The 144179-nt window shown below is 41.3% G+C and overlaps 1 protein-coding gene and 2 pseudogenes across 2 annotated transcripts; all 3 read right to left on the bottom strand.

Moving 5' to 3' along the window:
- Positions 1-24950: 24950 nt before the first annotated feature.
- gosr1 (golgi SNAP receptor complex member 1) lies at positions 24951-141656 on the bottom strand. Of its 2 annotated transcripts, none has more exons than XM_080210518.1 (9): positions 141592-141656; positions 127684-127804; positions 124151-124238; positions 120063-120170; positions 106471-106562; positions 103805-103879; positions 46289-46318; positions 28468-28550; positions 24951-25118 (listed from the first exon to the last, which is right to left on the bottom strand). In XM_080210518.1, the coding sequence occupies exons 1-9, from the start codon at positions 141620-141622 to the stop codon at positions 24994-24996; spliced, it is 753 nt and encodes a 250-aa protein (XP_080066644.1). In that variant the 5' UTR covers positions 141623-141656; the 3' UTR covers positions 24951-24993. The 2 variants fall into 2 exon arrangements, with proteins under 2 accessions (XP_080066644.1, XP_080066645.1); XM_080210519.1 differs by having other exon boundaries at positions 127690-127804.
- On the bottom strand, positions 61067-61601 carry LOC145357559 (small ribosomal subunit protein uS19 pseudogene; annotated as a pseudogene).
- On the bottom strand, positions 72051-72435 carry LOC145357386 (large ribosomal subunit protein eL30 pseudogene; annotated as a pseudogene).
- Positions 141657-144179: the final 2523 nt, after the last annotated feature.

Raw genomic sequence — 144179 nt, 5'->3', positions numbered from 1 at the left:
ACGCAGTTATCTATCTCTGCAGCATTTAACAAAGATCAGAAGCAGTGAAGAATGGCTAGCAGACAATACCTCCTGCCAAAACAAGTCTCTCAGAATATAATAGGACCAGGACGCTCATTGTGGTGGGCGTGGAGGTGGTGTGGAAAAACAGGGACGAGGGCTATGTGTGCTTCAGGCAAGATCGCTTTTCAGGATCCTCTTTGTCTTCGTGCTGCTTTTATGTTTATTTTGTCATTTTTAATTTTATTTCTACCTCTCTGGGTACATTAAGTTGAAGGGTATCACTGTTGAGGCACAGAAGACCTTTACCCCCAGCATCTATTCCAAGAACTGAAGGCAGGTGCGCGGCGTGGAAAAATAAAGGTCCCACCACTCTGACAATACATTCTAACCCCAATTCCGAGGAACAATGTGTGTCAGCCAAGATAGTATCCTTCATTTTGCATAGCGGCCATGGTTCATCTGAATAGCTGCCAAATTACCCTTCAAGAATAATCCAACAGCTCTGCACTCTGGGTGGCCTGGTGGCACAGTGGCTAGCATTGCTGCCTCACAGCGCCAGGGACCCAGGTTCGATTTCCAGATTGGGTATGCCCAGAGTTTGCACATTCTCCCCGTGTCTGCAAGGATTTCCTCTGGATGCCCCAGTTTACTCCCACAGTCCAAAAGATGTGCTGGTTAGGTGCATTGGCCATGCTAAATTCTCCCTCAGTGCATCTTAACAGGCGCCGGAGTTTGGTAACTAGGGAATTTTCACAGCAACCTCATTGTAGTGTTAATGTAAGCCTACTTGTGACACTAATAAATAATCTTAAAAATTACACCAAGTTTATTCTGTAAACTCATAATCACTGGAAACTGGATTGAAAGTATGTAAGCTAACTTTTAGCAAAGATTTTCTCTCCATCAGCCTAGACTGAACATAAGAACATAAGAAATAGGAGCAGGAGTAGGCCATCTAGCACTTCGAGCCTGCCCCGCCATTCAATAAGATCATGGCTGATCTGTCGTGGCTCAGTTCCACATTCCCGCCCTCTCCCCATAACCCTTAATCCCCTCTCTTATCAAAAACCCATCAACCCGCTTCTTAAAAATATTTAGCGAGGCAGCCTCCACCACTTCAACGGGCAGAGAATTCCAGAGATTCACCACCCTTTGAGTGAAGAAGTTCCTCCTCAACTCCGTTCTAAACCGCCCCCCCTTTATCTTGAGGCTGTGCCCCCTAGTCCTACTGTCCTTTCTGAGCGGGAAGAGTCTCTCCACCTCTATCCTATCCATCCCATTCATCATCTTATATGTCTCAATGAGATCTTGCCTCACTCTTCTAAACTCTAACGAGTACAACCCTAGTTTATTCAGCCTCTCCTCATAGCTCAACCCCTCAACTCCGGTATCAGCCTAGTAAACCTCCTCTGCACTCCCTCCAAGGCCAAAATATCCTTGCGTAAGTGCGGTGACCAAAACTGCACACAGTACTCCAGCTGCGGCCTCACCAATGCCCTATACAGCTGCAGCAAGACCTCCCTACTTTTATATTCAATCCCCCTCGCTATGAAGGCCAGCATCCCATTCGCCTTCCTGACCACCTGCTGCACCTGCAAGCTGGGTTTTTGCGACTCATGCACAAGGACCCCGAGGTCCCTCTGCACCGTCTCCTGCTGCAGTTTTTCGCCACGTAAGTAATAGTCCTTCCTACCATTATTCCTACCAAAGTGGACCACCTCGCACTTGCCAACATTAAATTCCATTTGCCAGTTCCTGGCCCATTCGCCCAGCCTATCTCGATCCTTCTGCAGACTCTCCACACCCTCCGCGCAATTTGCCGTTCCACCAATCTTGGTGTCATCAGCAAATTGAAAGATCAGATCAATGATATGTGGACACCACTGCATTACTCAACTCTCCATTAGGATATGCTGTGAGATTGCATTTCACGTTAGCCGCTTGCCTGCAGATGCGAATGTCTGAAACTGTCTCCACAACAGGGACACAGCAATGGTTCCTTTTACTTTTGGGGCTGGGAGTGTCAAAGTGAGTTTTAAAAGCAAGATATCACTTTGATTCCACACCCTTAGTGCATGACTGGAATGCTCGTTCAGTCAACCTATACCAGGACCCTCTCAGTCAGTGGTGTTGCTCCAGAAATGTTTCAGAAACTTTCACCTCTTAATGACTTGTAGCACGAGGGAATAGAGGTAAAATTCCAGACGGCTCCAAGGAATATTTTCTTCACACAAAGTGTGGAATGTGAATTTTGGGAGGCAAAGAAACTCACAGCTCAATTGAATACTGAATGGGGGAAGAGGGGGGTGATCCGAATCTTTCTGGGCAAACCAATTGAGATATCAGAATGGCCTTCCACCACCACAATCCTATCTTATGTCTGACACAAGTATATCAATCTACCTTTCACTCCAAACCTGTTCATCCGAGGATTTCATCCGGTGAAAATCCACCTTTGTTGCAAGTGAAACAAGAGGCAGTTCGAAACGGAATAGCAGGAGACCAATTTCTGAAGAAGAGTCCATCCGAGGCCTGCCAAGACACAGAGCTGTTAACCATCACCTTGCACTGGGGAGGTTACAGAATAAGAAGTCTCACAACACCAAAGATCCTTTAAAGAGATGGGGTTGTGAAACTTCTTACTGTGTTTACCCCAGTCCAACGCCGGCATCTCCACATCGAGGTTACAGAATGGCAGATTACACCAGAAGTGTAAACTTTGTACAGACAGTGACCCAACGCTGGAATTGAACCTGGGTCCCTGGCACTATGAGGCAGCAGTGCTAACCACTGTTGCTTTATAGTGCTGCATCACCAAAGATTTTACCATTACGTAGCTAAACAAGAAGAATATTATATACCGGTTAAAATTAGGCCACGCGCATTTCCATTTTTCAGTATCACGCACAAGAAAATCAAACTTTATTTTGCCCAGAACACAATAATTGTGTGCCAATTTATAGCGTAGTAATTGTTTCACAATAAATTGCACAAACATTATTAAAATGAACAGGGCAACATCAATCATTGTCACAACTTTGCATTACTTAAGATCCTTTAAAGAGTTGGCCATTTGCCAATGTGCATCATGTCCCAGTGTAGTTCCTCCCACACTGAGGCAGATGAACAAACACTCTATTCAACCTATTTTCTTGACTTTGATAAATGATGTGCAATTCTGCCAAAGAACTACTGTTTATAAACTGAGGAACTGGGAGAGATAATCTGCAGACGTTAATCACGACGACTTCAATGTAAAAAAATGATGGGTGGCACAGTGGTTAGCACTGGATGTTTCACAGCATCAGGGAACCGGGATAGATTCTAGCCTTGGGTGACAGTGTGGAGTTTGCATGTCCTCTCACTGTCTTGCGTGGGTTTCCTCCAGGTGCTCCAGTTTCCACCCACAGGCCAAAGGTGTAAAGTTAAGGTGGATTTGCCAGGTTAGGCGGACTGGCTATGCTAAATTGTCCCTTAGTGTCCATGAAGATGGGTAGGTTAGGTGGGATTAGCCATGGTTAATGTGCAGGGTTACAGGGATAGAATAGGGTGGTGGGCCAAGGTAAGGTGCTCTTTCGGAGAGTCGGTGCAGACTTGATGGGCAGAATGGCTTCCAGCTACATGGTAAGGATGCTATGATGCTGCGGCTGTATAGGGCATTGGTGAGGCCGCAGCTGGAGTACTGTGTGCAGTTTTGGGCGCCGTACTTACGCAAGGATATTTTGGCCTTGGAGGGAGTGCAGAGGAGGTTTACTAGGCTGATGCCGGAGTTGAGGGGGTTGAGTTATGAGGAGAGGCTGAATAAATTAGGCTTGTACTCGTTAGAGTTTAGAAGAATGAGGGGAGATCTCATTGAGACGTATAAGATGATGAATGGGATGGATAGGATAGAGGTGGAGAGACTCTTCCCGCTCAGAAAGGACAGTAGGACTAGGGGGCACAGCCTCAAGATAAAGGGGGGGCGGTTTAGAACGGAGTTGAGGAGGAACTTCTTCACTTAAAGGGTGGTGAATCTCTGGAATTCTCTGCCCGTTGAAGTGGTGGAGGCTACCTCACTAAATATTTTTAAGACGCGGGTTGATGGGTTTTTGATAAGAGAGGGGATTAAGGGTTATGGGGAGAGGGCGGGAATGTGGAACTGAGCCACGACAGATCAGCCATGATCTTATTGAATGGCGGGGCAGGCTCGAGGGGCTAGTTGGCCTACTCCTGCTCCTATTTCTTATGTTCTTATGATTCTGTGAAAACAATTCTCATTTACACAATATTAAAGTTTACTGCCATGCCTTATTATAAACTATTATCTGTCCCTCCCTTCCTATATTAGTGCTAGTCCTGATGTGATGGGTGGCACACACCCCCAAGCCCCACTCCACTGACATGGGCACAAAGTCTGGTGATCATTCCAGTGCTGAGGGAGTGCTGCACTGTCACTGTTGCATTGAGATATCAACCATCTGTCCTCATAGGACACTATTTGAAGGTCATCTGTGTCTTCACCAATAACAAATCCCTCAACAAACATCAAAAAATCAGATCATTATCCTAATTCCTGCCTGCTTTGGGATGAGTAACAGATGCTGTCTTTGCTAGTGCTGTTCATATCCAATGTAAGAAAATCAATTGACTGCCACATTTCAATCATTACAGCGAGGGCAGCCTGGGCAGGTAGATGGTCTGCATGAGTGACCCTCCTCCATTTCACTGAGCCGCAGGGTTGAAATCAGGCTTGATCACTAACCAGGACCCCATGAATAAGATTAAACACATTTAACACAAACTGAAAATTTCACATTATAGAAAATGATTCATCATTTATATATTAGTAGAACCATTCAAGTGGGCAGCACAGTGTCACAGTGGTTAGCACTGCTGCCTCAGTGCCAGGGACCCAGGTCCAATTCCCAGCTTGTGTCACCGCCTGTGCGGAGTCTGCACGTTCTCCCCGTGTCTGCGTGGGTTTTCTCCAGGTGCTCCAGTTTCCTCCCACAATCTGAAAGACGTGCTGGTTAGATAGATTGGCCGTGCTAAATTCTCCCTCAGTGTACCCGAACAGGCGCTGGAGTGTGGCGACTTGGGGATTTTCGCTGTAACTTCGTTGCAGTGTTAATGTAAACTTACTTGTGACACAAATAAATAAACTATAAATTTTAAAAGCTTAAACGTTAAAACTTTAAACCAAAGAAATATTTACCCTTTGGTTTCCTTCTTGTGACAATTGTGTTGTCCTTTCCATTAAGGGAGCTGCTGCTGTCACATTTCGGTGTGACGTTTTTTTGATGTGATTGTTTATGCAGAAGACCTGATTATGAAGACTTAATTGGCATATATTCTCAGGCAGCGCTTGTTTAATCCGCCAGGGCTATTTCCCACAGTGAGACAACATGGTGTCGATAAGGGATGAGTCCATCTGCAGTCGCTGCAGTGAGATGAATCTTTACAAAGCAATTAGGCAGAATTCCAGGAGCTCAGTCCTGCTCAAGTCTCAAGGAGTGAGTTGTGAACAAGCCCAGGAATCGGCGTGCTGGGCCACACTTAAACGCTTTCTCTGTGAATCTTTTCATTTTTTTAAGAGTTTATTTGTTGGTGTCATAAATTGGCTTGGATTAACGCTGCGATGAAGTTACTGGGAAAATCCCCTAGTCGCCACACTAACCAAAATACAACGCCACAGCATATCCAAATGGAGAGTTGAGTAGTGCAGTGGTGTCCACATATCATTGGTCAGGCCTTTCATCTCCTATGTTACAGTTCAGTCCAGGCTGATGGAGAGAAAATCTTCTCTCTCTGCTAGGAGTAACTTTAGTTTACATACTTTCAACCCAGTTTCCAGTGATTTCCAGAATAAACTTAGTGTCATTTTTAAGTTTATTAGTGTTACAAGTAGGCTTACATTAACACTGCAATGAAGTCACTGTGAAAATCCCCTAGTCGGCACACTCTGGTGCCTGTTTGGGCACACTGAGGGAGAATTTTGCATGGCTAATTCACCTAACCAGTTCCTCTTTTGGACTGTGGAAGGTAACCGGAGAACCCGGAGTAAACCCACAGAGAGAATGTGCAGACTCTGCACAGACAGCGACCCAAGCCGGGAATCAAACCCAGGTCCCCGGCACTGTGAGGCAGCAGTGCTAACCACTGTACCGCCCACAGCAGCAGCAGCCTTTTCAGTAGAAAGGCAAAATGATATCTGCCCTGTTCTGAAAACATAAAGACTAGACCGAGAAAGCCAGTGAGTTATCAGGCCGTACAGCCTATTCCATTCACAGTCCACATCTAATTATTCCATCATACATTCCCCACCTTGCCATCAATCAATCCCTCCGCTCACTCAATAACTCTCCTGCTGAGAAGACAGGATTCACCATTCGCTCTACTGGCTTCAGCTTGTGTACAATGAGGGAGACTTCAAATATAAAGGGAATAACTCTGAAGTGTGGTTATGTGTCATGTACGACTAACGACTCCCACAAGATCATTAAACGATGCTGAGCCTTTATCCAGTACCTGTCGGAGTAGCAAAGGCAAGACAAGTGATTCATTTTTAATTATATATCAATGAAGGGCCAAAGGTCACCAACTTCTGCTGTAAGGCAATGATTATAATTTGACTGCTTCACTAATCTGATTTATTTTTTGTGGTTCCATTACTGTTGATTACAATGGAGGACTTTTAAATGTGGCTTTTTGGGGATGTTAAGTTGTTTTTGTACCCAACTTTGCCAAACACATGATCATTCCACAGATATATATTTTACAGGTGACCGTGCGGACTTTGCATGTTCTCCCTGTGGAGATTTCTTCCGATTTCATAGGGTAGAAATTTTCTTTTCATAGAAACCCTACGGTGGAAGGAGGTGGACATTTGGCCCAACAAGTCTGCACCCAGGCCATATTCCTGTAACCTCTTGTATTTATCTTGCTAATCTCCCTGACACTAAGGTCAATTTAGCATGGCCAATCAACCTAACCCATACATCTTTGGTGTGTGGGAGGAAACTGGAGGGCAAGGATGTGCAGGTGAGCTTGACTGGCCAGGCTAAATTGCCCCTTAGCATCGAGGGATTAACAGGGTAAAGTTATGGGATTATGGAGATGGGATCGGGGTGGGATTGTTGTTGGTTCAGGCTTGATGGGCTGAATGGCTTCCTTTTTCTAATAACTGGACACAAGGTAGAGCAGACGCCAAATGAATCCACATTTAACTGGAATTCAAGGACTGAACCTTTTGTGAAACTTGGATAAAAGCAAATTACTGAGGATGCTGGAATCTGAAACCAAAAGAGAAAATGCTGGAAAATCTCAGCAGGTCTGGTAGCATTTGTAAGGAGAGAAAAGAGCTGACGTTTCGAATCCAGATGACCTCTTGTCACAGCTTTGACTGTGTGGAGTTTGCACGTTCTCCCTGTGGCTGCGTGGCTTTCTTCCGATTTCACAGGATAGAAATTTTCTTTCCATAGAAACCCTACAGTGCAGAAGGCAGCCATTTGGCCCGTCGAGTCTGCACCGACAACAATCCCACTTGGGGTTGCAGGGATATGGCTGACCATCTCTTTTCTCTCCTTACAGATGCTGCCAGACCTGCTGAGATTTTCTGGCATTTTCTCTTTTGGCTTATGTGAAACTTGACATTTTTGCTTGGTGACTTAAGCTTCATCAAGCACATGTGACATTGTCCCTTCAATACAATTTTATATTCCTTGTGTGGACAGATGCTGGAGATAGCAACCTTTAGATGTATGGTTGAATCATCCTTTCTGAATTTTTTAGCCTCATTTGGGCATTTGTGGTATTTACAAGAGGGAAAAAAGGAATCTCTATAAAGTTCAATCAAGTTTGATTACACCTTTCAGCAGCTCATATACCAAGCTAATGATAACCAGAGTCCAACACCAGCATCTCCACATTGTGAACAGGCAGAGCCACAACGTGCTTTCTACTTTATGAAGATAACACTGATATAATTAAATATCATTTTAATTACATTCTTCAGCATTTAATCAGAATTGAAATGTTATGCCAAGCAACAGATCTGAGAGCTGGGAGCACGAGCTCCAGATGCAGCAGTAATGGAATAGGGTCTCAAGATTGGGAAGCATTTCATGGGTATTTTTTCCTCGCATCTGGGAACTTGGGAAAACATTTAAGACAACAGAGCTCTCGAGCAGTTTGAGCTTTGGACACACTGGGGGAAGGAGGTCTCAGCATCTAAGAGAACAGGCCAGTTTGGGGATTAAGATGAAGCGGGACCGGGCAAATTGGTTTGTGAGCATTGAGAGGAGGCGTCTGAAGAGTAAACTCAAGCTCCACACGACTGAGGAGAGGATTTTAGAAACAGAACTAGTCTGGAATTATACTCAAGAGCAGGGTGCATTAGCCTTATGGAGGACGGCGAAGGAAAGTGAATGGGATGAATAGAGATTGAACGGGTTAGGCCTATAACACTCTGGAATTTAGAAGAATTAGGGCGGCACAGTAGCACAGTGGTTAGCACTGCTGCTTCACAGCTCCAGGGACCTGGGTTCAATTCCCAGCTTGGGTCATTGTCTGTGTGGAGTTTGCACATTCTCTTCATATCTGCATGGGTTTCCTCCCACACTCCAAAGATATGTGGGTTAAGTTGATTGGCCATGCTAAAATTGCCCCTTAGTGTCCTGAAGTGCGTAGGTTAGAGGGATTAGTGGGTAAAATATGTAGGGATATGGCCCTGGGTGGGATTGTGGTCGGTGCAGACTTGATGGGCCAAATGGCTTCTTTCTGCACTGTAGGGATTCTATGAGGGGAGACCAAATTGAGATATAGAATATAAAAGGTATGGGATAAAGTAGACGTGGAGCGGATGCTTCCTCTTGTGGGGCATTCTAGGACAAGAGGTCCTGATTTCTAGGGCTATCGAGCCTGCATTGCATTCTAGGCCAAGAGGTCTTAGGATAAGGGGTAGCAAATTTAAAACAGAGTTAAGGAGAAACTGCTTCTCCCAAAGAACATAAGAACATTAGCAGTGTAAATACGTGGGGTTATGGGGATGTGGCCTGGGTGGGATTATCAGTGCAGGCTCGATAGGCCAAAGAGGGTTGTGAATCTGTGGAATTTGCTACCCCAAAGTGCAGTGGATGCTGGGATAGTGAGTAAATTGAAGGAGGAGTTAGACAGATTTTTAATTGGTAATGGGTTGAAGGGTTATGGGGAGTAAGCAGGAAAGTGGGGACGAGGAGCATATCAGCCATGATCGAATGGCAGAACAGACTTGATGGGCCGAATGGCCTAATTCTGCTCCTATATCTTTTGAACTTATGGATCCAAAATGTGGCTGGTTCTTTGAAAGCCATCAAGCTTCAACCTTCCCTCTCCATTATATTCTCATCCACCAGCCTCCTCCTAACCCATTCTAAACCTCACTCGATTCTTGCACACTCAGTACCACTGTCCCCTTCATTAATCATTCCTGCTTTAAATGTCCAGCCTTCTTAAAATGAATAGGCAGAAAATCATGGGCTTCCCTTTAGTGGAACGGGGGTGGTTGCGATCCAGTGCACAATGCTCTTTAACAAATTTCTACACACACGTTATTTCATAAGATGCCAAAAAGCAAATTACTTATGCCATTTTTTTTAAAATACAGAAGCTCTTTAATTCCTCGAACACTTGAAAAATTAACTGAATTTCATTAGAATCATAGAATTCCTACATTGCAGAAGCAGGCCTTTCGAGCCTGCACTGATAATCCCATCCAGGCCGCATCCCCATAACCCCATGTATTTACCCTGCTAATGCCCTGACACTAAGGGGCAATTTAGCATGGCCAATCAACCTAACCCACACGTCTTGTGGGAGGAAACCGGAGCACCCGGAAGAATCCCACGCAGACACGGGGAGAACATGCAAATTCCACACAGTGACCCAAGGCCGAAATTAAACCCAGGTCCCCAGTGCTGTGAAACAGCGGTCCTAACCACTGTGCCACCGTTCATTCTTAATCAAGAAACTCTTCTGTATTATTTGATAGAAACCACAATCACATATGCTTATCCTCACTCATGCTCAATCTTGTCCAATGCTGACCGCAATTGATAACTGATGGAATTTCTCAAAATAAAATCTTTGGTAACTTGACATGCAATTTCTTTCAAAAGTCTTTGTGTGGAAGCAAAGTTTGAAAATCCTCTCAGGATGAAGAGGTGCATTGTTCTGCCTTTCACAACTGGTTGCATCATAGAGCAATACAGCACAGAAACAGGCCCTTCGGCCCAACCAGTCCATGCTGACCATGGTGCTCTCCCAGCTAGTCCCAATTGCCTGCGTTTGGCCCATATCCCTCTAACCCCTTCCCAACCATATACTCATCCAAATGCTTTTTAAGTGTTGCTATTGTATCTGCCTCAATCACTTCCTCTTGCAGCTCATTCCATACACGCACCATCCTCTGTGTGAAGAAGGTGCCCCTCAGGTCCTATTTAAATCTTTCCCCTCTCACCTTAAACTTATGTCCTCGAGTTTTCATTTCTCCCACCCTGGGAAAATGAGGGTGTCCACCCTATCTTTGCTCTGCATGATTTGATACTCCTTAATAACGTCACTCCCTCAATCTTCTAATTTACAAGGAATAAAGTCCTGGCCAATCTCTCCCGATAACTTGGGCCCACTAATCCTGGCAATATCCTCGTAAATCTTCTTTGCACTCTTTCCAGTTTATCAGTATCTTTCCTATAATGGGGTGACCAAAACTGTACACAATACTCCAAGTGTTGTCTCACCAGCTCATATAACCACAACAAAATGTCCCAACTCCTGTACTCATTGCAAGCACAGGGGCGGCACAGTGGTTAGCACTGCTGTCTCACAACGCCAGGGACCCGGGTTCGAGTCTCTGCTTGGGTCACTGTCTGTGTGGAGTTTGCACATTCTCCCCGTGTCTGCGTGGGTTTCCTCCGGGAGCTCCGGTTTCCTCCCACAAGTCCGAAAGATGTGCTGTTCGGGTGCATTGGCCGTGCTAAGTTCTTCCTCAGCATACCCCAACAGGAGCTGGAGTGTGGTGACTCGGGGATTTTCACAGTAACTTCATTGCAGTGTTAATGCAAATCTACTTGTGACACTAATAAAAACTGGCAAAACTGAGTTGTATATTGGGAAATGCTGCATACACTGATAAAGTGACTGAAAGCTTTCAAATATTTTCTCAGAATGCAGAAATATTATTGAAAGATATACCAAAATTGTTGGGATATGTTGATTATGTTTACATTTGGAAATTTAAAATCTTGTGTCTGCAAGCATTTATTACCCAAAAACATTATAGTCATGCTGTTTTCATCAACATTTTGTCTATTTTTCTATTGTAAATGTTGCTTTTTTTTTTGTTTGTGGGCTGTGGGCGTTCCAGCATCATCTATTGCCTTCGAGAAGCTTTCAGTTCTATGTTTTTGCATGGTGTTCAGTGTGTGGAGAAAGAATATCAGAAGGAGAAGGGGAGACCTCTAAGCACGTGTATTTGAATGCATCTTGCAGAAGTGCTCATTAACTGCTAGGAAATGAGGTTTCATTACAATAGATAGCTCTTCAAAAAGCATTACCCTAAACGATAATGGAATTGGAGGCTAATGGAAAGCACGTACAGAAGTGTAATCCGACACAAGTAAATTATTAGTGTTTTTTCTCAGATGGCCATTTCCATAATGCAATTTTGTCGCTACACAATACAATGCTATAACTAAAACTGGTGAACTGATTCTATAGAAGTAAAAATTGTTTAATTTCACAAGCAAATATACCAATTCTCAGATTTCATTTTGAAGTTTAACTCATTTCTAAATGACTACTTCAAACCAGCCTCCCATCCATTGACTCTGTCTACACTTCCCACTGCCACGACAAAGCAGCCAGCATAATCAAGAACCCTACTCACCCCGGCCATGCCCTCTTCCATCTTCTTCCTTTGGAAAAAAGATACAAAAGTCTGACATCACGTACCAACCGACTCGAGAACAGCTTCTTCCCTGCTGCTGTCAGACTTTTGAATGGACTTACCTTGCATTAAGGTGATCTTTCTCTACACCCTAGCTATGACTGTAACACTACAATCTGCACTCTCTCGTTTCCTTCTCTATGAATGGTATGTTTTGTCTGTATAGCACGCAAGAAACAATACTTTTCAATGTATATTAATACATGTGTGACAATAATAAATCAAATTAAAATCAAAGGTATTTTCATAGAATTTTTACAGTGCAGAAGGAGGACATTCGGCCCATCAAGCCTGCACCAACAATTCCACCCAGAGAAAACCCACACAGACATGGGGAGAATGTGCAAACCCCATGCAGACAGTCACCCGAGGCTGGAATTGTACCTGGGTCCCCATCGCTGTACCACCATGCCGTTCATTGACTCCAATATATTTCAGGCAGGATTCTCCATCAGGACTGGAGCCGGAATTCTCCGACTTTGCCTGCCGTTGGGGTTATCCAGTCCTGCTGCAGAGGTATCATTGACAGCCACATCAAAATTGCTGGGATTTTATGTTAATTACATCCGTCTTTGAAAATTTAAAACCTTAAGCATTTGTTGCCTAAAAACATTACTTTCTATTTTCATGCTTTTTAATAGAAATCATAGAATCCCTACAGTGCAGAAGACCACCATTTGGACCATCGAGATTGCACTGACTCTTTGACAGGGTTTCTTACCCAGCACTCTCCAGCCCTACCCCCACAAATTCACCGTAATTCCCTTTAATATCTTGGGACACTAAGGGGAAATTTTAGCAAAGTCAACCCATACCTTTGGACTGCGGGAAGGAACCGAAGCAGACACGGGCAGAACGTGCAAACTCACCCAAGGCTGGAATCGAATCCAGATCCCTGGTGCAGTGAGGCAGCAGTGCTAACCACTGTGCCATCCGAAACTGTGTCAAACTTTGAACACCAAATTCTCTGTCCTCACTGGCAGCGGTAGCTGTGTGCGCGAGAGCGGAGAATTCCAGCCTAAGTCCCACTGCAGGGATAGGGAGTGTTTCCCACTACAGAGGTTAATGGGAATAAAATCTCTTTCTTCCAGCCCTGATCTCATCAATTATGCATCTGGGGAGTTAGTTCTGTGGCAGGGTGGGCTTGATTGTGCAAGTCCTGCTGTCGTATCTGGGTGCCATATTTAAAAAGCACCCAACGTCACTGATCCACCTTTGAAGAAATAAGATGGATCTCCAGGGACACACTTGAATCCGTGAGATGGACTTCCTTGATGACACCAAAGCAGGAAGGTGACAAACACTCCCCCAACCCATTGTTGTGAAGTCCCAGGGTCGTTGGCTGCCTCTGAACATCAGATAAGTCCCGACTTCTGCACACCATGCTGTTTGGGTTGTGATGTGGGCTGGCGTGTTTTCCTGCTGGCGTCACAGAGAATCGGGTGTGTGTGGGGGAGAAAGATTCCGGTTAAGCCTACATCTGCATCCCATTAATAGGAAGCCAGTTTCACACTGTCCACCAGTGGATTTCCTGTTTCAGAATGGCAGGCACCAATGAAAGATCCTGCGGGAATTTCACACTGGCAGAAAATCAATTTCCCTGGAAGATGATATCCAATGTTCAGTCCAGAAATGCCTTCATCTTCCAAATGGGTACTTGCTTTCTACCTTGTTTTCCAGCCCTCTCCCGCCCCCACTAGGGCCAACTACCACATTCCTCAGGTTGTCCTTTGACACTCTGTACTTTTGTTGTGCCATTTACCCATTCTGATCTCTTAATGGACGCTACTAACACCATTCTCAGTCTTTATCACCACCATTTACATTCTTTGTCTCTTTGTCTATGCCATTCCTATCAATTAGACCTTCAACCAGCGCCCCACCTCCCCACCCTCATCTCATAAATCTTGTCTGATTTTCCTCATCTTCAGCTCTGACAAAGCCATCTAGACTTGAAACGTTGGCTCTATTCTTTCTCCACAGATACTGTCAGTCCTGCTGAGATTTTCCAGCATTTTCTGTTGTTGTAGCTACTCAAATCTGGTTGAATTTCTCCACTCGGTTTTCCCCGCGACCACTGAAACAGGCCTCACCAAAACCACAAATAATATCCTAGGATCACTTACCTCAAAGTGGAATGAGCAATAGTCGAGAGATTTGGTACCTGTCCTTGCACCCATTATTTCTACAGCCACTTTCTTAAGTACTCTGGGATGAAGTTTATCAAGTCCTGGGGATTATTCTGCCTTTAATCCTATCAATTTTCCCAGCACCATTTCTCTACTAATATTGATCTCCCTCAGTTTTCCCCTCTCACTATGTCTTGCATTTCCCAACATTTCTGTTAACTGATTTGTGTCCTCTTTTGTGAAGACAGACCAAAGTATGTATTCTGTTGCTGTGCCATTTCTTTGTGCCCCTATTATACATTCCCCTGTTGCTGTCTGTAGGGGACCTACATTTGTCTTCACCAACCTCTTTCTCTTCACATATCTATAGAAACGCTTAGTGTCAGTCTTTATGTTCCCTGCAAGCTTATTTTCATACTTTATTTTCCCTTCTTAATCCATCCCTTAGTCCTTCTTTGCTGAATTCTAAACTGCTCCCCATCCTCAGACCTATTATTACTCTTGGCCAATTTGTATGCTTCTTCCTTGGATCAGATGCTACCTCTAATTTCCTTTGTAAGCCATGGATTGGCCCTCTTACCCATTTTGTTTGCCATTGCCTGTCTACAGTTATCCCTTTAAGTAATTCTCCCCAATCTATCAATCCGAATGTTCAATTTAATAGTATTGTGTAATGAAGTAGAGATATGACTTTTTAAAAATATTTATATGAAACTTGTTCCTAATATGTGCTGTTGCAATTGTTGACGTGTTTTTAAAAAAAAGTTATTTTTTCACTTGCCTTTTCACGCCAGGGACAAACTTGAATCCGTGAGATGGACTTCCCCCCACTAGGGCCAACTACCACATTCCTCAATTGCCCCGATCTCTGAGTTGCCTGCTTTTGTCTTTGTGCTGTGTGTAAGGTCCACCGTGAGTTACACTTTGACTGCATGCTGATCGTTCGTGTACAAGTACGTTTAGGGGTGCATTGGTGGTCATCTTTCAGGATTCAATAGACTCTGGAACAGTCCCTGCATTTGGAGGGTAGCTAATGTCACTCCGATATTCAAAAAGGGAGAGAGAAAACAAGGAATTATAGAACAGTAAGCCTAACATCGATAGTGGGGAAAATTCTCAAATCCATTATCAAGGAATTTATAGTGGAGCATTTAGAAAGCAGCGGCAGGATCAGACAGAGTCAGCGTGGATTTATGAAGGGGAAATCATGCTTGACAAATCTGTTGGAATTCTTTGAAGATGTAACTAGTGGAGTTGGTAAGAGGGAGCCAGTGGATGTGGATATTTGGACTTTCAGAAAGCATTTGACAAACTTCCGCATAAGAGATTATTGTGCAAGATTAAAGGGCATGAGATTGGGGGGAGTATATTGAGATGGATTGAAAACTGGTTGGCAGAGAGGAAACAAAGAGTAGAAATTAATAGATCCTTTTCCAACAAGCAGGCAGTAACTCGTGGAGTATCACAGAGATCAGTGCCTGGACCCCAGCTATTCACAATACATATTAACGATTTGGATGAAGGAACAAAATGTAACAATCTCAAAGTTTGCAAATGATTCCAAACTGGGTGGAAGGGTGAACCGTGATGAAGATGCAGAGATCCTTCAGAATGATCTGGACAGGTTGGGCGAGTGGACAAATCAATGGCAGATGCAGTATAATTTGGATAAATGTGAGGTTATTCACTTTGGGGGTAAAAACAAGAAAGCAGATTACTACTGGAATGGCTGTAAATTGGGAGAGTGGGACCTGGGTGTTCTTGTGCACTCGTCACTGAAGGTAAGCATGGAGGTGCAGCAAGCGGTAAAGAAGGCAAATGATTTGTTGGGCTTCAAAGCGAAACACTAAGTACAGGGACAGTGATACGTTGTTGCAATCAGACAGGGCCTTGGTGAGGCCACACTTAGAATATTATATGCAGTTTTGGTCTCCTTCTCTGAGGAAGGATGTTCTTGCTCTCGAGGGAGTGCAGTGAAGGTTTACCAGGCTGATTCCAGGGATGGCAGGACTGATGTATGAGGAGAGATCGACTAGGTTAGGAGGGGGGATCTCATAGAGACTTATAGAATCCTAACAGGACTAGGCAGGGTAAATGCAGGGAGGATGTTCCCAATGATGGGGGGAGTCCAGAACCAGGGTTCACAGTCTGAGGATTTGGGGTAGACCATTTAGGACAGAGATGAGGAGACATTTCTTCACCCACAGAATGGTGAGGACTGTGGAATTCATTACCACAGGAAGTAGTTGATGCCAAAACATTGAATGTATTCAAGGGGCGGTTAGATGTAGTGCTTGGGGCTAATGGGATCAAAGGTAATGGGGAGAAAACAAGATTAGACTACTGATTTGGATAATCAGCCATGATTGCGATGAAGGACACAGCAGGCTCGAAGGGCCAAATAGACTCCTAATCCTATCTTCCATGTTTCTATATTATCTAAATTTTATTGTGCCCAAGCTTTAATTCTCTGAGAAGGTGGTGCTAAAAACAAACTTCAATCGAGTTAATGTTACGTTTTGTTCCTTCATCCAAATCATTAGTATATATTGTGAATAGGTGGGGTCCCAGCACCGATCTCTGTGATACTCCACTAGTTACTGCCAGTTTTCTATCCATCTCAATATACATTAGTGACATTAATTCATTCATCAGTAATCTCCCCATTATACACCAGTTTATTAAACATGGGCTTTGAAGAAGCACTATAGGGACTTGAAATCTTAACTCTGTTTCTCTCTCCACAGATGTAGCTGGACGTCTAGCGCCTTCTCAGCATTTTCTGTTGTTATAAAACATAATCCCTTGGTGAAAGGAAAACTAGAGTAAATTCCAAAACATTAAATTAGTGCAGCATGTCTCAACAAACAACTTGTATCAAATGCAGTTTTGTAGGCTAAGCATTTTTACCAGGAAAGAGATAACACTGGAAGCAAACTGCAGATTTAAATATTTCAGGATGACCACACCCTATTTTACAAATGCTGCGACCCCCTTTTTTATACACATAAAGAAAAGGGACTCCCACATCCAGTTCGATGCATATTGCAGTGAGAACCCACTGCACCTTCTCAAAGCAGTAGTTAGAATTTAAGATTTAAGCTTGGTTTTGCCAAAATATAGAAGTGCAGGTTAGGTGGATTGGCCATGGTAAGTTGCCTGTGTCCCAAGATGTGTAGGTTAGATGGATAAAATTTTCCAAGAAGAAGTGTTTTGGAAGTAGTGCGAGAAGAGGGCCTAGGTAAGATACTCTGTGAGAAAGTCAGTGCAGACTTGATGGGCCAAATGGCCTTCTACAGCACTAAGTTTAAAGATTAATTATTAGTGTCACGAGTAGGCTTACATTAACACTACAATAAAGTTACTGTGAAAATCCCCTAGTCGCCACACTTCGGTGCCTGTTCCTGAGGGGGAATTTAGCATGGCCAATGCATCTTATACTTAGCATAAGTCTAAGTATACTAAGTATTATACCATACTGATGCATGGTACTCTGCAGTGGAGTAGATGATGGCAAAAGCTGAGGTCCTTAGGGTTTCAGCATCTGTACCCCATGAAGGGCCAATGAGTTTGCTGAGGAGGTTGTTTCACATTTTGATCTTTGCTCAGATGATTTTTGTATGTCAGTTTGGTCAAGGGTAATACCAAGATAAATAGGATATTGTTCATGATTCAGTCTCCTGCCATTGAAGATATTGAGTTTCCTCTTGACTCTGGCATTGTGAAGGTGGAATGTACTTGAGACTGCTTTTTTTACTGCTGGACTGAAAGCTTACATTAGTTGGTTAGCTTTACAACATTGTTGTTTACTGCTGTTTCTAGTTTAGAAAAGCCGGGGAGAGACAGTAGCTATCATCAGCAAAGATGATCTGAAACAGGAATGGAAGCAGATCATTGACAGAGAGATTGAAAAGGGTTGGGACTAGATGAGATCTCTGGGATGGCTGTTGAAATGTTTCCTCCATGCGCTGTCACATCAGCCACATGCAGCTTGAACTCTTTATCCAGAAGTAATAGTTTGATGGTGTCAGTAATCCACGGAGGGAGGACTCTCAAGATTCTGACAGAGACCAGTGTGCTAAACTATGTCATTTGCTGCAATGAGATTGAGAAAGACAGAAGCCATTTTGGGGCCATTTTCAATAAAGGTGGTAAGAGCAAGAACCTTCACCTTCATCGAAAGCCAGCTCATTCAGCTTTCAGGATTTTCTTCTTCTCTGCGCTATCTGCTGTCAAACGAGCTTCTCCCACTCCTTATAGCACACGGAGCAGAGATATTGGTTAGTAGTTTGAAGGTATGTTTGGGACTTTGCCTCCTGTTAATGCCCAGACCAGAAACTCCAAGATATATTTTGCAATGAGCCTAGACCTCAAACTTTGCATTCGATTTGGGCATTAGGGTGAACATAAGGTGTTTTACTCCGGGTATAGTTCAAGTGGCCCATTAGGAAGCTTTTATCAAAACAAATTTATTTAAGAACATACAGTTAGAATATAACAAAAAGAATTCGTAAATTTTTACCAATTAAAATACTTACACATGGCAAAGTTTAATCCTTAATAGGATTATTAATCCTAATTAATCACAGGGTGGCATGGTGGCACACTGGTTAGCACTGCTGCCTCAGTGCCAGGGACCCAGGTTCAATTCCTGGCTTGGGTCACTGTCTGTGTGGAGTTTGCAAGTTCTCCCTGTGTCTGCATGGGTTTCCTCCGGGTGCCCTGGTTTCCTCCCACTGTCCAAACGATGTGCTGGTTAGGTGCATTTACCCGAACAGGTGCTGGACTGTGGTGACTAGGGGAATTTCACAATACTTAATTGCAGTGTTAATGTAAGCTTTACTTGTGAATAATAAATAAACTTCAATAGCTAGCTACCTCTATTGTTCTAATTGTTATGATTTAGGTCAAGAATTCTGAAGTGTTTTATGGAGCCCACTTGGATTATAAGATTTGCACTTTGAATTTGGCTTGGATAAGCATGATATGTTTCACTTCAGGTGTGATTCAAATAGCCCATGAGGGAGCTTTTATCAAACAAAATTGAATTAAGAATATAGTTGACATGTATAGTAAGAAAATTAGCAAGATATTTTACTAATTACAAACAAAAACAAAACAACCACAATAATGTATAACTCTTAACAAATATATCTAAGATGTTCCAATTAAACCAATCCCATAAACAAAATCCTTCCACAAGTTTAAGAAAGCAAAGACTAATACTCGCGTGATACTGGAACTGAGTCCTTTGGATGAATGCTGCAGTTCTCTTAATACACTCAGAACAATTTGAAGTCAGAACAGCTTCACAGAACACCAGGGAAAGACTCTGGTCAAGCCACCGACAGCAGATTATTTACTCCAGGAAGGCAATAAGTTTTGCTTTCAGCTAGCCAGCAGAATTACCAAAACCAAGTATAGAGAGAGAGAGACAGACAGAGACTTCTTTCCAGCTTGATGTCCCTTCCAAAACTAAAACCTGCAGCTCAGAACTGAAAATGAAAGAGTCCCTGTCACCTGACCTGCAAATATGCATCCTCCTGACAATACGGGATCGTAAAATATCCCAAAGTAAAAATAAATAAACCCCATTTAAGTAGCAATAAAAAGGCTCCTAGAGACAACTCATCAGGAACGAGAACCAAGAGCTACAGAGAACACAGTTTTTAAAAAATCTCTTAAAGGTACGCCAATGTCACATAATTTAAAGCAATAGCTCATAGACATACACCCTTCTTCAGAATCAGTTAGCAGGAAAACAAGTATGCTCACATGATGCTGGATTTTCAGATTTTTAACACTTCTGGACAGAGATCCAGACAGCAATTTCCAAAACAGCGACTCTCAGAGAAGAATCCAGTCTTGTACAGCAGAATCTCCAAGAAATTTATGTCCTAGCCAATTCCAATCTCCAACTTCAGAAAGGGGAAAAAGAGTCACTTGCTCTCTCTTTACTCAAAGACAGCATCGAAGCATGAATATTCTGTGTAAGCCAAGCTTCCATATCACATGATCATATCTGTCGATCATTCCAAACAAGCTCCACTCTGAAAAATCCCAGGGTAAAACAGCAGAATAGCATTAATTCAAGATAAAATCAACATTCTAGCCATTAGAATTAATTGTGCTGCTGCAGCAACAATACAGGATGCTGGTTGTAGATAGAACGGTTCCAATAAAATAGCAGAGGCTATTAGAAACATCCTGTGCAGAAACAGGAATAAAATACATTTCTTAAAGGCACAGTATTGTCACACATTATTAATTGGACCAGAGTGTTTATTGTTGACAGAAGCATTCTCCAACTTGTGCCCCTCAAACATTGCAGTTATATCTTTGAAAATTAAAATTCCAAACATTTGTGTGTATTTTAATTGTTGGTTAATGAATGTCCTGAAATTTCTATGGCTCACACATCATTTCTCCTCGTTGTCTCCACAACCATCTGATTATTATCCTTCCTAACCAAAGAAAATTTAAATTACGCCTATCTAAATGATCTCAGACCGAGATAGAATTGATACAGCAATAGTTGTCAGCTGGGAACATTTTTAAAATAAATATTTAACAAATGTTGAAGTTACATGACCTCAATCTTGGTTGTTTTGCCCCAGCACCGTGAGTTCGTTCCTATTTGAGCTTGTAATGTTTGCTTTTCTTTTGACATATTGGCTTAAAGCCACGTGCCACTGAATAAGACAGAACTGTGAACTATCGCTGCATCCTTCATTACTGTTTTCTTGATATTACATTATTTTCTGGTTATGCTTTCCATCTGCAATTTTGTTTCTAAATATTTGAACAATTTCAAACTAGCACATTCATTAATCACTATTTGTCTTTTGCCGTCATTACGTTTCCTCTGTGTTCCTCTATCCAGGATGCTTCACTTGAGGCAGCGTGCTGCACAATGGAAGAGGGACATCATCAGGAATAATTTCTGGGAAACAGGGCGGGGCTTTCTGGTCGTATCCACATCAGAAATTCCCAACCAAGGATAAGAAACCTTTAAATGATGTGTCAAATATTCCATCCCGCCTGCGACGATTCCCACAGTGGGAACATATCTACATGCTTTAATCTGAATGACACCACCAGAATGTGAGCTGCTTTTGTGCATCACAGAGCTGCATCTGGAATTGGATACACTCCTTCATTCACCGTTGGGAAAATGGTGGGAATCCAGCTAAAAGGTACTGTTAAAATTACTGTGTTGAAGGAGGTTGGCAAAGTGCATAGATAAGCAAAAAACCAGAGAGAAGAACAGTAAGCTTGATCACCTTCCTTCCTTGGGTCTTATGGGTGACATGGTGGCTATCCTATGTCACAGCCACAGTCCTCCCATTTGTGTCACTAGAGTGTATGATATGCTGACAAGATGAGTCGGCATAGCACTGCTGCCTCACATCGCCTGAGACCAGGGTTCAAATCTCGGCTTGGGTCACTACCTGTGCTGAGTCTACCTGTGTATGTGGGCTTCTTTCCACAGTCTGAAAGACATGCTGGTTAGGTGCACTGGCTATGCTAAGTTCTCCTTCAGTGTGCCCAAACACATGCCAGAGTGTGGCGACTCGGGGATTTTCACAGTAACTTCATTGCAGTGCTAACATAAAGGTACTTGTGATACTAATAAATAAACTTTAAAACTTTTGCTCATCCATGTACTTTCCTCAACCTCCTTAGCACAAGTAAAACAGTGGAAAACTTTGACAGGCTATTGGTCAATCATAGTACTAAAGAAATACAGATTATCTGGAATACAATATTTCCTGCACATCTGAAGATCGCGGTAAGGCAGCTGCTAGGACTATGAACAGTGGTAAAATCTTCAGCTGTACGAAATAACTGAACTCTGTGAAAAGAGCGAGTTACTGCAGTCATTAACTCTGGCTGTGAATTTACATCAAATAGCAATTTCAGGATGAGTATTGCTACAGCTGTGTCATATACCTGTATAGTTTATTGGAAAATGGACACTACACCTTGGCAAAATGGACTCAAGTCAAGTGACCTCTGTGGTTTCTGTACACACAGAGACAGACATGCCCCTGGGAAGTTACTTAAAATGCAACTGATTGACTGATCACCAACATTCCAATGGAAGAGGGATAAAATGACAACTGCTGCAATACCTGCCATCCGCATAAAGATGGGTTCTCTAATAAAGTCATTCAGGAGCACAATCATAACTCAAATGTTGATGTCAAATACTCCCCCACTGTATATGAATTACATCAGCATCAACCCACTGTGTGGCTAATAGAACACATCATTACTGTTATCATGTGACTAAAACTGACTGGGGGAGAGCCGATAATTAAGTCATCCACAGGTGCAGCCCAGCAAGTCAGTCTGGAACACGAGGTCAGCTCTCAGCAAATACAAGCGATAACCCTGCCCCAAACGTCACCTTACGCTCCAGTTTCACGTGAGACGACCAGGGCTTCTAACCTCCATTATCTCCAGGTGCATCAAGAGAGACTCCTTTAGGCTTACAAAGTTTCAACCATCATCTTAAGGAATGTGTGAAATAATTGACCAGTTTCTTTTTACCATGAGTCATGTAACTGCACTAAAGGTCACAGCACTGCGTGTGTATATATGTGTGTGTGTTTGTGTGGGGGTGGGGGGGACATTCCTCTTGTTGAGGCTAACTGAGCCACAAGAAAACAGGGAAAATTAACCCACATCTCTAACAATACAAAATGCCAAACTCCAGAAAGCAGGATCACTTAGGATTCTAATTTATTAACAAATTACATACACAGTCAGAGCTCCTCTGTACAATGCAGAAAATGCACATTAGCAGAGAACTGAAAATTATTTTACAAGATTATTAAAATCTACATTAACAAAATTTCCAGAAGCATTTAAAGAAGCAGAGGTGGGGGAGGGTGGGGGCAAGAGAGAGGGAGAGAAAAAGGACAAAAAGAGAAGGGGGAAGATCAGAGAAAATAATAGATTTTTGACATCAAAAGCTTTGAATAGATAAACAAAAAAAAAACACAGCAGCTGTGTAAGCTCCATCTGAAGGGCACAATTGCATCTTTTAAGTGAATCAACTGAACTGTGGGGTAAACAAAATTAAAGCTATGCAATTGAACAATCTGAATTCAAATGATCCAATTAGCCAGTCAACCTTTGCTTTCCAGTTTGTGAAGTTAATTCATAAAAGATGCCATGGTAAATAGATCAGAGCCTCTATCCAAAAATCAGTGTAATGTACAAAAAAAGTGTTTTTTTTCTCTGAACACTTCATTGGAATGATTCATATTTCCAAGCATTGAGTTTTGTACCTGCATGAATTCTAAACTGCAACATTCAAATCGGTTACCTCAATCTGAGGAATAGAAACAGACTCTTCCTCTTAAGTAGGAGCAAACAGTGCGTCATAGTTTCTTGAAACCATTGAGAAGGCCACAGTTAGTGGTTTGGGAATAAATGTGCAGTGATACAATGGGATAAAGGGAAAAGAATCTCAACCTTACTGCAAAATGTCTGAAAAATAAATGCAAAACGAGTGTTCTTCATTCACAGCAGAGCTGGAACTTAGCGCAGACATTTCAAGGTTTTATGGTTTCTTCTTTCTTTTAAAAAGTAGGCTTTGGCAATTGTGTTTTTGCAGAGAAATCGAAATGTTTCAATATAATGCACCCATTTTTTTTTAAGAGGAGTGAAATTGCTTGGTTTAGGTGGGAGGTGACTTCAGCAGCTTATTCCAATGCATTACCATAATTTACCAATGGCATAGTACAAATTGATATAAATGAGTGCTGTGCATTCACGTCTACATATTTAGGAAATTAGCCCAAATCAAGTACAAGATTGCACGTGCGTGCATAAATGGTGCTCACGGCAAAATGACAACTATTTGGAAATTCGCCAGATTAATAAAGCTTTGGGAGACTTGTGGAACAATTCAAATCTGAACGATTGCATGAATGTCCAGATATATTTATATTTAAAAAAATAATTTCTTGCTTTTGTTTTCTCTTTAAGCCTTTTTCACATTCCCAAAAGAATTGGTAAGCTTGATATCTGACCCAAACCAGGTCTTGGCCAAGGGTGCCCTTTCACTTGGGGATGAATTTAGAACCATTCATCTGGGAAAGGCAGAAAATGCTGAAAACATTCAGCAGCTCAGACAGGGGAAACAAAGTTGATATTTCAAGTTGGTGAACTTGCATCAGGGCTGCTGGCTTAGGTGAATGGTCGTCAACCTGAAACCTCAACTCTGCTTCTCTCTCCACAGATGCGGCCAAAGCTGCTGAGTACTTGCGGCATTTTCCATTTTTATTTCAGATTTCCAGTATCCACAGTATTCTGCTTAATTTGGGTACTTCTCGCTGAAGAGACTGGAAACTGGACATCCGATGATATCAAAAGGAGCAAACATTTTCTGGCAGTGTGACGCAGCACTTGATATACAGGACCATCGTGTACCAAGGTATTTTTATGTACACATTATAAATGCTCTTGAAAATACATAAGATATATGATTCAAAGAACAGTTTTTTAAAAAGTTCTGGCCTTATAATAGCTCATAAAAGAGAGAGTAACTTACTATCCGGATAATGAAAGAAAAGAGGTGGAAACAGATGACATTCTAATGCATCCTTTCACAAAATTATAATGTGTACTTCAAAATTATATATTTCAAGAGCATAGTTAAACTCAACAAAGAGCAGAGGTTTAACATTTGATCATAAACCAATCACACAACTGTGGCCCGAAGGAATACTTGTTTAATGCATTCCAATGTAACCGAAATCCATCACGCTCGCAATCCAGCCAATATATATGCAGGTTGAGTACACAAGATCCACCCACCCACCACCCCCCACCCTCCCTCCCCAGTGCTTTGCAGCTGTGCAAACATCTTATGGAGATGTTTCATCAGTGAAAAGCATACAGTAGCAATAAGATAGTACAAATGCCAATGACACCTCCCAAAATTAATGTGTCCCGTCGCTTCCTCAGATTTATCCTCTGAACCAAGTTGTTTATGGCTGGAAATCGATCTGGAATTGCTGTTAAAGAACCTAACATAACTTTGTTTTCAGTTTATTGAAGTGCAAAGAGCAAAGAACAGTACAGTACAGGAACAGGCCCTTTGGCCTCCAAGCCTGCGCCGATCATGTTTACCTATCTAGACCAATCGCTAATATCCCTTGATTCCCCATTTGTTCATATGCCCATCAAGATAAGTTTTACATGTGACTAACCTAACTGCCTCAACCATCTCACTTTGCAGTGCACTCCAGGCCCCCACCACCTTCTGTGTAATTAACTTCCCCTGCACATCTCCAATGAACCTTTCCCCCCTTATCTTGAACTTGTGTCCCCTTGTAATTGTCATGTCTGCCCTGGGAAAAAGCTTCCATCTGTTCATCCTATCTATACCCCTCATAATTTTATAAACTTCCATCAAATAGTGTTATAACATTGAACAATGAGGGTTTACAAAGGTCTTAGCTCCCTTTCCCCACCTCAGTTTCTCTCCTTTCCAACGGCTTAGATTCCATAATGGGGTATTTTTCCATGAATGCCAAGCATTCACTGACGTGGCTGTGCTTTATGCATGAGAGGGGCTGTTTCAGAACGATAATCTGACTGCATAAGAATCACAATAAAGTCCAAATATGTCCTTGCTGATATCTTTACAATAGGGATTGAGACCTTGTTTTCATTCTTCTAATAGAGATCACTGAGACCAACTGAGATTAGCTAATTTATCAGACCAATGATTGAACTGCAAAGCTAACTGGTTTGTAAGGCTCAACTATTAATTTTAGAGGATAACTTGGGTGAATCACTTCTGAATTGCTTCATTTTAGAAGTAACAATCCTGACCTACGTTGCAACTTATTTGTAGCTAACTTCACTACTCCTTCTAAAATATACCAGTCACAATTGAACACAGTAATGTTTTAAAGGAGATCTGGGGGATGGCTGGAGCTTTCTGAAAATGGACATTTTCCCATGGCATCAAAACCAGTTTTTCTCTAACCTATGGGCAAACTATGTGGTGAACCTTTTTATATTCAATGGGAAGGTGAAGGCCTAGTGGTATTATCGCTTCCAATCTTGCCAAGGCAGCTGGTGGTGGCTGAATTCAATAAAACGAAATAAAGTAAAATAAGAATTTACTGATAGTGATAGACGTTTACAGCATGGAAACAGGCTCTTTGGCCCAACTTGTCCATGCTGCCCCTTTTTTTTAAACCCCTAAACTAGTCCCAATTGTCTGCATTTAGCCCATATCCCTTTATACCCAACTTACCAATGTAACTGTCTAAACGCTACTTAAAAGACTTTACAGCTTATTCCAGACACTTAGCACCCTCTGTGAAAAACATTGCCTCTCTGGACCCTTTTGCATCTCTCCCCTCTTATTTTAAACCTATTCCCTCTAATTTTGGACTCCCCTACTTTTGGGAAAAGATACTGACTGATCTATGCCCCTCATTATTTTATAGGCCTTTATAAGATCACCCCTAAGCCTCCTATGCTCCAGAGGAAAAAAATCCCAGTCTATACAGCCTCTCCTTATAACTCAAACCATCAAGTCCCAGTAGCATTCTAGTAAATCTTTTCAAACTCTTTCTAGTTTAATAATAACTCAAACCATCAAGTCCCAGTAGCATTCTAGTAAATCTTTTTAAACTCTTTCTAGTTTAATAATATCCTTCCTATAATAGTGATCAGGACTGTACATAGTACTCCAAGTGTAGCCTTACCAATGTCTTGTACAACTTCAACAAGACGTCCCAACTCCTGTATTCAATGTTTTGACTGATGAAGCCAAGCATGTTGAATGCCTTCTTCACCACTCTGTCCACCTGTGACTCCACTTTCAAGGAGTTACGAACCTATACCTCTAGATCTCTTTGTTCTGTCACTCTCCCCAATGCCCTACCATTAACTGAGTAAGTCCTGCCCTTGTTCAATCTACCAAAATGCATCACCTCGTATTTATCTAAATTAAACTCCATCTGCCATTCACCAGCCCATTGGCCCAATTGATCAAGGTCTTGTTGCAGACTTTGATGATGAAACCATTCTCAATTGTCGGTAAAAACCCATCTGGTTCACTAGTGTTCATTACGGAAGAAAATCTGCCGTCTTTACCAGTCTGGCCTACATGTGACTCCAGAGCCACAGCAATGTGGTTGACTCTCGACTGTCCTCCAAGGGCAACTAGGGATGGGCAATAAATGCTGGCCAGCCAGCGATGCCCACGTCCCACAAATGAATACAAAATAAAATTGCTCAAGGACCCTTCCCTTACTGCTTTGCTGCAGTCCAAAGAAAACTCTCCATATCTGTCTAGACTTGTAAATTACATAGTACTGTGCCATTCAGAGGGCAGTGAAGAGCCAATCCCTTTGCTGGGTCTGGATAGATCAGACCAGGTAAGGACTGCAGATTCCCATTCCACACAAGAGCAATAAGGGGCTAGGTGGGTTTTTACAATCCAGTAGATTCACAGTCACTGATGGCAGCCCCACATTTATTCAATTAACTGACTTTAACTTCCCCAACTGTCATGGTGGGAATTGACTTAAAGTCATCCTGTTATTAGTCTAAGCTTCTGGATTCCAATAAAATAACCACAATGTGACCATAATCACTGAGTGAAATGTGCTGTGGATTGACTACAAATAATACTCAAATACAGAAAAACCTCAAAACAAATTCACTTGTGTTTGCTTCATGGTGAGAATAGTTTTTTTAATAACAACTACACCCAAAGGTCTGCAACATTGCACAGTGTTCGGTAAAATTGGTAATTGCCATATCCTCACTTATGGTTTTCTTTCAAAGTTTAATGTCTTTTTCACATCTGAAAGGTTCACACTTCTGAAAATTGAAACATCTACAATTTGGAATATTTTGCACTGAATGTGCGTGATTCACTTTGATCAACAAATTAGTCACTGTGCCAAACGAACAATTCTTACAAACAAAAAACACCGCAGTCACTTGATGCAGTCTAAAAACTTGTACCAACTGACTCAAGAACAGCTTCTTCCTTGCTGCTGTCTCACTTTCAAATGGACCTACCTTATATGAAGCTGATCTTTCTCTTCGCTCTACGTGTAACTGCAACACTATATTTTACACCCTCTCCTTTTCCCCTAAGTACTTCATGTACGGTATGCTTTGTCTGTATAGTCCGCAAGAAACAATGTTTTTCAATGTATCCCAATACACGTGACAACAAATCAAATATCCCGTGGAAAAGAGTTTAACAAAGGTTAGAACGCTTCAGTTTTCCATTCAAGGATATAGAAACATCAAGACAGACAGCACTGCAAGTTCACCTTCCAATTTTTTCTTACCCTAAAAAGGTTTTAAAAAGGATACTAGCCAAGGTGTTCACTTTGCTTTGTATTGACTTCAGCATTCCTCGTTGTGATGTCACATTCTCTTTTGTTGCCATAGCGATGCTAAAGAAAGAAAACACATCATATCATTGCTAAGAATAGCTTGCTTAGCCTGCTGCAATTTCCAAGCTGAACAGACAGAAAATCAAAATATACACCGCAGTCTGTTTCTTTGATAAATGTGACACACACTAGCGCATGGGGTATTCCCACAGCTGCTCGCTTTTCCAACTTCTTCCAATTAATCTTCATCCTTCTTTCTTTTCACTTACCTCTCGGCTCCTGTGCCAGTATAGCAAATGTGCAGACTAGGCACTTATTTCTCGACATTCGCAATCTAAATTTAACAGTGTTAAAAATCCTGTGAGACCAGTAGTCTGACTAGGATGAGGCTGAAAAACTACGTACACCAGTGAGTCTGAGCTGGGAATCGGAGCTGGATTGGAAAGCAGTTTGACAACTTGCTACAGTGGCTGGCCTATGTCTGAAGGTTTGTGACTGCACTGCCTTCCTGCTACATCTGTTCCCTTATGGCCTGTCATACCTATTGTACCTCTTTGACTAGCTTCTCTGTGTTTGGGTTTCAACTATTCTATCTATTTACAAGTGACATGATGAGGCTGAACGCTATATATCTAAATTTACCGATGATATAACGATAGGAACTATTGCAGGCAACACAGACGGAAGCATAAATTACAAAAATATTGATAGATATGGACAAAACTGGAGCAAAGGGATTTTAATGCAAGCAATAGGAAGTTACCCACTAAGGACTGAAAAGGGATTAAATAGGGTACTTCCTAAATGTTAAAAAAAGTAGAAACAGTAGCGATCCAAAGAGACTTGGGTCCAGGTACATAGGTCATTAAATTGTCATGAACAATACAGAGTACAAATACAAAAGGCATATGGAATACTGGCCTTTATATACACAGGGCTAGAATAGGATAGACAAGAAATGGGAGCAGGAGTAGACCAGGAGCAGAAGTCATCTTTCAACGATACAAAGTCCTGAGTAAATTGCACCTGGAGTACCATGAGCAGTTCTATGTAACACATCTTAAGGAGAATGTAATGCCCTTCGCTGGATTGCCCTCAAGTTTACCAGTATGATACCTGGTCTCCAAGTGTTAGAGACAAGGAGGGATTACATAAACTAGATTTCTAGTTCCTAGAATTTAGAAGGTTCAGGGGTGATTTCAAAAGATTAAAGTTTATTTATTTATTAGTCACAAGTAGGCTTACATTAACACTGCAATGAAGTTACTGTGAAAATCATCTTGTTGACATGCTCCAGGGCCTGTTTGGATACACTAAGGGAAATTTAGCACGGCCAATGCACCTAAGTAGCATGCCTTTCAGACTGTGGGAGGAGACAAGAGCACCTGGAGGAAACCCACACAGACATGAGGAGAACGTGCAGATGCTACACAGACAGTGACTCAAGCCGGGAATCGAACCCAGGTCCCTGGCACTGTGAGGCAGCAACGCTAACCACTGTGCCACCATGCTGCCCAATAACTCTTCATTCTCCGCCTGGGAAATGAACTGGCGCAGCATCCTAACCACTAGAACACCAGGGAAGGTTAAGAGGAATGGTTAGGATATATAAAACTAGTTTCATGGTTGAAAAGTTGAAGACGAGTGGGTGGGGCGGGGCAGGAGGTCTAACAATTAGAGCTATCCCTTTTTGTAGTGAAATCAGGGAACATTTATGCAGAAAAGGTAGTAGAAGTTTTGAACTCTCAGCTGCAAACAACATTTGATAGACCAACTGTAAATTTTGAATATGAGACTTATAGATTGTTATCCCAAGGTATTACAGGATATGAGGAAGAGACAAGTTTAGAGTCTGGAATCTTCCATTCTGGATTCTTGCACACTTACTCTGTGTACTGACTGTCAGTGTGCAGTCAGTACACAGTGTCACATACCAGGGCAGGCACAGAGGTGGGAGCGATTTTCACTATAGAGGGTGGGCAGCATAGCATGGCTGGATCAGGTGCACGCATGTGATCTTGTACTGGTCAGCTCATTATATATGCAACTGCAAGGAGCTTGTTGAACCTTGCAGTGGGAAGGGGCAGGCAGTCATCCTCCCCATTGTCATTTGATGAGGCCAAAGGTCCAGGTTCCATATTTAAAGGGGCAGCTAGGCAGCTATATGCTCACTGCAAACCAGGAGCTACAAATTCTTGTCGAGACTGAAGTGTCACAGACCAGACAATGAAGCCTCCTGAAAATTCTCCTCCTATGCTGTCCTGGCAAGGTGGGTCATTGTGTTTTCCCAAGGACAGCAGCCGAGACCCTCCTGTCTGATTATGGTGGCCTGGGCGGAGGGCGCAGCAGAGGTTCATGCCTGTGGGGCCCACCAAAGAACTGCCCAACAGTACAGGAAGTGGATAAGTGACCTGCTGCGCTCTGCCAGGCTCAGCAGCATTGTCTATGCATAAGGGATGGTGCCCAGGGATGTTAGACAGGAGCTTGGATTGCAGGATTCAGCAGCACATTGGACATACATACCGAATGTGCGCCGGCATCTTCACGCTGCCAATGTTCTATTAGTTGCAGGGCATGCTGCGTGCTAACTGGGGAGGACTTAGGAGCTGCCATAGGCACACATTCTTCTAAGCTGCACAGGCACCCATTGGGATGACAATCAATCCTGCTGTCTGCAGAACAAAAACACGCACCAAGTAGGCCAAGACCTGAGGCAGCATTCCAGACAATCAAATCCTCATACCTTTTGAGGAAAGGCCGCCAAATAGCCGGAGAGTAGGACAAGACTCCCCAAGGAAGTCAATTGAGGATGCCTTCAGTCTGCAGTTGTCAAATGCATCTACACAAATGAATCTGACTCCAGCTGCAAAGGGCAGCCCCAAAGATCGAACACCCCACCCCTCCCCCGCCTTTCTTGCATCTCTGACACTTTTCTTAATTTCCTTGACGTCTCTGCCTCCATTTCCAGGATAGACTGACCACCAATATTCATCATCAGCCCACTGACTCCTCAACTGCAGCTACATCTACTTCGATCTAATTTTGGAGTCTGCTTAGGCATCCACTAAATTTCAAGTTTTCTCCATTCCAGGTACCAGCGAAAAAAAAGAGCACTTTCCTAACCTCCCTCCAGGTGCCCCTTCTTCTCCAGGAGTCAGGGAGGTACCAAGGGGCAATTAAAAAGGAGTAGGTCAAGCACACCACAGGCTTTTTTCCACACAGCCAAGGGTGCCCTGCCACTCCTCTTCCTGTGATCCCATTGTCTCCAGGCTATGGAAGGTATATCTGCACCTGAGCAGAAACACTTAGCAGGCTGGGGCACTCTAGCCCCCGAACCACCGGGGATCACCCACCAATGTCATTGCAGTCAAGAGGGCAGAGCAGTCAGCAGGCTGCCTCCACCTCAACAGTGGACGTTGGAGCTGCACCTAAACGTAGCAATAGAGAAAAATAAAGTAGTGTTGAAGGCACATAAATGACATGGGTGTAGAACTATTGCACTTGGAGCTTTGATTTGATTTATTATTGTCACATGTATTAGCATACAGTGAAAGGTATTATTTCTTGTGTGCGATACAGATAAAGCATACCATTCACAGCGAAGGAAAGGAGAGAATGCAGTGTTAAGTCATGGTGGTCATAGGGTGTAGAGAAAGGTCAACTTAGTGCAAGTTATGTCTATTCAAAAATCTGATGGCAGTAGGAAAGAAGCTGTTTTTAAGTCATTGGTATGTGACCTCAGACCTTTGTATCTTTTTCCCGATGGAAGAAGATGGAAGAGAGAATGTCCAGGGTGCGTGGGGTCCTTAATTATGCTTCCTGCTTTTCCGAGGCAGCAGGAAGCGTAGACAGTGTCAATGGATGGGAGGCTGGTTTGCGTGATGGACTGGGCTTCATTCAGGACCCTTTGTAGTTTCTTGCGGTCTTGGGCAGAGAAGAAGTCATACCAAACTGTGGTACAACCAGAATGAATGCTTCCTATGGTGCATCTGTAAAAGCTGTTGAGAGTCGTGGCTGACATACCAAATTTCCTTAGTTTTCTGAGAAAGAAGAGTAGTAGTTGTTTAGAAGCATCATGGATTTCATCTTGCTGGTAGTTGCTTCAATAATCTTGGGCAGAGAGTTTGGAATTTCGGTCCCCAGTTTCTGGTAATGAACCTTACTTTTTTCACATTACAAAATAGAAGAATTTTACTTCTCTCATATCATCAACATAAATGATTACAAAACAACCCACACTGCAATGTTTAAGCACTGGCCGTCATTGTGAGTGTGTGGCCTGGGCGTGCATCATCCAATCCAATACTTGCAGCTCACCATGTTCAGAGATCTGAAAAGGAGCTCAGCGAGGTCGCTGTATCTCCTGCCACTGTTGCCTGGTTGTGAGATGTGGATGTTAGTATTCCAGGGCAGTTAAATATGCTGTGTGAGTGGCAAGGGACGTTGCTGATGCAGTTTCTGGATCAAAACTTCTTATTAATAGTGCAAAACCAGAGGCTTCCCTACATGTCTGGAGAAAGCCATGGTGAGCACGTCCAGTCGTTTACGGCCTCCCTTGTGTCAATTTGAGTTAACATACAAGTAAAGGCTGCAAACAAGGAGGCAATGAGCAACTCAGCCTCAGCTGCAAAAGGGATTGAGTGCAAGATTAAAGAGATGTACATGTAGTTGACTGAAGCCTTTGCCACATGGAGATTAGTTTGGCTTGTTCAGCTCCGTATTAACGGTTGCAGTAGACTTTGCATAAAGGGTTTGCAACAAAAGTTCACTGAAAGTCGTAGAAGGACCGAAGTTTTAGCCCACGAGGTAAGATAGGAAAGATATCTTGGCTGCAATGTCCAGAACGCTGTACCATAGCCTCGCACTAATGCTAAGGCAATTGGACTGAGTCCTGTAGGAGACTGTGTGAAAGGAGGGTCAGAATGGTTGCTACTCAGCAACCCATAGTGCAGGTGAGGCACTCCAAGTAGACTTGAAAGTAACCTCAAAACTACACAGCATGATGAAAATGTCAAGAGATATGAGTTTACAATGGGTGAGTGATAGCTGGGCAGGAGGAATACAATTTTCCCTGATAAATCTGCATCGAGGAATGATCCCAAGGAGACAAATTTGTGTTCTCATGCTGCTCCTTCCTATGGACCCATATATTTGTTTCCTTGGAAAGAGCTCTTCACCAGGTTTGCCTCCATATTGGGAGCAGGTGTGAAGGTGACATGACTGCATCCCTGTCTGATTAAGATTTGATATTGCTCCCAAGCAACCATATATACGGACTTTCTCCCCTTGCATGGCTTCTGCATGTGGCTCCGTGAAATCCTAGAACTTGCCAGCCCTAAATGTTCATCATCTTTGGAGGAGACATTTTGATTCTCTATGTCACCCTCAGCCAAGACATCCCTTTTTGTTGTGTTCAGTTTATGCAAGGTGCAACAATGATGATTTGGAACACATTCTATGAAGAATTGGAGTAACCAAACATCTGAACCTCATATTTGGGAGGCCTATTGTCTGCTCAATTGTGGACCTTGTGGAGGCATGTGTGGCATTGTACCGTTCCTCAGCAGCACTCAATGGGTGGCGAACTGGTCCTGCAATCCAAAAAAGCCAAAGCAGTGTCTACTCAAAGTCCGGGAAGCAGTGAAGCTCGCCAGGTACACACCAGAAGTGTGAATAATCTCATTTTATGCTGGTGGGGAACTTAATTTGGAGGGAAAAACTTAATTTTGGCAAGTTGGTCTTTTAATGACTTGGCATGACGTGCAAATCATGCAAAAGGACTTCCAACATGGTTTGTTGGGAAGCTCGATCTACCTTTAACTCAGTTTTACGATCTGAGAGCTTAATCCCTAAAGTTCATCGCACCACCGAGAAACTGATTTCTGGCCTCACGTAAAATTAAGCTCCCCTGCTGCTAAACTTCCCACTGTGGGAAGCCGGTAGATTCCTCCCACAAAGTTAGGCTGCAGATCAGGCATGTTGTGAATGAATGGCAGAAAAGGTCGAAGGGGCTAAATTACCTACTCTCATTCCTACGTTATGAGGATTTGAAATTAAATCTTCAAACTTTAAAGAGTGGCAGCGGACGGGTTTTTGTGGGCTCTGCTTTCTGCTCCCATGAAGTTACTGCTGTTAGTGCATGGATAGCAAACAGAGATCAGGCAATCTCTTCCTCTATTGCATGACTTTAGCAATGGTTATTGTTGGTGTAGACTCAATAAGCCAAAGAGCCCTTTCTGCACTGATATAGGCAGAGTAAGGATTGCAAGGACAAGGCACAGATGTTCCTGATGACTGATTATCCAGCTGCATATTAGATGCCTCAGTAGAGTTTGTCTGCTTATCACTATTGCACGGATGGTGGGTATTCCTCTCTCAGGTTTCTCCATTAACTGTTCATTTTTTAACAATTTATACAATTTGCTACTTTAATAAAAATAAAAGCACAAAGAGCACTTTGTACTATTTTCATAAATCATTTATTACCCAAGCACACAATGCTGCTGCCTGATTTCTTACATTGCAAAACAGCAATAAAACATCTTGTCAAAAATTAATATTCTGCTTTAAGTGCAAGGGTCATGAACCTGTCCCCCAACAATTATGTTTCATAGTGATACAGTGCACATACTACACATTGATGATTTTTATTTATAAATAGGTGCATTGCTCACGCTAAATTCTCCCTCAGTGAACCCGAACAGCACTGAAGGGTGGCGACTAGGAGATTTTCACAGTAACTTCATTGCAATGTTAATGTAAGCCTACTTGTGACATGAATAAATCAACTTGTCAACAGCTGGATTAAAATACACAGAAATTATGCATGGAAACAGGATATTTATAATATGCTTTGCCATACTTAATTGTATGTAAATTATAAAATATTGAAATTGATTACAATACAGAACATGATAACCATAGATGTGAACAATCAATCTTTACACTTCTAAATTGGGTCTAGCTGAAGGCCCATCTTTTGGAGCAGCTTTTCAGACAATCAGAGGAGCAATTTCTTAACACCTATACCCAAAACATATGATCCCGAAACTGGAAAAAGTAAGCTTTATCTAAAACGACAAAAGATTGAGAATGCAGAGCTAACCAAAAGTAAACTTAAAATGCACAAGACAGGATGGAGAAAGGGAACACACAGTGAGCATGTGTTTAAAATGCAATATTTTATATTTACTGTTCTAAGATGAGGTTAATATTACAGAACGATACTGTTGTGGGATTGCCGCAACTTGAGCTGAAAATTTGAGAGAGACCTGGCTCAGGAATTCCTTTAGACTTGTTAATGCCTTTTTTAAAAAGAAAATTATTTATTAGTGTCACAAGTAAGACTTACATTAACACTGCAATGAAGTTACTGTGAAATTCCCCTAGTCACCACACTCCAGTGCCTGTTCGGGTACACTGAGGGAGAATTTAGCATGGCCAATACACCTAACCAGCATGCCTTTCGGACTGTGGGAGGAAACGAAGCACTCAGAGGAAACCCACGCAGACATGGGGAGAGTGTGCAGACTCGGCACAGACAGTGACCCTAGCCAGGAATTGAACATATTGTTGAGAGGTAGCAGTGCAAACCCATAATCAATCCTTATTAGTATTTACCTTCCACGCGAGTAAATAGTTAGAATCATATTTAACCATCTAGACTCCATTTGCCTTTAATTTCTTCATTTACCGAGCTAATCTAATCTTGAATTGCATCATAATCACTAAGCGAATCTGCAGCCTCACAGCCTTTTTCCAACTCTCTTCCATTTAATTTTACATTTATGCCCCCTCCTTCTTGGCCCCTCAGTTATTGGAAACAATTTGCATCAATCTGCCCATTAGCTCGTTTTTATAATATTTCAGGAAACAATCAACTGTTTTAAGTGTCAATCTCAAATAGGAATATCTGCTGCTGATTTTAGTTATCTTTTAATAGTCCAAATCCATTTGAATTTAGAAAAGGAAACAATAAAAATAATATTGACTTTGAATGTCCACGACTTTGGTAATTAACTGTGAATGTCCATATGCACTTAAACTTTCCCATTACTTGCGTGATGCTGTCTATGCCACAATAAAGCTTATTCAAGAATAAAATCCATCTTCTTGAAATAACTAATTCATGGTCATGTACTAACTGACTCAAGAACAGCTTCTTCGCTGCTGCCATCAGACTTTCGAAAGGACCTACCTTGCATTAAGTTGATCTTTCTCTACACTCTAGCTATGACTGTAACACAACATTCCCCACTCTCTCCTTTCCTTCTCTATGAATGGTATGTTTTGTCTGTGTAGCACAAAAGAAACAATACTTTTCCCTATATCCCAACGCACGTGACAATAATAAATCAAATCAAAAACATCGGCTTCTTTTTGTTAACTTTAAATTCAGTGAGTACTATTTGTCCATAAAATTCTGAACTTAAAAGTGTAATTTTCTCAGAAACATTCTACAATGATGCGAAATGAAACATTAACGCCCTCTCTATTAGTCCTCCAATTAAAATTTTACTATATCCAGGCTCCTTAACCAACTACTGTCTTTTAAGGTTACTCGCTCTGTGCTGCTTCCTTATCAAATGCTTTATTCTATAAGTGGTGCCAAAAATTCCTCCCATAGTTTTCCTAAGTGTTTGCAAGCTGCCCCCTCTCCTGAGCTTCCTTATACAAATGAAATGTCAGGTTATCAAGTTAACCATAAAATACAACTTTACCCACAGTCATTACTGTATCGAAAACAACCGAATGACCTTAAATGGGAAGCGAGTTTCAGAATTTCTCCCCCTGTTTGCTGCTAAGAATCTCGGATGGATAGCACATTGCACTTTAACAAATAGTTATGAAGTCCTGCTTCAGTATACTGGCTCTTTGGAGACTGTGTAGGCACCATGGAGCAGTTTCTGAAGAAAGGAAATAAAATCTTGCGGGGTAGGAAGAGTTAATCAGAGTGAGAGGTGGCATGAAGTACAAACACAGCCACAGACCAGTTCAGCCGAGTAGCCGGGAGTTGAACCCTAGCTTCACAGAGCTAGGGTTCAACTCCTGGGCTTGGGTCACTGTCTCAGGGGAGTCTGCACATTCTCCCCGTGTCTGTTTGGGTTTCCACTGGGTGCTCTGGTTTCCTTCCACAAGTCCAAAAGATGTGCTGGTTAGGTGCACTGGCCATGCTAAATGCTCCCTCAGTGTACCCGAACAGACACCTGAGTGGTGACTAGAGGATTTTCACTGTAACTTCATTGCAGTGTCAATTTAAGCCCACTTGTGATGCTAATAAATAAACTTTAAACATTTCTGTGCAACAGAATCTATGTAGTAATGCAAAATAAAAATCGGATGTGCAGGAATAGACAGGCATAGATTTGGAAGGCAATTCTCAGAAGATAGGTCAAAAGTTTACATGGTCAAAGGGTTAAGAATGAAGGTTAAAGAGAAAGGCTGAAGGGGAAAGTGATGGTTGGCAAGATGAATTGTGCATTTTTCCCCTGGTTCAGCATGCTAAATGCATGTTTCAAATTATTGACTACCTTCTAAAATAAGATTTTTTAAATGATTTATGTCCATGTTTTAAAACTGAGAACACATTGTGTTGAGCAATACATCATCCAGTCACAAAGCAAGCAATTATTGTAAGGTTGACAAATGGCCACCTAGCAGTTTTGAATTTTGTTCAAAGATTCCCTGACGCCATTCATTCCTTAACTAGCAATGATATTGCATAGACCTAACAGTATATATTCCTCAATTTATACATACAGGTTCATTCAGAATCAGTTACTTCAGTTTCAGTCGGTCATCCATGCCACCTTACCTATCAGTATCAAAACAAAATCTTGACTGTCAAGAGCATCTGTCTGACAGTCAACCCTTATCAAGAGAAAGCTACTCAAAGGATGTCACCCAAACGAAAACTGTGCTAAATTGATTGTTGACATTCAAACTCACAAAATGATCATGGTCTGGTTCATTGGAATTCAATGCTGTAGCTGCAAAATTTGGATCAATCTATTTGCTTGAAAATGTGCAAATGCAGTGGAGGGAAACTACTTGTACTTACACAGAATCATAAATAGGTTACTGTATAGAAAAAGGCCACTTGGCCTTGCAGCTCTCTATAAGAACACTTCAGCTGGATCCATTTCCCTCCTTTTTTGCTGTAGTCCAGAAAATCCTCTCTCTTCATGTGCTTATCAATTTCATTTTTGAAAGCCACGATTAAATGTACCTCCACCACCTTCTTAGGCAGTGCGTTCCAGGTCCTAACCACTTGTTAAAGGTATTTCTTTATGTTGTTATTAGTACTTTTGTCAACCATTTTACATCGGTGTCTTCTGGTTTTCAACCCTTCTGGCAACTACTAATTCAATCTACTCTGTCTGGACACTTCATAATTTTGACCATTTCTGTCCAGTCTCCAGCTTCTCCAATTTCTCCTTGTAATTCTAGTCGGTCATCCCTGGAACCAATTTCATAAATCTTTACCTCTGTAAGCCTTCACAGCTGTTACATAAGAAATAACAGCAGAAGTAGGCCATATGGTTCATTGAGCCTTCTTTGCTACACAATATGATTATGCTTGATCATCTGCCTCAATTCCATGTTTCCCGCCCACTCCCTGCACCCTTTGATTCAGAGGCCAAAAATCTGTGCATCTCAGTCTCAAATATATTCAACGATGGAGCATCCACAACCCTCTGGGGTTGACAGTTCCAAAGGTTCACAGTTCTCTGGTTGAAGGAATTTCTTTTCATTTCTAAATGCTGGACCATTATTTTGAGATTTGCCCATGTTCTAGATTCCCTAGCCAGGGCAAACAGTCTCTCTCAGTGTCCACCCTGCCAACACCCTTCAGAATCGGTTTATTACAAACAATAACTGTGAAAGCAATGTCTGTGCTCGAGTGTTTACGTAGCGCAATGCAACAAAAGAAACTGTTGCAGGAAAGATGGCCACAAATTTGGAAGACAAAAGGGCATTTAAAGACTTTGAAAAGGAGAGAGTGATTGGAGATGGGTTAGTAGTTGGCAAGGTCAGAGGCTCAAGGATGAACGCTAACGAGAAAAGACAAGCTGATATTCTGAATTTATGAATGGAACCTCAAATTACAGAATCTTTTTAATACAACAGGTGACAAAGACTCAGCTTAACATCTCATTTTAAAAACTGCACTTCCAGAGGTGCACTTCTCGCCCAGAACTTCATTAAAGTTTCAGCCAAAATTGTGTACTCAAATTCTATAGCATGCTTTAACCTACAATCTCTTGTCTCAGAGGTCATTTACCACCAACTGAACCAAATGGACATAGAGGTGTGTTAGAAACTTTTGCTAAATCTAAGATTTAGAAGCTAAATCAGATTTCACTGCCAACTTCACTGCTGCCTTGTCTCTACCATTAATAATCACTTCAAAGCAACATTCTCAATTGAAAACATGTCACTTTTTGGTATGGAACTTACAGGACATAATTCAGAGCTGTCAGAACTAAAGCTTTACAACAGAAACATTTGTTGAAATGCAGTTTTTTTTCCCTCAGTATTATGTTGGGAATATTGTGATTAACAAGGATAGCTGAGAGTGCAGTTAGCATTTGAAAGATCAGGCATGCTGTCAGCCAATGTTGAAAATACCTAATTATTGAGCTGGACAACATTTCAGTTTTACGACATTAAGCAACTGGTGATTTTGTAAAAAAAGGGAGTTAATTAAGATGTTTCTAAATGGATTCAATACTACAGTGATTGATGCAGCTCGTGGATAACTTGTTCATATATTCTTTTATAAACAGTGACAAGTCCAATGGAGCATTGCAATATGAACAATTGGCATTTACACACCATTTATGTGCAAGGATGTTCTATGCTAGGGTACATTTGATTCTTTGGCACTCCTGTGACATTCCTAAATCAACTCATTTAAATACACAGCAAGGTGGCACAGTGGTTAGCATTGCTCCTCACAGCTCCAGGGACCCAGGTTCAATTCCCGGTCACTGTCTGTGTGGAGTTTGCACGTTCTCCCCGTGTCTGCACGGGCTTCCTCCGGGTGCTCCAGTTTCCTCACACAGTCCGAAGGTGTGCAGTTCAGGTGCATTGGCCATGCTAAATTCTCCCTCAGTGTATCTGAACAGGTGCCGGAGTGTGACAACTAAGGGATTTTGACAGTAACTTCATTGCAGTGTGAATGTAAGCCTACTTGTGACACTAATAAATAAATAAACTTTACTTTTTCTTTATTTAAATTCACCCTGCAGAAAAAAATACAAAGAGTGACGGGTTTGGGTTATCTTGCAGGATTATCAATTTTAAGACGGGCATGTAAGCTAATTTCTTCCTTTAGCAAGTCTACAACATAATGGAAGAATGCACCCTTATAGTGTCTCGGAGTTAACGGAGACGTCTTTATCCAGGCAATCTATAATCTGGTCAAAAATAAAGTCATCTCGACCTTGGCAAAATTGCGATAATTGCTCTGTGGCAATTGTTTGTTATCTTGCTCATCAATTTTTGCTTCTGGGTAAGACACTGGGACACGGATGTTACATAAGACATAAATAACTACAGATTCTTTAAATTTTAGTTTGTTTATTAGTTTCACAAGGATAGGCTTACATTAACACTACAATGAAGTTACTGTGAAAATCGCCACATTCCTGCACCTGTTCAGGTACACTGCGGGAGAATTTAGCATGGCCAACACACCTAACCAGCACATCTTTCAACCTGTGGGAGGAAACCGGATCACCCATAGGAAACCCACGCAGAACATGCAGATTCCGCACAGACACTGACCCAAGCCGGGAACTGAATCCAGGTCCCTGGTTCTGTGTGGCAGCAGTACTAACCAGTGTGCTGCCCCTAGTTTTTGCCAAAATTCATGAAATCCCCCTTTTCTCCTGCTTGCATGATAATGTTCATGCTACCTGTCAGAAGCTACATGATTTGGATCAACAATGATTTATTATAAATTAAACTCTAATTGATTTTGAAAAGGTTTTGGAATGGGATTTAATCACAGCACATCAAGTACATGGGATGTCAATCAAATCTGATTCTAGCTAAAATCACCAGCACCCAGAATGCCATTTTCAAAGCAAGATACTTAAAAATATAAAAAGAGATGATATAAGCTTATTAATCATCAGATATAAAACCCATGACAAGAGTTTAAGCAGTATAGATGGCCAAGTCTCTCTCATGAAATGGGTAAGAAGTGGTATGAGAGAATGTTCAGAGAATATTTTTCTAAGAAATGTGGAAGCTGCCACCAGTGTAGTACAAGTCCTAATGTTTGAATTCAAGTTCAATACATTTCACAACTTCATGATAATGGACCCAGTTTCCAGATTAATTAGATGACAACTTCTTCCGTTTAGGGTTATGAGGTTTATTTACACAAAGTTTTCCGTAAGTATTCCCCAAAAGGCAGCCCTAATCCTTTGGTTAATAGCTGTGGACAGTCAATGGCAACAGAGCTGTAATATAAATACAGCATTGTCAAAGGTAGGTTAACAGACTTCTCATTTTTGGCAACATCATGCCCATCGTGATTAATAACTACACTCTCACTCCCCCAGTTTACAATGCTATAGATCAGTAGCATTTTGCTAATAGTTTACTACTAATCATTCTCTTAAATTTGTGATGCAGATACCTGGAATTAGATCAAAAGATCCTGATAGTTTAAGTGAGGTAATTTTCCTGAATTGCAAATGTTCCAATACATTTCCTGTTGTGCACTGTTTTGCCTTGATACACAGGGAGCAAAGCTCTTTCACAAGCCACGGAAGGTCTGTTTGCAGTCTGAGCAATTACCACAGTATAACTGATCAGACAGACTGTGATACTATTCAGCTGTGGCTGGAAGGAAGGAGAGAACAAAGAGGGTTTAATCTATGAGTAGAGAGAGACAGCAGGGAGATCATAAAGAATAATTTCAGTATTTACATAGTAGAAAAAAGGCCATCCAGCCCAATTAGTCTATTCTGGTGTTTAGGCTCTTCCCATCTTATATCACCTAAGCTAAATATGAAAAGAGCTGTGAGCCAACAGGGTCAAACTGTAGTGAAGAAGAAAAGCTATCATATTGATTGGATGCAGAAAAGAACCACTATAAACTCAGTGAAGGGAGAATAGTGAAGAATAGCCCAGAAATGCCTGCCTGAGAATGAGACTCCAGGTCAGTTTTAGCACCACTAAGTCAAGTAAGGCTGATCATACCAAAATGTTTCCTCCCAGCCACAGTACTACATGTAATATTATGCTGCAATATGTTATCACAGGGCATGGGTATCTGTTCTCAAATTTAAGTAGATGAGGAATGCTACTTCAATAGAACAGTAAAGAGAATTCAAATCAGCAGGTGAATAAGTCAGCTTGCATGCCTAATTCAGTTACATTGCAGTACTGGCAGAATGCCCTGGAGGAGGTCCTTGCAAGCCCTCTCCACATAGAAAAAATTGCATTATTGAACATTTTATTACAACAAAGGTTGACTCCACTTCTAACTACATTTACTTAATAGGAATGAATGCATAAAAGGCAGCTGCATATGAAAGTCTTCGTTCTGAACGCCTACTATATTTGGCTTTCACTGAGATAGCCAAGAGGCTCAGCAGACAAAATGCACTGTAAATTAAAATTACTGCCTTTGCTACTGTGAAGTGACTTGAGCAATTTGAGAACAAAATAGATTTTCAAATAGGTTTACAGCAGACTTTTCCCGATGTTCTGTCAGTGTTGCTGTAAACAAAATTTAGAACAATTGTTTAAAAAGAATTGTTTAATGACAGATGGTATCTTTGTGGTCTTAAATGCCACCCCCCCCCCCCCCCAAATATGTAATGGTCATTTCCTTAGGAAACGACATCAACATATGGTTACGGCAGAGGCTACAAGACAATTTGAGCACAATTTTCTCAGGTCAAGAAATTCATATAAAAGCATACGTGCATTTTTATGAACTGCAGCAAATAAATATTCCTAATGTGAAAGAACGCCATGTTTATTTCAGTGGTTTTTGAGGCAAAATAATTCTGACTTTAAAAATTCAGATGCTATTCATTCTTGTAAACAACTCACAGGGCATATGAAATCAGATATGGATTGCAAACTAAATAGGAATTGGTTTAACAGATAATTCAGTTACATCTGTTGACAATTGTAAAATATTTGCATTTTAGTTGGGTCAATTTATAGTTGTACTTCATACCAATCTACAGATATATAAATGCATTATGTGACCCAAAACCTAAAGCACTCCCAGATTTTGAATTATACCATGACAGAAGAAGTTAAAAGTTTAAAGTTTATTTATTAGTCACAAGTAAAGTTTACATTAACACTGCAATGAAGTTTCTGTAAAATTCCCCTAATCAGCACACTTTGGCACCTATTCAGGTCAAGGCACCTAACCAGCACGTCTTTCAGACTGTGGGAGGAACTGGAGCACCCGGAGGAAACCCATGCAGAAACGGGGAGAACGTGCAAACTCCACACAGACAGTGACCAATGACTAACACTATTTGAATAAGTAAGTGTGTCCCAAGGTTCTAGGAACCAACTGAGGTGTTTTGCTCAGCTACATTTTGTCTGTCTCTAACCGAAGGAAAACACTTCTAAACATAACTGACAATGTAAGATCACACACTGCCAAATCATACGTAAATGTGCTTAATATTTTCCAAACAAGACAAAGGTGCACATCAACCATACTCACAACATTTAACAAAGCTTTTGGAACACCCAAATGCTGCTTGGTGGGGGAGAGACAACAGCTTTTCATTTTACACAGTGGCAGTGTGTTAAACTATTAAAATTGATATATAGATTATTTCAATTCACTAAATACATTTACATCTGTAACTAAACTATTTCTTGGACAGACACATTTACATATTCAAATTATACAAAGTACTTTCTTTTAAAAAAGAATCTGTATTTACACTTATTTAAATATCGTCAGTTGTACCCCGCTTTAGTGTTGATTTTTAAGTTGCAGTTTCTTTCTCACTTTCAATGGAACAAATGAGGGTTTTGATGCTAACCCTAATTAAAGGAGTGGGAACAAGACTTTGTGTCTGTCATTCTTCATCCCAATGTTTAGGATGAGCTGAAAATGTAAGAATGATTTTTTTGAAAGTACAGTGCCCAAAATTACTGGAAGTATGAAAGTATTAAAAATTCCAGCCAAAGGTCTTGTTCTGATACTACTAAGATCAGCAACTTGGCACTGATAACTGCACATTGGGAGGGCTAAAGCCTTTTGCACTTACATAGGTTTGAGGCCACAGATGTAAACTTATTTGCAACATTGCATTATCTTGAAAAAAACTATCCCTTCAATGCACGCGAAGTAGGATTATCAGAATATCACATTAACAGCAAGAATTTTGTCTTGCAACAAAGCTGTTACCTAAACAAAAATGTAACTAACACAAAAACAGAAAATGCTGGAAAATCTCAGCAGATCTGACAGTATCTGCAGAGAAAGAATACAGCTAATGTTTTGCGTCTGGACGACTCTCCATCAGAGCTTTTATATAAAAAATGTAACTGACTTGTGCTATCACCGATGGTTAATAGGACTTTTCACTTTAAAATATCCAGCAATATTGCCATCCACACAACTCACTTTGATTACATCAACCTTAGAAGAACACTGTATTTCACTGGCATAACATTTTCCAATTATTCCTTAGTCTCTTTTAATGAGATGAGTTTAAAGTTTATTTATTACTGTCACAAACAGACTTATATGAAGTTACTGTGAAAATCCCCTAGTCACCACACTCCGATGCCTGTTCGGGTACAATGAAGGACAATTTAGCATAGCCAATGCACCTAACGAGCATGTCTTTCAGACTGCGGGAGGAAACTGGAGCACCCAGAGGAAACCCATGAGACATGGGGAGAATGTGCAGACTCCGCACAAACAAACAGTGACCCGAGCCGGGAATCGAACCCGGATCCCTGGCACTGTGAGGCTGCAGTGCTAAGCACTGTGCCACCATGTTGTCCTGCAGCCAATTTAGTGAAAATTTTTAGCGAAAGCCATTGGCTAATGCCCAGTCGGAACTGAAATCAGGGTGTTAGTACATATTTCACACAAAGGGTAAAAACAAATTACTGCAGATGCTGGATTACTGACTCAAAATGTTAGTTCTAGTATCTCTCCACAGATGCTGTCAGGCCTGCTGAGATTTTCCAGCATTTTCTGTTTTTGTTTCACATAAATAAGAACATAAGAACATAAGAAATAGGAGCAGGAGTAGGCCATCTGGCCCTTCGAGCCTGCCCCGCCATTCAATAAGATCATGGCTGATCTGTCGTGGCTCAGTTCCACTTTCCCGCCCTCTCCCCATAACCCTTAATCCCTTCTCTTATCAAAAACCCATCAACTAAAGGACTAATGTAGCCAAAACCTAGTGCTTACCAATGATCTTGGAATTTTTTTTTAAATTGACATGTGGAAACGGGTAGTTTCACAATTTTTGGATTAGATAATGTAGTTTAGAGATCTTTATTAAAACATTTTTTAATGAGCTGAAGTTGACTCCAATTTGTTCAGAGTAAAGCAAGGACTTATAATTCACCGTATTAGCTTCATGGAACATTTGTAAAAGCATGAAGCAGCAAAGAAAATAGATAAAACAAATCACAAAATAAAACAAAAATCATACTAAACCACTCTATAAACTTTATACCAGGAATGAACTTGAAACAAATTGCAAGCTTACAGTTAACGGAAATCTTGCACTTGCTTAGAAATAGGAAGATGTTTGCTCATGCGACATTACCTGATTGTATCTTCTATCAGCCGATCTGAGCTGCAAAAGAAAGGGAGAAGAATCAGTACAATGAGAAAATAGTCTGTTAGATAAAGTTAGATATATATATCTCCATTAGTTTTTCAATCTCCAATACTAAGAAGTGAATGTTAAACTGAAGAGAAATAGGTTCACCCATGGCATTGCCAGCATAAATATTTCACAGTTTCAGCTTCACTCCAGCAGAATGCAGAAGAGAGTATGACAAGAAATTAATTGCACCAAAACACTCCAGACTATTTTTGCATACCTATTAGGTCAAGCTGCTTTGCTGAAGGTGACTAAAGTATCTCCAGAGCAACAGCATTTGCTAACAACTCTTAATCAACACTCTCACTGAGCAACAGAATATTTTTTATTAATCCAGCCAAATGCATCTCTCCTTTTCCCAAGTGCATTAAAATTGGTGCTCCAACTCTGAAACGTACAAGCCTCATTTCCAGAATAGTTACAGAATACAACTATAATCTTTCTTTAAAATTCAATGCTTCTAAGTGTATTGGAATACATTCTAAATTGGGAACAATGCTGCTTAAAAGTTTCTTTCTAAAGCCCACATGGAGATTGTGCAATCTTACAAATCATTGGTTGAGAAATAAGTGTTAATTGCACCACTAAGTTCATGTAATATTAAACAGCACAGCTAACAGAAATTCTCAATCATACTATAATTTGACGTTGCCACTATTCTGTACGGTTAATGTGCACGTCAAATAAATTATGCATTTTTCCATCAACCGTAAAACATAAGATGAAAAGCAAAATGGAGGATGTCAGCAATCATTCACAGACCAAGTACTGGGTTAGCAACACACCAGGGCGAGAGATAGTACAGCAACAATGAAAAAAAACGTAGAAATTGCAAATGAAAACAACGCATGCAGAAAATGTATAAAAGATCTGTCAGCATCTGAAAACGATAACACAGGTATCAAAGCCATAACACTACAGAACGGACAACTTAAAATACAGGCAAGCACCTACATGACAGAATGGGGAAGAGAACCAGGTTGGATGGGTGTATGAAAAGAGGCAAAAAATGCATTTGAGTAAAAGCCACAGAGATTGTAACAACCAAGAGGAAATGAGTAGAACATTCAAACTCCTTCAGCGAGCAGATGTCCTTTATATGGCACAAAAAAACCCCTCAGTTTGGCAAACTCAAAAAATAAGCAACCAGCTAACAGAACGAAAAAGCATACATGAAACCAGAAACAAGAGAAAAACACAGTCCCAACAACACCTGCCTGTAGTTACATTCTGAAGGGATACATCAAATCGCCACAGGGCCCAGGTGAGAACACAGCCCCCCACCCTCCCAAGTACTCCAGCACCACTGCTGAAAAGTAATTAGGGGAATGCAACAAGCATCTGAAGTTACTAAAGAATTTTGGATTGCCAAGGAAAAAGATGAGATGCTATTCTAGAAGTTTCTTTTGAGATTGGCCTCCTGTACACAGCTCTAACCAAAGATAGAATAGCTTAAGAGAGGGAATGGGAAGAGCATTAAGTAGTTAGCTGAGGTCCACACAAAGATAGAGTGGAAATGTTTAGCAAGAAATTAGCACAATATTGTAAGATAATGGTGGAGTAGGAGACAGATTCAACAATGGCACTACATTCCTTTATAAAAGGAAGAAAACTTTATTGCTCTTACCAACATCAAGTAGATTATCTGTGAGCAGTGAATACACTACATTAATTAGCGCACAGGACTTCACAAAAGATGTCATTAAAATACAGGTGAGGCAAGATGTGCAGGTTAGGTTGATTGGCCATGCTAAATTGCCCAACGTGTCAGAGTGACGAGCAGGGCAAATACGTAGGATTACGGGGATAGAGCCTGAGGGTGGGATTGTTGGTGGTGCAGGCTTGATGGGCTGAATGGTCTCCTTCTGCACTGTGGCGATTCTATGAATGCAAAAATTCTTTGCTGTGCATTTGGTTTCATGGGACTTGTGGGACAAGTATAGTGACAAGACTACTCCTGGCCAGAATAGAGATAATTGGGTAATTCCCTAATCAATCATGCCTGGAGGCTCTATTACTGTACATGACTGAAATGGATTGTGTGTACACATTTTTGCTGGAGAAATAAACCTGCTTTTTATCTGGAAACATTTTCTGTGTTTTGCTGCTTTCATGAGCAAAGTCACAGACAAGATTTGAGCATTCCTTTCTACTGCCTGTTATCAGTAAGTTGGTTCTTACCAGTGTCCCCCAATTTTAACAACCAGCAGCAAGCTTTTGAGTTTAAAAATAAAGATGATTATTTGTCATATACTTACCCCAAAATGATAACATTTCACTCACTCATTCCAGACACACATACTCACACCCAGATATAGATTATAGGTAATAACATACTGTTACAGTTTATAATTGTCAGAGTCTCTTTCATGACAAGCCTGTGGGGTTTATTAGAAGCAGCAGATTCTTGGTAGTCAAAGGGAAGGTCTTGTAAAGCGCAGGTTCAGCAGCAGATCTCTTGTAGTTTGAATTTCTAGGAGGCTAGTTCTTCTTTCTGTTGGAGTCTCCAACTTTCAAGGTTAATTACCTTAACTGCTTTAAGGTTTACAGCTAATTTGGTAGCTTTTGATGGAATTCTCTCTCTGTTGCTGCAAACATATGATTATCCCCTTTTGAATGAGTTCAGGGAGAAGGCGTAGATTCAACATCAATCTAGAAAGTTTCTTTTGTTCCGTCGAGACAGGGAGTGGTTTCAGTCCTGAAGAGTGGTCAGGTGTCCCTGGAGTGGATAATGTTTGGAGCCTTTCAGTTTTTAGAAATAAGTATCAACTGGAGCTCCATAATATCTTGGAACATGATAACAAATAGACTTGACACGTTGTGAGATATATCATGTGCGAGTCCTGCCCTGCCTCCAACTCACTGGCTAATGCAGTAGACACTCAATAGATACTTGTAGCAAAAGAAATAGAAACGGTGGCATAGGAGACAGATCCAACAATGGCACTACATTCCTTCATAAAAGGAGGAAAGCTTTATTGTACAAAATATACAGTTTAAAAAAATGTCACCAACTAGAATTACCATTTCAATTTCAACCAACCTTGCATATAGGCATGATCAAAAAGCATAGTGGGAGACTCAGAATTGGGAAGAACATTTTACATATTACAGAGTCATAAAATAATAGAATCATACAGCACAGAAGAGGCCCTTCGAACCATCGAGTCTGTACCAACAGATTAGAAACACCTGAACTCCTATCTAATCCCTTCTGCCAGTACTTGGCCTGTAGCCCTGAATGTTTTGTACCTGTGCCCATTCAGGTACTTTTTAAAGGATATGAGGTAACCTGCCTCTACCACCCTCCCAGACAGTACATTCCAGACTGTCATCACCCTCCTCACATCCCCCCTAAACATCCTGCCTCTCACCTGTAACCTATGTCCCCTCATGACTGATCCTTCAACTAAGGGGAACAGCTGCTCCTTATCCACTTTGTCCATGTCCCTCATAATCTTATACACCTTGATCAAGTCACCTCCCAGCGTTCTCTGCTTCAACAAAAATAATCCAAGCCTATGCAACCTCTCTTCATAACTTAAATATTCCATCCCAGGCAGCATCCTGGTGAATCTCCTCTGTACCCTCTCCAGTGCAATCTTATTGTTCTTATAATGTGGTGACCAGAACTGCACATAGTACTCTAGCTGTGGCCTCACCAAAGTTCTACACAACTCCAACATGACTTCCCCGCTAATGTAATCTATGCCTAAATTGATAAAAGCAACTGTTCCATATGCCTTTTTCACTACCGTACTAACAAGCCCTTCCAGCTTCAGAGATATGTGGACAAACACGTCAAAGTCCCTTTGTTCCACAGAACTTCCTAGCGTCCTATCATTCATTGAATAATTCCTTTTCAAATTACTCCTTCCAAAGTGTTTCACCTCTCACTTTTTAGGGTTATGTTCCACCTGCCACTTATCTTCCTATTTGACCATTCTATCAATATCTTCTTGCAGCCCGAGACACCTCATTGTTAACCAACTGGCCAATCTTTGCGTAATTTGCAAATTTACTAATCCTATCTCCCACATCGTCATCTATGTCGTTCATATAAATGATGAATAGGGGGCCAACACAGATCCCTGTGGTACGCCATTGGACACTGGCTTCCAGTCACTAAGGCAGCCTTCTGTCAACACCATCTGTCTCCTACAACTGAGCCAATTTTGAATCCCCTTGACTAAATTACCCTGTATCCCATGTGCAGTTACCTTCTTTACAAGTTTCCCATGTGGGACCTTGTCAAAGGCTTTGCTGAAATCCATATAAACTATATCAACTGCACTATCCTCATCTACACACCTGGACACCTGCTCAAAAAATTCAATCAAATTTGTTGGGCATGATCTGTCTCTGTTGAAGCCATGCTGACTATCCTGATCAAGCTTTGCTTCTCCAAGTGGAGATAGATGCTCTCCTTCACAAGTTTCTCCAATAGTTTCCCCACCACTGATGTGGGATCCACTTGTCTGTAGTTCTCTGGTGTAGGAGGAGGTACAGAAAACATTTGATTTTGAAGACTATTAAAACAAGGTAGACTATTTTAGATTGGGTTCACAGTGTGCCTTCTATATACTATAAAGAAGCATAAAGTGCCTAAAATATATAAACCATGCAAAGGTATTGTCTTCACAGATATATATAATCATCGGTAGAAAATTTTGAATAAATATTGTAGATTTACAAAGTATTTTTAAATGCCTTGTAAACTTTGGCCAAGGTGCAGCCTTCCCTAATACATAATGGGAAACGAGCAGAACTAATGTGAAATATTCATTCAACATTTTACCAATGTCCTCTGGCTTCACCCACAGATTACCCCCTTTGTCCCTAATGGGTCCTATTCTTTCGCTGGTTTCCTTTATGTACTTATAGAATATCTTGGGATTTTCCCTACTTTTACCAGCCAGAGCTTTCTCATATCCCGCTTTGCATTTCTAATTGCTTTCTTAAGCTCTAGCCTGCACTTTCTACACCTCACTAATGCCTCCTCTGATTTGCTCCCCTTGCAATTTTTGTTTCCTTCTCATGGGCTTACGGTGAGGGGGGAGAGATATAACACAGATATTAGAGGGAGGTTTTTCACACAGAGGGTAGTGGGGGTATGAAATGCTCTGCCAAGTAAGGTGGTGGAGGCAGGCACACTGGATTTGTTTAAGAGTAACTTAGACAGGCACATGAGTGGGTTGGAGATGGAAGGATATAGGAGATCGTTTTAAATAAGGTTCATTAGCATTGGGACGTCCCTGGTAAGGTAAAAGGATGTGGTATGATAATAATATTTTTCTCTTTTAATTCACGGTTTTAAGTCGGTCCGCCTTGTTGTCCGATGAGGGGCATATACGCGATGAGTCGTACTTGGGCTGCTCTTGAATGTTCAAGAGTGGCCTAAGTGCTTCATGTCGTTAGTGTGTACTTAAACTGGACCAGATGCTGGGCAACACAACAGCTCAGTGACTATCACTGTTTGCTGTGCAGACACATGGATTTGGGCCAGTGTCTGTGGGAGTTTGCGCATTCTCCCCGTGGTTGCGTGGGTTTTCTCTGGGTACTCCGGTTTCCTCCCACACCCCAAAGATGTGCTATTAGGCTGATTGGGAGTAATAAATTGTCCCTAAATTAGTTTCCCTCTAGGTGGATTGCCATAAAACAATAGATAAGGGTCATGGGTGGAGGGGGTAATGTTAAAATGGCAGCGTGGGCTCGTTGGGCCGAAGGGCCTGTTTCCCGGGCTGTTTTTTGTTTTTTGTTCATCGTATCCTGAATGTCAAAAAATAAATTCCTCTTGCATAATTAAATGTAACGTGAACAAATCCTTATCATTGGTGGGAAGGTTTAATATTATAAACTCACTTAAAATGTATAGACTACACACACTAGATTCTCCAAAGGAAAATATCACCATGCATGATTTTAACAATCACTTGGGAACAAAATTGAACTGTATCTTCTAACACTTGGTCATCTATAATTAACAGCAAAGCTATAAAATCATTACAGGATGACAACATTAAACATTACGAAAATGAAGTTAATGCAGAAACTAACACTCTTCAAAATCTTAATGGCTTCTTATTGACTAGAACAGAGCTAAATAATGCAGGCTCAATAAAGACATGAACAATTTCCCTGGATTCTGATCAGTATTTTCAATGGTGGGGAAAAAATAAACATAAAAATAAATAAATGGGACAAATATACATAACAATAAAGCATCATGGGCCGGGTGGGGGTAATATAAATAATTTCCATAATGACGATAGTTTAACATTTCCCAAGTAGGCACCAATATAGAACAACTCTCAGGGCATGGTTTGGACCATTGATGTGCAGAAATTTAGCTGTTCAGATCAAACTCATTAGCTGCTTGTCTCCCGACCAAAAAAATCTCTCGGAACAATAACAAGAAACAAATGTTCTTTTTATTCATGGGGTGTGGGTGTCACCAGAGAGGTCAGCAGTTACTGCCCATCCCAAATTACCTTGAGAAGATGATGATAAGCTGCTTTATTGGACTGAAGCATGCTCTTGAGGTGTAGGAACACTGATACTGCTGTTAGGGAGGGAGTTCCAGGATTTTGACCCAGTGACAGTGAAGTAACAGCAACATACTTCAGGATGGTGCATTAAATGGCCAGCTTGGATTTGTCTTGTTTCTTGTGTACAGGATAGACCAATTTCACATTGCCAGGGGCACGGCTAGTTCTGGAGCACAAGTCTTCAATGCTAATCCCAGAATGTTGTCAGGGCCACATAACCTGTGTAGTATCCAGTGCCTTCAGCTGTTCTTGACATCACATGGAGTGAACTGAATTGACTGAGGACTGGCATCTGTGATGCTAGGGACTGCAGGATGAGGTGGATGGATTATCCAATCAGCACTCCAGGCTGAAGTTTGCTACAAATATTTCAGTCTTATCTTTGGCACTGATGTGCTGGACTCCTCCATTGTTGAGCATGGGTATATTTGTGGAGCCTCCTCCTCCAGGGTTGTTTAATTGTCCACTACAATTCATGACTGGATGTGGCAGGACTGCAGAATTTGGATCTCATTCATTGGTTGTACAATCACTTAGCTTTGTCAATTGCATGTTGCGTACGATTTGACATGCAAGTCATCCTACGTTCTAGCTTCACCAAGCTGGCATCTCTCATTTTTAGGTATGCCTGGAGTGCAGCCAAACTACAGGACAAACGGTAATCTGTTCAACCTCTGCTAACTGCAGGCCAAGTCCAAGGGCATCTTATTGCCTGCCACTGAACTACAGAATGCAGAAGATGTTTGTGTCTCTGGGCATCTCAAGTCCAAGCTACAGTCAACACCTTCATCAAGATGCATGACAGCACAGGCTTTATTATAAAGAGCCATAAGAAAAGGGTGTTCCACCAACTCCCTCTACTCACCCCTGTTACATCAAATGACAAGGTCCAAAACTGCCTTCAGTGTTTCAACGCAGCCTTGTCTGCCTGAGGAAGAATGTGGTTAAAGATCTGAACCTCAGACCAGACACACAGTCTACAAAGCAATAGTGATACCTGCCCTCTTATATGAGTCAGAGACATGGATTATGTATAGCAGGTACCTCAAACCCTGGAGAAGTACCATCATTGCTGCCTCCGCAAGATCCTGCTGGCAGAACAGGTGCACCAATCCCTGTGTCACTCAACAATGGAGAGCACACTCAATGTGAAGACATGACTTCATCTCCACAAGGGCTGTGCAGTGGCCAGTCCTATCAATACTGTCCCAGGCAGATGCATCTGCGACACGTAGATTGGTGAGGTCAAGTAGATCTTCCTTTTTGTTGATTCCCTCACCACTTGCCAAACAGTCAGTCTAGCAACTGTGTCCTTTAAAACTCAGCACTGTAAAGTGATATTACTCCAAGATCTATGGAAACATTTCTCATGTCTCACTTGAGGGCCTAATTGTTTACTGCAATAAACAATCATGCTTCCCTACATTTGAAGTCTAAACAGGCCAATGGCATGGTTTTCCCCTCCTGCTCGAGATGTTAGATAATCTCACCCAAAGATGGGTCGGGGGATAATAGTAATTTGGCCTCAAAATCTCTGGATAAGGAAGGAAGAAATATACAAGTCGGTCAGGGTGCTGACAGACAATTGCTCTCGAGTGATTTCTGTGACCAACTGTAAACATGCGCATGTTAGGTCAAAGATAAGGCTTTGCTCTGGATCTCTACATGTCTCAATATCTTGCCAACACTCAGGCTGGAATTTTACCGACACACCCAGGAGGGGTTCACAGAATGGAATTCTCTGTTGGCCTTGGGTGAGGCTCGTAAAATCCCATCCTCAATGTCCAGGATCACATAAAGAATGGTCGCTTGGGTGAAGATGCAGTGTTCTACCAGCAGTTGTGTAATCACACCCCATCATTAAGCATTGTCTTCAGAACAAGGGGAGGAAAGCAGTAGCCAAAATGGGCTACTTGACAGGAGGAAAGTAAAAGTTAGACTTGTTTTCACTAACTTAAGTCAAGACTAATATTGATGATGTTGGCCATTATTTACCAACATCAACCAAAAAATTTTTGAAACAGAAATTCCATTCAATTTCCTAACAGTCACGTCTTCCTACTTTCTCACCTAAAGTTTGACAACAGTAGTTAGCATAACCGAGATGAGTTTGCAACCCATTCACAGCACAAATTAGATTAATAAAATTACCTTAATTCTTAGGCATAGAGAAAATAACACTGGAACAGATGACTTCTAATAGTTATTACTTTATCTTCATTTATTGGAATGGGAAAATAAATAGGCTTATTTGAATATAGCCACCTGCACAGTCCAAACTGAACTGCAAACTATTAGAAGTTTTGTACTCCAGCTTTCATTGCAATGAATAATTCTTAAGAATCTTATCCAATCATTTTAACCTATTTAGATTCTCAAATTGCTCATTGATCTCTGATGCCTGGGTTAGTCAGATATATTTTGCACATTTAACTTCACATTTTCCAATCTCTTTTAAAGACACAGGATCATGCTGGGATATGTGCCATGGATACTAACTAGTCTCCGGAACCTCACTCATTTGGTCATTCGTTGAGTAACAGCCTACATAGCAGGTCTGCATTTACCATAGCTGAACTCCAATCTATCTTTTCCATGGCATCTATGACACAAGTGTCACAGTAATCATGAGACTCTAACTGATTCGACCCCTGCACTAGCTAATAAATTCTGAAGTCATCTGTAGCCTTTTAGTGCTGGCACCTTTAAATTCTTGTAAGAATTCTTTTTCACATTGTAGATATTTTCATTGAAAGATATTTTCATCTCATACATACTTCGAACTGATTCTGATTCGAACTGGCATCATGCAACTATTTCCATTCAAAATATTTGTTTGAGATGCTCCTTTTGATACCAATTCGCAAATATTTTTCATCGAATGGCAAATTAAGGTCAAGTGTCTCAGATGAGGGACATTCATTAGATAATGAAACCAAAAGAGAAAATGCTGGAAAATCTCAGCAGGCATGGAAGCATCTGTATGGAGAGAAAAGAACTGACATTTCGAATCCAGATAACTCTTTGTCAAGGCTTTGACAAAGGGTCATCTGGACTTGAAATGTCAGCTCTTCTCTCTCCTTACAGTTGTTGCCAGACCTGTTGAGATTTTCCAGCGTTTTCTCATTTGGTTTCAGATTCCAGCATCCGCAGAAATTTGCTTTTATTCATTAGATAATGGCTTGTGTATTGACATTGGTGGTGGGTTGCAGAGTTAAGAGTTATTCATTTGTAATGTCCCACTTTGTGAATATATCTAAAACTACGGGCGGCACGATGACACAGCGGTTAGCACTGCTGCCTCACAGTGCCAGGAAACCGAGTTCAATCCCTGGCTTGGGTCACAGTCTGTGCGCCTTCTGCATGCTCTCCCTGCGTCTGCGTGAGTTTCCCTGGGTGCTCCAGTTTCCTCCCACTGTCTAAAAGACATGCTGGCTAGGTGTATTGACCAAGCTAAATTCTCCCTCAGTGTACCTGAACAGGAGTGTGGCATCTAGGGGATTTTCACAGTAATTTCATTGCAGTGTTAATGTAAGCCTACTTGTGACTATTAAAATTTTTTTTACTGTGTGTAAGGATTGACTTCTGGTCTCCTCAATCACCAGCTAGCTGCGAGAGGTTTAACAATCGAGGATAGGTATGGTTTCCCATGAAATTTTTCTTCAGTTGTTAGCTTTCTCCAATTCTCTTTGCTGCATCCTGTGCAATTTTGGTTCCATAGCAGATTAACTGCCACTGCTACACCTGAAAGATCCTGTTTAATTGCTTTCTTATGCTGCTTCAAGAGAAAACACCAGCTTCTCGAAAAGCAGAAGCAGCAGAAATCAACACCTAATTTGAGAAAAAGCCTGATCTTTCAAAAAAAGTTACTTTGTTTTGATAAATTACACACACTGTAGGCTTAGTCCCTTTTTTTTACTCATTCGTGGACGTTGCAGGCTGGCCAGCATTTACTGCTCATCCTTAGTTGCCCTTGTTCATAGAAAGTTTGAGAGTCAATCACATTGCTGTAGCTCTGGAGTCACATGTAGGCCAGACCAGATAAGGACGGCAGATCTCCTTCCTTAAAAGACATTAGCAAACCAGGTGTGTTCTTCCAACAATGAACAATGGTTTCATGGTGATAAGTAGATTCTTAATTCCAGATTTTTTTAATTGAATTCGAATTTCACCATCTGCCATGGCAGGATTCGAACCCAGGTCCCCAGAACATTAGCTGAGTTTCTAGATTAATAATCCAGCGATCATATCACTAGGTCATCGCCTCCCCATCCACCACTTAAGTAGGTTATATGTCATGTTGGGTTACTGCTCAATGGTAGAACATAGATGTTTCAGTTCAGGCCACAGTGCAGAACAAAGGAAATCTAACAGCATCCAAAAGGACTGCTTCTAGTCAGTATAGCTTAACCTGTACAGTGACTTACTAATGAACAACACTGGATAAGCATGTTCATTCAGCTGCTGCAATGCAAAGAATACAACCATGAATAGATTCCCAGTGCATTTGTTGTATCTACATTGTCAGAACTGGTAACCAGCCAGAGGTGTGGCCTGGCCTATAAAAATCAGAGACAAATGATCAAAGGCAGGACTAAAAATGCTTGATTGCATGTATCACTCTGGGCCTGAATTTGCATATCACTGTGCAGCATAATAACAACATAAACCTGGATTGCTTACAAGCAATCTTTGCATTATTTTACTAGGGCGGAACTTACATTGTAGTTTTGGTATGGTGAACAGCCATCTAAGGTGTAGCTGTAACACCAGAAGTGCTGCACGAAGTGAATAAAATTATGGTTCAATGCATTACCTGTCAGGATCAGCCACAACACAACAGTGCCTGCAAAGGAGTGCCCTGGCAAGTCAGTAGCGCACTGTGCAATCATTCACGCTGTGATGACTGAAAATAGCTGAGCATACAACCTTTTACGAAAATATACAGGAAGGGGTGTAGGCTCACAGTAACGAGCAGTGGTCCAAGTATATGTCAGACTGTGTGAAGCTCTACTTTTCCTACTTTCTCAATTGGACAAGCAGAAAAGGAAGGCATTGCTTCCACTGCATTGCTATGTATATTGCTTAAGCACTCCATACTAGTAATAAACAGAGCTATTCTGAATTATAAGCATATAAAAGCCTTTTGACACCTTCAACACCAACAATTTGAAGCAAATACCAATGATGGGCAGGTTGGAAAACAACAGTTAGATTCCATTGGATGTTAACGACAAGTCTAATCTTGGCGTATGCTACAGAATTAAGACATGCACAAGATTAAATGCTATTTAGAAAATTAAATTCATTGTTCATGCTGCGTATGTAGAAGCAATCAAAAGAATGAACAATGATCAGGCAGGTATTCTTGTGAAGTTCTACACATTCACCGCCATAATTTAGGATAATTATTAGGAATGTCAGAAAATATATTTTATTCACAATGTAAATTCTTTGTTCCTGACCTATTTGAGGCAGGCTAAAAGTACAAATGCAAAACAATTAAAATCTGACTCACCCATGAACTATAAGAAGTGAATGTTTTAAAAATGGTAATCTCAAAGGACAACATTTTCTTTAAATCAACAAGGATCAAAAGCTAAAACATCGAATGTGGTCAATGCTATTCATGAATGTGCCTACTCTGGATTAAACATGACTAAAAATGAAACTGTATTGTCACAAATTGAAAAATTCTTTTTTCAAAGAATGCAAAAATATATACTTCCAAAAAGATCATGTAACTTGTGTAAAGTTACTGTGGTGACCTTATTGTAATAATTTCATGATGTTGAGATTTCGTATTTTTAATCTCAACTCCATTCAAAAGAAGCCATCATTTATTCCAACAGTTAGTTATACAAATGTTACTTCAAATTTGACTAAATATCATTATTCACATTGGAATTGGATCTACACTTGAAAATTAAAAAAAATGCAATGCTGTACCAAAAGAACACTGAGCTGCATGTGCCAATTGGGCTTCCTAATCAAGAAACGTATCGGATGAATTTGCATTAATATAGCACATACCATGTACAGAAATAGGCCACTACATTTCACAGACGCATTATCGGAAAAAATGAATACTGAAACAAAAAAGGACTGTTTTGAAACGAAATGTACCTTAAAAAGAGGAGGTGGTGGTTTAGAGTTAGAAGGTTTGGGAAGAGAACTCCAAAGTACGCACCAACATGGCCGAAGGCAAATCCATGAATGACAGGGCAAATGGGGTAGGATACAAAATAGGGCACAGCCAGCGGAATAAATCTATAGAAAATTTGTAGGGCTGGAGGAGAATGCAGAAACAACATGTAGGAAATAGAAAAGCCATCAAGGAACTTAAACATGAGAAATAGAATCTCAAACACGAGAAGCTGAGAGACTATATCCATCTGGACATGGTGAAGGATGAGCATGACATGGTACTGATTAGATGAGCAGCAGTGTTTTGGTTGATATAAAGTTTACAAAGGGTGGACAATGGGAGACCATTTAGCAGAGCCTTGGAATAATTGAGTCTAAAGGGTTTTAGAGGCAGTTGGACTGGTAAAAACAGGGATGGACAATGTTATTGGGATGATAGCAGATGGTTTTGGTGATAGATAGTGACAACTGTTGGCAACTTAAGGTCAAACAGAACCAGTGTTACGCCTCGTCTAGTTCAGCCAGAATCAATGACTGGGGGAGGCGAGGGTGTGTGTGCACATTGCACTTCTGCACACCAGAGTACAAGGCCCAGAAAATGGACAGACAACATCTGGGTTGATTAAGGAACAATTAAAAAAAAGACACAGCTCTTTAAAAATACAAAACAATTGGCAGTGGTCATTTATTACCACTTTAATGGCTTAAATAAACTGATCCTCATTGGTAATGTTAATCTGATCACAGAATCCCTACAGTGCAGAGGAAGTCATTTGGCCCACTGAGTCTGCACCAAATCTCCGACAGAGCATCTTACCCAGACCCTATCCCCGTATCACCGCATACTTACCCTGTTAATTTCCCTAAATTACACATCTTGCAGTAACCTAACCTTTAGTTGCATTGCCAGTGATTACTAAAGTTTTTTCATACATCAGGGTGGCTCCACTGACAAAAATTTCATCCACAACAGGTAATTTATGTGTATTTGTTAATGATGCATTGTATTTATTATGATCTTGGATTTTTACGAGATCACTTCAGAATGATTTATAACATGGGAAATTACACTGAAAATTAAATTGCCTTTAGCACTTCCAATCATGCAAATTGGAGAAAGGAAAAACTAGTTTAAAAACAAACAAATCAAAATGGATAAACTCCATAGACCTATGCCAAGTAATTGAATGCTAAATTTAGCTTCCATCCTATTTCTACAAAGTAAACCAGCCTCAAAAAGGTGAAGAAAATGTTACATGCATATAAAAGCTTTTTAAACACGTCTCAAGATTTCAAACAAGTTATGAAGAAGCCTGCAACTATGCAATTTATGGTTTCCCCCTCAGTTCTTTATAGAAATGCTATGGTGGCTCTTAAAACATTTTAAAATGGTTTGCGTCATTGATGATGTAAAATTTACACAGATTTTGCATGTCTTTTCATCTTTTAATTGCCTTCTCTCCTCACCCAAGAACTTTATGGACCCACATGCAGCAGCCACCCTCCAACATACCCCCTCAGCAGCCATTATTCATTTGAGAGTTTGACATTAAGTATTAACAGGCCATCAAGAGTGAGCCCAGTTCTGTTTTCACTCAGCATCCATATTTTCAGCAAGGGTTGCCATATTTAGAGCGAGAGTCCTGAGCGACTTTCTTTTCCTAACACCGCCCACACATCTGCTCAGAAGTTCAGATGGCATTAAGGATGTAATATAGAGTTGGAAATTGAAGTTGACGAGTCACACTAATTTACAAGATCACGTTTCATTCCATCTTCATGACACTTAAGAATTTATACTGTCAGGCTTAACTTTATAAAAATATTAGTATGCATTAGATTTTTCATATCCTGTGAAATTGAATTCTTGAGCTATACAGTAGAAATTAACAGTGGGAATGAGTAAATCAAAGAAGCCGGCATGGCAGAAATTGCAAGAACCCGATGTGATTAACTCTCCATTTGTAGCCAAAAAAGGATTTACAATGCAGAAATGTCAATTTCTGAAGTATTAGGTAGCTGACTAAGAATTTTGCACTTGTACTTTTAGTGTTACTACAAAAGGAACCAGTGGATTTTCTGCATGTCTTTCCACATCTTCTTTGCCTCTATCTATGGTTTTTTTCAAACTGGAACCGATTTTATTTACAGATTTCCATTGTAAACTGATTATTTCCAGTGGGATGAGCCTGGAGGAGTGAGTGGCACTGATGCCAGGTCTGCTGTGCTTGACAGGCTTGTAGGTGATGGAGAATTCACCAAGGTAATGGCCGATCATTTCAGGCTTGATTAAAGGTTTTGCCATTGTACACACCAACCATGTTGCCAACCATCTCTGGGAGGATAACCATATCTCGAAGGTGAGTTTTGACAACCTCTGGTTTCTCCATTGGTGGAGCTTCCTTTTTGGTCTTACGCAGCCTCTTCAGGAGGGACTGCTATTTGCGATGTAGGCCTCTGTTCACGCGCCTGCGCTGACGGGCACAGTGCAACTGCATCAGCTGTTCATAGGACATGTCAAGGAGCTGGTCCAGGTCAACACCTTTGTAGTAAATTTCCTGAATGTCCTTTTCTTTTTCTGCTCCACTTGGTCAGCCACTTTCAGTGCAAAAGTGGCACAGTGGCTCGCATTGCTAACTTTCAGCACCAGGGACCTGGCCTCGATTCCCGGCTTGGGTCACTGCCTGTATGGAGTCTGCACATTCTCCCCTTGTCTGCATGGGTCTCCTCTGGGTGCTCCATTCCCTCCCACAGTTCGAAAGACATGCTGGTTAGGTGCATTGGCCTAGCTAAATTTTCCCTCAGCATACCTGAACTGTCATCGGAGTGTGGTGACTATGAGATTTTAATTTCATTGCAGTATTAAAGTATAAGGTATATTTATTAGTGTCAAAAATAGGCTTACATTAACACTGCAATGAAGTTACGTGAAAATCCCTTAGTTGCCATACTCCAGCACCTGTTCGGATACAATAAGGGAGAATTTAGCATGGCCAATCCACCTAACCAGTATGTCTTTTTTGGACAGTGGGAGGAAACCAGAACACCTGGAGGGAACCCATGCAGACACAGGGAGAACATGCAGACTTCACACAGACAATGACCCAAATCGGGAATTGAATCCAGGTCTCTGGTGCTGTGAGGCAGCAGTGCTAACCACTGTGCCACCATGCCATACTACTTGGGACACTAATGAATAAATAAATGAATGTTGAGGCTGTAATAAGGGGGAAAATCCTTAACTGGAAAAGTATTAAGAGTATTGAAGAGGAAAAGGGTTAACAGGATTAACTGAAAAATAGGAACCAACAGATTGGAACTTCATGGAGGAGGTATTTAACCAAAGGTTGTGGTAAATTTTACAGCCGGGTAAAAAATGAGTCTATAAGTAGAGTCACAAATGGGTGGGAGAGGGAAAGACAAAGACTATCCATGAGAGGAATTGAAGTTCAAGATTCAATAAAACAGAGTGTCAGCTGGGGAACAGGGGAGGAAAATAATGTATAAAAGGTTACAAAGAGATGGGAGAAATTAAGATTTTATTCATTGACTTGGTCTACACTTCCCGCTGCCTTGGCAAAGTATAATTAAGGACCCCATGCACCCCAGACATTCTCACTTTCACATTCTTCTGGCGGGTAAGTGTCTGAGGTCACATTACAACAGACTCAAGAACAGCTTCTTCCCTGCTACCATCAGACTTTTGAATGGACCCACCTCGCATTAAGTTGATCTTTCTTGTAACACTACATTTGGCACTCTCTCTTTTCCTTCTCTATGAACAGTATGCTTTGTCTGCATAGTGTGCAAGAAACAATATTTTTCACTATATGCTAATACTTGCGACAATAACAAATCAAATTTTAAAAAAAGAGAATTGAGGGAAGTGAGACTTATCTGGAAATAGTGATAGAACTCCTGGGCATTTCAGTATAAAATGCAGTTGCTAAAAATTAATAGGCAAGTTGCTGAAAATACACTAGATGATTTCTGAAAGCAAACTACACTTACACTATTGTTGCAAAATTGGAGAAGCGTAATGTAATTTTGTCTCCCCACAAGGTGTTCTTTTGAGTGTGTGAATTTTATTATAGTAAGTTAACGGGACTTTTCATATTAAAGAGATAGGATTTTCTCAATTGAGTCCACCAACAGAACCTCACAGCTACATTCTTACTGAGGAAGGGTCTCAAGCCTGAAATATAAATGTCATTTTCCTGGTGGAAGCTGCACAATCCACTGAGTATTTCCAAGTTTTTTATTTTACTTTTCATCTTCATACAGGGTTGAAGTTTTGATCGGGAGCGGAATTGGAACATTACCTTCCAGCTGTTATACGTGTTCCTTTTCTCTCTGCAGAGTCAAGGGAAATGTAAACAATACTCCCTAGCTACATTTCGTAATGAGTCCCTGCTTCTTTCGGTCTAGTGGAAGATTTACAGACTAACTGGATTGTGCAGGGGGATTGGAAAATACATGTAACTTCTCTGGTGGCACTGAGAAGCATTCTCTCTTGTTTGGGGCAGGAAATTTTAAGATGTCATTTCTAGAAGAAGTGTGTAATTAGACAATGGAAGATTGGCAGTTTTCATTGTAAATATGCATGCAGAAATTTATAAACATATATAAGTAATAATCTCCAAAATGGTGATTGAATTACATCCGCAGGTGGTTTGGTTATGCACTGGCCTCTAACGATGATATAGCAATAAAAAAACTGACTAAAGAAAAATAGAATCATGGAACCACAGAACCTGCAAATTTTTGGACTATGGGAGGAAACTGGAGCACTGGAAGGAAACCCACGCAAACACGGGGAGAACGTGCAAACTCCACACAGTCATCCAAGGCTGGAACTGGACCTGGCTCCAGCTCCCCGGCTGCGAAACAAAAATTAACTCATTATCTCAGGGGATTTCTTGTTGACCCCTATTCCTCCCTGACCCTGGAAGCACTAAACACTACAAAGACGGATCTATTAGCTTTTGTCTTAAGCCATTAAGGTTTACAGATTCATTACATATACCCAAGTGTGAGTCTATTTTTTGTTAAAAGTGATCTTAAATTTTATCGACTCCACTAAAACTTAAAGAATTGCAAATAGAAATTTCCATTTGAACATCCAGTCTAAAATCGAATAGCACAGATATTTTTTCAATGATTGATAGATTCAATAAAATAAAAGGATGAATGTTGGACAAATTATAAATAGCATCTTATTTCAAGGAGTGAATACTGTTAAAACCAATATTCTTTTTTTAAATTCACCGTTAGGAAGGGAGCTTCTGGATTTTGACCCAGCGACAAATGAAGACACAGCGATATATTTCCAAGTCAGGATGGTGATGTTCTAATGTATCTGCTGCCCTGTCCTTCTAGATGGTTGTCATGGTGTGGAGATACCAGCGTTAGACTGGGGTAAACATAGTAAGAAGTCTCACAACACCCGGTTTGTTTGCTACCAAATAAACCTGTTAAACTTTAACCTGGTGTTGAGACTTCTTCTAGATGGTAGCAGTCATGCATTTGGAAGGTGCTGTCTAAGGAGCCTTGCTGAGTTCCTGCAGTGCATCTTGTAGGTAGTACACAATCCTGCTACTGTAAGTCAGTGATGGAGGGAGTGAATGTCTGTGGAAAGGATGCCAGTCAAGTGGCTGCTTTGTCCTGAATGGTGTCAAGCTTTGTGATTGTTGTTGGAGATGCACCCATCCAGGCAAGTGGAGAGCATTTCATCACATTCCTGACATGTACTTTGTAGACTTTGTGGACATGCTTTGGGTAGTTAATGGGGTGAGTTACTCACCCACAGGATTCTTCGCCTCTGATCTGTTCTTGTAGCTAGTTTTCAATTACAGTATTTTGAGGAAAGAATGATTCTGAAGTCCGCCTGTACCCTAAGACAGGTTTGCCAAACCTGAAAAATAAAGACAGGGATCCTTGGGGCGGCACAATGGCACAGAGGTTAGCACTGCTGCTTCACAGCTCCAGGGACCTGGGTTTGAATCCCGGCTTGGGTCACTGTCTGTGTGGAGTTTGCACATTCTCCCCACGTCTGCATGGGTTTCCTCCGGGTACTCCGGTTTCCTCCCACAGTCCAAAGATGTGCAGGCTAGGTTGATTGGCCATTCTAAATTGCCCCTTAGTGTCCAGGACGCATAGGTTAGAGGGATTAGTGGGTAAATATGTAGGGATATGGGAATGAGGCCGGGGTGGGATTGTGGTTGGTGCAGACTTGATGGGCTGAATGGCCTTTTACTGCACTGTAGGATTCTATTCTATGGTCTAAGGTATTTCCAATTCCCCCAACACCCAATGTGTGAATATCTTTTTATAATCTCGTAATGGATCAGAATACTTCCCCAGTTGGGTACAGTTGCTTTTGATTACCAACTTAAAGCTTGTACTCTGTTGCAACACAATTCCAACATTGTAATATATCTCCTGACTATTTCACATAACCTATATTGAGCATAATGTGAAGGAGTCAGCACCATAGAGAGATGCACTTGAAATTCTTCTCAGGTCCCTCTTAGACTGAGGATTGAATACAAAAAAATGCTTTTCTACAGACACTTAGCAATGTCAGAAATCATTCCAATGCAAACCTTTCTAAGTCAGAGGCTCCAGGGAGGTTCAACACAAGTTAATGGAGTTGAATAGATAGGAATTCAAAGGAGAACAATTTCCAAGTTAGTATCATAAAAGCTTCATGCCGTTACTGACTGGGTTACAAATATATCAATTTCTACACGTTTTCAATTCTATGAGTCTTCTGTTAGTCCCTTGCAAATTGACACTAAATGCTTGTCACATAGCCTGGCACTGTGGCAACCTTTGATCTCTGAACTTAAAATAGATCTGGTCTTGTATAGTGATGGCTAGTTTACTTGTATTAAATATACAAAAATACACAGGCAGTCAGATTTCTTTCCCTAAAATATGGATATATTAACATTTTGATCACTTGAATCTCAAATATATAGAAGTGTCCCTTATTTTATGAATAAACAGGTTTTGCTCATAGTAGGTCCCATTCGATAAGTGGATGACCCTATCCAAACACACTTTAGCTTCAATTTATGAATCACATTAAGCACTGGGAAACCTACACAATTCCCAAAGATGATTTTATCGTGGCAATCCTCAATTGAAATTAGGAAAGTTATTAGTATGTGGGTTAGTTAATCATCACAATCCTGGCATCTCTGTCTTGTATGCTTTATTATAGAAATGTGTTAACTTAAGCAAATTTCAACAACTGTCTCCAATAAGATAGAAGAGATTTGTGTCAGCGGTTAACAAAAGGGATATCCTCAATAGTGCCAAGGCTTTCATAGCTAACATGGTGTCAACATAATGTATCTCTTGAATAAATCATACTTCAGTTCAACTGCTTGATGCCCTTCCAGGAATGTACTGCCAACAAGCTAATTAAAATTTCAATTCCCAAATCCTCACACAGATGCCAACAAATTGCTTTGAAACTTCTCCTTTTATGGTCTTATAAATGCTCCCCGTTACATGGTAGGTTGCATATAAAAACGTTTAACGTGAATTTCTGTGCCACTGCCATTTTGAAAAGTAGTTTAAAAAAATTGTCTGGAAATCATTACAAGACTTCAAATCTTACTGACATTAAGTGCGTTAATCCCTTCTCAAACAAATGGAACATGCCAACAACTGCAAGCTCAGTGATTTTTCAGAATATGCTGACATAAGCAAATCCCCACTGTTAATTAATAATCCCATTTAGAACAACTAAAACTTCTACATGCAAGTAAGTTCTGTATTAGTACACTGTTATTGCTGTTTATCTTTTGGAAGGTGAATGCACCAGCAATTAACTATAGCAGATATCAGAAATTGCTTGGCCAAATGGAAGAGAGTCATTTGATGTTTTAATATTTATAAAGGAAGCCATGGTAACCAGTAGTTCGTACGATTCTGGACCACAGCAACCTCCCTTGCCCACCCCCGTTCGTTGTACAATCCAGTTAGAGACCATTGAAAAATATATTTGTTTAAAGTAGACAATGTTTAAGGTTCAGGACAGTTACTAAGAGAATAAAGCAACAAGATTCCATTGGATTTTGAACAGACAAAAATAAACTTTAATATACAAGAAATACAAAACAATTTACAATATCTGTCTTATACTCTTAAACAATAAATGGCAGTTGCGACCAGACAGATTCCACACATTTCTCAACAAGTCACTGAGACATCTGTTACACTGGGTTGGGTAACCTGTCGGTGAAGCCCTGTCTCTCTCAGGAGGGATTTCAGTCTTCACCTTCGAAGATCCTGTCTTGCAATTTTTCCCAAATGTTGCACGAACTCAAATGATCTCAATGATGGCACATCTCCCGCAGTTTCAATCTTGTATCTCGAGACACAGACCCCTACGGTTCCTGAGCCTGTCGTCCAGCACCAACTCATAAGTACAACTCTGGCTCTTCACCACGCTCAGCAGAATACCATTGCTCCAATTATATTCACCCTAATGGCCTGCTTCACATAGTCACCAACTTTCTGCTGCCGCTTCGATGACCGGGGCTTCTCGAGTTCCTTCAATGGCCGGCACTTCTCCCCAGCCCTCTTCGACGACTGTGACCCCTCCAGAGCCCTTTTTGACTGCAGGGGCTTCTCCCGAGCCCTCTTCAACTGCTAAGACTTCAACTCAGACTTCAACCCTTAAAGTCTGCCAACTACAGCATCTTTTCCACTTGCAGACTCTTTCTCTGTTCCTCTTAACCAAGACCTCTTCCTGTCCCCTCTCCCTCACCCTTGATTTCCTTTGAACATGTAACCGGGAGCAGGGCACATGATCCTGATTTTCACTATGCTTTTTTTTCTGCAGGCACACTGGGCCCCTGCCCTCAGCCCATTTCAAGCATGCACACTTGAAACCCAAAATCGCCAATACTTCCTCACTCCCTATATCAAACATGTTCACTCTATACCCTCCTTGTCAAGTGAAATCAGATGCAAAGTACTTGTTTAACATCCTACCAATGTACTCCAGCTTCCCTTGGTCCCGAATGGGCTCTACTCTTTCCCTGATTATCCTCTTCCTTTCAATATAAAGAATATCTTGAAATTTTCCCTAATCTTAGTCCCCCCCCAAGCTCTCCTAATTGCTTTCTCAAGTTCTCTCCATGTTCTATACTCCACCAAAGCCTCTGAAGATCTGCTTCCTTAGTACATGCTAAAAGCCTCTCTTTTCTTTCTCATCCAGTCCTGGATATACCCAGACATCTCAGGTTCTCTGGGCTTGTTGTGCCTACATTTCACCCTAAAGGGAACAATTGGGCCTGTACTCTCCCCATTTCCTTTTTTTAACACCTGCCACTGCTTTTTTCCACAAGTGGCTGTTCCCAGTTTATGTATGTTTAAAAAAAACCAAAAAAAATGACATAAATGAAAAGTTATAAAGGTTTTTAAAAACGCGCATAGGTGTTATCATTTTTGGACAAGATTGAATCAAACGGTGGGAAGCATACTAGGGTTGTGTGCCAAATTGTAATTATTTATAACACTCTACTGCTATTGTAATTGCTGGAATTCCTATTCATAGATGAACTTGACATGTTAGTCTTATGAAGAAATACATTTTGAAAACTATAAACCAAGACTGGAGAGTCAAGGGCATAAGCTGAATTTATGAGTCAAGAGCTCAAAATAATTAGTTTTAATATAATTACCTCAACTGTTCAGGCTGTACGGTACTGCAAGCAAAATCATATTGCAAGGGATTTGTAGGATTACTGTGGAAGTAAATTAAAACAACTGCTGCAGAAATAAGTGTTTTTTTTTATTTAAACCAATGTACAACAGGATTCATCAATGCAAGTTTATGTAAAACTCCTAGACTTCAGATGACCTTTTAAAACTACAAGTTTTCTATTTTCACTAAAGCAATTCAACTGTATATACAATGGAATTTACTCTAATCTACCAGAACATTTGATTTTGTACTGTTTTTCCAGATCTCCCAAGCTTCTGCTGTACATGCGTGTGCCCTGTTGTACTCACTCAGATCAATTCTTAATATCATCTGTCGTACACTAGTCAATGGAATTGCAATCAAAAGTATGAGCCATCTCTTCTGGGTTGCTTAACTTAAATTTATTTGCTAGGTCTCTTTTTTAGCACTTTATGCTCACTGTGCATTCGTATTACTCATTTAAATTACTGGATCGTTCAATTTTTTCCACTGCAAACATGCCAAATTATCAGGAGCTGACTGAAATTGAAGTATAACCCTGTGGAATACAAAGGCCTGGATTTTACTGGCTTGCCCGTCCCAATTTCAGGGTAGGCGAGGCTCGCAAAACAGCATTTTCTGTTGGCCTTGGGCGCGATCTTACGAGCCTAGCTCGGGCGTGCCGGTAAAATTCTGGCCGAAGTCTGCACATTTTCAGATTATCATGCTCTGACAGAGTATCAAAGAGGGAAAAGTGTCATTCCTTGGTACGAACAGCAAATAGAGCGAAAAATATATTTTTATAACACGCACTTAATAAAAAGTGGTCTAAGACTGGCAGCTAATTGCCAGTATCTCCCACACGGGCAGAAATAATTTTCAGTAGTTAGTTTAAACCATCACACAACTTCAAAAGTAATTCATTGCCTACTAAATGCCTTGAGATGTTCAGAAATTGCAAAAGGCACAATTTAAATGCTGGTGCTTTCTGGGTAAATGCAAGCTTTATTTATCCAGGTAGTTCAACGAGAGAATCCTAGAATGGTTAAAGCACAGGAGGGGACCATTTGGTTCATTGTGTCAGTGCTGGACAAATAGCCATTATTATTTGTGAATGTAAAAGTTGTACAATAGATAGTGGCAAATTCAAAAACAAACAAAAATTGGGGAGATAAATAATAACTGCAAAACGTCAAGGATTTTAGAGACATATTATTTGTAGTTTAGACATCTAGTAGCCACATTGCAGAAAGCTCTCTCGATAGACCAACAGGAAATGAGTAGTCATTAAATGTAGCTACATTTAGCTCCATAAAGGACCATTCCCAAGTCCTACTGAATAGTCATTTGGCACAAATCAACCATGTTACAATTAAAACAGGTGAGGCGGTGCCAAAGATGGCATGGTAGCTTAAGACAAAGCACTTCTCATGGACTGGGTAATAAGAGTTTCACAAAAAGGACTCAGGTTATCCCTATGCTGTTCACTTTCATGGGACGCAAGGATGCTTCATTTTCTTCTTGCACCCTGTAATTGCCGTTTAAAGAATGCCAAAGCAGCAGGCCAAATCTGGACTACCCAGATGCCTGTTATAGTCATATTTGAGTAGTTTAAGTTGGTTACCCATTCCTCCATTGTCCAACAGTGTGCGATTTCTCTCACCTGGCTCAACTCCTACTTATCTACCTATAGCGAGAGAATCTCCTGGGATGACTTCACCTCTTGTTCCCAAACAATTACCTATAGAGTGGCCCAAGAAATGTAAATTCCATAATGGCTCATGATGTAAGGTCATTGAAAGGTGCTATTTTGATACTTGGATGATTTAAATTAAAAACAAACAAAACTGCATTAATTTGGAATATCTGCTTTTGAGGATGGGGAGGGAAATGCTCATCACAGCGAGTTAATGCTCGTCTAGAGCAAGGCGACAGCTCCTTCCCATGGGATCTAGAAACATATTTGATAACGTCCATTAGCTAATCGAACACAGGGCTGCCTCATCACCTGTGCACCAAAACAGATATGAAAACTCCCATTGGAAGCCTTAAAGCTTCTCAGAACAGATGGCAGAAACCATACAATTGCCAGTAAAATAACCTGAGTTAGCCTCTAAGACCATGAATACTAGCATTTATGCTACCTAGGGACAGTGTTAACAGCTGCTCAAAACATTTGAGCAGGTTGGGAAAATTGCTGCAAACTAAGACAGATAAATAATTTGAAGATTAAAATGTAAATTTCTTTGTTAACCCTATCAGACATATCATTACTACACCATAAATAACTCATTACCTAAAAGAAATATCCCTGAACTGGTCATACTTCAGCCATTAGTTCAATAAAAGGGTTGTGATTGTCTTTGTGATGGGTGGGGAGGGTTATACTAAATAGGATAGCTTTCACAAACAACGTCTTAAATATGAAGTACAGATTTCTTTTTCCAATAACAACCTTACAGTTTGCAGCCACTGTTTTAACACCTTATTTTCCTTTTCCTCTCCTGAATGCATTGATTCCTTTCTCAAAGGGTTTAATTCCATGGAGTCTTCCAGTGCCTCACCCAAGTGACCACTATTCCTTTCAAAGCTGAGACACTGTGGCAGACACCTTCACCGGGGACCATTGCTCATTGGACCATTGCTCATTTGGTTGGGATCACGATCAAATCCTCAAACAACGTTCAAAAACATGCACTCTCAGAATGGACCAATGGTTAACAACTCAAAACAGAGATTCCAGGAAACTGCACCTTCCCTAAGCTGAAGTCTCAGAGTGCTCAAGTTGAATCTAACACTCTAACTGACACTTGTGTTGATATGAGCTAACTTAGCAGAGAATGGAGACTGAACTTTGGACTCTTTTGGTTGCTACGGTTTAGTATTTTACTAGCTGAATTCATTAAGGCATCAGGGGAGCTAATAACTACCATTGTGCAACACAGCACGCTGTAAAAAAAAGAATTTGACATCTGTTTTTCCGCAAAATAATTCAGGGTGAGCTATAACACAAGGGATTAAAGCAATAGCAAACAATACTTGTATTTATCCCCAGGGTCTGCTTTCCAGTCACTGACCTTTTACAAACTGTGATCATCAACCAAGCATAGTTCTTTGGAGAAGACAGTGGTGATATTTCTAAGAACGTTTACTTAAAAACAAATCCTGTAATTATGTTTCTGTATTGCAAAATTTGTTTCCATTCTCCCCCACCCTTGGCCTCAGTTTAACTTGTACTGCATCATTTTGTTTAACTGAGTATAATGTACAATATCGAAGACTTTTTTTTATTTTTATAGAATAATTTTATTTGGAAAATATTTCAGAGTCCTTGCTGAGTTTACTTCTCACTGATTTGCTCTGGCATGCTCCTGATGATGTCAGAATCGCCAGGATCAATGATAGCCAGTGTGCACACTGTAGTATTTACCACAAGCTGCACCTAGTTCAACGTTATTGCCACGGTAGTGACACACACCAGTTTTCGCTAACATAGCATGGTACTCAATCTCAGATTTCCTCAAGGCTGGACAGCTGTTGGCAAGAATAACCAACTTGCCTTGTCCTTGACAAATCATTTTCAAAGTCTGTTTGTAGCCCAGCACATATTTGTCACTTTTCGTAACCAGCTGGAGCCTGGAGTTGATGGATTCCAATGACTTTTTCATCTTCTTGGCCGCGACCATCTTGCCTGCCCGTGCTCTGAGGGTGAAGGAGGTGAGAAGTGGGTGCAGTGAACACAGCAGCGTGGGTTTGAACTCTGCTGCGGGAGGAGCGGCAGTATCGGCGAGGTGAACCCAAGATGGCCAGACAGAGAATGCCAGGGAAAATTGCATTTTTTAAAAATAGTCTTTTCAACACATGGTGAACCCCCAAACTTCTACCAACATCACATTGCAGCAACTGGAAACAGCCTTAAAAAGGTGCAAGCTGAATGACTTAACTATCAAGTCCCTAGCTGCACTGGAAATTATAACCATTAATACCTTATTTCTATCACCCTGCATTGCACTTAGCAGGGTACTCTGCATAAAAACACAATTAGGGCAGGGAATTCCAGGAAAGTAAGAATTTGAGAATGCATAATGGATAAACTACACTCACTTCAATGATCAATCTGTATCATGAAAATTAAATGAAAAATAGAGGTGCTCTGAGGTGACTGAATGAAAAGGCCTGCGGGAAACTTTTCTCAAGTTGACTACAATGCATTATCGTTGGTTCTCCAGCCATATCCACTTGTCTGCGCAGTTTCAAGGCACATTTTCCATTCATGTCAGTTAACTTCATCTTGTGTTTAACTTAGGTTGTTCCAAATGAGCCACTTTAACTGGGGAACATAGGCAAGCAGGGAAATGATCTGTGTCTAGGCCCCTATTAATGGCTTTTAATCCAGTTGCTAAAGAGGTTTGCGATAACAATTTCCAGGTTGTCATCAATTTATATCGCAACTGTTAGTAATAGTTTTGATAACAGGCATTAAAATTGCAGTTGTAAGTTTACAAACAAAAGTGGAAGCATGCCTGCGAAGGAACTGTAATCCATGCTGTCAACATGCAAAATTGGGGTTTGGAAATTAACATCAGGAAAGTGAGTTTAATCTAGGCTAGACTTCAGTGCAGTCGTGAGGCAGCACTGTTTCAAAGAGCACCTGGTGCCAGAGCCCTGGCCAACATTTATTCCTCAATCAGCATCACCAACAACAGATTATCTGGTCATTATCACATTGCTGTTTATGGGAATTTGCTTACTGCAAATTGGCTGCTGTGATTCATACATGGCAACGGGGACTTCAAAAAGGGTCCACGACATCCGATGAGTGTGAAAATAAATGCAAATCTCTCTTTTGTTTAGTCAGAGGTATGACTTTGAATGAAACATGAAAATGAGATTCTGTCTGCACAATTCAAAGACATCCCCACCTCCTTGGCCAACATGGGTAGCACAAAGGCACAGTGGTTAGCACTGTTGTCTCAAAGCGGCAGGGACACGGGTTCAATTCCAGCCGTGGTGACTGTCTGTTTAGAGTTTGCACCTTCTCCCACTATCTGTGTGGATTTCTTCCAGATGCTCTGGTTTCCTCCCATGCTCCAAAGATGTGCAGGTTAGGTGGATTGGTCATGCTAAATTGCCCCTGAGTGTCCCAAGACGTGTAGTTTAGGGAGATCCTCTTAGTGGGGTAAATACATGGCAGATAGGGTCTAGGTGGAATGCTCTGTTGGAAACTCAGGGCAGACTAAATGAGCCAAATGGCTTCCTTCTGCAATTCCCAAAGGAATTTCTCGTGCTGTTATGTACAACATATTCTTCAATCAAAATGATGAAAACCAGCAAAATGCCCTTTCATTCCATTATTGTTAATGGAATCTTGCAGCATACATGCTGGTTGCCATATCTGGCTGCATAACAGCTATTATACTCCAAAAATGTGTTGTTTGTAAAATGCTGAGGGAGTCCTGAGGTCACGAAAAGATGCATAATTACATAAATGCAATTTTTAAAAACTGACTTCCTCCAGCAGGCTCTGTGTTAAAATTCTTTACAGCAAGATCGGGTTACGTTTCTGCTGATAATTCAAAGATATAGTCAATCAGTGTCACTGAAATTAGATTAAAAGATTAATTGATTTTAAACAGGATACTTTTGTCAGTTCTGCTCTAGTACAGAATAAGCAAATAATTTTAGATATTTTCGTTCGGTCTGCATCAAAACATTGATCAGGGATGGCACCGTCCTGTTTTATGCAACTTGAATGTAACACTGTCGCTGTAGTTTTCAGTCAGAAATTTACAAAACAAAACAGTCCTGAGAGATTGCAAATTAAAATAAAATGCAACACCAGAAAATTGTTAAAAGTCTAATCATAAATCTAAAACATTACATTTATCCAAAACATTAGTTCATCTATTCAGACATTGACTAACAGGAAGATGAGTAATTTCAGCTTGCAATTTAAAATGGACTGCATTGTACAGTAAGGTCAGTTGGCTGGCTAAACTCTAAATGGAGACAGTTATCCAGTACAATCTCAACAGAAATAATATTCTATTACACCCTGTAGCAATGAACTAGCTTGATAACAGACAGAAACATTAAAAACTGCTCAAACTAGGCAGCACAATGGCTCAGTGGTTAGCAGTGTTGCCTTGCAGCACCAGGGACCTGGGTTCAATTCCACCCTCAGGTCACTGTGTAGAGTTTGCACATTCTCCCCATGTCAGTATGGGTTTCCTCTGGGTGCTCTGGTTTCCTCTCACACTCCAAGATGTGCATTGGCCATGCTAAATTGCCCCTGAGCAGCAGGGGTCTAGCTAGGGTAAATGATGGGATTTTGGGGATAGGCCTGGGTGAAACTGTGGTTGGTGCAGACTTGACAGGCAGAATGGCCTCCCGTAGGATTCTATTTAAAGAAGTGCAGCTGCCACACTATTTCTCCTATTCAAATGCCCATGCATGGATAGACAAGGCTGTTTCTTCAGTATTGAATTGAGAAATTTTGCATTAATGAAGATGCTATCTTTTGGGTGCAGTGTTAAACCAAAGCCTATTTGCGCTCTCTCCCTCTCTCTCAAATGGATAGAAAAGCTCTAATGTTACTCAAAGGGGTACTGTTTGTCCTGGCCAACAATCACAGCTCAAACAATATTACTACAAAAAAAATGCATAAATGCAAATGTGCTTGCTCTTTATTTTGGGCCACCAACACAACTAAAAAATTATTTTTCTTTCCTATTTATATTGGCCACCTACAAAGGAGTTGCTTTTATATTGGATTGATGTTGCCCTAATGCCATCAAATGATAAGCCGCCGCCCCAAAATAAACATACTGCAGGCTCACAGGGAAAAGATTTAGTCAATCTATTAATTTGGCTTTAAGAATGTCACCTGTATGAGAAAGACATGCCCAGAGGTTATGGTATTTGCATTCCGCTCAACCTGTTAAGAATACACATGAAAGTTTCATTGATAACCCAGAACCTCATTTTTATAAATTCCATATTTACCGTGAATGCCCTAAAGTCCTTCACGGTCAGCATCTTTCTATCTATGATTGATGATAGACATACAACAATCAATCCCTTTCAGCTGGAGTGCTTCATGCAGTACGCTTTTGCTGATAGTTTGAGAGGCAGGTTCTGCCATAAGTACCACATGTGAAGCTACAGGATACCTTTGTGGATTGTTTTTTTTTTAGCATTGGTGTCTGTTGCCAAGTTGGCGTAGCCACTGGTTATCATGGTAGTCCATGTCAGCCCATAAGAGTGGCAACCATTTTGGTTTGGCATCAGCTAGTGACTCCCAAGTGCGATAAACGACATCTAGAGTCTGAGATGCAAGTTCAAGATGCATATTCAACAGACCCACTTTAACAGCAACACACAATACTTAGTGCTACTATCCATTACCAATAAATAGAACAGTTAAAGGAGTTAGGCTTTAAAAAAATACATTTTCTTCTTCTTGAGGGCTGATTGATAGGGTATTCATTGTGCGTCGAGAGTCCTTTAATACATTAGGCAAATGTCCAATATTGAAGTGTGCATCTAGGTGGAATACAGGGCAACTCTTTTAGGGCTGACATGAAGAATTTCTTCACTCAGACGATGGTGAATCTTTGGAATGCTCTACCTTAGAGGGCTATGGGGGCTCAGTCACTGAGCATGTTTAAGACTGAGACTGGTAAGATTCCACACGTTAAAAACATCAAGGGATATGGGGATGGTGCAGAAAAATAGTGTTGAAGTAGATCAGCTGTGATATCATTGAATGATGAAGGGCTGAATGGCTTGCTTTTGTTCCTGTTTGTGACTTCCTTGTGGTAGTGTAGCGGGTGAAAGAGAAAAAGAATGCATCTGACGGTGCAGAGGGACCTCGGGGTCCTTGTGCATGAGTCGCAAAAACCCAGCTTGCAGGTGCAGCAGGTGGTCAGGAAGGCGAATGGGATGCTGGCCTTCATAGCGAGGGGGATTGAATATAAAAGTAGGGAGGTCTTGCTGCAGCTGTATAGGGCATTGGTGAGGCCGCAGCTGGAGTACTGTGTGCAGTTTTGGGCGCCGCACCTGCGCAAGGATATTTTGGCCCTGGAGGGAGTGCAGAGGAGGTTTACTAGGCTGATACCGGAGTTGAGGGGATTGAGCTATGAGGAGAGGCTGAATAAACTAGGCTTGTACTCGTTAGAGTTTAGAAGAATGAGGGGAGATCTCATTGAGACGTATAAGATGATGAATGGGATGGATAGGATAGAGGTGGAGAGACTCTTCCCGCTCAAAAAAGACAGTAGGACTAGGGGGCACAGCCTCAAGATAAAGGGGAGGCGGTTTAGAACGGAGTTGAGGAGGAACTTCTTCACTCAAAGGGTGGTGAATCTCTGGAATTCTCTGCCCGTTGAAGTGGTGGAGGCTGCCTCGCTAAATATTTTTAAGAAGCGGGTTGATGGGTTCTTGATAAGAGAGGGGATTAAGGGTTATGGGGAGAGGGCGGGAAAGTGGAACTGAGCCACAACAGATCAGCCATGATCTTATTGAATGGCGGGGCAGGCTCGAAGGGCTAGATGGCCTACTCCTGCTCCTATTTCTTATGTTCTTATGTTCTTTATTACACATGTTCAGGAGTCAATAGGACCAAAGCACTTGGGCTGACTTTCCTCTTGCTGACTCAGTATAAACATAACGCAGAGTAAGAGCAGGCAGAGGGAAGCCACAGACTTCAGTGGGACGGTAGGTCTGGAGTGTGTTTGCTTCAATGCAAGAAGCATAACAGGCAAGACAGGTGAACTGAGAGCCTGGATTATTGCATGGAATTATGAAGCAATTTCAATTACAGAGCCATGGTTAAAGGAGGGACCGGACTGCCACCTTAACATTCCATGTTATCATTATTTCAGATGGGACAGAAGAGAAAACAAGAGAGGTGCAAGAAGTTGCATTGCTGATTAGGGAGCAGATCATAACTGTGTTGAGGGAGGACACATTGGAGGGATCTTGTAATGAGGCATTATGGGTGAAGCTCAGGAATAAGGGTGAAATCACAATGTTGGGAGGATGTCATAGACCTCCCAGCAACCCACAGGAGACAGAGGAGCAGCTGTGTAGTCATATATTATAAAAGTGTGAAAAAGCATGATAGTTGTGATGGGTGACTTTAACTTCCCCCATACTGACCAGGAACCTATTACAGCCAGGGGTTCGAATAGAGAGCAATTTGTTACATGTGTCCAGGAGGGCTTTTTGATACAGTATGCTGACAATCCAACCAGGGAGGGGGCCATTCTAGACATGGAATTGGGGAATGAGCCAGGCCAAGGATTGATGTTTCACTGGGAGAGCATTTTGGGCTTAGCGACCATAATTCCAAAAGATTTTGGGTAGTCATGGATAAAGACAAGGGTGGTCCTCAGGTGAGGATGCTTAATTGGGTGAGGGCCAATTATATCCAAATTAGCCAGAAACTGAGAAATGTGGATTGGGAGCGGCTATTTGAGGGCAAATCCACATCTGACATGTGGGAGGTTTTAAAGGCCAGTTGATTGAAGTGGAGGACGGGCATGTCTGCGCAAAAATGAAGAATAGAAATGGCAGGATTCAGGAACCATGGATGACAAGGGAAATTGTAAGCTTAGTCAGATGGAAAAAGGAAATATACGACAGGTCTAGGCACCTAAAAACTGATGAAGCCCTTGAGCAGTACAGTGAAAGTGGGAAGGAACTTAAACATGGAATGAGGGCTAAAAGGGACCATGAAATATCATTAGCAAACAGGGTCAAGGAGAATCCCAAGGCTTTCACGCATATGAGTAGCAACAGAACGAGTAGGCCCACTCAAGGACAATGGAGGGCAGTTATGCATGGAAGCATAGGAAATGGATGAATTCCTTAATTAATACTTTGCATCGGTATTCACCAAGAAGGAGGACATGGCAGACATTGAGGTCAGGGATAGGTTTGTGAATGCTCTAGAGGATGTCAATATATCAAAGGATGAAGTGTTCGATATCCTAAATTGCATCAAGGCAGACCAGTTCTCAGGACTGACTGGGATCTATCCAAGGTTACTGCGGGAGGCGGGGGAGAAATAGCTGGGGGCCTTAACAGACATCTTCAAATTCTCTTTGTCCACAGGTGAGGTTCCAGAGGGCTGGAGAATAGCCAATGTTGTTCCCTAGTTTAAGAAAGGAATAAAGATAATCCAGCAAATTATAGTACAGTCAGCCTGACATCAGTGGTGGGGAAGCTTTAGGAGAAGATACTGAGGGACAGGATTTGTGCACGTTTGGAGGCAAATGGACTAGTTAGCGACAGGCAGCATGGTTTTGTACGGGGAAGATCATATCTCACCAATTTGACTGAATTTTTTGAATGGTGACAAAGAAAATTGATGAGGCTAGGGCTCTGGATGCAGCTTATATGGACTTCTACTAAAGCGTTTGACAAGGTTCCACATGACAGACTGGTACAAAAACTAAAATCACGAGGGATTTGGGGTGGGTTGGCTAGATGGATGCAGAACTGGCTTGATTATAGAAAAATAGTATTGGTGAATGTTTTTCAGAATGGAGATCTGTAGCCAGTGGTGTTCCGCAGGGATCAGTGCTGGAACCTCTGTTGTTTGTACTATATATAAATGATATGGAAGAAAATGAGGGTGGTCTGATTAGTAAGTTTACGAATGACACGAAGATTGACGGAGTTGCTGATAGTGCTGGGATTCTCAGAGGATACAACAGGATATAGATAGATTGGAAACTTGGGCACTGAAATGGCAGAGTTTAATCTGGATAAATGTGAGGTGATGTATTTTGGAGGATCAAATTTAGGTATGAATTATACTGTAAATGGCAGAACACTTAGGAACATTAGCATAGAGGGATCTGGGCATGCAGGTCCACTGTTCCACAGAAGTGGCAACACAGCTGGCCAAAGTGATTAAGGAGGCATATGACATGCTTGTTTTTAATCAGTGGGTGCGCTGAGTACCGGACTGGGAAATCATGTTGCAGTGATATAAAACCTTGGTTAGGGCCCATTTGGAGTACTGCATGCAGTTCTGGTCACATTATCAGAAGGACGTGGACGCATTGAAGAGAGTACAAAGACGGTTCACCAGGTTGTTGCCTGGTCTCGAGGGTGTTGACTACGAGGAGCGGTTGAATAAACTAGGATTGTTTTCACTGGAAAGACGGGAATTGAAGGGAGGTGTACAAAATTATGAGAGACATAGACAGGGTGGATAGTCAGAGGCTTTTTCCCAGGGTGGAACTGTCAATTACAAGGGGGCACAGGTTCAAAGTGAGAGGGGGGAAGTTTTTCCATGCAGAATGGTGGGTGCTTGAAAGGCACTGCCAGGGGATGTAGTAGCAGCAGGCACTTTAGCAACATTTAACAGGCATCTGGATGGGTACATGAATAGGGAGGAAATAGAGTGATATGGACTGAGCAAGGAGTGGATGATTTGTTCAGTATCTGTACTTTTCTTTGTTCTCTTTGTTGATACCACAGCTCAAGCTGAGATCAGCAAAATCAGTATAGATATGGATTGAATCTTGAATTTTTCTGGTCTGTAGGGTTTAACTACTCGCTGGATAAACCTGCTGAGTCATTCAGGGAGCTTGCATGTCACTGCTTAAACGATGAGTGCTACTGACATAGGGAGCTCTGGTTTAAGTCTTCATCACTCAACCTCAGTGTGACTCCAGTAAATTGCACTGTCAAGATCGGAAAATTGTCTAGGCCTACTCCCTTTAGAATACTATTAGTATTCAGTTGAAACAAACTGTAGAAAAAAGATAAAGGGGCAATTTTAACCGAACCCACCTTATGGGAAAAGGATGTGACGAAGTTTATTGCCCATTTTTATTTTACATTGACTTCAGTGCTAGTTATAATGATGCAGATCTGATCGAGTCCCCACCGGATAAGTTATGGCAAAATCACCCCCAAATGAATTGTATTTTGAAAAAGGACTGACCACAATACAAACTGTTCAATGATTCAAGCTTCATGACAAGCAACTGTTAAAGCAGCCAGGCCAGCAAGTTAAATACACCAAAGGCACAAGATCATTTGTAAAGTTTAAATTTACTCATCTAAACTTTAGAACATAGAACATAGAACATTACAGCGCAGAACAGGCCCTTCGGCCCACGATGTTGCGCCGACCAGTTAAAAAAAAACAATGACCCACTAACCTAAACCAATCCCTTTTCGTCCATAAACCTATCCACGGATCTCTTAAACGCCCCCAAACTAGGCGCATTTACAACTGCAGCAGGCAGGGCATTCCAATCCCTCACCACCCTCTGGGTAAAGAACCTACCCCTGACATCCGTCCTATAACTACCCCCCCCCCTTAATTTAAAGCCATGCCCCCTCGTGCTAGCTTTCTCCACCTGAGGAAAAAGGCTATCACTATCCACCCTATCTAAACGTCTAATCATCTTATATGTTTCAATAAGATCCCCTCTTAGGTGCCTTCTTTCTAGCGAAAACAACCCCAAATCCCTCAGTCTCTCCTCATAGGACCTCCCCTCCATACCAGGCAACATCCTGGTAAACCTCCTCTGCACCCTCTCCAAAGCCTCCACATCCTTCCTGTAATGTGGGGACCAGAACTGCCCACAGTACTCCAAGTGCGGCCGCACCAGAGTTGTGTACAGTTGCAACATGAAAGTTCAATTTTCTTTGAACTCGATCTGAAACTTGGTCCGAATGCATTTAGAGCAGATCAAGCCCATACTATCAAAACTGTTCAAGATTAATTTAATACACAACGTGAACTGCAAGAAGCAACAATTTGATAGAATTTAAGAATTGTCCTGTTGCAAGAAGCTGTGTTAAATGAAAGAAATACAATTGATTGTTGGTCTCTTGGCTGACATCAGCCAACGTATACTGAACAAATCATCCACTCCTGAATGCTACACAATGACATCACTTGGAACGTGTTGCATAAAAACACAAGAACAAAAGAAATGCGTTGCAACATTCGGCCCCTTGAGGTCCACGATTCAATAAGCTCATGGCTAATCCGACTGTCACCTCAACTTCACTTCCTTGCCTGCTTACCCATTTGATAATCTGACTCCTGTGTAGACCAAAAATCTGTCCAACTCAGCTTTCGTCATCTTCAATGACCCAGCCTCCATTGCTCTCTGGGGCAGATAGTTCCAAAGATTAAATACTCTCGAGAAATAAATTCCTCCACATCTAACGGATGATGCTGTGCCCACTGTTCTCGAAACATTCTCAGCATCTGCCCTGCCAAGCCCCCTCAGAATGTTTCAGGAAGATTATCCCCAATTCTTCTCAACTCCAACCTTCTCAACTTTCCCTCATGAGACAATTACTTCACCCTACAGTTTAATCCAGTGAACCTTTTTTGGACTACCTCCTGTGTAAATATATCCCTCCTTAAATAAGATGACCAGAAGTACATGCAATACTCTTGATGTGGAGTCGCCGGGGTTGGACTGGGATAGGCACAGTAAGCAGTCTCACAACACCAGGTTAAAGTCCAACAGGCTTATTTGGTAGCACAAGCTTTTGGAGCGTTGTCCCTTCATCAGGTGAGTGTAGGATTTGTTTCACAAACAGGGCATAAATAGACACAAACTCAATTTTAAGATAATAGTTGCAATGCAAGTCTTAACAGGTAACCAAATCTTTACAGGTGCAGACAATGCGAGTGGAGAGAGGATTAAGCACAGGTTAAGGGTGTGAATTGTCTCCAGCCAGGACAGTGAGATTTTGCAAGCCCAGGTCACACTATCTGTAACCCCCATGACTTGCCTGGGCTTGCAAAATCTCACTAACTGTCCTAGCTTGAGATAATTCAGACCTCTTAACCTGCGCTTAACCCTCTCTCCACTCACATTGTCTGCACTTGTAAAGACTTGATTACCTGTGACATCTTGTAATTGAGTTTGTGAAACAAATCCTGCAATCATCCGATGAAGGTGCAAAAGCTTGTGAAGCTCTAAAAGCTTGTGCTACCAAGTAAACCTTTAACCTGGTGTTGTGAGACTACTTACTGTGTAAAACTCTCGATATGGTCTCGCCAATGCCTTGTATAGATGCAACAAACCTTCCTACTTTTATACTCCCTTGCAATAAAGTCCAACATTCAATTTGCATCCTAATTAGTTGCTGTACGCTAACGTTTTGTAATTCATATGGGAGGGCACCAGGTCCTCTAAGCATGATAACATGGATCAGGTTCCACTACGATAACCTGTCCAAATAAATTCTCAACGCTCGATACCTTACCACACACAAAAATAACTGCTTGTGCAAGGAACCAGTGAAAAGCAGCTGACCATGAACTGAGTATAAAAGACACCACTATTTCAAGACTGCAGAGGCAGAATGACAGAAATGAAACAACTAGCCCATTCGAGGTACAGGATAAATATTATAAACCTACTTAAGATGTGTCAATCTAAGTGGTTAAGGCCCACTGGCTTTGCTGTCAGAACACAGCTGCTGAGCCAACAAGAGTTTACCGCAGCAATATCCTCAGTCAGTTGATGCTCCATTACTCCCATCTGATTTATCAGAATGCTAAAAACATTCTGATGATGAATGTTATCACAAGATAGATATGAATAATTTATTTCCACATGCCAACTCCACTTAACAAACAAAGATCGGAAAAATCATTCACAGCACTGCCCTATATTACTATCACAGTTTCAGACTGCAAGACCAATAAAAGATTAGTTTGTCTTGGTTTGTTTTCATTTGCTGGCATGGGTTTTGCAGATCGAAAGAGGGCATATATCATATGAAATTATTTACCAACAGGTAAAATATCGAAAGATATTTACTCATTTAAAGTTGATTTCTGCGAAACACACACATTGGCCATTGTTCTCAATGTAACTTCAAAAAGCTTATAGATAATGAAAACATGTCTAATATACATTGTGTACAAGGAAATTTCAGGAAAACGTACACCAAAGAAAGTTTTAAGTTCATGTACACAAACTCCGTGATGGTTATAATCTACCTTGAAAGCTTGACCAACTCAAGTACACTGTTCAATTTAGATCCTCTGTGCCTGAACACAATCTTTATGGGGTAGACTATAAGTAATGGATAGCACTTGTAATCCATCAAATAACAATGAAATTACTAAGAATATCTTTCCTGACCCTAATATCTATGCACGTTTTGGAAACGTTGCCAGAGATAAACAGAAAATCGTTCTTCGAAATGGTTTTTGGCCACTGCTGGACCTCCACCAGAACTGTCTTAAATCTCTGGAAAGTCGCAATGCACAGTGACAGTGGTGAGCACTGCTGCCTCATAGTGCCAGGGATCTGGGTTCGATTCCCGGCTGGGGTCACTATCTGTGTGGAGTCTGCACATTCTCCCTGTGTCTGCATGGGTTTCCTCCGGGTGCTCTGCTTTCTTCCCACAGTCTAAAGATGTGCGGGTTACGTGGATTGGCCTTGCTAAATTGCCCCTTAATATCAGGGGGACTAGCTAAGGTAAATGTGTGGGGTTAGGGGAATAGGGCTTGGGTGGGATTGTGGTTGGTGCAGACTCGATGAGCTTCCTTCTGCGCTGTAGAATTCTATGATTCTACAATCAACAGGGGTCTGTTTTAGTTTTTTTTTCAAAAAGAGAAAAGCAAACATATTGAATAAGTGGACAAAAATCTGTAACATTGATATTGGCAACATTTACTATTTACCAGCTAACTTCTCAAATGAAAATAGTGTCTGTAGGCTTTTTGCGAAGCTTTTTTAATAGTTATCCAGTCTATTTGCAACAGTACTTTTCTGTAGAATAGGAGCCAACTAACCAAACATTTCTCTCCCTCTAGGTTCCAATCTACTCTCAAGGATTTCAAAAACTGAGGCACAGAAACATCCAAGCAGTTCTGAATTAGACAACTAAAATTCAATGATAACCACTCAGTCATAAACATAACTGTACAAAAAACAGCATACTGAGGCTAGAAGCTTTCTGCCATGAAGATTGATCAAGGTATAATTGCCAATGATGAACCGAAAGAAGTGGGAGACGCACAAACATCCCGAGTAGGGGTAATGCAGTTCTCGAAAGATTCAGAACCAGAAACCATAGACAGATTTGAACATGAACACGAGGACTTTAAATGTGAAGTATTGGTGGGCCTGAAGCAAGTGTAGCAGAGGGCGTGATGGGTAAATGGGACTTGGTGCAAGTTTGGATGCAGAGTTTTGGATGAATTCATGAAGGATGGAAGATGGGAGGCCAACCAAGTGAATATTATAATAGTTGTGTTGGGGAATACCAAAAGCATGGATGAGTGTCTCAGCAGCAAATAGCTGAGACAGTGGTACAGACTGGAAATATTACATTGGAATGTGGTAGAGAAGATACGGATTGGATGCTTAGCTCAGGACAATGGCGAGGGAATGAACTCGGTGCTAGAGAAGGGACGTTATGGTGGGGGCTGTGGACAATAAGAATTTTTAATGGGAGAAATTTCAGCTCATCTAAGATTGATATCAAACCAAGAGGCTGACAATATAGACGGATGGGTTGAAAAAGGTGGTGCTGCACAAGGGCTGAATGTCATCAGCATACATGTGGAACTTGATCTGCCTTCTGCTGAAGTCACTGAGAAGCAGAATGTAGATGAGAAACAGAAGGGAGAAAGCCATCCTCTTTGGGGATTCCACAGATAATGGTGGCAGAAAGAGAAGCCATCGCAGGAGCTTCACTGAAAAAGATAGCATAGGCAAGTGTTCAGGGATCCATTTATCCTTTACTGATTTAACAAGAATAAGCAAAAACTTTTACTATTGCACAAAAGTACCAATCGTGGCAGCAAAATCCTTGCTTCTTCCTGGTTTCCAATTCCTTCCATGGTCTTGGCTCCATCTCTGTTGTCATTTCCAGTCCTCCAAGATATGTGCGCACTTCTAACTCTTGAACAACGTTAATTTTAATCACTCCATCACTGGTAGTCTTACCTTCAACAGACAAGGTCCCTAGCTCTGGAATTATCTTCCTGAAACTCTCTGGCCATTTTTCCTTCTTTAAACTTATCTTTTTGAGCAAAGTTTTGGTCATCTGTCTAAGATCTCTCTATTTGGCTTGGTGCCAAACAGCGTTTGGTAACACCCTGAGAAGTGTCTTGGGACAATTTAGCGCAATAAAAAGTGCTGTATAATGCAAATTATTCTCCTTTTGCAGCAGAAAGACCAGGCTAAAAACATAAACACTGCAAAACCATCCATCCAGGTGACAGCAATTTAAAGTTTAAATAAACATGTATGGAAAGTTGTGCTTTGCTTTAAAGGGTCTCCAAGAAAAAATTTTTTTGAATTTTGAGTGTGCAGAGATGTAACTGGCTCCCATTATGAAGCAGAAGGACGCAGGTTACATCTTTTCCATAAATCTTAGCAAGAAAGGCTCTGATTATCCAATTTAAAGTATTTTAGCAATTCTTTGGTGTGTTATTGTACAGCAGCAGAGCCTAGTGTTTTGATGATGTAACACTCCCTGAAGTATCACAACAACAAAAGGATTCTGTGGATAAGCCTACTTATTCAATTGGAAAAAAAATGACATGCACCTGTCTGCTTCCTTCATCAGTGACGGGAAGTCCGATGGGGCTTCTCTGAAGGTTTTTTTAAACATAAAAATGTAATTATTTTAAGCCCAATAGGGCGGCACAGTGGTGAGCACTGCTGACTCACGGCACCTGGGACCGGGGTTCGATTCCCGGCTTGGGTTACCGTCTGTGCGGAGTCTTCGTGTTTTCCTTGTGTCTGCATAGGTTTCCTCCAAGTGCTCCAGTTTCCTCCCACAGTCCAAAGACGTCCTAGTTAGGTGCCTTAGCACTGCTAAATTCTCCCTCCATGTACCCGAACAGGTGCCAGGGCGTGACGACTAGGGGATTTTTACAGTAACTTCATTGGTGTGTTAATGTAAGCCTACTTGTGATACTAATAAATAAACTTAAAAAATATTTTTCAGCGTCAGATCATTTCTCTTCAAAGAGATAAGCATAAAGAAAGTTAATGCTGAGAAAAGGCTATGCAGCTAAATCACTGCAGATCATCGCTCCATAACGGCCGTGAGTTAACGGCCACGCTAGCTGTGGGCACAGATCCTGTTCTGGCTGCCACATCTCGTGAGAGGTGAAAAACTGGATTTGCACTCATGACAGTCCCGAATGTGACCTTCCCAGCCCCTCTCTGATGACACAATCAGGTTCGTGCCTAGGAAGGGTGTGAGTCGAGTTAGTATACATTATATTTTAATATCATTAGCAGGCCTAACACTGCTTCTTCTGCCCTCAACATATCAGCCAACCCAGTTGGAGTGATGTCGCTGCCAGTTTCCATAAATGAAAACCACCCTGGCGGCATGCAGGTATACGTGCCACCAAGGTGGTGAGGGACATGAATCTGGAGCACACACTGATGCATGTGAGAGAGGTGAGGGAGATGCCTCAATGCTAGGGGGGCTCCTTCATGTTTTGGGGAGATGGAGAGTTTATTTAGATTGCCCTTTTAAGGTGACTTCCCTAGATCTGTGGGGCCAACCTTGCGACTTCTATCAAGCTCCACCGAACCACAAAGCAACTGTAACTTGAACAGCTTCCAAGCTTTTGAATGTTTAACTCTCCTCATGAGACAGCTGCGGTCAGACACTTGATGTTGCATCTACGTTTATTTTTGCATTAATTTCTATTTATTTTTCCCAAGATCAGTGAGTTTAACTTAAAGAACCTTTAATATGTAGGATATATTCTGCACTCTGGAATATTTAAATTGCTTGTCTTTTCTAATAGCTCTTTGTATTTGTGTCAATCTTGTTGCTCTTCTCTGCACCCTTCTAAAGTATGTAAACTGTTTTTGTGGAATAATGACAAAAATGCGCATGGTATTCTTAATATTTCTTCTCTGTACTTATATTTTACTGCTTTGCTGTTCAGCCAAGCATTCCATTGTCCTGCTTAAATTACTTTGTTACATTGCTTGGCCATTAAGAGTAGTGTGCTCACTACTACCAGCTTTTGTTGTTCTCAAAAACACACAAATCCCTGGTCAGTGCCACTTTCATTTGTTATGTTTCTGCCCAAATTATAAGAAAAGACACATCCTTTTATTGCATTTTTTAAAAATAGTTGCTGTCCTTATGTTAAGAGTATTTGGTGAATCTGACTGGTTGTTTTAATTAGCAATAATAGGGATTGGAGGATTCATTTTTCTAGGTCTGCATCCAACCTTCCTCAGCACCCTTCCCACTCATACACACATGCAGGCGCGCACATATGCCACACACATTAGAAACCTGTTTCTAATTCAGTCCAACCTTCAAGGATTTGAATGGCTTTTTGCATAATTAGAAGTGTTTCATGTGGAACATTATTATAAGCATTTTGAAAATTGAAATAAACTGCATTATATGGAGTTCAATGAACCGTAAAAGTTATTTCAGCAATATTGCTATGTGCCTTTTAAATAATAACATTTAGACTTAATCCAGCACCAGAAAGTGCTTTGTCTTCCCCTCTTAAATTATGAGTCTTTTTTCAAGAAACTAAAATTACGCACAGGCGTTCAAGTGCCAACAAGGAAAGCTACACTAAACTTAAATAATTCTACATCTACTTTCCAATTTTTATTTTAAAAAGTTGTATGGAAGAGAAATCCACTGAATTATCTATAATTTGAAAAAAGCTGTAGTTTTTATATATTCATTCATGGGACATGGGCATCGCTGGCTGGTAGGCATTTATTGCCCATCCCTAGTTGCCCAAGAGAAGTTAAGAGTCAACTGTGTTACTGTAGCTCTGGAGTCACATGTAGGCCAGACCAGGTCAGGACAGCAGATTTCTTTCTCAAAGGACATTAAATTTGATTTGATTTATTGTCACGCGTTAACATACTAAACAGTGAGAAGTATTGTTTCTTGTGTGCTATAAAGACAAAACATACCATTCATAGAGAAGGAAACGAGAGAGTGCAGAATGTCGTGTTACAGTCATAGCTATGGTGTAGAGAACGATCATCTTAATGCAAGGTTAAGTCCATTCAAAAGTCTGACAGCAGCAGGGAAGAAGCTGTTCTCGAGTTGGTTGGTACGCGACCTCAGACTTTTGTATCTTTTTCCTGAAGGAAGAAGGTGGAAGAGTGTGTGTCCGGGGTGCGTGGGGTCCTTAATTATGCTGGCTGCTTTGCCAAGGCAGCGGCAAGTGTAGACAGAGTCAATGGAGGAGAGGCTGGTTTGCGTGATGGATTGGGCTACATTCACAACCTTTTATCTGTCATGGTGGGATTCGAACCTGGGTCCCCAGGACATTAGTTGAGTTTCTGGGTTAATAGGCTCGCGATAATACAACTAGGCCATTACCTCCCCAGGATTATTTTTGATTATTAAAAGATAATATCCTTTATTATACTTTATAATTAACAGAAATTAAAAATGTGAACCATAGCTCCAAATATTCCAACTCATTCAGAAAATCTTGCAAACCTGAAACTCAAACATCCTATCTGCTAGTTTCCCCTTCAAATCATCTTAAAGTAAAAATGTTTTAAATGACAACAAATTATCTTCCTTGCCTTTTTTGAGTACCCTCTGCACTGTTGTTGGACTAGTGGCTTCAGCCTCTTTCTAAAGCTTGAGGTCAGAGCTAACTTATTTGCCACAATCATCACCGAAAAGAATTATTAACTACACACGTCTGTTATTTTCAGAAAGTTACAATCTAAGTACATGCAATGACAATATGCAGGATCAAGTGTTTAATCCAAGCTTCAGCCTAGAGCGGTACTTCCACTGTTTTTCCAAATAATTTCAAAACTACCTAAACAAAGAAATTTGAAAATTTTGAGTAAAACTTTCACATTAAAGCCAACGGTCTGCTTCTTTTGGCTTTAACAGAGAGCAAAATAAAAGGCATGATTAATACCCGTAGTTTGCAAAGAGTTTAGAAGTCTAATGGTGACCATGAGTCCATAGTCAATTGGTCTAAAAACCCATCTGGTTCAATAATGTCCTTTAGGGAAGGAAATCTGTCATCCTTACTTGGTCTGACCTGCATGCAACTCCAGATCCATGTCAATATGCTTGACTCTTAAATACTCTTAGGGATGGGCAATAAATGCTGGCCCAGCCATCGACACCCACACCCCATGAATGAATTAAAAAATCCAATACAATCGAAACTTATTACATAGCTGCGTTCATCAGATGGGACTAGACAGAGCACCTTGTGGGCTGCAAGTCAGCTATCATCCTTTCTTGAACTTGTATCTTTATGACTAGCTGTTGTTCAGTTATACTACTAGCTTCCATTTAACACTCGCTGATTAAGGGCAGGTCTCTGCATGCTCATACCTGCAAATTTATCAAAGAAATAATGCTTTATTCCACAATTGCGAGCAAAAAGAATTGTCATACAATTGTCACATATTTTAAATAAAGGCATTGACATTTCTTACAAAATGGGTATTGTTCAATTATTGTTAATCAAGTACTGTTTGGGGAAGTATTTGTTTAAAGTTAAATGTTGGTGTCAATGGCAAGAAAAGGGGGGGAAAAAAAACTAGATTGTCCATGAAGGAAAGATCAACAGCACGTTAACCTGCATCAATTTTATGCCAATTGTCCATGATTCAGCATTACAAATTTCAGTGAGGGAAGTCTGAAAGTTAATTGTTCTCGATTTAAATTCACCTTTGTCTCTGTACTTCTTTTAGCAATCAAGAGCAAAATGTGTATTTCAGTGCTTCTGAGAATTTCAAATACTACTCATGTCATACTTCTGATATTTATTCCGAGCAGAAATCTTTGGTTTTGTGTGTGATTACTGTTTTTTTTCCCCACTCTCTTTCACAGTATGCTGGCACCAATGGCTAGGCTAACATTTGTTGTCCATCCCCAATTGCGCTTGTGAGGATGGTGATGAGCCGCCTTCTTGAACTGCTACAATCTATGTGGAGTAGGTACAGTGCTGGATTTAGACTGGGTGAGGCCCTAAGCTATATAAAGCTTGTTAAAAAGTTACACCAAAAGGTCTCACAAAAGCGCGTACCAGAACAGGACCTTGGGTCGCCACAAAAAAATTGAAAACATAATTATGTCTTTTAATTATTTAATAGCAAGGTATTTAAAGTGAAAAATACAAATTATTTTCAAATGAATGCATTTACTGATTACATATTTATCATTTGGCTGGCTTGATCTCTCTCAGATGATAAGAGAGTACCCCAGAAACAATATTTAAATGTAATTTTTAAAATAATTTTAAGATATATATATATATATTTATATATATATAAATATATACACACAAAATGCTGACAAGTAATCATGATCACTTTTATTGATGTAAGTAATAATGAAATTGTTTGCAAAAATCAGAAAACTGGTATCAGATACAATTTAAAACATTTTCTTTCTTGATTTCTCAAAAGCAAAATCATGAATTAGGTCCTCAAATAGTATGCTACACAGGTTACCACTTTCTATGCATACGATGCTAAGTGCAGGCAGTTTGTCTTGAGACATGGTTGCTCTCAGTTCATTTTTGATTCTCTTTAGCTGTGAAAATGACCTTTCTCCTGAACAATTTGTTACCATTAGACGTATGAATAGTTGTAATATTGCTTCCATATTAGGGAAAACTAAATGAATCTTGTATTGGAAGATGATTTGATACAGGTCTTTGTGACAAATTTGTTCTTTTCCTGGATAATTCTGCTTGACAAAAGCATGGAAGTGCTTCAGTTCCCCCGTAAGGTTAATATCAACATCGTTTGGATACTCTCTTTCATCAAAGTTTCTACTGCTTCACGCAGCTCTGTCTCTGAAGCTTCTAAATCAGCTAGAAATGAAAATTTGTTTGCAGCATAATTGTAGACTATTGCTCTTCTCAAGTTTGCTTCAAGGACATCGATTATAGGAATGAAGGATTTCACTCAAAATTTGTCTCTTGGAGAAAGCTCTTCATCAGCATCTGTACCTACAGTCGTTACACAATGCTGTGAGGGTAATTCCAGGATTTTGACCCAATGACAGGAAAGGAACAGCAGGATGGTTTTGTGGCTTAGAGGGGAACTTCCAGATGATGCTCTTCCCATGTGTCAGCTACCCTCGTCCTTCTAGGTGATAGAGGTCATGGGTTTGAAAGATGCTATCAAAGAAGCCTTCGTGAGTTGCTGCAGTGCATTTTGTAGGTGGCACACAATGCTGTCATTGTGTGGTGGTGGAGATAGTGAATATTGAAGGGGTACCAATCAAGCAGCTTCTTTGTCCTGGTTGGTATCAAACTTCTTGGGTGTTGTTGGAGCTGTACCCATCCAGGCAAGTGAAGGTTATTCCATTACATTCCTGATTGGAGCCATGTAGATGGTCGGCAGGCTTTGAGGAATCAGGCAGCAAGTTACTCACAGCAGAATGCCCAGCCTCAGACCTGCTTTTATAGCCACAATGTATGTGGCTGGTCCGGTTCAATTTCTGGTCAATGACAAGATGATAATAGGCAATGGTAATGTCATTGAATGTCAGAGGGGATTTGGCTGGATTCTGTCTTGTTGGAGGTGGTCATTGCCTGGCACTTGTTATTATTATTTATATTATTATTATTACTTGTTATTATTGGCACAAATGTTACTTGCCACTTGCCAGCCCAAGCCTGATTGCTGTCCAAGGTCCTGCTGCGCATGGATAGGGACTGCAAATGGTTCTGAACATTACATAATCATCACCAAACGTCCTCATTTCTGACCTGATGATAGAAGGAAGGCCATCAATGAAGCAGCTAAACATGGTTGGAGGTAGGACACTATCCTGAGGAATTCCTGCATTGATATCCTGGGACTGAGATGATTGACCTCCAACACCACAACCATTTTCCTTTGTATTCGGTGTGGCTTCAACCAGTGGGGAGTTTTCCCCCTTATTTCCAGTGTCTCCAGTTATGCTTGAGCTCCCTACTGACACCCTCATTCAAATGCTGCCTGGAGATCAACCAATTTAAATCAAAAGGCCAGAGACAGCAGGATAAGCTGCTGGAAAGCAAACCAGGTCTTTTATCTCCTGTTTCAAATCATGCTTTAGCGAGAATTAAATTCAATGGGTTCTAAAATACAAATGGAAAACTGAGCTGATATTGTAGAGGCAGCAGACACAAAACTACAACTATTTTGGCAGTGAGCCCACACGAGTGAGTGCATCAGAAGTCAGTAGTCTGTCTTTCCCCTCCCAAACCTTGTTGAATTATAGAATCACAGGATCCTACAGTGCAGAAAGAGGCCACTTAGCACATTGAATCTGCACCACAATCCCACCAAGGCCCCTATCCCCATAACCCCATGCATTTATCCTAGCTAATCCCCCTGACACAAGGAGCAATTTAGCATGACGAATCCACCTAACCTGCACGTCTTTGGAATGTGGGAGGAAACTGGAGCACCCAGACGAAACCCATGCAGACACAGGGCGAACATGCAAACTCCACACAGGCAGTGACCTAAGCCGGGAATCGAACCTGGGTCCTGGCGCTGCGAGGCAGTGCTAACCACTGTGCCACTATGCCAGCCAATTGAAAGAGGTCAACATTATTGTCACAAATGTGTATTTCTTTTGTAAACTTAAAGGGGGGAATGCGCATTGCTTAAAGTTGTAGGGCAGCAACAACAACGGAGGAAGGTCCACAACATAAAGTGGGTCAAAAAGTTTTATGTGGGGGGCTGTTTACTACATTGAAGAGGCAATAAATGCAAGTTATTATCATGAGCTTAGGCAGTCCTGCTGTTGTAGCTGGTTCTGTAATCACCAGCGCCCCCCCCCCCCCCCCCCCACCCCACCGGATTTTGAACCCTTTTTGAACCCTCATACTCAGCAGCCTAGGCTGCGCCCATAGGCGCTCTGAGCCACTGAGCAAACATTTCCCCTCTGAGTTCTCCAGAAAAAGTGATTTGAATAAAAAGGGTGGAGAATTAAGAGAGACTGGGAAAACAGGAGATGGAAAAAAAATAAGACACACAAATGGGAAGGGGGTAAGGGCAGCATGGTGGTACAGTGGTTAGCATTGCTGCCTCACAACGCCAAGGACCCAGGTTCGATTCCCATCTTGGTTCACTGTCCCTGCGGAGTCTACACTTTCTCCGTGTCTGCGCGGGCTTCCTTCGGGTGTACTGGTTCCCTCCCACAGTCCAAAAAACATGCTGGTTAGGTGCATTGGCCATGCTAAATTCCCCACAGTGAACTCAAACAGGCACCAGAGTGTGGCGGCTAGGGGAATTTTACAGTAACTTCATTACAATGTGAATGTAAGCTTACTTGTGACATCAATAAATAAGGAGAGTAACTTTTGTGTAGAAGACAAGTGAAAGACCATCTTTTCCATACTTACCATCTTCCGTGTCTTTAATTAGAGATGCAATAAATTTTTGTAAAGCTATTTATTAAGAAGTTTTAAAATATTGCTGAACCCGTTTATTTTAAAGTTATGCAAGGGACCAAGATGCAAGAAAGGGCTTAAAAAAAAAACACATTTTTCTCCCAGAAAGTTAGTGTGCCCGCTGCTGAAGCTGAAAGGTTCTCTCTCATATAATGAAATCCTAGACATTGCTAGGTCTCTGAAAAGTTCAACAGTTTCTCTGTGACATATGTACATATGTAAATGGCAGTTTTACATTTTTGCTATTTCAAAACAAAACACTTCTCTTCTGCCACCTTGAGGTAATATCCCACCACTACACCCAGGTCAAGTTAATTTGCCTTTGTATAGAAACAAAATCAATATAATTGTCTCTGTTACACTGCAGCAACAGAAAAACAATTAGATTGAAAGATTAAACATGGTTTTAATTCAAATTTAAAACTGAGTTATAAAAACTGGTCACTCATTATTTGGGAATAATACAGCTATCAAATGACAATACTAAATTTTTGGGCAAAAGGGCTGTACACTCTTTTGCCAATATCTAAGTTTTAATTTTATTTACTAGCGTCACAAGTAGGCTTACATTAACACTGCAATGAAGTTATTATGAAAAATCCCCGTCGCCACACTCCAGCGCCTGTTCAGCTACAGAGGGAGAATTTAGCATGTCTTTCGGACTGTGGGAGCAAACCTGAGCATCTGGAGGATTCCACACAGACCGTGACCCAAGCCAGGAATCGAACCCTGGTTCCTGGCGCAGTGAGGCAGCAATGCTGACCATTGTGCCACTACTATGCTACCCCAACATGACACATGGAAAGTGGAGTTAAAATGATCCTTGCCTTACTAATTAGGATACAATGGGTTGGATTTTGCAGTCAGACGCAAAGCAATGGCACTTGCTGCTGACTTTGAACAAAGGTGTTTAGAGAGATCTAAAGACTCCCATGGTGTGGATGTCCACTTTCTTGAAGGCAGTTTAAACCTGGCACCAAGACCAGGGGTCGCTTGGCATGCAGCAACAAGCGTATAAACGAGCATGAATATTGGAGTACTCACATAGACAGTAAACCAAGATGTCAAAAGGCACCTGATATCCTCCACTTGTAATTTAAATTTTCAATATTTTAATTAGGTTTAGATAAAAGCTAAAAATGGCAACATAAACAAGTTTCAAAGTATTGATTTTAAAAATGTGGAATTTTTTGTATCATAAAGAAATCTGACACTCTGCAAATATAAAATTAGCTTTACATGGCAAGTGAGCGTGTTCAGCAGTCATTATACAGTTAGTAAGCTGTTTAAAAGTTCAATTACACCTCATTGAACAGGGGGGAAATTTTCCAAGAGTATAGAAAATGAAAGTAACAGTACAAGAATGGGAGGTTTTTATTAATTCAAGGGTTTCCCTGGTCTGGAGGTGGGTGGTGGCTCAATGGCACACCTTCTGGTGAAGCACAGAATTGCTGACAACACCTGCTGGATTTCCACACTACTCCAGAATTTGCTGTTATTTTAAGTGGAGAGCATTGGTGGTTTTGCTGACATTACCGTCACAGGATTAGGACCAACGTTATTTTCTAAAACCTTTAAGGAATTACTTATTTCAGTGACTAAAGTTTGAAATCAAGTTGTAAGATTAGAATCAACAGTTACTGGTGCACACCATGTGGTTCCAATAACCCAGTAAGGCATGATCTTCAAAACATCCCATGTTAATAGATTAATGCCTACTTGGCTTTCAATGGCAAGTTAACTGTAGGGAACCTGGTGCCTCATTCACAGCACAATGTCAACATTTTTCATTTACATGGAAATCATTGCTCGCAGCAATTCTCCATAGAATCCAGACAAATGTGCTGTTGTCCAGCTTATAGCTGTGGATATAGTTTGGTCTATATCAAAGGTAAAAATGAACAAGTCTTTTGACACACTGGGGTGGTTTGTAATCACAGTTCAATAAAATATTCCTTTTTAACTTTATGTACACAGCAAGAAAATACCCCAGATGGTTGGTACAGGTATTTTGAAGTTCACATTTTTTGTTAAGAAGCCATCAATGTTTGTGGCAATTGCATCTAAAATAACTGTAAATTCTGGTACTCCAGCATCAAAAAGCAAATGACCTGCATATTTCCAGCAAACAATTTTTGGCTACATACACGTAGATGTCCATTTGGTCTATGCACTTGGCTGAGGAGACAATGATGTGAAGCTACCAGCTGTAGGATTATGACTGAACACCTTTCAGTCAGAATCTTAGATAAGATTCTAAGAACGTGCTAAAATCATCCAGGAACGCAATGGCTCCCAGGAACCCCATACCCTAATGACTTTATCATCAATTTAATTTAAGAGGCATCCAATTAATAACTTTTTAATTGATACTTTTCAATGTGAAAAATTGCCCAGGTATTTTCTGCACACAAAAAGGACAAATCCAACCCAGCCAATTACTGCCTGGGTCATCAACAGTGCTATCAAGCAGCACCTGCTCAGCAATAACCTGCTCAGAGACGCCCAGTTTGGGTTTTGCCAGGGTCACTCAGCTCCTGACCCCATTACAGCTTTGGTTCAAACATGGACAAAAGAGCTGAATTCCAGAGATGAGCTGAGTGTGACAGTCCTTGACATCAAGGCCACATTTGACCAAGTGTCGCATCAAGGAGCCCTAACCAAACTGAAACCAATGGGTATCAGAGGGCAAAACTCCGCTGGTTGGAGTCATACCTGGTAAATAGGAAGATGGTTGTGGAGGGTCAGTCATCCCAGCTCCAGGACATCTCTGCAGGAGTCCCAGGTTTAACAATCTTCAGCTGCTTCATCAATGATCTTCTCCTCCCATAAAATCAGAGGTGGGGATGTTTGCCAATGATTGCACAATGTTCAGCACCATTCGTGACTCCTCAGATACTGAAGCAGTCCATGCTCAAATGCAACAAGATCTGGACAATATCCAAGCTTAGGCTGGCAAGGGGCAAATAACATTCACACCTCACAAGTGCCAGGCAATCACCAATAAGACACACTCTAACCACTGCCCTTTGGCATTCACTTACCATCACTGAATCTCCCACTGTCAACATCCTTGGAGTTACCACTGGCCAGAAACTCTGTTAGACTCACCACATAAACACAGTGACTACAAGAGCGGGTCAGAAGATAAGAATACTGAGGCGAGTAGCTCACCTCTTGATTCCCCAAAGCTTATCTACCAACTACAGGGCACAAGTCAGGAGTGTGATGGAATATTACCCACTTGATGGCATGGGTGCAGCTCCAACAACACTCAAGAAGCTTGACACCATTCTGGACAAAGCAGCCCAGTTGATTGGCACCACATCTACAAACATGCATGCTCTCCACCACCGATGTTCAGTAGCAGTAGTGTGCACTACCTACAAGATGCACTGCAGCAATTCACCAAAAATCCTTGGACAGCACCCTCCAAACCCACGACCACTTCCATCTAGAAGGACAAGAGCAGCAGATACATGAGAACACCACTACCTGCAAGCTCCCAGCCAAGCCACTCACCATCCTGACTTGGAAATATATCACCATTCCTTCACAGTCACTGGGTCAAAATCCTGGAATTCCCACCCTAACAGCATTGTGTCAACCCGCAGCACGTGGACGGCAGCGATTCAAGACAGCAGCTCATCACCACCTTCTCAAGGGCAACTAGGGATGGGCAATAAATGCTGGCCAGCAAGTGACACCTGTGTCCCGCAAATGGATAAAAAAAAACCTTGGGATTCGATTAATATAAACCAGTCAGCTTATATGGCTCACAATATTGTGAGACTCTATTTTGGCTTCAAACTTGTATTTGAAACACAAATGCAAATATAATTGTAGCAACAGGTGTACTAAAGTTACAACCAAAATTTTAAAGAAGCTTGTACAGGCAAAACACTTTTAATATAGATCTTTTGGACTCGCAATAGCAATAATTAGTTTTTGGGAAGTGTCAGACACAAAGCATGTTAGAAGATTTGACAATTTATTATCGTCACATGTATTAGTATACAGTGAAAAGTATTGTTTCTTGTGCACTATACAAAGCATATCATTCATAGAGAAGGAAAGGAGAGTGTGGAGAATATAGTGTTACAGTCATAGCTAAGGTGTAGAGAAAGATCAACTCATTGCAAGGTAGATCCATTCAAAAGTCTAATGGCAGCAGGGAAGAAGCTGTTCTTGAGTCGACTGGTACATGACCTCAGACTTTTGTATCTTTTTCCCGTCGGAAAAAAGTGGAAGAGAGAATGTTTGGGGGGTCCTTGATTATGCCAGCTGCTTTTCCGAGGCAGTGGGAAGTGCTGACAGTGGCAATGGATGGGAGGCTGGTTTGAGTGATGGACTGGGCTACATTCACAACCATTTGTACTTTCTTGTGGTCTTGGTCAGAGCAGGTGCCATACCAAAGAACAAAGATAGAACAAAGAAGAAAAGTGTAGCACAGGAACTGGCTCTTGCCCCGTGAAGCCAGAGAATTCTATAGTCTCCGCTACACTTGGTCCCCAACTCCAAATCATCTTTATAAATTGCAAACAACAGCAGTCCCAACACTGATCCATGAGGCACTAGTCGCCAATCGCCAACCAGAAAAACACCCATTTATCCCCACTCTTTGGTTTTTGCATTAACCAATCCTCTATCCATGCTATTACATTACCCGTAATGCCTTGCGCTTTTATCTTACGCAGCAGTGTTTTGTGCGGCAACTTGTTGAATGCCTTCTGGAAATCCAGTACACCACATCCATCAGTTCCCTGTTGTCTACCACGCTTGTAATATCCTCAAAGAATTCCAGTAAATTAGTTAAACATTCCAGTAAACTAGTAATTAAAGTTAATGGCTCCTTGATCTCAATTAACGAGCAAGATTTCTGCCATTGCCAAGACTCTCACTCAAATAGCCTTTAAGGTGGAACTTTACACCCTCAAATTATGCCAGATTTATTTATACTGCCCATTATATGATTCTTAACAGACGCTAAAATAATGACATTTGGTTAGCTATCACACATTTGAAAATAGTTCAAAGAAATTACCTCAAAAATGTATCCCTTTTATTGGAAGGATTTTCATTTAAACTTTATTAGTCACAAGTAGGCTTACATTAACACTGCAATGAAGTTACTGCGAAAATCCCCTAGTTGCCACTCACTGGTACCTGTTCGGGTACACTGAGGGAGAATTTAGCATGGTCATGCACCTAACCAGCACGTCTTTTGGACTGTGGGAGGAACCCGGAGCATCCAGAGGGAACCCACGCAGACACAGGGAGAACATGCAGACTCCGCACGGAGAGTGACCCAAGCCAGAAATCGGACCCAAGTCCCTGGTGTGGTGAGGCAGCAGTGCTAACCACCGTGCCACCCTTGCTCCAAATATTCATTCTACCTCTTTTGATTTCAGGTTTAATTAATTTAGAGAAAGAGAATGTTTGGATCAGAAAAGTATTGTGCATGTTCCTCAGATGGTTAACTAGGAAATAAACTTGATTCCAATTGGACTCAAATGTCCAGTGCCCTCCCTTCCACAACGCTTTGAGCCTGACACTCCCTGGTAAGCTAATTACTGCTATTGTCATACAGTTCTATTCAGGTTAGAGGCTTAATGATGCTATGATGACATTTATTATATATTGTTGAAAATCTAAAATGCTACTGTTCATGATCCCTGCTGATTTGAAGAGCGTGCAGCATTTGTTACAGATTATGAAACAAAGACCTTAATTTCTATTGCAAATGAATAATCTTACCAAGAAACAATGAGAGTAATAAGGCCAGAGGAACAAGCAGCTAGAAAACACTCAAAGAATAAGAAAAATTAGCACAATAACAAAATAGATGACTACATCACTTGAGCTGGGGGCGGGCGGGGGGGTGCACGATGGGATGGGATTTAATTGCATTTCAATTGCACGTGACATAAATGAATAGTTATAAGTGAAAAAAAAATCAAAACCTCAAGAGCTAGAACTGATTTTCTTTGAGGTCAGGCTGACTGTGTATAATCAGCAGACTGCTATGACTGCCAGATGTTAAATTGAGATTGTTTAAACTGTCTCCTTAATTCATGGTAAAACAGTACACTGAAAACAAACATGTGACCTGCTACTCATTCTGCCCGATAATAAGCTTGTGTGGCCTGATTATTATGGGCCAGGGAGGCGGGGGAAGCCTAGTCAATTCTACTGAAATGCACGTGCCAGGTTTAAGACCTGTAAACAAACAGACAGTACCGCTGGTTTTGCCAAAAATCCTTGGGAGAGGGACAGAAAGAGTGAGAATTACAGGATGTTGCTGTAAAACCTTGAAATTTTTGTCACTACGAAGTCAAATCTCTTTGTAAAAGATATTGGTCTCTAAGGGAATCGTAACATGACCAATCTGGCCTAATTTGTTTGATTTCTGTTTTTCAGGCAGTAGCCAACTTATTAACTGAGCCAGCTGACTTAACAGCTTAAGCTTGGAGTATTTTTGCGTGGTACAAGACTTGTCAGTCACCACCAACTGGCAACACCTCTATCAATCAGAATTCACTTGCCAATCAATCGGCACTCTCGTCTCACAAAGTATAAGGTTGTCACTGGTGCTCTTTCACTGTTCTGATGCGTGCAAGACAAAAAATCTTCAACAAAATGTATTTTTCCAGCAATACCCTTGTATTGTTTCGTTCACATACCAATGATAATCTGTGAACAAAACGTACATTCTTGTAAAAGCAATATGGCTCTAACATCAGAAGGCACATGACTACTATTTCTATCAAATGATCAGGTTGTCAGAAGGGAAAGCATTCAAATTTTATGAAGGCTGCATTTTCTACCAACGTGGTACATGCACAGTTGTACCAATGTGGTGTCATTGTGAGCAATGATTTCTACTTCTGTACACACCACACTCCTGATTTCACAGTTTTTCATGCACTTAGAGCCATTCAAATTTAACTTGTCTAGTCTTGGTTCAAAAGTTTGTACAATTCCCTAATGGAATTCTAATTTTCCTCAGATTCCCTGTCCTCTTATGCAGCACAAGAAGTTGGTAAGTAAAAAGCAAGCAAAGACAGAATGCAGAGTTATTTTGCTTCGTAAACTCTGCAGTGCCTAATCTTTGTTCTTGTGATAAGAGGATAAAGTTGATAATATCGGGTTGTATAGCTGTCCATGGCTGGAGACAATGGGAAAAAGTGATTGTTCCAGAAACTCTGGCACTATTAGATTGTGAAGCAGTGCTCTGAGTTTGTGTGGCACTTCACTGCCCGTGTGCTAAATATACAATCATATTGGTAATTTTCCTTGAGGAAAAAGAAACAAAGGCATTTGACACAAGGTGCTTTGAGAGCTGGACTGATTTCTGTGCATACGTGGCAAAGTAAACCTTTAATCACTCTGGCACAGAATATGCAAATATTCATAACATGCAATAAATCACACTGTGTCTCCTGCTGCCTGCAATATACTCATAAATCATATAGTGGGATGCAGCGTCATTGGTTTTCTGTGCATACACGAATCAGTGTGCATATGCAGAGGTGTGTTGGTGGCCACAGCACAGTAGTCAGCACTGCTTCCTGGCCCAGGCTCCATTCCCGGCTTGGGTCACCGTGCAGACTCGCACATATTCTCCTCGTGTCTGCGTGGATTTCCTTCGGGTGATCCGGTTTCCTCCCACAGTCTGAAAGACGTGCTGGTTAGGTGTGTTGGCCATGCTAAATTCTCCCTCAATCTATCTGAACAGGCGCTGGAGTGTGGCGACTAGGGAATTTTCACAGGAGCTTCACTGCAGTGTTAATGTAAGCCTACTTGTAACACTAATAAATAAACTTTTAAACTTTGTTCTTCCGGCCAACCTGCACTGGCAGGAGACAGTGTTTCATAAGTAATGAATTTCAGAAAACAAGGAATAAAAATAATCAGCGACATCTTAATAATCATACACCTGAGTAAAGAAAAGTCTTTTCAAAGGAAAAGGAACACTAATCAGCAGGGTTATGAGCAAAAGCTGTGGTGCAGGACTAAATTGAATATTTCTTTCAAAAAGCTGGCTCAGGCCAAGTGGACCAAGTGGCCGCCTCCTGTGCTGTAGATTTTTAAATTCTACACATTTAAAAAAATATTGACTGGTGCACATTTTGTTGCTGATTTAGGAAACATATTTGATTTTTAGACTTAAGGCAATTATATAAGTGCTCCCATGTATTACATGGCCATCTTTCAAACTTATCATCACACGGTTGTGAGAATTCTGCAGTCTCCATCACTGATGGGGCTCATTTTCTCCTCCCCTAAGCATCCTACTATCATGTTTCACACTAAGAAAACTGTGCACTGCCTCGGTTTTCTAGTGCTACCTTTCGCCACCATGTTTATCATGAACGAGAACATGGGCAACTCTTCTTGTCTCCTCTACAACTAGCTCGCCTGAACGTTCAACTTCACCCACTCAGATATTGCAGAATATCTTGCCATGGTATAACAGTCACCCACACAGCAGGTTGTAAGCTTGAACGGAGCTTGGCAAACAACCAACCTGCCTTTACTGCAAATATTTTGCACCAGATGCTCCCAAATCTTTGTACTGCTGCACATCTTCCCCCAATTCAGGAATACACAACAAAGCTGTGGAAAAACAATTCTACCAAGTATAATATTCCACTTCTGCATTCAAAACAACTTAATGTTTCAGAACTTCTTTCTAAGAGACAAAAGTCTAAATAATAAGTGTTTGTCTAAAATGATCAAAGTTCCAAAAGTCATATCATTTTGCTCCAAACTGAAATTTCTTGAAAGGTTTCCTCCCTTAGGAGCAATTCTATTAACTAATGTACAGTAATTGCAGTTTTCTTCCTCTCAAAGTGCTCATTAATGAAGAGGTTGCCGCACATTTCTGTGCAATTTCAAAAAGACAAATGAAAAATTTTCACTGAATATCAGCTTTTAAATGTCATCAAGTAGAAATCCAACCTGCCCACTTAATAGCTGCAAAAGATACTGTCAAATTTCATTACAAAATACATTAAAGGCATCAAATAAAGAGACATCAATGTAGTCTCCATGAATATAATAGAGCATATAAAACTATGAAAATTCTTAAAGTGACACTGGTATACAGTAAAGTATCACTGTAGTTACTGAATGTCTGAATCACAGATTCTCCACTTAATCCTCTAAATTTAACAATCAGAAGAAAGATCAGGATGACACTGAAATCATTTGAAGAAAACACCAAATAGTCCAATCATTGCTTTCAAATTGGGTCTTATATACAGGATATATAATTGCTTAGCAACTCATTGCACTTAAAAGGCAACCATCAATCCACTTGCATGTGCGTCTGACTTACCGAAGGATCCAAGCACTCATATGGTCACTAACAGAACCTTAAGATTCTGGCTCTAGGTTTCATGATGAGTAACACACAAAAAGGCGACCCATTAACTTTGGGTATCACAAAGCATTCAAGCTTCTCATAGTTTATGATAGCATCTGGAGCCCATGGTTAGATGACCACATCGTAATAGCAATTCTCCTCAAAGCTTTGCTTCGCATATTGTTCTTCTTTAATCTTCACCTTGACCATAACATATCAAAATGCACAACTGCAGCAACCAGTGAAAAACAGAATAAAATTAACTTACTTTCGAAGGTGCTCATGTTCTTTCAAGAACAGTTCTGTTCTTCTGTTGTTAACTCCTGATCCACTTTTGTAAGATCTAAAGTTAAAATATGTAAACTTTATTAAAAGATCAAGGCATGTGATAAAATATTACTTTGCATCCACAGATAGAAATATTAGTCACAGCTTTTAAATTGTGATGTATTAAGTTCAATTCAAATTCTCAATTTGACCAATAGAGTACTGTAATATCCCTTCACATCATTAGGCAAGAGGTGGAGAAGCTGGCATTGGACTGAGATGAGCACAGTATGAAGACTCACTACACCAAATTAAAGTCCAACAGGTTTATCTGGAATCACAAGCTTTGTGAGCGCTGCTCCTTCATCACTCACCTGAAGGAGCAGTGCTCCGAAAGCCTGCGACTCTGGACTTTAACCTGGTGTTGAGAGACTTCTTACTGTATCGTTAGGCAAACTTAATTTTCTGGCATTTAAATATATTTTAAGTAAGCTAAAGAAACCATTTCAACACAGTTAATATTTTCATCTGGGCTTATTGTTCTACGTCACTTGATATTTTGACACTTGAAAACACCAGTGATTTTATAATTAATATATTTACTTTGAGTGGTTTTGTCTGCAGCACAGGTAATTAGTGCTGTTTTACTAAATTACATATTAATTTTTAACTCATTAAATCAAAATAAAAAATAAACTGAGCATTGAAAATGAAACAGATGTGAATTATCAAAGTCAAAGTCACTTAATGTTGTTTGAATTTAATGCTTACTGAAAGGATTTCAAATAGAATTATGAAATATATAAAAGATTAATTTTTTTGATCAATATACATTTCAAAGGAGGCTGCAGGTCATAGGGTCGATGAAAGAAAGGGTCCGCAGCGACTATGAGGCTCAGAAAGTGGAATGTGTGGCGATCAGAGGATACTGTCAATAGAAAGTTAACATATTTCTTTTATATTTTTAAAATGTGCTTTGTCAAAAACTTGCTTCATTTATCAACATCAGAAGTACTTTACACTGTTAAATTCAACTTTCAGGGTATAATGTTTTAATGCCTTTTTTTCCGCTGATGAGGAAAGTCTTAAAGAACCTAACAACTTTTTACATGAATTTTATCAGGAAAACATGATTTACTTGAAGTTGTTTCATGAACTTTATAAATGAGGAATTATTGTTCTTGCTGGCAACTGAAGGTATAAACTGTACATTATTCAAATGTTATTGTAATATGCATTGCTCACTATACACTTTAAAAAGGACAAAGAAACAAAATAAATGGAACCAGAAGTGAAAGTCAAGATAATTTAAGGGCTCCTTATCCCAAAATGGGCATGTTGTATGTAGCTACATATGTCCAAATTCATATTAAATATTTGCTGCACAGCTGAAGGATTTTACTCTATCAAAACAAGGTGCATGCAATTTAATTAAAATTAAAAATATATCAACAAACAAAAGGCTGTACAGTGTAGCAATCAAAATAAAAACAACCTGCATTTTTATACCACCTTTACCCGAGTAAAACATCCCAAGATGCTTCACAGGGATCATTCTCAAACAAAATTTGATATCCCACAATGAAGTTTCATAAGGATAGGATAGGTGAAAGAGATAGTTTTATGGAGAGAGGAAAATCATGAACATGCAACAGGCAAGAATTGGAGGAATCCAGAGATCATGGACGGTCATAATTCTGGAGAAAATTATAGTGTTATGAAGAGCAGGTCCTGGTGGAACATGAACATAAGGATGAGGTGCGAGATAATGCGCTTCAGCTGAAGTGATAGAAGGGGGCAATACAGACTTAATGGCCCAGTTCTAAAGGGTGTGAAGGAACAGGAAAACCTGGAAGCACACATGCATCAGTCTTAAAGGTGGCAGGACACATTGAGAGTAGTTAGCAAAGCATATTAAATCTGGGCTTGAATAAGTAAAGACTGGAAAGTTATGCTGAACCATCAATAAATTCTGGTTAGGCTTCAACTAGAGTATTGCATCCAGTTCTGTTTATCTTACTTAAGATGCGTAGATTCCAAATGGTGAGGGTGGGGGGACAGAGGAGGGGTGGCAGGGGAGGAGGAGGAGGGGAGGAGGAGGAGGAGGAGGAGGAGGAGGAGGAGGAGAGGAGGAGGAGGAGGAGGAGGAGGAGAGGAGGAGGGGGGGGGGAGGAGGAGGAGGGGAGCAGGGGCTAGTTATAATGTTTGGTTGGAAAAACTGGTATTGATCTCCATGGAACCAAGGAGATCAAAGAGAGATTGAATAGAGGTGTACAAGATTATGAAAGGCTTGGACAAGGTAGGCAAGGAAATCTTCTTCCCATTAACTCGTACAAGGATTATGGGACATCGATATAAGATTTTGGGCAAGGGCCTGCAGGCGGGAACGTGAAGAACAACCTTTATGTGCAATGAATGGTACTGACCTGGAACTCTTCACTCATGATTTCACATGAATTCAGAAGGAAAATGGATGTGCAGTTGAAGGAAGTAAACTTGTGCTAAAGTGATAAGAGTGGAGGAAATGGGACTGACTGAATAGCTCCACAAGGAGCTGGCATGGATCAGATGGGCCAAATGGTCTCCTCTTTTGCCATAAATTATTCTGTTCCACGTAGAAACAGCATGACTATGTTCTATATATGACTGTGCTAAATAATTACTTACTCGATATCTTTCCGAACTGATCCCAACAAGTCTTCGCGTTCTCGGATGGCGATAAAGTTTGCTTTGGTTTTATTAAACTCATGTGTATAATCCTGTAAAAAAAAGCAAATTAAAACTATTAAACATTTAGAACCATCTATCCACATCACTGCATTTCCCTTTGCACAAGCCACCCTTTTAGATACTTTTCATATATTAGGAATTGTGAAATCTTCCAACATCAATTTGAATTGTTGGGCCCAGTACTAAATGGCTTAGAAAAATTCAGCTGCACACTTCCTGTCTTTCAAACGCTAAACAACTTTCAAAGACTCCAATATGGCAGGCAGCAAATGCACACTCTTGAAAGATGGAAGTGCGCTCCCATGATATTGGTTTAGGCATCAGAGTAAACCACAGAAAAAAAATCAGCATCCATGGCCCATATCTGAGAAGGTTCTTCTCAAAGTGGCCAAAAGCGGGCTGTTTGAAGCCGCCTTTGTCATATTGGGTTGACCTGAAAATAGCAAGCCAGCTACTTTCCTTTTCCTTGATGGATACCTGGGGATATGCTGTGGTTCATCAGCTCTATGTTAGTAAAGCCTGAGGCCCAATATCAAAATGCACATGAGGCCTATCCATTAAGGGGATAGAATCACTCTCACTGCTCCCAATATCTAGGCTAGTACGTCTACAGCTAGGGGGTTGGGGGTGATGCTGAAGGCAGCCAGTACTGAAGGCAGAAGAGAAGGGGTAGCTAAAGGAAACTTATTTAGGTTATTTAGTTCACACAGATGAAGCATATGTTTTGATTATAACTCTGCTGCCAAAATCACAGATGGCACTGCTAACTGTACCGCAATAATATAATGAGACTATAAAAATAAGTCCAACTTAAAATTCTTCCTTTCAACCTCCTACCAAACTGACAAAATAACTGCAACAGGGGGACAGCTGTAGCACAAAATGTCTTCATTTGCAGCTAATATCAGCTTCATTTAATAAGAAAGACAACAGCAAGTGTTCCTTTCCCTTCTAAAGGCAAAGTCGAATGTAGTTGCTCTGTTTGGCACGAGTTAGCCTCATGAATTTTATAAATGCAGAACCAAACCACTAAGTGGATCATCCATAAGTCATTTTCAGAGAGAAAACTTGTGCAATCTGCCTCTGCACAAAGTTGATTAATTATTTTTCACAATATATTTTTGAAAACAAGAGATGAGGTAGGACCCATGGCAGTGTTGCGAAATGGCGACAATTATGACCAATTATCACTGTTAAGAATATTTGAACAGAACGCTGTAATAAATATGGAAGGTGGATTTTAAATTAGAACTGCACTGAAAAATTAACCTGATGCTATGAGCAGAACCTTAGCCAAAATGAAGCAAATTTTTTCACAGGGCACATCTAGCAGATATAATCCTATCAAAATTTAAATCATTCCCATTTTCAGAGGAACTCGTCAAGAAAAGAATTCTGCTTCATTGAAAGGATATATTCCTTTCAAAAGGATTTGCATGAGATGCAAAAATTGTTAATGTTTATGACCTTTTTGGCAATTCATCAACTGCTAGTAATAATCTTTTACTCTCTCAAACAATGTCACCTATGCTGACATTCTGTAAGAGCTATCGCATATCTAGTTTGCCGCCATCCAATGTTTTGGTACAATTCCCCTTTCAACAATCCCCTCTCAATTCTTTGCTCGTTTTGGGTCTAGGCCAGCTAGCTCTGGAGATTTAACAACAAGAAAATAATGTATCAAAACCACTCATTGTTCCTGAGGCATCAATCGACACAGTAGACAGACCAGGTACACATTTTTAAAACAAACAGCTTCAGTTCTGCTTGACAGAATTCAATTTCTGAAGTTGCACATTGATTTTGAATTTGTGCTTTGGGTAAACACAAAAACTAGACTGGATTTTAGTCCCTTCTGGCATGTTTGAAGGTGGGTTGGGTCATAAAATGCAGCTCATGGCCTTCCCTCCATGTTCCAACCTGCCTCTGACTGGTCTCCCATTTTACAGTGGGCAGGGAAGGTGTCAGGCCTAACCTTGGACTTATTTAAGCCCTTAAATGGCCAATTAGTGGTCACTTTAAATGCCTCATTCTGCATCCCATGTTGTACCCACATGAGGAGATGGCTTATGCCAGGTGGGCAGCCTGTCAGTTTTTACTGCGAGTCTGGTGTCAGGCAAGAGAGAGGGACCCTTTTTTTGGTAAGGTCCCTGTGCCTATCAGAGGCACAGTCCCCACACAAGGTCAAGGTTTTCACTGTATACAATTACATGTGACAATAATAAATCAAACCAAATACTGTACCATCTCCAACCAGCATCTCAAACCCTGTCTCCATTCCCCTCACTGATATCCCAGAGTTCCTTGAAATCTGGTTCCATAACCACATCCTGCTCAGGGGCCACTGGTTGAATCTGGCGCTGCTAGGATGACAAAGCTTGGCCGGCAGCTCTGTAAGCTGGAACTAATTCCCTGATGGCAACTGAAGTCTCGATCTTAGACGATTAACACTGCTTCCAGCAGAAAATGGCTATGGGGCAGCCAGTTCTTGGTTGGTGGGCTCCCTACCAACATTTCAGTTTGTGGTAATGTAGTAGAACAATGTCTTACAGAAGACTAAAATAGGCCAAAACTATCATTCACTCCTCAATTAAAAATATTTGGGCCACATTAGGAATAGGATTCTAATGACTGAACAGGTCCCTGGATTGGAACAAAAAACCAAATATTTGTATGCAGTCCATCAAGGCTTGTAAGTTGATAAATTCACAGTGAATTACACGTTTCTTCACCATTTTCAGTCCAGTCCATGAGAAAACCCATTGATAAAGAACAATAACACAGGAACAAGCCCTTCAGCCCACCAAGTCTGTGCTGACACAGATGTCTTTCTAATATTTTCTTACCTCTACGTGGTCCATATCCCTCTATTTCTTGCCTATTCATGTATCTATCCAGATGCCTGTTGGAAGTTTTTATACAATCTGCTTCCACCATCACCTCCGGCAGTGCGTTCCAGGTGTTCAGAACCCTCTGTAAAAAAACTTTCCCTTTACATCTCTTTTAAAATTTCCCCCTCTCACTTGCAACCTATGTCCCCGAGTAATTGACCCTTTGACCCCAGGAAAAAGACTCTGACTATCCACTCTATCCAAGCCTGTCATAATCTTGTAAACCGCTATCAGGTCCCCCGTCATCTTCTGACAGTCCAGTGAAAACAATCCAAGTTTGTTTAACCTTTCTTCTTGTCATAACCTCCAAAACAGGTAACACCCTAGTAAATCTCTTCTGTACTCTTTCCAATACATCAACATCCTTCCTGTAGTGTGGCGACCAGAATCGTACACAAAACTCCAAATGCAGCCTAACCAAAGTCTTATACAGCTGCAACATGATTTTCCAATTCTCACACTCAATGCCCCGATTAATGAAAGCCAGCATGCTAATGCCTTCTTGACCACTCTGTCCACCTGAGTTGCCACCTTCAGGGAACTGTGGATCTGCATGCCTAGATCCCTCTGTATGCTAATATTTCCAAGGGCTCTACCATTTACTGTAGAATTTTGTTTCGCAGTAGACCTTCCAAGTCGCATCACCTCACATTTGTCTGGTTCAGTCCATAGCTGGTGTACAGGACAAAACACTACCACTAGTTCCCTATTTACAGCAAACCATGTTCTACCAATGAAGGGTCATCAAATTGACTGTTTCCTTCTGAAATGCTTGTAGCCAAGTTTTGAACTCCCAAATTACTGATAAGAATAATATGAGCAGGACCAAGATAAAACATTTGTAATGGGTACTTAGTAAGATCCAAAATAAATTTGAAAATGAAAACTTAAGTGCCAATCAACAAATTATTTTACAAGCTAAGAATAAGATTGTCAATTTTTCTCTCTCCACAGATATTGTCCGACACAATTAAATCCTTTTTGTTTTAACTAATGGTATGTTGCACAAGGATCTCAGTAGTTCAAAGATGAACACAGGGAAGAAATATCTTGAAATAACTAAATTAGCTTATGACAAGTTTATGATATACTGAAGTGGTGAATGTTCTGGACGGTACGAACATATTCAAAGCACCCAAGTATTACCAGCTTGAATGTCAGTCCATTACTGTGAGGAAAATTGTAGTACGGATTACTTGCAATTCAAATTATTGGGCAACTCTTTTGAAAGTACTATATTTGCTATTTACATTGCTACACTATAATTGCGGCACAATTTTCTGAAGAAAAACTCCAAATTATCAGTAGACTGCAACTCGCTGGCTGCTTGTTGGATACCATTTGGTCTTGTGTCTGAATACAGCGGAACGTACATGACTTGATGGGCAATCCTTAAACTGTTTTCACAGGATTGCTGATCAAGAACCTTCCCAATCGTGGATGCAAAGTCCCCCAGCACTCCAAAGTTATCAAACAAATTCAGTCAGAGAATTTTGCAAGCAGATGAAACACCACACACCAGCAAGCTGCTTCTCTTTTGGTAGCAACAGCAGATGTACCTGGTCTCAAGTCAATTCCCAAAGAGAGTCAACAGACATGAGGATAAACGATTGATTTTCTTTTTTGCACTGTGATTCCTGCAGCTCCAAGTAATATTTCTTAATAATATTTTGAAGTATTTTGAAATGAGGAAATCTTAATACATTTGCAAAAATATTGATCTCTTCAGCACCTCATAAACCAAGCTAATTAAAATGTATTTTAACCTATTTCAAGTGTATTATACAGAACAAAAAAAAGCCCCCCTCTATGAAGTTAACAGAAGCGTGGGATACTTTCATTAATTTTATGTCGAGAAAATAATTATCAACAGCTGTGATTTTTTACTGCAAAACACCATTTTGTGAAATTTAATTTTAATGAATGGATGACGTAAAATTTTATAAAAGGATAAGACACATTACTTTCAACTACCCTTTAATGGGTTACCAACGTATCCTCATAACTGTGCCTAATTAAAATGCAAAAGGTCCTTTTTTGGAGAGCTATTACTCATCAGCTTCCAATCACCTTTCACTTCTTGCTGAGTTGATATCTGTACATCCAACATTTAACTGAGGATATTTATCACTCGATTAGCTGTTCAGGCTGCTCCATTAAATCTTCATGTCAGAAAATTTATCCTCATTTATATGTAGCAATGACCTAATCTTTCTACATTATAAATGCAAGTTCAGATGTCACTCAGCAAATATATTTAGATGGAAATTAATGGTTTTTTCCTTCATTTTGATTTTAATTTGTAGAAATTGTGTATTCAGAAGTAGCATATTCATGTGTTAATAATCGCCCTCGAGATGCAAGAACTGTTATAAAATGAACTATGAAACACAAATCGACATAGTAAATCAATTCAATATTTTGTCAAAGTAGATAAAACAAAAAAGTGAAAACATTCAAATGCAGAGGAAACGCTGCAACTTATGCAAGCGTTTTGAACTAATGGTACTAAAAGATTTAAACAAATCTCTGTTTTTGTGTGTAAAGTTACACTGAATCCAACAAGACTTTCAGACTTTGAAATCAAAGGCACCGTAAAGCTGTATTTCTTCTTCCCTTACTTTACAGGCTTTATGAAATCAAACTGCAAATTAATAGTTCCTCTGGCTATAGTGGACATTTGCAAGTGGACACCGTTCAGTAGTGGAATCATTTCCAGCAGCCTAATGTTGATTAATTTGTCTTTTGGACTGCTGGAGGACACTGGAGCACCTGGAGGAAACCCACACAGACACAGGGAGAATGTGCAAACTCTGAACAGACAGCGACCCAAGCCAGAAATTGAACCCAGGTCCCTGGAGCTGTGAGGCAGCAGTGTTCACCACTGTGTCCCCATGCTACCCCCCCTCAGTGTGAAGATGAGACTTTGAAAAGGACTCTAAGACAAGGGGTGGAATTTTACCGTTCAGCCCACCATGGGAATTGTAGCGGGTGATACACGACAATGCAAAAGTTCGTTGACCTTGGGCAAGATTTTCTGGCCATGAGGCGAGCGTGGCTGGAAGGTCCCACCCAAATACTGTGCAGTGGCAGGTGTGACAGGCAGGTTAGTGAGAATGAGGTCAAATACGTTTATCCCTTTTGTTGGTTCCCTCACCATCTGTCATAGTCCCAGTCTAGCAGCTGTGTCCGTTAGGACGGGCCAGCCAGCTCTGTCATGGTCAGGCATTGAAATCTCCCTGCCAGAGCACATTCTGTGCCCTTGCCACTCTCATTGCATGCTCCACATGGTGTTCAACATGGAGGAGTACTGATCATCAGCTGAGGCTGAATGATACGTGGTAATCAGCAAAAAGTTTTCTTGTCTGTGTTTCACCTGGTACCAAGAAATATCATGGGTCCAGAGTCAGTGCTGAAGATTCCCAAAGGAACTCCCAACTGTATACCACTGTACTGTCACCTCTGCTGGGTCTGGAGGTACCCAGGAATGGTAGTGTCTGGGACATTATCTGTAAGGTACAATTCTGAGAGTATAACTATGTCACACAGTTGCTTGTCTGTGAAACAGCTCTCCCAATTTTAGCACAAGTCCCCTGATGTTTACAAGGGGGATTTTGAAGGATCACCAGGGTTTGGCTTGCTGTTATCATTTCCAGTGCCTAGTGCCATGTGGTCCATCCGGTTTCATTCCTTTTTATTTTCTTTGTAGTGGTGAGATACAACTGAGTGGCTTGCTGGGCCATTTCAGAGGGCAGTTAAGAGTCAACCACATTGCTATGACTCTGGAGTCACGTGTAGGCCAGAGCAGGTGAGGGTGGCAAATCGGAAGAAAACCAGATGGGCTTCTATAATTGTTTCACGATCACCATTGGACTTATATTAAAAAAAAAATCAAATTCCACTATCTGCTATGGTGGGATTCAACCCTGGGTCCCCATCATGATATCCTGTGTCTGTGGACTACCAGTGTAGTCCCGCCTCCCTATACTTGAGGGTGTCAAAATGAATCTAGGGTATGCAGGGAGATAAAGGGCGCTATCGGGTAGGGAGAGATTTTCCTTTGTAGTTTCCAGCTGTCTGGTATCCCTTTGAACTGCTAGCTCCATTTACAGTTGAAATTCTCTTTCTCTTTGCCTCTCCTGAAATTCTAGCTGCATTCTGAATTTGGCTAGCTTTAATTTGGCTGGGGAGGTGATTCAGAGTCTTGGTTGTGTTCTTCCTCTACCTGTTCTATACAGGTGATATCCAAATGCTCTACCAACAACTGGATCAGTTCACTTCACTTTACTGGGTAATTTTAATTGTGCCTCCCTAATTGCAGCTTTCAGTTGGTCTCTGCTGAGGGAATTATAGGCCAGTTAGTTTAACGTCTGTTGTAGGTAAAATGTTAGAATCTGTCATGAAGGAGGAACTAGCGAGGCATCTTGAGGGGAATTGCTTGATAGAGCAGACGCAGCACGGTTTCGTTAAAGGGAAGTCGTGTCTGACAAATTTACTGGAGTTCTATGAGGATGTGTTTAGGGCGGTGGATAAAGGAGAGCCGGTGGATGTGGTCTTCCTTGATTTTCAGAAGGCGTTTGACAAGGTACCTCACAAGAGGTTATTGCAGAAGGTCAGGGGACATGGAGTTGGGGGTAGGGTGTTAGCGTGGATAGAGGATTGGTTGTCAAATAGGAGGCAGAGAGTGGGGGTTAATGGGTGCTATTCGGATTGGCGGTTGGTGACTAGTGGAGTGCCCCGGGGTCGATGCTGGGGCCTCAGCTATTTACCATTTATATAGATGATCTGGAGGAGGGAACCGAGTGTATGGTGTCGAAATTTGCTGATGACACCAAGATTGGTGGAATGGCAAATTGTGCTGAGGGTGTGGAGAGTCTGCAGAAGGATCTAGATAGGCTGGGTGAATGGGCCAGGAACTGGCAAATGGAATTTAATGTTGGCAAGTGCGAGGTGGTCCACTTTGGTAGGAATAATGGTAGGAAGGATTATTACTTACGTGGCGAAAAACTGCAGCAGGCGACGGTGCAGAGGGACCTCGGGGTCCTTGTGCATGAGTCGCAAAAACCCAGCTTGCAGGTGCAGCAGGTGGTCAGGAAGGCAAATGGGATGCTAGCCTTCATAGCGAGGGGGATTGAATATAAAAGTAGGGAGGTCTTGCTCGGCTGTATAGGGCATTGGTGAGGCCGCAGCTGGAGTACTGTGTGCAGTTTTGGGCGCCGTACTTACGCAAGGATATTTTGGCCTTGGAGGGAGTGCAGAGGAGGTTTACTAGGCTGATGCCGGAGTTGAGGGGGTTGAGCTATGAGGAGAGGCTGAATAAACTAGGCTTGTACTCGTTAGAGTTTAGAAGAATGAGGGGAGATCTCATTGAGACGTATAAGATGATGAATGGGATGGATGGGATAGAGGTGGAGAGACTCTTCCCGCTCAGAAAGGACAGTAGGACTAGGGGGCACAGCCTCAAGATAAAAGGGGGGGGCGGTTTAGAACGGAGTTGAGGAAGAACTTCTGCACTCAAAGGGTGGTGAATCTCTGGAATTCTCTGCCCGTTGAAGTGGTGGAGGCTACCTCGCTAAATATTTTTAAGACGCGGGTTGATGGGTTTTTGATAAGACAGGGGATTAAAGGTTATGGGGAGAGGGTGGGAATGTGGAACTGAGCCACGACAGATCAGCCATGATCTTAATGAATGGCGGGGCAGGCTCGAAGGGCTAGATGGCCTACTCCTGCTCCTATTTCTTATGTTCTTATGTTTGCCCTTCTTTTATCACAATATTGAAACATAATGCACAGTAACAGAGATGTCAGCTTCTACACAAAATGGGGAAAAAAAGTGACACGACAGAATCATAGAATCTTACACTGCAGAAGGAGGCCACTTGACCCATCGGGTCTGCACCTACCACAATTTCACCCAGATCTTATCCCCACAACTCCATGCATTTACCCTAGCTAGTATCCCTGAGACAAGGGGCAATTTAGCATGGCCAGTACACCTAATCTTCACATCTTTGGACTGAGTGGGGAAACCGGAGCACCGAGAGGAAACCCACGCAGACACAGGGAGAACGTGCAAACTCCACATAGACAGTGACCCAAGCAGGGAATTGAAACCAGGTCCCTGGCGCTGAGGATCAGCAGTGCTAACCACTGTGCCACTACGCAGCTCCAGACTGTTTATCAGTTAATTCCTCCATTAAACAACTGTAAATCATTCCCTTCTGTCTACCCATCACCCACTTGTTATCAAGCCCTAAACAGCTTTGCCGTATTCATAAATCTCTCCGATCGTTCACCTTAACTGCATTATCGTTCTTCAAGCTCATCACTTTGCTTATACACAAATCTTGGTATTCATTTTTCTATTAATTTTCATCACTATTTGTGCTTCCTGATCGTAGGTCCAGAAGATTAAACTTTCCCCAAATTTATTTAATTAGAGCACAAATTTACATAATGTTATGATCCCAGCTAAAGTTAATGCTGGACAAGTCAAATCCCAGAGTCAAATCTGGCTTTGTAGATCCTAACTCCTGCAGGGATCAGTTACTGAACACATACACAAGAGTCTGCCAGTATACTGTTAATGCAAAGAAAATAATGTTAGTTAAACAAGAGAAAATTAACTATATTACATTAGACAAAAAAGGTTGGAAAGATTTCAATATAGGTATCAGAAAATTACTCAAGCTCACATATTTCTTTTGCCCCAGCAAAACCCTGACAGACAAATCCCCAGTGAATATCTACCATAGTCTCAACATCAGCAGGCAGTAGATGGCACAGTGGTTAGCATTGCTGCCTCACAGTGCCAGTGACCCAAGTTCGATTCCCGGCTTGGGTCATTGTCTGTGTGGAGTTTGCACATGCTCCCCGTGTCTGCGTGGGTTTCCTCTGGGTGCTCCAATTTCCTCCCACAGTCCAAAGGTGGACGCTCAGATTAGGTGGATTGGCCATGCTAAATTCTCCCTTGGTGTACCTAAATAGGCGTCGGAGTGTGGCAAATTTGGGATTTTCACAGCAACTTCATTGCAGTGTGAACATAAGCCAACTTAAGCTTTTTTTAAAACATCAAGGCTTCTTGCTTATTAGCTTAGTTTCACATTGTTCAGAGGTTCACTGGAAGAAAACTTTCATGTTTTACTTCAGCTGGTATTCGCCCCAAGACACCCAAAATCTAAATATTATTTGAACTTCAAAACAAAACACGAATTCCTTAAGCTCAATTTCCCAGCAAGCTTGCTGGATTTCTTACCTGAGGGGAATTAGATCTTCAGCCTGTAACACCTGGTACACACACATGCTAATTTCCCTTCTGCGTTTCCCTGTTCCTCTACGTGTCTCTAGATCCCAGTCACTCGGGAACAGCAGTTTTTTCTAAACTTCATGAAACTACTAACCCCTTGTTAACCCATTACTCCTCTTTAGGAGTTATAAAACCTTATTAAACATGCATGCATACAAACATGGCTCCAGACTTTCCACCACCCAACTCTCAAAATCTTTAAATTAAACCAAAACCAGGGTTCACCCTTCTTTTTTTTCCTCTATTCAGTCGTGGGATATGGGCATCACTGGCTGGCCAGCATTTATTGCTTTGGAGGACAGTTAAGAGTCAACCATTTTGCTGGGGCTCTCGAGTCACATATGGGCCAGACCAGGTAAGGATAGCAGATTTCCTTCCCTACAGGACATCAGTGAACCAGATGGGTTTTTCAGACAATTGACAATGGTTTCATGGTCACCATAAAGCCATTCCCAATTTCAGATTTTTTTTACTGAATTCAAATTCCACCATCTGTTGTGGATTCGAACATGGGCTCCCAGAACAAAAACTGAGTTTCTGGATTATTAGTCTAGCGATAATACCACTAGGCCATTCCCTTCCCAGTTCTTTTTTAACACCCAGGTACAAAATATAAATTAAGCTGAAAAATTATACATTATTCCAGATAATAATTTTAAACAAAAAAGTGTTTACCTCTCAAACCTTTGTCACAAAGTCTTATTCCTGGCGCACACACCAGGAATATCCCAAACTGCATGTGCTGAGTTTGCATGATAGAATTGATTTAATACATCAGCCTAAGCCAGCTGAAATCAGAAACTAGATACCTTTCTTGCATTATCTATGACCTCAAGTGCTATCCTATCCCTTTCTGCGCTATAGCAACTGAGCTCTCCCAACCATGATCAGAGATTCTGTCCCTATATGTGATCGTTTCCTAGTGTTAGACCCACTTTCAAATCCACTAAGGGCTGCGTTTTCTTGCTTTCCAATGTTCCACCTCATTTTGCAAACACAAGGATCATACTATTTTAATCGGTCAACTGGGACATTTAGCCAATCCTTGAACTTTATAGTAGCTTTCCCTACTCTCCCTGCTATAGTCAAATTCATCCATTCACTGGATCCTTCCAGTACGTACATTAGCTTAGAACCAACTTTAGGCAGTTGCCCTTTGGGGGTTTGGGATCACCCAATCCTGGGCATCAGTATCACTTCATCATTATCCAGCACCTTATCCACCTTATTTTGCTCTTCATAACTGTCAAATAAAAGAATATGTGAACTACAGGGTGCCTCATCAACTTCTAGTAATTGCTGAGTCTGAAAGTTTATCAATTCTGTGATGCCAGTGTACATTTATGAAGTTAAAAAAAAAATCACGTTCTCTGCTATTGTAAGCAGACCTTTTGATTTCATTGCTGCTGGGCTGTCTGGTTAGAAGTCCTTTCATTGCTGCTTCAATGGTTTAAATGGGGTTGTGTCCATTTTTACTCTGGGTCTCAGGTATTTTCTGGGATCTCTTATGATCCTGCATTTTAGGGGGAGACTGGCTGGCAGGTCATGTGTTTTGGAGTTTGTTTTTCTTCATCGTGAATTTAAGGTTTCACCTTCAATTTTGCTGCCAGCTGCTGTTTTAGTCAGAAGCTGCCCAGATTAAGCCGCAGGCAGTTTTTCTCTCTTGCTCACCCTGGTATTATAGATTCTGCTGGCTAGCTGGAAGCAGGTCTCCTGGCCTTCCTGGAATGAAAATCCTGTTGTTGATGGGCTATTTAGTATCTAGAACTTTCTCTCTCTCCCCCGATGTTTTGGAAAACCATTCTGACTTCAAGCTTGTGTGTGTATATCAAGAGAACTGCAGCAGCCAACGAAAGAACTAAGTTCCTACATCACATGAGCATTTGTATTTTCTGTGCTAAACCTGTGGCAAGGATTTTGTATAGCGAAATTTGCGTGATTGGAACATTTCATATATTAAGGGTTATACAATATAAACGGATGTTTTATTTTTCTTGTTTGTAATTTGTAAAAGTTATTGTTATAAGCTAACTATATTCTTAAATAAACTTTATTTGATAAAAACTCTCCAGTGGGTCAGCTGAATCACACCTGAAGTGAAGCATCTCATGCTCACCCTAGGCAAATTTAAATTGCAGAAATTACCCAGGCGGACTTCATAAAACACTTCGGAGTTTCTGAACTGAATTATAACAAATTCAAATTAACCTAGTTCTGTGTGATGGCCATATTGGAGAATTATTGTCTTCCCATTACACCCCATCACTTTTCCTAGACATTTCCACTCTTGCTAACCATCTCTTTTAGTGTATACTAAACCTTCAGGATTAAAAATTTATCTCTGACATTTTTGTGTGGTGCTGCAAAACTCTCTGAATTTTCTCTCATATTTCTGCCTTGATGAATGTCCTTCTCCCTGAATGTAGGGCACTCAAGTGTGCAGAAAAGCTGGAACTAAAACTGTCATTCTTTCTAGGGTGGGGATAATCACAGAAGGTATTTTGGGATTTTTCAAATAGACCAATTGTTACGGACCACAGCAACAGTCATTTTTTCACAGAAATAACTCGATTACAATCTCCTGTCAGGGAATTTTTTTAAGCAACCTCCCTCTGTTACCATGTTAAATCAATTCCAAATCAGCTGAAGTACTTTTCTCTTTAATGGTTTATTCACAGAATGCAGCATTACATTTGAATGTTTCCTACCTACCAGCAGTCTCCTATTATACTCTATTTTTTCCTCAGTACCACCACCAATTTCCATTACAAATGTCCCCAAGTACTCAATTTATCAAGATTCTTCACCTATGTAGCTTAACAATCTAACGAACATACTATTAACATGTCTAGGCACATGTCCCCAGTGATGCTCGTTTAGTGAGGGGCCTGATTTAAGTATGCAATTGACACTTGACTTTAATTCACCCCAACATTAGTTGGTTGTCAATACTGGCCTTTTAAAGTCATAGACATAGAACATTACAGCGCAATACAGGCCCTTCGGCCCTCGATGTTGCGCCAACCAGTGGAACCAATCTAATGACCCTCTAACCTAAACTATTCCAATGTTATCCATTCGCCTATCCACTGACCATTTGAACGCCCTTAAAGTTGGCAAGTCCACAACTGCTGCATGTTAATAACTGGTACTTGTGAAAGATTAGGAGGTTAGTGGCAACCATGCCCACACAACGATCCCAAAACAAGGAGAAAATTGGAGCGGAAAACCAGACACAACCATATTTCCTCATATCCTGGGTTGCTCCATCAATGAAATACTTCTGCTTTCACATTAAGGCCAGAGTGCAATTTAGTGAAGATTCTTTGTACCTGTAAGATATCTCTGTGCCGTTGTAGTGTGTGCATAAGTGCTGCATTCAATGATGTAACACCAGGCGTTGAAGTGTACTCTGCCATTTTGTCATTTACTCCTGTGAGCTGAAGACAAAAACAAATAAAAACATGAGAGGTCTATATACATACAAAAATAACACCAGCGCATGCAGCACTGGCACTGTGAGACAGAAATTCATAGCATTTCTTTCCAATTTTCTCTCTTCCTTACCCTTTCCTTTTTTGGCACCGCAGTTGGTAAAGCATTCCCCTTGTTAAGAATACAGGCAAGTACTATATTTCCAAGTCCTTTTTTATTATCCATTCATGGGACCTGGCTAGCCAGCATTTATTGCCCATCCCTAGTTTCCCTTGGAGAGCAGTTGAGAGTCAACCACATTACTGCTGGTCTGGAGTCAGAAGTAGGTCAGACCAGATAAGGACGGAAGATTCCCTTCCCTAAAGGACATTAGTGAACCAGATGGGTTTTCCCGACAATTGACAATGATTTCAGGGTCATCAGTCGATTCTTAATTCCAGATTTTTTAAATTGAATTTGAATTTCATCATCTGCCGTGGCAGGATTCAAACCCAGGTCCCCAGAACATTAGCTGAGTTTCTGGATAAATAGCCTAGCGATGATATCACAAGGCCTTCACCTCCCCTTGGTTCATGCCAGCAAAAGATGTTCATTAAAGTAGAATATTCAACAATGCAAATTTGAGTGAAGGTCAATTCTTATTGCAGCTACATTAATTTTAATACAATTATAATTGAGATACAGGAAGCCTACATCACAGAGTATTCACATAGACTCAGCCTTGGACTAAATATTATTGATATTTCTTGATGGTCAGCGCATAGTAGCAGTGAGTCCTTCTTTCCATTGTCATTGTGTAAACCAGCAGCATCTAGGCTATTCTACCTCAAAACCATCTGGCATAGTATGCAAATGAATCCAGTTCAGCCCTAAACAGATTCAACAACTTTTCCCTGCTAATTCCCAATGGTCCTCCCAATGTCAAGGGTGATGACAAACAAATATTTAAGTATCTAAGCAAAATACTATGGGTGCTAGAAATCTGAAATAAGAACAAAGTGCTGGAAACACTCAATCGGTCTGGCAGCATCAGAGGCAAGAGGAACAAAAAGAGCAGATGCTTTAGATCAATTAACGGTCAGATTGTCTCCTTTGGTAGCATTCTTATCTAAGCATCAGAAACATGGGCGCAAGTCTCAATCTAAAGCTTCAGCATGCTAAACTAGGCTGACACTTCAACACAGAGTTTCACATTGTCAGAAGTGCAGGACCACGTAACTGACACTCCTCTGGCCATCGACTGATATGATGTGGAGATGCTGGTGTTGGACTGGGGTAAACACAGTAAGAAGTCTGACAACACCAGGTTTAAGTCCAACCAATTTATCTGATAGTAAACTTGCAAGCTTTCATGGTTTTCCCTTCGTCAGGTGAATGGAGAGTGCTGGCCAGAAGGGGCAAACCTGACAAAGGGGCAAACCTCGAAAGCTTGCGAGTTTACTATCAAATAAATTGGTTGGACTTAAACGTGGTGTTGTCAGACTTCTTACATCGACTGATATCCCACGATAGCTGGGTATCTTCTCTCGACAAAAGATTAACCAGTCACTGATCTCATTACTGTTTGTTGGGTATTGTTAAGCACAAAATGGCTGTGTTTGAACAAAAACAATTTAATGTGAAATGCCTTTTTTTTTCCCTGAAAGATGTGATGAGCTGTTATATAAATACCAACACTTTTCTCTAATTCTAACATTTGATTTTTAAAAGGGGTATTAACTTTTCTTCGCATCTGTGCTCAGCTCAGCTGACTGATGTGCTTTCAAGTGAAAAACAGAACAGATATATTGATGTTTTGGAACTCTACGCATGGGGAAAAAGATGCACAAAGTCAATTAAGGAAAAGCACTTTGGGTGATGAATTGGGATTGGCGAGGCAAAATAAATGTGACCAAAATGTGCACAGCTATGCATTTTCAGGAATTTTCAAAAAAGCTCCTGTTTGCTTCCCATCACTTACCCAAATCATTACAACAGTACCGACAAGCTGTGAGCTTTCTTCTTCTGGTTAAGTGCAAGTGACCCAGGAGGCACAGTGGTTAGCACTGCTGCCTCACAATGCCAGGGACCCAGGTTCAATTCCCAGTTTGGGTCATTCTGTGCAGATTCTGCACACACTCCCCATGGGTTTCCTTCCACAGTCCAAAAGATGTGCTGGTTAGGTGCACTGGCCATGCTAAATTCTCCCTCAGTGTATCCGAACAGGTGCCAGAGTGTGGCAACTAGGGGATTTTCACAGCAACTTTCTTGCAGTGTTAATGTAAGCCTACTTCTGACACTAATAAATAAACTTTAAACTTTTAAATTAGAGAAGCTGATAATGCGTTACCCTAAATATGTCGTAGGTATTTTACATAATAGAAATCGATTACTTTTCCCAAAGTGCAGGATATGGAGGGGTGGTTACATAATCTAAACTGTGCGTGTCTGAAATCATTCCCTGCCATTTAACAGCAATGCAGATGCCAGTGTAGTTGATGTCATCTCCAGTCAGGTGAGTAATAGTGGTGTCAATACATGCAGTCCAAATAAGGCATTGAGTGCCGATCAGAAACGGCAAAGGACAATATGTGGATCTCATGTTTACACAATGAATAATAACAAGTTGCCTTGAGAGCATTAGAAGGGAAACATGACAGTGCACAGTGACACAGCTGGGTTTAGATCATTTGGAGTGCTGTAATGCTGCAGCAGCTCTGGGGAAAAAAACAGCTGCAAAGCTTACAGTGTCATTTAGGTTCATCAGTCGTTATTATCAGCCCTAGTAGCAAATTAAGACTTTGTAACAATACATATGCCACTCACAATCACAACTTTCAGATCATGCTAATTATCATCATTTTTGAGGTACTTTTGCTAATAACACTCTCAAAAGTTTAGCCATTGACGTATTTCCATGGCATCTTGTTGATTTTCATTTTAAGACTTGAAATTTTACTGTACATAGCAGTAAAGTAAAATAAAACAAAACAACATGTAAAGTCACATATTGTAACTTTTGTACAAGGTTACTTCACAAATCTGTCAGAAATCATTATTTATGCACTTCTGTTAGCGGGTAGAGATGCGAGGCCTAAAGACATATGGAATAACAGACGAATGAGAAAAAGTGGGCTGTTAAGTATTTCTAACGTTGTAGAAGAAACAATACATCCACTTGTATAGTACTCTAAATGTTCCAAAGTGCTTGGTAAAGGGGAAGGAACGGGATAGAGAAAACAAAATGCTGAGGAAGAAACAGAAGAAAAGTTAAGAGAGACGGACAAAGCAGAGCATATGTTTCAAGGAGACTTCTGAAGACTCGGAGGAATGAAATAAGGCAAAGTAGCTTAGGAAAGTTTTCAGAGTGTTGCGTGATGATGGTGGTGGTGGAGTGGGATGGGGAACACAAGCCCACACACACAAGCGCATGCACACGCACACAGTAGTCAAGTCTCAAAGATTTGAGTCAAGTCTGAGAGGTGTGAACTAAGATGCAGGGATGATCAACGTTGACAGCTCCATTAATGTTGTGTCCCCCAATTACCGTAAAAAGTCTGACAACACCAGGTTTAAGTTGAACCGATTTATTTGACAGTAAACTCACTATCAAATAAAACGGTTGGACTTAAAGCTGGTGTTGTCAGACTTTTTACTGTGTTTACCCCAGTCCAACGCTGGCATATCCACATCATGTCCCCCAATTACCAGTATGGATTTTGATTTTTCTTCATCTAACAATTTCTATATGCGAGGAGAATGAGAATTTTGAAGTAATTGATTTTTCTGGCGAAGGAAGAAAAGTGAACATTGATATGAGAAAAAGGTAGATGCGAGTTCAATAAAACAGGATACAAACACAGAGCTCTGGCTGAGGAGATGTTTGTGAAGGGTGGAGCAGTACTAATAAGTAATCCCATCAAAACTTAGCATTACAGTGATCTAGAGACCGGAACTATTCTTAAAATTTCATTATAGCAACAATTGACTGAAGGTTCAATTTCACCTTGGCTAGCAGCTGTTCTATTTCCACAGCCATCGTCTCAAACATCCTGTCTTGGCTCGACCCATTGAGAAGAGGTGTCGTGTCAGAACTGGAAGAATGGAAAGAGAAAAAAAACTAGCACAATAGTACAAGAAAAAAGCAGGACCACACACAATTTGCTTTGAAGTACCATTAAAGTACTAAATTTGTTAATCCGCCTAAGTGGCAAATTCATGTTTCCCAAAAGTCCCTCTGCTGTTGGTAAAACACAATTCAATAGCAACCCCCCTGACAGTAAGGAGCAATTTAGCATGGGCAATCAACCTAACTCTCATGTCTTTGGATTGTGGGAGGAAACTGGAGCATCTGGAGGAAACCCACGGAGACATGGAGAGAACATACAAACTCCAATGCCAGAACTGAACCAAAGTTCCTGTTGCTGAATGGCAGCAGTGCTAACCACTGTGCCACGAATGAAGTTATAGCCTTCCACAGATAAGGAGACAACAAAGCTGATTTCTCACCGCATCATAATTAAATCAAAAGGCGCTGTCTTTTGGATGAGAAAGGTTGGAGGGCAGAGGAATAATAAAGCACTGCGTTGGTAGTTGGAGGGAATGAAAAAATTCCTCAGCATGCCCAGATTAAGCTGATCTTTCCCTACATCTTGGCTATGACTAAAACAGTACATACTGCACTCTCTTTTCCTTCTCTATGAACGGTATGCAAGAAACAATATTTTTCACTTTATACTAATACATGTGACAACAATAAATCAAAGCAAAGATTATCGAAAAATATAGTCTGATTTTTCAACTAACAAGGAGGCCTGATTTTCAGCACATTCCTGGAATCGAATTGCATTACACATTGCCACCCAACTTGGGGATCTTCTACAAACATCCATCCCTTTGCTTACCCTGATCTCCTTAGCCTCTGAAATGCTTTTATGTTCTTTCTCCTTGCTATCATTAGAGGCTCATCTTTTAGTGACGATGCTCTCGCTCTCTGGAATTCTCTTGCTAAACTTTTAAATTATTTGATTCAATCTCTGCTATACAATTAAGAGCAAATGATTACTAAATAAAGGGAATATGCCATGATAGTTGAGATTCAGATCCACAGCTGCCAAGCTACCTTGCATCGCTACATCTAAGGAAAGAAACTGGACAATTGCTGCACTGAAATGACTAAGCAAGCAAACTTGATTGCATCTGATTGCTTTTAAAGCTTACTGGACTGTTCTGTGAACTAGAATGCACTGTAATAACTTATCTGCCATCCTAATCAAAAGTGAGTTTACTAAAGAAACAGACCAAAATTGGCAGCATACGATGGTAAAAAAACTACACAAGTACCACTTTCATTGTCAAATGCATCACTAATGACTTCTGACAGTAGCGTGACATGCAATCCTTAACACCTTTAACTAGTTTCATATACTATAGAAAGGGATTTCTCAAGTATGCTTAGTCACAAGTAAGACTAACATTAACATTGCAATGAAGTTACTGTGAAATTCCCCAAGTCGCCACACTCCGACACCTGTTCGGGTCAATGCATCTAACCGGCACATCTTTCAGAACGTGGAAGGAAACTGGAGCACCCGGAGGAAACCCAAGCAGACACGGGGAGAATGTGCAAACTCTCTACGGACAGTGACCCAAGCTAGGAATCAAACCCGGGTCCCTGGCACTGTGAAGCAGCAGTGCTAACCACTGTGCTCCCATGCAGAAAATAGGCTGAGTACCCATTGTAGAAAATAAATACATAAAAATTGGATGCAATTGAATGATACAAGGCCCGATGAGATCAGCTATATGGTCACAGTGAATCTCAAGGTTCAGTAGTCTTATACGATCACGGCCAAATCTCCAATGAATGAAGTTAATATGCAAACATAAGTCTTCCTCTCAATAAAATTCTTCTTACCTAGAAACTCATGGTATTCCCTAAATGCTGAGGCATAATTAGCTCAAGTGTTGCAAGCAGGAATTAAGGAGGCAGTGCTTAAAAATAAAGCTCTTTGCATGCTTTCCAGAGGGATTTGTTTGTTAACACAATGACCAGCTGAATAACAATGTTTAGGAAAGTTACAGATTCATTCCCAGGTCAGTGTTGGGCTAACAAATGTCAACAAGGACAATGAGGTGGTCACTAAAATTGGTTCATTTCTCAATGTTAGAGAGAAGAGGGGAAATAATGTACATTTCCTATTCCTTGAGGGGAGGAAAAGCCCCGTCAAGGAAGGGAACACAGAAAAGAGCAGTAAGATATGTTTTTATGGGAAAAGATGGTTACATTGTGTTTAAGAGATGTGGAGTTGCCAGCTGGTGCTACTGAATAAACCTGTTAGACTTTACCACTTACTGTGTTGAGAAGGCAAGCTCAAAATGTTTGTTAGAGATAATGCAAACTTAAAGTTTCACTAGTATTTCAATTTGGGTACCTCAGCTGGAAATCCCGAATCCAAAAGGTCAAATCAAGTTTTTAAGTTTATTTATTAATGTCACAAGTAGACTTACGTTCACAATGCAATGAAGTTACTGTGAAAATCCTCTAGTCACCACACTCTGGTGCCTATTCAGGTACACTGAGGGAGAATTTAGCATGGCCAGCACGTCTTTCAGACAGTGAGAAGAAACCCACGCAGACGTAGGGAGAACGTGCAGACTCTACCCAGACAGTGACCCAAGCCAGGAATTGAACCAGGGTCACTGGCACTGTGAGGTAGCAGTGCTGACCCATACAAAGATGCAAATCTTTCTGTTCTCTATCGGTGGCCAAATCATGACAATAAAGTCTATCACAAACCAAGAGTTTGAATTTGAACAGCAACCGAAACACGTTTGTTTAAATAGACTACTTTTTCCATGTTTCTGTCCATGTTAGGGGTAGCACAGTAGCTAGCACGGCTGCCTCACAGCGCCAGAGACTGGGGTTCAATTTCACCCTCGGTTGACTGTCTGTGTGGAATGTGTACGTTTTCCCCAAGTCTGAGTGGGTTTCCTCCAGGTGCTCCAGTTTCCTCCCACACTCCAAAGATGTGTTGGTTAGGTGGATTGGCCTTCCCAAATTGCTCCTTAGCGAAAGGGGGATTAGTTGGGTAAATACATGGGCCTGGTTGGCATAGTTGCTGGTGCAAGTTTGATGGGCTGAATGGCCTCCTTCTGCACTGTAGGGGATTCTATCATTACTTATTTCCCCCCCCCCCCCCCCAAGCACTGCTTTTTAATGCTTTCTAGCAATCAACAGAAATCATCAAGATCCTTACCATTAGGTTCCAGATATCAGAGCATAACTGCTAAAATTTTAAAATTATGGCAGTCAAGGTTTCATAAAATTAATTAATCTCTCTCAGTTTGAGAAACAGATACCGACCTTGCCCACGGCTGGGATTCTCCGGTCCCGCTGCTGCGAATGGAGTTTTGGCTGAGTGCCAAATTCTCCATTCTTGCTGGCAGCGATGGCGAGATCAGAGAATTCCAGCCCAAGTTTCTTCTGAGGACTCAGGACAGTAGTAAAAACAAAGAAAAAAAGTTGCTGTGTAGTACCTATACCTGTCGCGTCGCCCATCTCGTGTTGTGGCACCACTGTAACTTGTGCAGAGTTTGCTGAAGGACACCAGTTTCAAATCAAGTTCGTTCTCCAGTTGCCGAGCTTGCTTCCGCAGATCTGTACAAGCAAAGCAAAAGATTACCAATTTTCATCTAAAATGAGGGAAAAAAGACACACATCAACAAGAAAGATGAATTAGATTTTATAATTGTGGGAATGTTTCCGCAAGAGTACTGTAATGTAACCAATACCTGCAATTTGAATGGTGTTAAGTGAAACCCCAACTTTCATTTGAAGTTTGCTACCAAACACAAAAACCATAATCATGGTTGGGTAAACACAATTCAACTTTGTCTTCAGAATGCCCCTGAAAGGTACCTCACCATATTGCAGCATCTTATCATAGAGTCCTACAGTGGAAAAGGAAGCCATTCGACCGATTGAGTCTACACCAGCTCTTTGACAGAGCATTCCACCGAGGCCCTATCCCTGTAATCCCATGCAACCACCCCACTAATCCCCCTAATTACACATCTTGGGACACTAAGGGACAACTTAGCTTGGCCAATTCACTAAACTGCACATCTTTTGAGTATGGGAGGAAACCAGTCAAAAGTTGTTTTGAAAGCCATAGGGGCAGAGGGAGAAGGTGCAAACTCCATACAATCTAATTACTTGCAGAGCTTTATTTGCCTCCAAAACTCTATCCAGCATTCCTTTCCACTTGATCACACTTTGTTCGAATTAAGAAATTTAACGTAACACCTTTTCCAAAGCAGCATACAACCAATAAAACTGTTCAAATACAGTATCGATCATAACGTAGGGAAAGACTGCAGCCAAATTTGTGCACAGCAAGATCCCATAGAGGAGAGATAAATGAGGTAAACATTATCAGGACACTGGAAAGCTTACTGGATCTTTGAATAGTGCCATGGGTTATTTTACACCCACTCGGAAGGATAAGTGGGACCTCAGTTTAATACCTCATCTTAAAGATGACACTTCTGACCATGTAGTATTCTCTCAATATCACAATGAAGTGTGAGCATACATTTTGTGCTCAGTCTCTGGATTGCGACTTAAACCCACAAACTTCTGACTCAGGAAGAATGCTGCCAATAAGCCAAGGTTAACATTTTTTGATAGCAGCCCGAAATTTAACTTTAACCATTTTGAAGCTGTATACCCCTCACTTACTCCCAATTTTCAGATCTTCACTTGGTGACCTTTTTCAAAGCTGAACAGTTAGTTTTTTCAGTCTTTCCTCATAACTTGAATCTCCCAAGACTCAAGACCAGTATTGCGGTTCTTCATTGTACCTTTATATCTTGATGACCATAAGTGGACACAACACTGAAGTTGTGTTCTGACCACAGCTCTATACAGTTTAATCACGACTCCAACATACCTGTACGATCAACCTTGTCATTGAAATAAGTAGCCCAGGAAACACCACTGGAGCGGCCACTTAAGAGAATATGAACATGCAGATGTATTTTGTACATGTTGATTGATATTTTCCCCCTGCTTTAAATCTTACACTGATGGAAACTGAATGGAATCCATTGCCCTACCTTTCCCCAGCACCAACAAAATCTGGGAAGATAGAATGCAATCAGGGTGGCACAACCATTTCAGGAGCACATTGACAGTCAAAACCTAAATGATGGAATATTCATGACTGCCTGTTAAGTCATAATTAAACCGCTCATCTGGCATCAACATCTTTCTAATGACACACTAAAGAGGCTAAATGACTATGGACATTGGTTGACTGCATCTGATTAAGTGCCATATCGTTACAGCTACATATTGTTTAAGAGGAGGAATGAGGAAAACTACAATAGCTGGGGATAGAAAATACCACATCACACATTTAATCCTCAGGTATTTCCTCTTTCTGGTTCTTATTCTTGAGTACTGCTGAAAAAATATATTTTTCAAAGCTTTTCACCTTTTACTCATGAGGACAATTAAAGAATACCAACGACAGGGGAAACAACAACTTTATACTGTATAAGAGAGCGTTGATCATTTGGCAAGAGGACTCTGATTGGTAGAGACGTGGCTATGAAGACCATACCAGTTGATGCATCACACTACAAGCCTGACAGACAATCTTAAAGTGGTTGTCGCTGTAATTTACGCACACTAAGGTATATGGGCCAGCCTGTGCTTGCTAAACGCAAGTATTGGGCACATTACATGCGATTCCAGAATTGGACATTTGCTTAATAACTCAGAATGTGTTCAAAATTACACTGACAACCAAGTTAAGATCATGTCAGATTTGCAGTGTGGAGCATTTTGCATGTGCTAGAAGCTACATATATTAATACATAGGGTTCAGTTTGCAGACAGAACAGACATGTAAATACATTGCACCTGCTTCAGATAGGAAAAGAGATCAGATATTGTCTCTGGTTGGAATCCTTCAGTAAATGATGAAAGTCTCATTTCCGAATATCCACCAACACAACCAATTCATGGCATTTAATGAGGAAGTTTGCACCAATCAATATAAATATATCTTCATAAATTCTAATTGTATGCATTAAATGGGTCACCTGTTGGAACCTATCCTCTGTCCTGGTCGCCTGTGGAAACCTATCCTCCGTCCTTTCAGTTGGTGATAGACATGCTGTGTTTAAGGCACCCATCCATCTCGGAAATGATGGACAGCATCCAGGGTGTATGTTGCTCCTGCAATGAATATTGTCAATAGCACACAGCAACTTACAGACTAGGACATTATGCACTTTGGTCTTGGCACGCAGTCTTGCCAAGCTGAACATCTTGCCAACAGCTCTGGCATGCAGCTAGACACCATCATGGAACCACTAAAGGCATTCAATAGCCACATGGAGAAAAATGTGCCAAAGTGAGTTGTGGCACCAGGACACAGCGCTGCTTTGGCACACTGCCGATCTTGAACACCTCTGATGATGCTCCATTGTGACTGATAAAGCTGCGAATGTTCAGGTGGAAAGAAAAAAATGACTTCCAGGTGGGCAGACCAGCTTCTTCAGCAGTAAGAGTCCAACTTGACAAGCAAGGTTGAAAGCCTTGGTGAGGTCTATGAGGGCAATGTAGCGAGGTGTGTACTGTTTGTGGCACTTCTCCTGTAATTGCCAATGAGAAACATATTCAACTGGTAAATCTGCCAGTTCTGAAACCTGAGACACTCAGAGTAGATTTGTGAAGCCAGGCTCTGCAATTTGTCAGATTAATGTGAGCAAAGACCTTTCCCACAATACTTAACATGAAGATACCTTGGTAATTGTTACAGATCCCCTTTGCTCTGTGCAAGGTGACTTATTTTAACAACACGTCTTGAGGCTCAAATCTTTCCTTCGAGTAGAGTGAGAAATGTTCATGAGAATGCTGCAGCTGTGCTGGTTTTCCACTTTTAATGACTTCAGATGGATTGTCATCATTTCCTGGGACCTTCCTACTGGCAAGCAGATGGGAAGGTGGGTGGAGCACTTGCTCAAATGCTACACAATGGAGAATGTTGCCAATGATGAAGCTCTCACACCATTCTGGATTTTCCTGTCATGGAGCTGGGTAATAAACCCACTATGGTAGAGTTCCAAAGACTGCTGACCACCTCGTTGATGCTAAAGGCATGTTGCGTATGTTTATAAAGTCTCTGTGCAACTTCAGTAGCTTTGGTTGCACATATAATAAAACACATTGTAAAGAGCATGTGGCAGCTGTTGCTATTAATTATCCTGAAACTGAATGAAAATGGTATCAGATGGTGAACAGTTCAAAAAATAGACCGAACAAAGTATCGCACAACATGGCAGTTAAATTGAAGTCCAGGAATTTGAACTGCATTGTTTTAAAGTATTAAAATTTTATGAATGCTTTCACATGTCATTTACAGTTTGCTTCTACCATGTAAGCATTAAGGTTATTTAAAGTTTAAATTTTCACAATGACTGCATAAATGCCCCTTATATCATGGTGACACATCAGCTCGAAGTGCATCAAGTTTCAGAAATCACTTGAGTCATTCACACTTCCTGAAGTTGATGACTATCTCCTTCGTTTTGTTCGAGGGAGCGATTATTGTCATTGCACCAGTTCACCAGATTCTCTCTCTCTTCCCTGTACTGTGTCTCGTCATTGTTTGAGATCCAATCCACAACGGTACTATCAGCAAACTTAAGTTGGACGGGAATTTGACCACACAGTATAAGGCATATAGCAAGTGTTGAGGTTGATCGTGGAGGTGTTGTTGTTGCCTAACCTTACTGATTGTGGTCTGTGGGTTAGGAAGTCTCAGATCCAATTGCAGAGGGAGGGGCCAAGCCTCAGGCCATGAAATTTGGAGATGAGTCTCGTAGAAATAAAGGTGTTGAAGGCTGAGCTGTAGTCTATGAATAGGAGTCTGACAAAGGTGTCTCTGTTATCTACATGTTCCAGATTGAGTGTAGGGCCAGGAGATGGCATCTGCTATGGGCCTGTTGTGGTGGTAGGCAAACTGTAGTGGATCCAGGCAGTCTGGTAGACAAGAATTGATTTGTGCCATGACTAACCTTTCGAGCACTTCATAATGATGGATGTCAGAGCCAGCGGTCGATAATCGTTAAGGTAAGCTGCTTGGCTTTTCTTTGGTACCAGGATGATTGGTTGTCTCCTTGAAGCAGGTAGGGACCTCAGATTAGTGTAAAGAGAGGTTAAAGATGTCTGAGAATACCCCCACCAGCTGGTCTGCACGGTATCGGAATGCTCAACCAGGTACCCTTCCTGGGCCAGTTGCTTTCCGTGGGTTGACTTTTCAGAAGGCGCTGCTCTGATGTCAGCAATGGTGACCTCGGATACAAGTTCATCTGAGGCTTCTAAGACGAAGGGCATGCTGTCGCTGATCTCTTGCTCAAAACGGGCATATAATGCATTGAGCTTACCCAGGGAGGGGTGCATTGGAGCTGACAATTTTACCTGCCTGTAGCTTGTTATGTCTTGCAGACTTTGCCATTGATGGCAGCAGTCCATGTGGCTAGCCAGAGATTCTAGTCTGGTCCAGTACTGTCTTCTGGCATCTTTGATGCATCTCCATAGATTATATCTGGTTTTCTTTATAGATCAGGGTTCCCTGACTTGAACACCTCAGACCTGGACTTCAGCAAGCAGTGGATATCGCTGCTCATCCATAGTTTCTGGTTGGGAAACACGCAGATTTGCTTCTTCGGCGCAGTCTTCTACACATTTACTAATGAAGTCAGTTACTGTAGTGGCATACACGTTCAGGCTGGTTGCAGAGTTTTTAAATACCGACCAGTCTACTGACTCTAAGCAGCCCCATAGTGATCATCCGATTCCTCAGACTAACATTGCATGACTTTCTTTGACGCATTCTCCTGATTCAGTTTTTGCTTGTAAGCTGGGAGCAGAGCACAGCCTTGTGGTCTGATTTGCCAAAGTATAATCCTTATGCAAGGATGATACAGTATGTTGTGTCTGCTCTTTCTTGCAAGGTAGCACAGAGACAGCTAATACAAAAACATAAGCGGGGGTGCGGAACTGAGATTTGATAAGACTTGAAAAATATAACTAATAGTTGCAGCTTTACAAAGGGATGGCAGATGGTCTTCAAAATGAATTGAGTCTAATGAGAATTACATTTCAAAATGTGAACAAACTGACAACAGAGTTTGACCATTGTCAGGAAATATCACTACACAGGTTCACTGGCTTACTTGCAAAAGCAATCGATGGGCTTGTAAATGGAAAGTGGCTGACAAATGGAAAGCTCATTGCTCATAATAATACAACAGACCACTTACCCAGATAACAATTTATAAAAAGGCAAACAAACTGTCTGGTTACAGGAAACGGTAAACAACCAGTATAGTTCTGAAGACAGAAATCATTATGGACAGATTCTCAATTTATAAAAAAAACACAAGTGCCAATCAGCAATCCTTGCGGAAATTTGAAGAGATTCCTGTTAAATTGCATAATCCAAGTTGTTAAAAAAAATTAATAAAAAATTCAATTTCCAAAAAGAATCATGGAATGAGACAAATATCTGACTGTCATATTAATGTGGGAAGGGTAAACATTGACACAGATACAAATGGGCTGTGAAGCTTTATGTAAAACCCAATAAACTAAAGGAACAGGAAACTGACGAGTATAATAAAAAACACAGCAAAATTGGAGCAACTTAGCTTTGACTACAACTGTTTGTAACATGTAATAGTCACATGGAGTACATGATTTGCTTGCGTTAATATACTCCAGGTGAAAAAGTATTATACAAAGAACAATACAGCACAGAAACAGGCCCTTCGGCCCTCCAAGCCTGTGCTGCTCATGCGCCCAACTAGATCATTCGTTTATATCCTTCTATTCCCAGTCTGTTCATGTGGCTATCCAGATAAGTCTTAAACGATCCCAGCGTGTCTGCCTCAACCACCTTGCTTGGCAGTGCATTCCAGGCCCCCACCACCCTCTGTGTAAAATACGTCCCCCTGATATCTGTGTTGAACATTGCCCCCCTCACCTTGAACTTGTGACCCCTTGTGTTCGTCACCTCTGACCTGGGAAAAAGTTTCCCACTGTTCACCCTATCTATGCCCTTCATAATTTTATACACCTCTATTAGGTCAGCCCTCATCCTCCATCTTTCCAGGGAGAACAACCCCAGTTTACCCAATCTCTCCTCATAGCTAAGACCCTCCATACCAGGCAACATCCTGGTAAACGTTTTCTGTACTCTCTCCAAAGCCTCCACGTCCTTCTGGTAGTCTGGCGACCAGAACTGGACGCAGTATTCCAGATATGGCCTAACCAACGTTCTATATAGCTGCAACATCATATGCCAACTTTTATACTCTATGCCCCATCCAATAAAGGCAAGCATGCCACATGCCTTCTTCACCACCCTCTCCACCTGTGCTGCCACCTTTAAGGATCTGTGGACTTGCACACCCAGGTCCCTCCGTGTGTCTATATTCCTGATAGTTCTGCTGTTTATTGTATAGCTCCCCCCTACATTAGAACTACCAAAATGCATCACTTTGCATTTATCTGGATTAAATTCCATCTGCCATTTCACCGCTCAATTTTCCAGCCTATCTATATATAGACAATGTTCATCGCTATCCGCAACTCCAGCAATCTTTGTGTCGACCGCAAACTTACTGATCAAAGTGCAATTATACGTGCAAAGTGCCACAATGGAAAGGAAACAGAAAATTTCCACTGTAAAATCACAAACACATGAATTATTGTTCCCAATGCAAAGTACATTTTTATAGTTTTTCCTACATTCTGTGCTGTTACTGGGCTTATTTTGTCATTGTGAAATCAATACTAAGAAAATTACATCAAAGAAGCCAACGTATTAGTGCACCAATACTTTATGTTTAAAATTATTTATTTGTGCCACAAGTAGACTTACATTAACACTGCAATGAAGTTACTGTGAAAATCCCCTAGTCGCCACACTCTGGCACTTATTTGGGTACAGAGGGAGAATTTAGTATGGTTAATGCACCACACCAGCACATTTTTCGGACTGTGGGAGGAAACCCAGGCAGACATGGAGAGAACGTGCAAACTCCACACAGTGCTCCAAGCTGGGAATTGAACCCAGGGTCCCTGGCGCTGTGAGGTAGCAGTGCTAAACACTGTGCCACCATTCCACCCACTTCAAGTTTTGTACAAGACTGGAGATAAGCACCAATGTATGCTCTCTGCAAATGAGCTAATTTTGAATGGAGTAGGAAATTTTTTCCCCTCAACACACCCATCAGTTTGCTGTGAAATAGTTCTTTCCAATCTCAGGTGATGGTGTCCCTTTTTTAAAGGTGAGAACACCAAAATAGCCAATCCACATCAATATTTCTCCACGATCAAACAATTCTAATTTCACTGGCCCATCGTTTCCACATCGCCATCAACCCCTTCTCATTCAGCCACCTATCCAAACTTGAATAGGTTAATGGCTGTTTGCAGCATAACAATGTCCTCTGTGTCAAACTTGCTATTTTAAATTTCATAGCTACAGCTCCTTTCTCTTGACCCAGTCTGCTTTTCTCTATTTTGTCTCATCTTTTCACAATTTTAAACACGTCTACTAAATTAAATTGGAAAGATATAATTAAATTAGAAACATATAAGATTATGAAGGGAGTAGATAGCAGGGAAGTTGTTTCCACTGGCAGGTGAAACTAGAACTAGGGGGCATAGCCTCAAAATAAGGAGAAGCAAATTTAGCACTGAGCTGAGGAGGAACTTCTTCACACAAAGCGTTGTGAATCTGTGGAATTCCCTCCCCAATGAAGCAGTCGAGGCTACCTCATTGAATGTTTTTAAGGCAAGGATAGATGAATTTTTGAACAGTAAAGGAATTAAGGTGAATGGGTGGGTAAGTGGCGCTGAGTCCACAAAAAGATCTTACTGAATGGTGGAGCAGGCTCGAGGGGCCAGATGGCCTACTCCTGCTCCTAGTTCTTACGTCCTTATTAAATTGCTCCACAATCAATGTGGTTCTATGGAAAGGATCCAACGTTTTTCAGGTTTTTCTTCCTATTTGTATTTCCATTCACGACTTCCAGTCATGGTTGAAAAACAGGCCATCAGTGCCCTGAATTTTGACTCTGCACTACCATCTTGAGTAGGGTCTCCATGCATTTTATCAATTGCCTCTCTTGTACCAGTATCATTGGCTTCCTTATAAGTGATGTAAACTATGAAAATCGAAATTCACAGGATTTTCCTGTACTAAGTCTGCCTGTGTTTAGTCAGCAGTCACCACCTCCTCTCATCTGCTTCACTACTATTCTTTATCTGTCAACGACCACCCACTGAAAAGTCTCTTTCAGAAACTGTTCCTCTGTGTTTATTAAAGGCAGCCAGCTGGTCTTTGAATTCAGTGTTCCGCGTGAGTAGAGTAACCTTCTGACATAAGTATGAAGTGAAATTGGTACACCTCATAACCACAAGTCATTTCCACTAAGAGATCAGACTGTTTTCTCAACTGGAGATCAATTTCTATTTTTCACCCTGCCAGTAAACAATAATGCAGTAGTTGTGACAGCTGATTTTTTTGTGTCTTTTCTTCAACAGATCTGAGTACTGAACTCGCCCTCAAGGGTTCAGCTCCTGACCCTTCCCTCTTTATTTATCATCCAACACTCCCAATCCCGACCTTTTTCTGCTAACACACTAATACAGGTACTCAGTTCCTGGGCATTCTGCCTCAAGCATGTAATTGTCTTTTGATCTAGCTCCAAAATTCTACCCTTGCCCCACCCAATTCCAAAAGCTTTCCAAATCACAACTTCTTCCACCTCCTATTGAGTTTTTGTGCCTCTTTCCTTACTCACACACCACTAGTTTCCACATGCTCCTATCTTTGCCACACATTCAACTACCTGCCCTTTCTCTTCTCTGTTAGTGTGGTGATGGTGCCATAGTGGTAACGTCACTGGACTAGCAACCCAAAGGCTCAGGCTACTGTCTTGGAGACATGGGTTCAAATTCCACAAAAGCAGCTGGTGGAATTTGAATAAATCTGCAATAGCATAGAATCATACAGCACAGAAGAGGTCCTTCGGCCTATTAAGTCTGTACTGACACATTAGAAACACCTGAATTCCCACCTAGTCCCATCTGCCAGCACTTGACACATAACATTCAGGGCTATGGACCAAGTGCTCATCCAGGTTCTTCTTAAAGGATGTGAGGCAACCCACCTTTACCACCCTCCCAGGCAGTGCACTCCAGACAGTCACCACCCTCTAGGTAAAAAAAAGTGTTCCTCTCATTCCCCTGAAACCTCCTGCCCCTCACTTTGAACCAATGCCCCCTAGTGAGCGGCTCTTCAACTAAGGGGAACAGCTGCTCCTTATCCACTCCATCCATGCCCCTCAATCTTGTACACCTTGATTAGGTCACCCCCTCAGTCTTCTCTGCTCCAAAAAAAACAAGAGGAGATGCCAGCGTCAGACTGAGGTAAACAAAATAAGAAATCTCACAACACCAGGTTGAAGTCCAACAGGTTTATTTGGTAGCAAATGCCACTAGCTTTCGGAGCACTGCTCCTTTGTCAGGTTGAGCGGGAGATATATGCCCTGTGAACAGATCTCCCACTCACCTGATAAAGGAGCAGTACTCTGAAAGCTAGTGGTGTTTGCTTCCAAAGAAAACAACCCAAGCTTACCCAACCTCTCTTTACAACTTAAATGTTCAATCCCAGGAGCATCCTGGTTAATCTCCTCTGCACCCCCTCCAGTGCAATCACGTCCTTCCTACAATGTGGTGAATAGAACTGCACACAGTACGCTAGCTGTGGCCTCACCTAAGTTCTTTACAACTCCAACATGACTTCCCTGCTTTTGAAATCGATGATCTCAACTGATAAAGTATCCCATTTGCCTTTTTCACACCCTATAAAATCTCAAAATTATACTCTGGTCTGACCTCCTTATGACGCCAAGTCCACAGCAATGTAGTTGACTCTTAACTGCCTCCTGAAATGACCTAGCAAGTCACTTAGTTCAAGAGCAATTAGGGATGGACAAAAATTGCAGGACAACACACACATCCCATGAAAGAAAAACGCTTTTCTCCTGACTCAGTCCGTTATCTATCACAATTATATCAACCACTCTCAATTCACCGCGAAAATTAACACTTGAATTCTGCTGGTTACTTGAAAAACAACGTACCCATTTCATTTCTCTACTGATATTACAAACAGTACTCATACAGACGGGAGTTTATGATGAACAATAACATGTGAAGGGGGGCGTCAACTGATGCCAAACTAAGAAAGGCAAGCTTCGTCAGCAACATATGTGCGTTTATGGTGCGTATCACCTTCAAATTTTAGTAGCTCCTCAGAATGGTAACCTCTGCTTACTTCAAGCACCTAAAACTCATTTTCTGCTGCAAAAACAGAAGCTTCAAGCTAAAAGCACACCAGGAAAGTCCTGCAGTTGTCTCCTGTCCTGAAGAAGTATTAACAGCAGGAAAGAAGCAAAAACTGGGAGTAAGAAATTGCTTTTATAGCAATGTTTTAAATTTACTATATATGCTAGGAGCTGCAGGAGGAGCACATGGTGCCAATATGAACTAAATGTTTTACAGGAAAAACTGATCTTATATCAATTCAGCTGCAGGTACAGCTACCACCTCTTTTGGCAATTGCCACTGCTCTTTCCAACAGTACCTATTCCAATTCTGCCAGCTGTCCTGCTCGGAGAATGCTTTACTAACTTCTCCTTTCCTGCTAGCTCATTTCATGATTCTTTTACTCCCACAAGCTGGATAGCAGAACCACTCTCCCTCTGATGAAGGCAGCTGACCAACTGCTGTGATGGTGTTCCCAGTAATAACTAACGAGGCTGATTTGATCTATTTAGATTAGCTACTTATCACATAAACTCACAGACCCACCAAAAGTAGAATATACCTTAATATTTACATATGAATCAAATTACTTTGATCTTTGATTACAGCGGCACAGTGGTTAGCACTGCTGCCTCACTGTGTCATGGAGCCAAGTTCAGTTCATAGAACCCCTACAGTGCAGAGGGAGGCCATTCGGCTCATCGATTCCGCACCGACCACAATCCTAACCAGGCTCTATCCCCATGACCCTATGCATTTACACTAGCTAGTCCCCCTGACACTAAGGGGCAATTTAGACTTGCCAATACACCTAACCTGCACATCTTCGGACTGTGGGAGGAATCCAGAGCATCTGGAGGACACCCAAGCAGACATGGAGAGAACGTGCAGACCCAGCACTGACAGTGACCCAGACCTGGAATCGAACCCGGGTCCCTGGTGCTGTGAGACAGCAGTGCTAACCACTGTGCTACCGTGCCACCCATCATGATTCCCAGCTTGGGTCACTGTCAGTGCTGAGTCTGCACATTCTCCTTGTGTCAGCATGGGTTTCCTCTGGGCATCCCGGTTTCCTCCCACAGTCCGAATGTTGTGCTGATTAGCTGTGTTGACCATGCTAAATTCTCCCTCAGTGTACCCAAACAGGCGCCAGAGTTTGGCTACATGGGGATTTTCACAGTAACTTCATTGCAGTGTTAATGTAAGCCTACTCATAACACGAATAAATAAACTTTAAACTACTTCAATGTGCTTAAAACTGAACCAGATAAGTATCAAAAATGGTAAACTTTCTTAGGGGAAAATGCCTAAATCTTACCTTTCAAAAATTAATCTTATTCATAAAGGGCATCAGTTTTCTTTCAGTGGCAGCAAACTTGCCAGCCAAGCAGAAGATAGAACAAAGAACAAAGAACAACCCAGCACGGGAAACAGGCCCTTCGGCCCAACGAGCCTGCGCCGATATGAATTAAAGCTGCAATTCAAAGCCTTGCACTGATAATCGAGGTTGACACTACCATATAGTCGAAGGAGCTGACTGGTGAAATGTTATTAGTGTCTATCCTCACTGGTGGAGATCCCATGATAAGATTATGGAAAGAGTTCTTCCCATTCCCAATTTCCCAGCCAATGTTGAATCATCAAACAATGTCACAAAGACTAATCATCTGCTCATTACCACTGTGCTGTTTGTGAAACTTCTGTATGCATATCCAGCTACCATTTTTACTACAATATAACATTTCAAAAGTATTTCACTGGCTGCAAAACATGTCTGAACACCCCAAAGTTATGAAAGATATTGTAGGAATGCACATCTTTTACCAATGATATGTGTACGCATGGGCTACAAAATATCACCATAGTAGGTACAAAATAGATGCCAGTTGACACAGCCTAATACAACGACCAAAGAATACATTCTAAATCAGAGGATAAAGGAATGCTGATGCAAAATGGGTTCATCAGCTAAAATCTACTCTAATCTTCCTGTGTAAATAAAAATGGCTAAAGTTGAAGCCACACCCGGCAAAGCTACACAATGGTGTGGGAAAACCAGAAAATGCTGGAAAACCACAGTGGGTCTGACAGCATCTGTGGCAAAGGAATAGAGCCAACGTTGAGTCTGGATCACCCTTCATCAGAGCCGAACAAGGATCAAAGTTTGACCTCCACTCGGGGAGAAGTTGCAGAAAGCTGAAATCACCAAATTCCTACAGTGCAGAAGGAGGGCTTTCGGCCCATTGAGTCTGCACTGACAACAATTCATCAAACCCTAACCCCGTAACCCCAAGTATTTACCCTGCCAATTCCCCCAACTCACATATTTAGGGACACTAAAGGGCAATTTTGCACCACCAATCATCCTAACCAACACATCTCTGGACTGTGGGTGTTGTCAGACTTCTTACTGTGGGAGTAAATCAAAGCACCCGGAGTAAACCCACACAGACACAGGGAGAAGGTGCAAACTCTACAGACAGTGACCCGAGGCCAGAATTGAACCAGGGTCCCTGACGCCGTGAGGCAGCAGTGCTAACCACTGTGACACCTCCCGAATCCTCCAGCTGTTTGTGTGAAGATATCCAGTAACACTGGAGGCTGGATTAGATTCCTCCCCCCCCCCATTCCCATTCCCCTTCCCCCTCCCCCATCCAAACAGCTGCAGAGTCCCCCCAGGGATTGGAGAGGGAGACATCTCGGGTTAAAGGGGGACTGATGCCCTCTTCCCCTCGCTGAACATCCAGATATTGAGGAGTAGCTGGAAAGGGCGACGTGTGCGGCCTCTCCTGCCACTGACTAAGGGAGGATGAACACCCCCGAGCCCGCCGGCTTCCCAGAGCCATCACTGGGGAAGGGCCAACTTGCCGCTGTTTTCCAGTCCGGCTCTCGAGTCCCCCTGCCCCAGCGGTCCAGCTCGGCCGGGCCTGGATCTCCATCCCCGGCCCCGCTGCTCCAGCCCTGCTCCAGCCCTGCCCCGGTCCCGCTCCTCCAGCCCTGCCCCGGCTCCGCTCCGGCCTCCTCACCTTCCCAGTAGTTGCTACTCCCCGCCGCCATCTTTGTTTTCCAGCGTCACCCGCTTGGACCAACGCATTATCATCAGTGTCCTGGGGGGGAAATCCTTCCCAGCAAGGGGGGCGGGAAAGAGAGGAAATACACCTATCCACTCAAACAAACAGTTTGGATAAATTATACGTAATACTAATGTAGCTTTCCCGATTACCTCTTCATAACGCGATCTATTTCTCTGAGGAGATACTTCTTTATTACCTGTACCCCCCTCTGGGATTGATGGTACATGCTGTGCTCTTAAAGGGGCCGCTCCGGGCAGACCACCGCGCCTGCGCGCAGCTCAGGGCTGGCACCTGAAGCTTGTGATGTGTCTCTGTTCTCTGCCACATTGCCAGAGCCAATCCAGGGTGTAGGCTGCTGGGGCGCCACCAATCAAACTCAACACCAAAGGCAGTCACATTCCTGTTTGCAGCCTGGCAGACAGTGCTATTGCAACACCAACATAAAAACTGCGTAAAAGTTGCTGCCAGACCTGCTGAGATTTTCTTCCAGCATTTTCCCTTACGGTTTACAATAAAAACTGCCCTGTGAAAGAAAATGCAAGGGCATAAATTTGAGACACTATCTGCTGCTCTCCTGACCTGCTAACTCTTTCTCAGCGCTCTCAGATCACCAGCATGAACCTTGCTTTTGCTTTTATATTTAATCTGATAGAACAATGGACACATATAAGATGAAAAGGGCTAGATTCAGAAAATTTGCACAGTAACTTCATTAATGTAAGCCTATTTGTGACACAAATAAATAAACTTAATACTACACCCATGGGGGGCTTTTTATAATAGTTTGCAAAGTTTGATTAATGAGCACTCCATCACTTGCCTCTTTTCAATTATTATTTTACCCAATCTAACCATTCTCAAAACAACTTCTTCCCCTTTTCCTTTCACCCGCTTTGTGATTTTCCTCAATATTTGCTGTAAATTGGCTCCAAAGGTCAATATTCAACATTTCAAAGTTTAAACACTGAAAATTAATCTCTTAAATTATTCTGATGTGTAAGAAGTTATCATTGATATGTGCTAATCTAACATGTTTTCCCATGGAATCTGCAAGAGCCTTGTTATATCAAAAATGTTTAAAGGACACGACTCTCCCAGTTCCATAGAGTTAAGATCAGGCCCTTCACTTCTATTTAAAAGTTCGTATCTTTCACTTATGATCATTTTTGCACTATGCAATCAGTGCAACTAATCGACTTTGACCAAGTTTTTAATAATCCGTAGAAATGTTCCCTTTGGCTCTGTTTCAACTTTCATACTAAATATTGGAATGCTAAAGCTGACAGGTTGTGAACTGGGTTAATTGTTATCATTCCTTCTTTGATGTATATAGTATGAAGAGAGGGGCATCTGATAAATGTTTATGCTGATAATCTATTATATGCTGTACTTGTCACAGGCACTATCATCACGAGCAGAGAACTCTCACATTGTTGGTGTTTGGGCTAATCTCATGAAAGATTGGAAAAAGTTAACTTTTTAAAAAAATTCATTTGTGGGATGTGGACATCGCTGGTTGGCTAGCATTTATTGCCCACCCTACAGAAGGTGGTGATGAGCTGCCTTTTTGAATTACTGCAGTCTGTGTGGTGTGGGTTGACCCACAATGACGTTAGGGAGGGAGTTCCAGGATTTTGACCCAGTGACTGCGAAGGAACAGTGATATATTTCCAAGTCAGGACGGTGAGTGGCTTGGAGAGGAACTTGCAGGTTCCCATGTATCTGTTGCCCTTGTCCTTCTAGATGGAAGTGGTTGTGGGTTTAGAAGGTGCTGTCTAGGGATCTTTGGTGAGTTGCTGCAGTGCATCTTGTAGATAATACACATTGCTGCTACTGAGCTTCGGTGGTGGAGAGACTGAATATTTGCAGATGTGGGCCAATCAAGCAGGCTGCTTTGTCCTGGATGGTGTCAAGCTTCTTGAGTATTGTTGGAGCTGCACCCATCCAGGCAAGTGGAGAGTATTCCATCACACTCCTGACTTGTGCCCTGTAGATGGTGGATAGGCTTTGGGGAGTCAGGAAATGTGTTATTCACCACAATATTCCTAGCCTCATACCTGCTTTTGTAGCTACTGTGTTTATGTGCTGAGTCCAGTTGAGTTTCTGGACAATGATAATCCCAAGGATGTTGACAGTGGGGGATTCAGTGATGGTAACACTGTTGAATGTGAAGATGCGGTGGTTAGAGTATTTCTTATTGGTTGTGATTATTGCCTGGCATTTGTGTGATGCAAATGTTACTTGTCACTTATCAGCCTAGCCCGGATATTGTCCAGATCTTGTTGCATTTGGAAGTGTCCTGCTTCAATATCTGAGGAGTCACAAATGGTGTTGAACATTGGGCAATCATCAGCAAACATCCCTACTTCTGATTTTATGATGGAGGGAAGGTCATTGATGAAGCAACTGAAGATTGTTGGGCCTAGGACACGTCAGCCTGTAGGGCCTATAGGGGATTAACTACATCACTCAGGAATAGCATTAATACTTAAGCATGTTGGAATTATACTGGCTTAGCTTGTAACACACTCACCTCTGAG

Source organism: Carcharhinus amblyrhynchos, chromosome 23 (genome assembly GCF_965287045.1).
Source record: "Carcharhinus amblyrhynchos chromosome 23, sCarAmb.v2.hapA, whole genome shotgun sequence".
NCBI classification, from domain to species: domain Eukaryota; kingdom Metazoa; phylum Chordata; class Chondrichthyes; order Carcharhiniformes; family Carcharhinidae; genus Carcharhinus; species Carcharhinus amblyrhynchos.
Note: the sequence above shows the minus strand (reverse complement) of the source record. Positions and strands in the feature narration are given on the sequence as shown.

Coding starts and splice junctions, on each gene's coding strand:
- gosr1 (XM_080210518.1), bottom strand. CDS start 141,622: ATGGCGGCGGGGAGTAGCAACTACTGGGAAG. Junction 124,239..127,683: donor GGGCGACGCGACAGGTATAG/GTACTACACAGC, acceptor CCATTCTTCCAG/TTCTGACACGACACCTCTTC. Junction 106,563..120,062: donor GGCACAGAGATATCTTACAG/GTACAAAGAATC, acceptor TTTTTTTTACAG/GATTATACACATGAGTTTAA.